Source organism: Psittacula echo, assembly GCF_963264785.1.
Source record: "Psittacula echo genome assembly, chromosome: 10".
NCBI lineage: Eukaryota > Metazoa > Chordata > Aves > Psittaciformes > Psittacidae > Psittacula > Psittacula echo.
The window spans coordinates 21,535,460-21,675,931 of NC_137741.1; the positions used below are offsets into that span (position 1 = coordinate 21,535,460).

Genomic DNA, 140,472 nt, shown 5'->3' on the forward strand with positions numbered 1-140,472 from the left:
TGTGAGGGCAGCCTTGACCTTGGCGCGCTGACCCTGCTCGCTCCGCTCACCCTGGCGCTGGGAGCCTTTCGTCCCTCCAGCTCCTCCGGCTTGCGTGGATTTTGCTTCCCCCCAGACCTCTTTGGAGGCTGAAAACGTCTCTCTTTGACGGTCCCCAGGGAGGAGGCTTCCCCTTTGCTCTGCAGTTGCTGCGCCAGCACCTCTCTGCATGCCTGCGTCTGTTTGCTGTATGCGCCTTTTGCCTCTAACATGTTCTAAACAGCGCTCCTCTAACGCGGTGAGCAGCTTTAGTCACTGTCTGTCTGTGTGGGATGGCTCCTGGTCCCCTGCTCTTTTGATAACATCAGAAAAGGGAAAAAAACCTCCTTTAAACAATTTTGTGACTCCCTCTAGAGGGTTCCTTTCCAAGCCCAGAAATAGCTCCACAGTGGGAGAAGCCGAGCGTTCCGTCACTGCGCCTGCCCAGCCGGGTTTCAGTGCAGATTGCATCTTCCCCGGTTCCCACAGGCTGCTCCCTCCTGCCGGTTGCTGCTCCTGAATCCCAGCTTTCCTTCCCACCGCTCTTGAAATACAAATGCTCGCAGCCCCTTTCCCTTTAGGCAGTGCCAGAGCTCTGCCGGAGGATCCCGCTGCAGCCATCGCTGCCTGTGAGCACCCATGATGTGATGCGCTCGCTCCTCTGGACCAAACTCCCTGAGACTACCAAGCTGAATTTTCACACCTTTTAAATGCCTTCTCTCCCATTGCATTGTGAAATCCTAATGTCTCATTTTCAGGATGTCTGGGGCCTTTTCCCCCTTGTATTTCTCTCCTGTTGCTGTCCATCGTGTCACGCCACGGGTGATGGAGAGCGCCATGGAAGCTGGGCAGAGTGGTGTGGCTGCTTTGCAGAGGTCACAGGAGGACTGGAGGCCTCTTTACTAGAGCATCCTCTACAGAATGCTGACAGTGCCTGTGCTCCGTAAGGAAAGATGCTCCAGGGCACTCTGTGTGATGGCTGCTGCTCTGACATGTTGAATCGACAGGGGATTTATTCCTCCTATTTCAGATGCCTTATCTTAAGGCATCATTCAGTACCATTATCTTATTTAACCGTTTCAGATGTGTTCTCTTATTTAACTGGGGAAATATTGCTGGCAATAGTGGGAACAAGCAATCCGGGGCTGCTCTTACTGCTGCTTGTGACACAATTCTTCAGGCTCTTCCTTGGCAAGCGGCTGCGGATGAGGCTAATAGCTGGATTATTGCTGCACTAAATCACTCTCAATTTGATACAGGTTGCAGCCACCTCTAATTCACCCTCTTATTTCCTAAAGGAAATGTTAACCAGAACGATCACTTTCATAGCAGTAGCTAATGGTGGGCAATAGCATTTGATTCTTTTAACATACTCGGAGTCATGAGAGAAGTAAATCACGGTGTAAACGACTAATGCTGCCGTTGGTCCCCTGGCCCACGGGGTCAGGTGTGGGTACATAGAAGCACATCTCTGCTTCCCTGCTCCCACATCAATCCTGTGCTCTGGGCTTCAGCCGGTTTCTTTGGGGAGCCAGGTCCCCTGTTGCAGCCTTAGCACATATTGTGGGGATAGAGGTCCCCTGTGCACACTAAATGCAGCTCAAAAGGCTCTTCTCAAGGAAAGCTTGGAAGCAGATAACAGTGTTTTATTAGCATGCGCTAATTCCCTACAGGTAGCAGGTTGTTTCAACCACTACAAAGCAGTAACAGGTTCCTCAGGGTCTGGAAGGTTGGTGCTTTGCTGGGGCATGGTCTGTATTGGTGATGGTGCAGTGGAAGCTGTTATTTATTGCTGGTCACGGATCTCGGCTGTCACCACTTCTCTGCCCTATTGACAGCATCATTAATGTCCTAGTTGGAGTCTGCAGCCTCAAAGCCTGAGGTTTCCCAAGGGGGCTCCTTCTGCAGGTGGCCACCAACTTATTGTGGAGCTGGTCCCTGGGCCCTTATGCCTGTTTATTCCCCAGGAGCCGTGATGGTTTGTGCTGTGCTTTATTCATGGCACTGAGCATATAAACCTGGATAGGAAGCATGAGTTATCTGTGGAGGGGATGCTGACGTCCTGAGCTGCATAGACAATTCCTCACCGGATTTGTTTCACTGGAAGTAGTTGGTTATGGCCCAACCAGCAGCATTCGTGCATTGTTGTTGATGGAAGTGATAACTTGGATCAAGACTCTTCTTGCTTAAACCAAGATTTTATCAAGAACGATGCTGTTGGATGTGTAGCTTGGAGGCTGGTGTGTGAGCAGGATGGGGAGCTGGCTGGAAGGGCAGGTGAGACGAGGGAATGCATCGAGGATGCTGTTACCAACCTGAGGAGAGCTCATGGCTTTGTTCCAGCTCGTGTTCTTCCATATCCTATCCATCAGCCCATGGGTTGGAGGGGATTTGATACAACCCTGTGGTTAATCATGCGAGTGCCTGCAGGAAGCTGTTGCTTGTGTTGGTTGTGCTGCAGAAACCACCTTTTCCCCTTTGCTGAGCAGCGGCTTGTTAGAGAAGACCAGAAATCTGTATGTTCTTGCTTGGAGATTGGATGGACTACAATAAATCCATGGCCTTTTCACAAGTCTTCTCTGTACCTTTTGATGGCATAGAGGTTTTAAACATTAAGCCATTATGGAAAACTTTACAGAAATCGTAATACTCAGCTCTGCCTCCTGTAGCAGTAAAACCTCTAAATTGTCTCCATGAAATCCTACCTGAATAAACTGCTAAACCACTCTTCATACAGGAAGGCAGTGCAAGAGAAACCTGGTAAAGGGCAGCTGTGACCTGAAACCTTTCCCCGTGTATATATTCTGGTCCTGGTGCGGTAGAAGTCATAGGGCTGTCACTAAGAGAGCCATAAGGGACACTTGGAAAGAGCAGAAGGCACTTGCAGATGCCACCAGAGTCTATATTAATTCTATTCTCTTGGCACTTTACTTGACTGCAGCATCTATAAACGTTTTCTGTTGCTACAGATGAGGGAAAATGCCTTTTTACACGTGTAAGAAACCACTCCATACGATTGCTGTGCTTCGAGTTCCCCACTGGCAGTGTTCAGTGGGTCAGCATCTTTGATGCGATGGCAGCGGCTGCTTCAGTGGATGGAGACCCTTCTGGTGCGCCCATGGGCACAAGGATGCAATGTCAGCCCCAGCCCTGCTCCTGCACGGTGGGGAGATTGAGGAGGCTTTAAAGCAGACAGCTGAGCACAGATCAGCATCTCTTGTGACAGCTCTGGTCCTCTGCCTCTCCTTCCAATTTACATCTGTCCTCCAGGGGTGACAAATGGCAGTGGGGGAACCAGAGAGGCTTTCCATCGCCTGCTCCACAGCATGGGCTTGGGGTTTGCTGTAAGTCCATGGGCAGAACTGATTAATCAGAGCTATTCTTCCACTGTAAAGCCTTTGGGATCCCTTGGATTTTCACGTTCCCCCATTGCTTCAATAGGAATGTAGCTGTAATTTTTTTTTCTCCCTGTTCTCAGGTTGTTTTTTTGTCCTTAAGATTGTTCATTGAGATGATGAAACGAGAAGACTTTGTGCTATTGAAAACGCTGCGCGAACACCTCTGTGAAATCTGCCTTGTTAGAGAACTGATGATGGGAGGAAAGTCCTTTGTCACCAAATGTCAGGTTTCTATTCTGGTGTGGTTTCAGCCTTGCTCCAGCCACCATTTCTTGTATGGATGCTGTTCTGTCAATAGAGCTGCAGAACCTTATTTATGATGTGCATGTTGAGGTATTGTGAAGCCTCGCAACAGACAGGAGAAGACCAGAAGTTCATCTGCGTTCTGCCAGCAGATACAGGTTTGGGTAACGTTTTAGGTTGGCTTTTATAGCTGTGAGCTTTGTTTGCAGCTCGGTTTCCTGGCTCCTGATTAACCACGAAGGTTTGAACTGTGAAATCCTCCTTATTTTTCCTTGCCTTTGTCTCAGGGAAACACAGGATTCGGAAAGAGTTTGAAGTATTTGGGGTTGAGCTGCAGCACAGCCTTACTCTGACGCTTCGGGTTCAGTGTTGCCTGTGGCATTATTCCCTTTGGGTCTCTCTTTAATTTGGGGGACTTCCCGATGGGCCCTTTTCAAAGCTCTCGATCATGACGCAGCCATTGTAAGGCGCGCAGTGTAGAAGCGGTTGTACAGGCACACACACTGGTGTCTCAGCCGTCCTTTCTGCTGGGCAGGTTATTTAATAGCTGGAGTGGGAACTTGCTTAGCTCCTTTCTCCAGCAGCAGCAGATCAGAGCTCATTTTCACATCGCCTTTCATGTCTTGCTTCCAAAGCTGCTCTTTTGTATTGCTCAGGAGGGACCAGTGGGATTGCCTGGGCTCGCACAGTGTCAAACTGGGACTCGCTGGATTTCTAATGTGCTCTGGAATGATTGGGATGAGCTCAGGTGGAAATCAGGGCCCCCCCCCCAAACCTCTGAGCTTCTGGGAATACTTGGGTGCCTTCAAATACATACCTATGGGGTCACAAGGCAGTGGGGCAAAGGGAAGCAGATGGGTCATTCTCTGCAAGGTCAACAATAAAGCTTTGCACGTTGCTTTGGAGGTAGGTTAGGCTGTACTGAGTTGCTAGATGGGATGCATCGGCACAGCAACTTTATTAAGATGCTACATGGGAAAAGAACCCATTTTCTCTTTGTTTTCAGAGGTTCTGATCATTCCATCTGTGGAAGGGAATGTTTGTTTCGGAAAAATCCATGCAAGTTTCAGAGGACTCAATGCAAACAAAGTGAAGCTGTGGCTGCCCCATCCCTGGCAGTGTTCAAGGCCAGGTTGGACACAGGGGCTTGGAGCAAGCTGCTCCAGTGGAAGGGGTCCCTGCCTGTGGCAGGGGTTGGGACCGGATGAGCTTTAAGGTCCTTTCCAACCCAAACCAGTCTGGGATTCTATGTGCCTCTTTCCATGGCTCCAAGGAAAAGGTAGGAAAGCAAAGCATGAATTAAAATGTTCAGTTGGAAGCGTTCATTTGCAAGTTGGATTTTGACATTTTCCCACTTGAGGAAGCCTCTGTTCTCCCCCATGGAGTGCATCGAGAGGAGAAGCAAATTTATGAGTTGTGAGTATTGAAAGGAGGATGTTCACAAATACACTGGGTTTTTTTCCCTTGGCCTGGTTTGATTGCTTCGTTACTAAAAATAGTAGCCTTAACTTGGAGTTTCCAGGCCTCTCCAGGCTTGATGTTTGGATTCAAGTTGTTCCTTCCACCCCAGTGTTTTTGCAGGAGTTTGTCTTAATTCGAACCTAAAACATTCAGTGTGATAATCTATGGTGATGAATATTATCACTTCAATGGGCTGCGAGTCCTGATGTGATTGCAGTGGGGGGTTGTGTTTGACAGGTGATGGTGCATCATCCGTCCGCGTCTACTGAGGTTTCAGCTGCAGACACAAGCAGGGCTATAGTCCATGGTAAGAACTTTTCCTTGCACAGCAACAGTCTTCAGTTCAGCTGCACGCTGAGGGATAGGACCTTGCTCAAACCAGTAAGCTCTTAGGAACGTATCCCATGTGCCTTTCCCATGTCCATTATGGAGTAGAAACTGGGGGCTACTCAAGTGGCATGGGGAACACTCCATTTCACTGCAGAGACAGAGCAAATGGAAGGATTCACTGTATAATTCATCCATTCAGGAGAGCAGGGATATCATCTTGTATGGCAAAACAAATGGATTCTCTGTAAATAGGGTTATGATTATTCTAGCAAAAGTGCATTTGTACTAAAGTTTGTTTGGCTGAAAGGTGAGCACAGCACTTGTGCATCTGATGTTTGCACGAGTGCACAACCTTACAGCTATTCAACACCTGCAGCATCTTAAGCAACTCCCTCTAGGACAGAAGCAGCTAAAGAGAAGGAAGCCCTGAAGAGCCTCATGGACATTGCAGTGAGTGAATTCATCCCTGTGCGAGGGTGCTGAGGCGCTGGCCCAGGGTGCCCAGAGAAGCTGTGGCTGCCCCATCCCTGGCAGTGTTCAAGGCCAGGTTGGACACAGGGGCTTGGAGCAAGCTGCTCCAGTGGAAGGGGTCCCTGCCTGTGGCAGGGGTTGGAGCTGGAGGAGCTTTGAGGTCCCTTCCAACCCAAACCATCCCATGATTCTATGAGTAATGTGAGTTGTGCCCACACAGGGCATGGCTAGCTCAGCACTCCGCTGGTGCTCCCACTCTTCATGATACCATTGATGCTCTTTGGTTCAAAGAAACATGCTAAAAAGCAAAAAAAAAACAACCCTCAAAACCGTTGCAATGAGAAGCAAACCTACAGCACCATCCGCTTTGGCACTCCCAGCTGTCCCAGATATTCCTGTTGGTTCATGTGTCTATGAGGCTCCTCAGCTGATGACAGCACTGCAAGAGTGAGCCTTCATCCTTCAACCTGCTGCCACTAAAACTAAGACCCTCGATACCTGGGTTTAGTGAGATCCTTGGAGAACATTTGAAAACATTAATGTTAAATATCACAATTACGGTTGAAAACCCAAAAGCTACCAGCAAAAATGGTGAAAAAGGTTGCACGAGTCAAAGGTGGAACATCAAGCTCTGGACAAAATCCTTTTGGGAATGGGTGAGACATTGCAGGTAAGGAGTGTGCCTGAGAGTGTTACAGAACCCACCTCTCAATGGGTGTATTGGATGGGCTGGAATCTGGGAAGCACTAGTAAAGGAGGGAATTTGTAAGAACAATATTGTCTAACGCTGTTTCTACTCCTCTGTTTCCATCTCTATCCATTGGGTCTAGGAGAAACTGGGAAGAGAAGATCTTTGGTTAACTAACCTGCTTCATGATTTCAGCCATCAGTTAAATACCTGCACTGATAGTTACGGTGAGACAAACATTCCAGCTGTTAAGAACGGTGGAAACACTCTAATATCTGGGATGTTGTCTTTCCTTGAGGTATGAAAGGTATGAAATCCAATTTCAACTTGATCAATCACCAAACCAGCTCTAACTGTATTTATCCGAGTAATTAAAAGTTACCTTTCTAAACGTTGTTGCTTGTGCCTGTTATTTGTCAGTGATGAACTGGATCATGGTGAAATAAAGGGTAATGCTCCATGGGGTTTCCCTGATTTTTCTGTGTTTCATATGTGCAGATAGGAGATGACAACTGGGTTTATTTTTAGAACACACTCCATGTTCTACATTAATGGCACCACAATCAGTGGGCTCCAACAATTTCCCCGATTTTATGTTATGTTTTTAAATATGGACCTATTCCAATCGGAATTTCAGCATTGGAAAACATGTTCTGACTTAAAAATAGTGCCGTGCAATATTTACACGTTCCGTTGGTTGCCAAATCTGTGGAGCTCTGCATTATTCCCCTGTTCCTCCTGTTTGTTGGGATTTGCTTTGGGTTTTGCTTAAACTCTCGGAAGACTTCCATCAAAAATTGTTCTTTCTTGAAACTTCTGCAGGGCTTGGGCTGAAAATGGGAGGTTTGGGGGCTTTGACATTAAGATGGTTTTAAGCTCAATATGTTCACTCGTTCAGTATCCAGGATGCACTCCTTTATTGCTTTCTCCATTAAAAATGAGTTTATAGCATGATGATACAAGGCTTATATACAGAGAAATACAACTTGCAAATCTTGATGGTTTAATAGCAGGTAAAGGAACTTGATTTGAAAATACATTTCTCACTTTCTAGTATAGTCATTATTTCATACATTTGGCATATTCAGTTAAAATGTCTTCCTAAAACGTTTTTCCTTCTGCCTGATGAAAATGAAAAGGCTCTTGGCTGTAAACTATTGACTTTATAGCTATAAATATATGCATCTATCTATCTATCTATCTATCTGTCTATCCATATCAAAAAGCATCATAGAAAGCCACAGAGAGGGGCTTTTAGTAATCAAAGCCCCCCTTTAGATACTAGAAGGTTCCTGCGGACAACTTGGTGCTGTGATTCTGAGGAGCCGCATGGTCTTTTCTATTCTTCGGCTGATTTATGGGACCCGCTTCCAGAGGAGTTCCAGAGTAACTGGTTAATAATGGGGATGTCAAAACCAGATGCTCCTTAATGGCGCAGTTGAAATCCTTTTTGTCTTCATTTGGCATGAAAAGCTTTCTCCAGGCTGCCTTGGCTTCAACCTTTAAAAGGGAAGACAGCATCACTGTGGTCACTGAAGTAAGGTAAAACCACATAGGTGGGAACCTGCAGCTGAGTGAAGAGCACTGGATCTTGGAACAAACAAGAACGAAAGGGGCATCAAATACCTGATTTCAGGTGGGTTTCAGTATTAAAATGTTACCATAGATGATTCTTCAAAGATTTTTGTCCACTTTTACTACAATTTAATCATCTTTGCTTTCCGCTTTGTAGAAACATTTGTGTAAAATCTGAGCAGACTTAGGTATTTGTAGGTATAAGTTGCATACTTTGTTAACACGTACATCATCGCTTGCCTCAATGCAGATACTCTGAGAGTTGCTAAGTACGGAATTAATGTCTTTAAAAAGGGAAATAAGGTCTTTTGAGGAGGACCCTTTAGACTGGTACGCATCGGCCGGTTGTGATTCTGTATGAACCATGCTCATTTGCAGTACTTAAAGCACTGCAGATTACAGTTTGTGGAGTTACAAACTGGTAAACGTGCTTAACGTGGTTCTAAGAAAAGAACTAGAGCACAGCACTGAAATCAGGGTGCTTCTGTGCCTGCTTTTAACAGGAGAGAGGCATTGGGATTTATTGAGATGTATATAGATTTATATTGATTTATTTAGTTTTATTGAGGTTTATATAGATTTGTTTAGTTTTATATAGATTTATATTGATTTATTTAGATTTATTGAGGTTTATATAGATTTGTTTAGTTTTATATAGATTTATATTGATTTATTTAGATTTATTGAGATTTATATAGCTTTGGTTAGATTTATATAGATTTATTTAGATTTGTTTAGATTTATATAGATTTGTTTAGGTTTTTATGGATTTATTGAAATTTCTATAGTTTTCTTGAGATTTCTATAGATTTCTTGAGATTTTAGTGCCTCAGAATTTTGGGGATAGTATTTAAAAATAAATTCAAAATGACTCTCCATTGGACAGAGAAGAGCAGGCAGCGGTTTTCTATAGAGACTGACTTGTCAGGCTTGTTTTCATTCACTTATACAAGGAATTTAAGACAAGAACTGAATTAAACCCAACTTGTGCTGTTACATGCGCCCGGTCCAGGGGCAGTAAATAACCCAGTATCCCACTCCATGAAATGTCCAATGCCTGCACATAGCACATTATGTTCCTTTTGTAGCCTGACCACTATTTATTAAGTCCCATTAGCAAATTGAAGGTTTCTTCTGTTTTATGTTAGATCCCTGCAGGATGTTTGTGTCGTGGGAATACTCTGGGTATAAAGGGGGTCTGTAAGATCCGGGTGATTTATGTTTTACTCTCCCTTTCCCCTAGTAAAGGCTTTCACAACCTTGGATTGCCACAGCTTTAAAAGGAGTTGATCTGGGCTGTGAATCGGTGGGTTTAGCTCAGAACCTGTGCTTGGTTTCTGCTGGATCCTGGTAGGAAAAGCTGGAACTCCGTGTAAAACACACACGGTTGAGGTGGAATACTGCTGCCCTGGGAGATGGGGGAGAATAACCCCCTTTAAACAGCATGGCTGCAGGGAAGTGCGGTGTCTGCAGCACCTCGTTCTCAGCTCTTGGCTGGGTTAGAACAGTTATACTTGGGGTTTTGTGTACTGAAATCAAAGACTTGCTTTAAAACTTGCTGTATAACTGCTGACAGCCCGTGAGGCAGGAGAGGGGAGGCTGAGGATGCTCCTGCCGTCGGGGCTGGGAGCACATGGTCCCCATCATCTCCACTTGAGACCTGAGCCGTTCCCATGGAGCCAGAGCGGGATCTTTGTACCGAGCTGGACCAACTTCCCAATAAAGCAGGGAGGCAGAGGGAGTTTTCCAGCTGGGATCGGCTGCCTCAGCCCCGGTGCTGAAGCGAAACTCTGCCGCTTAGCGTACAGAGCCTCTCCCTGCTTCCCCGCTTGCTCAGTGCCTGGAGCACCCACAGCAGCGCTGGAGTAGTAAAGCACAAATGGTTTACTACCTGGTTCCTGGTTCTGACATCCCCATGGCAACCTCCTCCCCGATTTAGTCCCAGTTTAGTGCTGCACAAGCGGGATTTGTTCAGGAAGGGATAAAGGTGCAGTATGAAACAGACACTTGCCATGTGTTCCTGACGGCTGGTGAATAGGGACCGGAGCACTGGGTGGACACAAGCTCTTTATTGGAGCTGGCAGCACACGCTGCCCAAGGCTGGAGTGCTGCAGGGTGCAAGGAATGTAAAATAAAGGAAATTAAAAGCATAACACCCAGCAGCTGTGATCTGCTACGTTTGAATGTTACGTGACAACAGGAGAACCGTGCTGCACCCTCAGACCTGATGGCAGAACTGGTGTGAGTGTAAGATAGAGACGATGGATTAAACCCAGTGTGAAGGAGGAGAGGGGCTTGGGACCAGCTTCCCTGGGTGTGAGCAGAGGTTTGTGCCTTGTTTCCAGCTCTCCCTTGCTGCCTGATCCCCCCAGGAGCACCGTGTCCTTCTGCTGAGACCCTGTTTGAGAAGGGGTTGGCTGGTCCAGGGCTGTAAAAGGGCTCTTTGCATGCAGCAACTCTGGTTTTCTCCTGGTTTCCCAATATAAGGATAGCTCGTGGTAGTTCTGGGCTCATTGGAAGAAGCACTGAGGTCTGGAGGTGGAGAATGGGGATAGGGAGGCGAGAGGCAGGGACCGAATGGGATGGAGCAGGAGGATGGAGGTGAGGATCATGTAGGAAGGGAGAGAGGAATGGGTGCTTGTGGGGATCCAAGTTTCCTATCTTCCTGCTCTGGTTTTGTTTGCAGAGGGAGCATCTTGCTGCTGCCGCCTCCTTTCATCCCAGCTGCATGGAGGAGCAGCACCTCCCTGTCACTGGGAGCTGAAGGGGTCTGGGAACGGTTGAGTCTGTAAGACGGAGCTCTCAAAAGTTAGGGAAATCCTGGGATTAAGGGATGGGTGGAACAAGAAGTTCAGCCTTGCTGAGCACAAGCTCGTGTTGGGCTGTGCAATACTGCTCCGTTGTGTAAAGGAGGCACGGGGCAAGCACGCCGTGGACCGGGTTAAGATAATGGATGAGTAAATGAGACTGTGCAGGGCAGCCAGGGAGCAAAGCAGAAACCTTCCTGCCTGCACAGCCCCTTTGGGGTGGGCTGTGAGCCCCACGGCTGCTCTGCTCACGGGTTGTGTGAGCTCTGCTCATCCTGCTGTATGGGCAGCTGCATGTGTGTTTTTAGGGGCTTATTCCTCCCTTCTGTCCATCAGCTGCACAGCCCTGCAGGGCAGAGCAGGACCAGGGAGCTGTGCGGGGCTGCTCCTGTACCGCATCCTCCCACAGGGCCCTGACCATGAGCGCGGCTGAGGATGCTGAGTGGCTGCGGTGGGTGAGGAAGCAGTTCGGGAGCATCGCGGGGCAGGACAAGGAGATCGACCTGGAGGGGTTCAAAACCGCGCTGCAGGTGAAGGAGGTGAGGGCTCCCAATGGGGCTGCCCCATCCCTGGCAGTGCTCAAGGCCAGGTTGGACACAGGGGCTTGGAGCAAGCTGCTCCAGTGGAAGGGGTCCCTGCCCGTGGCAAGGGTTGGAGCTGGATGAGCTTCAAGGTCCCTTCCAACACAAACCATTCTATGATCCTATGGTACTCTGCAGTGAGCAGGAGTGGAAAACCTGGATTAACCATCTGCAATGCAAAATCAATTGGATATTCACAGTCTGCTTTTAACATGCTTGGCTATTCCCACCATATATTCCCTCCCTGCTGCCCTATCCATCCCTGTGTTCCCCAGGCAGTGCCTCTGGCTGCAGTGCCAATACCCCCTTCATCCCTTCCTCCTGTTTTTGATCTTCCCCATGACCTTCAGATTTTGCCATGCGATTACCATTGCTGGTGGCAAAAGCTTTGTCTATAGCATTGGGATGGGGCCGGTGAAGCGCATCCCACTGCCTGTGAGAGCGTTTGTTCTCTCCTCACAGTCCTTCTTTGCTGAGCGGTTCTTTGCACTGTTCGATGTGGACGGGAGCGGGACCATCAGCTTGGAGGAGCTGCTGAAAGCTCTGAGCCTGCTCGTGCATGGGAGTGAGATGGACAAGCTGAGATTCCTCTTCCAGGTTTATGATGTGGATGGTGAGATGGTGAAACCCACGTTAACTTGGGGGTTTATGATTATTAAATAAGCTCCAGTGCCTAAAGGGGCTCCAGGAAACCTGGAGAGGGGCTTGGGACAAGGGCCTGGAGGGACAGAGCAAGGGGAATGGCTTTAACCTGCCAGAGGGGAGACTGAGATGAGCTCTTAGGCAGAAGCTCTTCCCTGTGAGGGTGCTGAGGCGCTGGCCCAGGGTGCCCAGAGAAGCTGTGGCTGCCCCATCCCTGGCAGTGCTCAAGGCCAGGTTGGACACAGGGGCTTGGAGCACCCTGGGAATTCATGGGTTGAGGGTACAAGGTGAAGGCGTTTCAGGGTTCTGTGATATTCCTGGGTCCCTGCTCACCCCGTGCAGGCAGCGGCTCCATCGACCCCGATGAGCTGCGCCTGGTGCTGCAGTGGTGCCTGCGGGAGAGCGCCATAGCCCTGCCCGAGGAGCGGCTCACGGACCTCACCTTGGCCCTCTTCGAGGCCGCTGACAAGGACCACAGCGGCTCCATCACCTTCGAGGAGCTCAGGGAGGAGCTGGAGGGTTTCCCGGAGGTCATGGAGAACCTGACCATCAGGTACGTGTGCTGCTGGGTCCCTCTGACAAGCCCACAGGGGTGGGAGCTCCCTTGTGAGCACGTTCTTCATCCCGAGTGGAGGAAAAAGCGTGGGGTTTATGCTCTCATCAAGGGTCTAATGGGGTGCCCAGACCATGAGGTACCAATGGGACTAACTGGGGCATCTTATGGTGCTAAGCTGGGTGCAGAGATGGGTGCAAGGATGGTGTTGGGATGGGTGCAGGGATGATGCCAAGCTTGGAGCAGGGTTTGGATGCAGGAATGGGTTCAAGGATGGTGTTGACATTGGTACAGTGCTCAGATGCAGGGATAGGTGCAGGGATGGTGCCACACTGGTGCTGAGCTTGGACGCGGGGGTGGTGCAGGGCTTGGACACATGGATGAGTGCAGGGATGATGCCACACTGGATGCTGGGCTTGGGTGGAGGAACGATGTGATGCTGGAGGTAGAACTGGGTGCAGGGATGATGCACAGATGGGTGCAGGGATGGGTGCAGGGATGGGTGCAGGGATGGGTGCAGGGATGATGCGATGCTGGGGGTAGAACTGGGTGCAGGGATGATGCGATGCTGGGGGTAGAACTGGGTGCAGGGATGATGCGATGCTGGGGGTAGAACTGGGTGCAGGGATGGGTGCATGGATGGGTGCAGGGATGATGTGATGCTGAGGGTAGAACTGGGTGCAGGGATGGGTGCAGGAATGGGTGCAGGGATGATGCGATGCTGGGGGTAGAACTGGGTGCAGGGATGATGCGATGCTGGGGGTAGAACTGGGTGCAGGGATGGGTGCATGGATGGGTGCAGGGATGATGCGATGCTGGGGGTAGAACTGGGTGCAGGGATGATGCACAGGTGGGTGCAGGGATGATGCGATGCTGGGGGTAGAACTGGGTGCAGGAATGATGCAGGGCTGGGTGCGGGGCTGGATGCGGGGCTCCCTTTCCCCCCGCAATCAGTGCCGGTGCCCTCCCCAGTGCCGCGAGCTGGCTGAAGCCACCGCCTCCCGCCGAGCGCCTCCCGCGGCCGCGCTGCCTGCGCCGCGCGTTCTGGCGCAACCACCGCGGGGACCTGCGCTGCGCCTGCGGCTACGCGGGCCTCAACCTGGTGCTGTTCGCGCTGGCGGCGCCGCGCCACGCAGGGAGCCTGGCGCTGGCCCGCGGCTGCGGGCAATGCCTCAACTTCAACTGCGCCCTGCTCGCTGTGAGTGCGGGCGCGCAGGGTGCGGGGCGGTGCTGAGCGGGGCGAGTCACAGCCAGAGCCGCTTTGGAGGCAGCAATGGAGCCCGTGCGCTCCTGCAGCTGCGGGACCCGGCTGTTCTCTGTGTAACCGTGTTATAACGGGTCAGGGAGGCTCTCTGGGACAAAGGAACCCAGGGGCACGTAGGTCCTTGATTGCTGCCTCTGGGTGCTCGCCACGGGAGGGTGACAGGGAGCTGGCTCCAGAGTCTAAGGGTCCCCAGCATCCCTGATGGCTCCTCTCCCATCTCTGATTGTCCCTCTCCCGTTTCTGATAGCCCCCAGCATCCCTGATTGCCCCTCTCCCATCTCTGATAGCCCCCAGCATCCCTGATTGCCCCTCTCCCATCTCCAATGTCCCCCAGCATCTCCTACTGTCCCTTTCCCATCCCTGACGGCCCTCAGCATCCCTGATTGTCCCTCTCCCATCCTTGACTGCCCCTCTCCTGCCTGGAGGTGCTGATGCTGCGGAGGTGCCTGACCTGGCTGCGAGCCACCCCCCTGGCCAAGGTGCTGCCAGTGGACCAGCATGTCCTGTTCCACCAGCTCGTGGGGTACGTGGTGCTGGTGCTGGCAGCCGCTCACACAGGCGCCCACATCGCCAACTTCAGTGAGTAGCAGCCCCTGGGCATAGCGGGGGGACATGGCCTGACCTCGGGTGAGACCCCCCCCAGTGTGCCCCATGAGCCCTGCGGCGGGACCCCCTCCCAGTCCTGCTGAGGAAGAGCCCCTTGGTGCAGGGGCATCACCCACAGGGTGCTGGTGGAAAGATGCAGGGGCCTGGACTGAGCCATGCGGGGGGATGCTCATGCCCTGGGGGATGCAGATGTCCTGGAGAAGGGGATGCGTGTGTTCCAGGAGGGATGCACATCCTCCATAGAGGGGGTGCTCATGTCCTGGGGGTGCAGATGTCGCAGGGAGGGAGCTGCCAGGCCTATGGGGGGTGCACAGATCATAGGGGGCTGTGAGGCTGCAGGCTGGGTGCTGGCAGCCCCAGGGCACACGGTGCTGTGCAGTCCATGCACTGTCTGTTACCCCCATCTAGTGGCATCCTGGCCGGCAGCGACGGGCTCCCACGATCCCCACGCAGCTCCTGAGTGGAGTCTGTGCCCCACGGACCCCCCACCCCACAGCAGAGCCAGGGGAGGATGTAATAGAATCAATCCCAGCCTGGTTTGTGTTGGAAGGGACCTTAAAGCTCCTCCAGCTCCAACCCCTGCCACAGGCAGGGACCCCTTCCACTGGAGCAGCTTGCTCCAAGCCCCTGTGTCCAACCTGGCCTTGAACACTGCCAGGGATGGGGCAGCCACAGCTTCTCTGGGCACCCTGGGCCAGCGCCTCAGCACCCTCACAGGGAAGAGCTCCCTCCTCAGATCCCACCTCCATGTCCCATCCCAGGCAGGCTGGCGCAGCAGGACGGGCACCCTGCCCTCACCGAGTACCTGCTGCGGGCACGGCCGGGCATGGGGGGCCTGTGGGGCACGGCCTCGCAGACGGGGCTGGTGCTCCAGGCACTGCTGCTCACCATGGCCGCCTTCTCCAGCCCCTGCGTGCGACGGAGCGGCCACTTCGAGGTGGGTCCCGACACGGGTCCGTGAATACCCCCATAAGGGACCACACCATGCCCTGTGAAGCACCATTTGGCTCCATTCATTGCTCTCAATTGATGCTCACCGCAGGTCTTCTACTGGACCCACCTCTCCTACATCTCCATCTGGATCCTCCTCATCCTGCATGGTCCCCACTTCTGGAAGTGGTTCGTGGTTCCCGGCTGCCTCTTTGTGCTGGAGAAGGTGCTTGGCTTGGCCTGGCGGCGGGCAGGGGGGCTGCGCATCGTGGAGGTCAACCTGCTCCCATCCAAGGTCTGTGCCCATGGGGTCTGTGATCCCATTCCCACCTCCCTTCCAGGGCCCTCTGTGTGTGAGTGGGAATACAGGTGCTGCGGTTCCCACCACCACCTTTCCTGTTCGCAAAGCATCCCATAGCTTGGAGAAAAGCACTTTGCCACTGACCACAGTGGTTATTCTGTGCAGGGGACAAGGAGGGACAGTGGGACATGGAAGAGGGTGATGGCCCCAATGTGTTGGGTGCTTCCCCAGCCACGTGCTGGAGGGATGCGGTGCAATGAATAGCTTGTATGGAAGAGATGTAGGTTTGGGTGGCTTCGGGGTGTGTTGGTGGATGTTTGCAGCAAGAGGTGGAAGCAGGTTCTTCATTTTCAAGCCACTATTTTTTGTTATTTCGAGTTTTTGCCTGTTTTTCAAGTAAAAGAAGGTCTAAACTCACAGAAAGACTGGAAGCAAGGCACAAACTGCTGCGACTCTTATTTCCTCTTAAAACATCATGGTTTGAGGTCAGCCCTAACTGAGATTTTGGTTTGATAGCAAAGCTGGGCAGGGGATAGGAGAATAAACCCCTTCCTTAGGTCAAATCTGCCCTTCTCATGCTGGCCACTGTTTAACATGGGAGGCACAGACCCTGGTGGTCATGTGCTGCAGAAGGACCGTTGGTTGTGACTGACCAGCCTGATGTTCCCGCTGGATGCTCCTGGTTTTCCGGTCTCTGTTCCCTGCAGGTCACTCACCTCGTGATCGAGAGGCCGCAGTTCTTCCACTACAAGCCGGGTGACTACATCTACCTGAACATCCCGGCCATCGCCTCCTACGAGTGGCACCCCTTCACCATCAGCAGCGCGCCCGAGCAGCAAGGTGATCACTGGTCCTGCGCTCCCATAGCATCACCGCGATGTGCTGCATCACTGAGATGAATGTTTGCCATCCCTGAGATGAATGTTTGCCATCACTGGGGTGACGTTTGCCATCCCTGAGATGAATGTTTGCCATCCCTGAGATGAATGTTTGCCATCACTGGGGTGACGTTTGCCATCCCTGAGATGAATGTTTGCCATCACTGGGGTGACGTTTGCCATCACTGGGGTGACATTTGCCATCACACAAGCCCCATCTGAGTGGCTGGATCCCCTCTGAGGGTCCTGCAAAGAGGTGTCCATACTATGGAGCAGGGCGGTGTGTGTCCATGCATGCCTCAGCTCACCTACCTCCACCTGTGCCTGTGCATAAGTGCTGTATAAAATCAGGTACCCGGGTTATTTCAAGCAAGGTACGAGGACTGAATGTGAAGGATGTTAGTGGGGATGCCACCTGGTTCTGCACAGTCTTCCAATACACGAAGAGAGCCTACAGGAAACCTGGAGAGGGGCTTTGGACAAGGGCCTGTAGGGACAGGCCAAGGGGAATGGCTTTAACCTGCCAGAGGGGAGACTGAGATGAGCTCTTAGGCAGAAGTCGGAACTGGATGAGCTTGAAGGTTCCTTCCCACCCAAACCTGTCCCATGACTCTGTGACTGCTGCAGGGTCCCCAGGGCCAGCCCTATGCAGCACACGGCCGCGGTGCCAGGGCTGCAGGGCAGTTCCATGCGCAGGATGCTGCCCACTGCTCCGCTTCCCCCTGCAGACACCCTCTGGCTGCACATCAGGTCCTTGGGCCAGTGGACCACCAAGCTCTATGAATACTTCCAGCAGCCCGAATCGCTCAGCCTGGAGCCCAAAGCCCTCAGCAGGAGCCTGCGGGCGAGGAGACCCCGGTGCTGGGCACAGGTTGGTGCGGGCAGGGCTCAGCTTTTGGTCAATGCTCTGCTGAGTGCCTCCCCCTGGGGTCACCCCAGTGCTCAGCTGCGGCTGGGGGCACTCATGGTGCACATCCCTGCAAGGTGCTTGTGCAGCCTTGGAGGATCAAGGCCAGGTTGGACACAGGGGCTTGGAGCACCCTGCTCTAGCAGAAGGTGTCCCTGCCCTTGGCAGGGATTGGAGCTGGAGGAGCTTTAAGGCCCCTTCCAACCCAAACCATTCCTTGATTCTATGACTTTGCATCCCCCTCTCTCCATTGAAGCCGTATGACCCTGATGGATGAGGCACCACAGCCAGTGATGCCTTTGTGCTTGGATTCAGGAAGGTCTCTGCAGCAGAGCTGGCTCGGAGAGGGGCTCCGTGGCCATGGATGGGGATGGAGCTGTTCAGTTGACCTCATACAAAACCACTGGTGCTGCTGCCCCAGGAGAGCAGGACCCATCATCAGGGGTGAGCACATCTCCCATCGGCACCCGTTAGAGGCCCTTATCCCTGCCATGGAAACTTCCCAGGATATTGATTGTGTCTGGGCTGGAGGAGCAGCCCTGGCAGACAAAGCATCTGTGTGCACCGGGTTTAATGAGTGTCTCTGTCACCCTCATGCTTTTACCTATCCCCTGGTGAGCAGCGGTTCCCTGCGCCTGCTCCCACTGCTCCAGCCACCCCCGCTGCTGTGAACCAATTCTTCCCTTCCCAGCCCGTGTGGGGATTGGGATAATTGACCTTTGAATCAGTACTCGAAGGGAGGATCCAGATAATGTCATGAGCTGATGGGTTCCTGCTGCTGGATGTTGGGATGTGCCACCAGAGGCTTGAGCAGTGCCCTGGCTCTGCCCAAGGGATGCGGCTGGAAGCGTGTGTGCAGCCTGGATTATCCCAGCTGGGAAAATCCCACCCCAAACCCAGCCCCAGGAACAAGCAGGGTTTTAGCTTTAGCTGTCATGGAGGGGTTTGTGTGAGGAGGAGATGGCCACGGCTCTCTTCCCCTCGCAGGTCTCCACCGGGCTGGGGGAGCCCCATCGCCTCTGCAGCATCAAGGTGAGGGATGCTCGGTCCTTCCCTGGCTCTGGTGAGGAGGGCTGTTCTCAGCATCCCTGGGGGACCCATGTGTGCCCGTGTGCATGAGTGGTCCCGTCTGGGGCTGATCCAAACCCTGCGCTACTGGATGGCTTCATCCTCCTCTTCCTTTGCTCCCATAACACTCCCATAAAAGACCCCAAAGTCTCCCTGGGTTCCATAAGCCTGCTCCTACTCATAGCCTAAGAGTTGTAGCATCCATGGGCTGCCTGAGTGCTCCCTGAGTTCCTCATCTCTCCCAGTGCTACATCGATGGCCCCTATGGGACCCCGACCCGGAGGATCTTCACCTCGGAGCACGCTGTGCTCATCGGCGCCGGCATCGGCATCACCCCCTTCGCCTCCATTTTGCAGAGCATCATGTACAGGTTGGTGCTGGGGCAGCAGCTCAGGCTGTGGCTGTGCTGGTGGAGCTCTGGTGTGGCTTTGGGAGGCACAGGATGTGATGTACACCGTGTTGGCCATGGGCATGAACCGGAGCTGGTGAGGAACAAGGGCTCAAGGCCTCCATCAAAGGCCCGTGGGGTCCGAGGGATGCAGGCAGGGCTGTGTCTGCCCATGCAGGTACCGCCGGCAAAAGCAGAGCTGCCCCAGCTGCCACTATTCATGGTGTGAGGACCTGCGGGACGAGGAGATGACACTCAGGAAGGTAGGAGATGAGGGAGGGGGATGTGGGACCAAGGTGTACCCTGGGGATGGATGCAGGAGGGCTGCAGGCTCCTGAGGGTGCAGACCCCATGAGCATCCCTGCGGTCCAGCAGGTCTGGGTTGGATGTGATCCCTGTGCTGCTGCCCAGCTCTGAACGAGGAGCTGCTGTGTCCTTCCAGGTTGACTTCATCTGGATAAACCGGGACCAGAAGCACTTTGAGTGGTTCGTCAGCCTGCTGACCAAGCTGGAAATGGAGCAGGCCGAGCAGGAGCCGGGAGGTGAGCGGGAGGCAGGGACACCCCAGCCCCCGTGCTCGCGGTGTGGGGCTGGAGGCGTGAGCATCCCCGGGAACACGCAGGCCGCTTCCTGGAGATGCACATGTACATGACCGCGGCCCTGGGCAAGCACGACATGAAGGGCATCGGGCTGCAGATGGCGCTGGACCTGCTGGCGGCCAAGGAGCAGAGGGACTCCATCACCGGGCTGCGCACCAGAACCCAGCCCGGCCGCCCCGACTGGAGCAAGGTGAGGGGTGGCGGCATCACCCGTGGGAAGGGAGCCGTGTCCCCATAACCCGCTCTTCCTGCGGGGACACCACAGGAGAGCCCTGTTTCGGAGCGGGAGGATGCACCACGGGGGTATCCAGACCCAGGGAAGCCTCTTCCTCCCATGGGGAAGCATCACAGGGCCATGGGGTTGTGCCGGGCAGCAGCTCCCAACGCAGGCAGGGGTCCGGCCATCCTGGCTGGCTCTGCCACCGTCTCCTCTCGCCTGCCCCTCAGGTGTTTGGGAAGGTGGCAGAGGAGAACAGAGGCAAGGTCCAGGTCTTCTTCTGCGGCTCGCCAGCGCTTGCCAAGGTCATCAGGGTGCACTGCGAGCGCTTCGGCTTCCTCTTCTTCAATGAGCATTTCTAGCAGCAGCCCTGGTCCCCTGCCTGCACCACCAGGCCTGATGCGGCGTGATGGGCTCCACGGATGGATCCTTATTCGCTGCCTGGGGTGGCTCCCGGTGGTGCTGGCTCCGAGCTGGGGAGGGTGGGACACACATGGAGCAGGGGGCAGGGAGAGAAAGGGGCTCGGGTGGGCCACGGGGCTTTGAGGTGGGTGGGATGGGGTCCTGGAGCCATGGGGGGACAAGGGTCCTGCATCACCTCGCAGGGCTCGGGGATGGGATGAACGGGGTCCTGCATCACTTCGCGGGGCTCTGGGACGGGGGAGCCCTGTGGGATGCCCACAGGAGGGCACTGCAGCCTCGGTAACCGGGGCCGGGCCGTGCCGGCTGACCGGGGCTGCGCTGGTCCCAAGCCCGGCCCCAGCAGCTCCGGCTGCCCCTTTCCAGCGGGGCACCCAGCATCCTTCTGCTAAGCCCCATAATGGGGCACCCCCTGTCCTGTCCCAGCCCTGCTCTGCAGCACAAGAGCGCTTTTGCCTCTTTTTACACCAGAAAACAGGTTATGTGGATGTGCCCAGCACAGCCCATCCGCCTCGGGATGGCTGACGGGATGCAGGGATGTCCCCACGCGTTGCTGGTGTGACCCACGGGGACCCATCACTGCTCAGATCAAATGGTGACATGAGGCTGGTTTACAGGGTGTCTTATGGGCCACCCGTGCCATACGCTGATGCTTTGGTATTAAAAGTAATAGAAAGGAAAGATTAATGTAGATGAGACACTCATCCCATGGCAAAGTCACCCATGGGGAGAGCAAAAGCTCATGCAGAGCCAAACCTGCTCAGGGGCTTTGCTAAAGAGACAGAACCTGGATGTGATCCCTGATCCATAGGCTGATCCTCTGCAGCATGGACCAGGGCTCCTCTGTACCAGCATCACCACAACAGCAGCCCATGCGCTGTAATTAAAGGGGTTGTTTCAATCCGGGGATGATGCAAGGTCCTGTTTGCCAGGTCCAAGGGAAAATCAGTTCAGCTGCAGCCTCCTGCAGGGAAATAACCCCCGCTCTGTGCATGGAGCGATGGGGATTTAGGGATGCTGCGCTCCTGCACTGACCCCATTCCTGCGCATGAATCCATGCGCTCCCATTGCAGAGAAGAACCGGGGCTGTACGTGGTGGCATCACGTGGCCGAGGAAAACACCCTCCTCTCGATCATAAAGAAGAGTTAATTACAGCTCTCCCCACGTTCCGAGGCAATTATAAGCAGAATGAATCATGATGTGTCTGCTGATAATCATTTACATCCCGCATCCCGCTGGATCGCAGGGGCCGAAGCGCTCCCCGGCTGCAGCAGCTCAAACCCCACCAACAAAAGAGGCGAATTTAGCTGTGAGCCTCGTGGCACCAGCGGGCCCAAAGCAGAGGAATTTGGGGGGAAATCACACAAATCCCCTAAGATGCAGGAATGCTGCCCTGATGGGAATCCTGCAGCCTTGCTTTGGAATGCTTTGGAAGCGGGTTGGGAGTGGGGTGGGTTTTGCTTTTACTTTCCCATTATAGGAAGGTGTTGGTGTTTGGGGACATCGAGATGTGGAGTGGCCTGTTCCAGTCATGCACAGGGTTTGTGGGGAGGAATTTGGGTGCTCCTCCTGTTTTGGACTTGCATTTGCTGTCCTGGCACGTTATAGGAGGTGGTTTGGTGCCCTGGAGCATGAAGCATCTCAGAGGCATTCAGCTGCCTGCTCCCACTCCCATCCCAGCGTGTTTCCCATCGCTGGTGGGCACCTCCAAGGAGAGATGATGGAGGCAGCATCAAGGTCAGTGCTGACAGGATGAATCCTGAGCTGCTCACATCCCAGCCACAGGCATGAAAAATTGATGAAGCCCTTCCCCTTCCATCCGCACATCTCCTTCATCAGAGGTTTCCTTTGGATCTGAGGAATAAACGATTAAAGGATGTGGAATTGGGGGGGAGGAATTGCTGCTGCTCATGGGGTTTCAGTGCTGGAGCAGTGGGGCACGGGCAGCTTGGGCTCCGTGGCCAAACCAAGCCACAGCTGGGGTGGGAAGCGGTACCCAGAGAGGGGCTGCTCCCTGAATCCCAGGATCTGCTTTGGTTTGGGGTTGTTTCTCGTGTTAAAGCAACAGGAGGCTCCGCATCAGGAGCTGGGGAGGCAGGGGGTGAGCCTGGGTAATGATCTGCCTCCTGATTAATGCCTTCCCTTGGCTGGCTTCATTACTGTGATTACACTGGGGCTGTAGCATAGCAACAGCTGATTGTTGGTTGGATGCAAAGCGCATCATTCCCTGGATTAAAATTTGATTGAGATATAATTGCATTCATCTTGCAGCAACGGATGCTCTAGAGCCACCGAGGAGAGGCAGCAGCGGCCAACGGGGTCCCAGTGTGGGCTGGGCCTCGGAACATTGGGAGGGGTGTTGGGGTATCATTGGGATACTGGGCTGGGGCTCGGTGCTGGATTTCGGGTTGGAGGGAGCTGGTTGAAGGCACCTCTTGCATGGAATATCACCTGCAGGTATTCCCTCATGAACCCTCAATACATAGAGTTCATCCATGGATAAATGAAAAGGAGGATTTGGGAGGGGATGAAAAGTGTCATGTAAAGGAGACACTAAAATAGGAGCTGATGACTGCCCAAAGCCCTTTGCTCCTCCAGCACCACATCCCAGCTCCCCCAAAATCCAGACAGAGCAGGAAACCTTAAAGAAACTGTATTTATTATCAGTATGATCCCACTTGGCATATTCTATTACTAAGTGGTCCTGGTACATAGATATTATTCACTTAAGTAATCAATCACTGCCAACAAATTACAGGATCCAGGGAATGAAATTAGCAAAATGAACTATGGATGTAAAATTCATTTGAAATTCAATTTAGGAGCAACATTAGCTTTCAATTAGTCTGCCCAACTGTTGGAGCATCAGTTTGTCTATCAGGTTGTTAACTCACTGTAATTAACCTTTGCTGTTAAATTGTTGTTGATTTCGTTGATATAATTATTATGCGACTCCTAATATTTTGCTTGGATGGTAGCTCATTAGCTTGTGGCTTCTCATTAGGGAAACGGTGATTTCTGGGTCTTTTTCTTCCCTCTGGCTGGTGGGACAGGGAGGGAGATGCTCCAGAGCTGAGAATTTGGGTGGGAAACTCTGTACAGGGAGGGGATGGGACCTGCTCCCACTGTCCCCAGCATGACTGGTCCCAGACTGGTGGAGATGGGGACTGAGAGGGACAGGGGAAGGGCCATGGGATGTAGGACCATGAAACAAGGAGGATGGGGGATCCTGCGTATTAAGGCAGCAGCAAACCATGGGATCCTGGAATTCCAGGTTGGGAGTGACCTCAAGGACCACCTGGTCCAACCTTTCCAGGCACAGCATGACCCAGACTGGGTGTCCCAGCTGTACCCTGTCCAGCTGAACCTTAACAGCGTCCAATGCTCTGGAGTCACCTCTTCCCTGGGGAGGTTATTCCAGTGGCTGGGTGTTCCCATTGGGAAACATTTTCCTCTTGTGTCCAGTGGGAATCTCCCCAGCAGTAACTTGTGCCCATCACCCTTCGTCTGTTCCATGGGACTCCATGTAAAGAGGGAGTCTCCATCTTCTTTGTAGCCTCCTTTAGATACTGGAACACTGGGATAAGGTGTCCCTGAGCCTTCTCTTCTCCAGGCTGGACAGCCCCAGCTCTCTCAGCCTTTCCTTCCTTGGATCATCTTCGTGGCCCTTCTCTGGGCCCTCTCCACCCCATCCACATCTTATTTTGTACAGCAGGGCTAGAACTGGACACAGTATTCCAGGGGTGGCCCAACGAGCACTGAGTGCGACAACGACACCGTCCTCTCAGCTGCTGATGCCCAGATGTTAGACCCTTCCTTGGGCACAGCTGGAGGGGCTGATTCCAGCCTTGGCCCTGGTTATTTACAGCGGGGTGGATGGTCCATGGGGCACAATGGGGCGGGTGGGGTTCAAGGTGCTTTTTCCTGCTCCATCCCCTCCTTTCCACAGGGGAGGTGGAGGGGTTACTTAAAGAGCAGTGACTCACTCCAGCCCCATGAGCAGAGCTGGGGGTCCCTGTGCAGGCATGGATGCTCCTTACAACACAGGCAACCCCCTGCTCACAGCACCAGTGGTTGTTTTCCCCCCCTAAAGAGCAACATCTTCAACAGCCACTTAATGCCCAATAGTTGTTTGAACAGATACTGCTTCCCCCTTCATTCCAAGGGGGTTGGTGAGGTTATAACTCAAGCTATCATCCGATAGATGGGACTAATCCTGCCACCGCTGCAGCCGATGGAAATGTTTCCATTGACGTCAGTGGGAGCAGGATTGATCTCCACACACGGACTATTTGTTCCTGAGGTTTTAAGAATTCATTTCCTCCTTCCATTGCCAGAGACAGGGAGCAGCAGCGGAGGGAAAGGAGGCATCTCATAACCACGTATTAATACATGAATCATCAGCTTAGAGCCCGGTGCAGAATAACTGAGCTGGGTACGGGGCTGGAGGAAAGGAAGGGTTTAGCAGACAGGGCCCAGCAGCTAATCTGGAATGAGAGAGTAATTGCAATGTAAATTGCTTCACACTAGCATGTGAGCTGCATCTTTTAAGCTCTATTTAAATGCATTAGGGTAGATGGAGCCTCTGCTCACATCCCTTATCCTGTGCCGGAACAACAGCACCTGATGTATTGCTTTACAGTGCACGTTGAGGATGCTGTTTGCTTTTGGATAGATTCCAAAGCACCGAGCAAGCCAGGACAGCTGATGTGCCATCACACCAGCATGGAGCGGGCAGAAAGGGGCCTCCAAGTTTTACCTGGATATTTTATCTTTACTATTACATTTAATGATGGAACCTGTCAATTTTTATCCCTTTAACACCCCCTCCTGCTCAGCACTTGAGGAACCTCTCCCACGAAAGCACAGACGAGTCCTGCCCCACCTCTGAGTCTGTGGGAGCATCGCGGGGATGCTGAACTCCTTTGCAATGGAAGCTTCTCAGTGTGGATGACTCCGGCGCCCGCTCCCTCTGCACACCCGGAGCACCAGCAGCAGGAAAACCCTTTCCTTAACTTCAGAGCTCTGGTGTTTTACCCCGTGATTCCATATCCAGGGTGTGTGATAAATCAGTCTAAGGAATAAGTGACAAAGGAGCGGGGTGTGCGTGTGTTTATTGCTATGGAAACAATCCTGGGCCCAGCTGAAAGAGAAATTCTTTACTACTATTCCTGCTTTGCAAAGCCATCAGAATCCCAGCATTTGAGAGGTCCCTGCTGCGCCCGACCCTCAGCAGCTCATGCAACATAGCCAAAGGTCAGTATCCACCTTTTATACCTATTCTTGCCTCCTAAAGTACACCCCAGTACCATGTCAAGGGCTTCATGCACCCCCTTCTACTGCTGTTTGCTTCCCAAACCTTGCATCCCATGTGCTGAGGCTCTTCTTCTTGTCCTGGAGAAGGTAAGACCAAAGGACCTTGCTTTGCAACCACAGGGTGAGGTGATGAAGGGGGCATGGCAGTGCGGAGTCCTCACCCTTCCTGGGTCTGCTAATGGGTAACGAAGATAATGCTGTAATTAAGACACTCGCTCAGTGTCTTCTTACTTGGTTATTTTAAAATCAGAGAACTAAAAATCCATCATTGGATTTTAGGGACCTGGGGTTTAGCATGGGAAGCCTGTAGGGTATAAAAGACCTGGAGGCAGCTGGGGTTGGATGATGTTGGGTGAATCCATGAACCCAAACTGGGCTGGGAGGGTCGATCCAGCCCCTGCAGCACTGAGCAGCTTCATGTCCCTGCTCTGAGATCCAGCCCATGCTGTCCCAGCACCAGCGCTGGGCAAAGGCAGTTTGGAGCTGGGGGCTGAGCTCATGGCAAAGCCAGAGTGTGGAAGCAGGGGAAGGGGAGCAGGGCAGGAGCAGAGAGGACAAGGCTGTGACATGCAAAGGAGGTTTTGCAAGAGGCAGCAGATTGTGCAAGTGCATCTGGGCAGGAGCCAGCCTTTGGATGGCCAAGTGCTGCTGGCACAAAGCAGAACAGCTTTGCAAAATCTTGGAGCATCAGGTTGGAAGGGACCTCAAGGATCCCCTGCTCCAACCTTTCCAGGCACAGCAAGACCTAGACTGGATGTCCCAGCACCCTGTCCAGCTGAACCAGTGTCCAATGCTGGGGAGTCACCACTTCCCTGGGGACACTATTCCCGTGGCTGGCTGTTCCCACTGGGAAAAGAAACCGCAGGAAAAGGCTAAAAAAGGGGAATTTGGCGCGTGTCCCTGTGCAGAGTGAGGTTTGTGCCCCTGAGGACACATAGAACAGCGGCACTCAGGTTACAGTGCCACCGCAGAGGACTGGGGGGCGATGTCAGCACGCTGAGGTCTCGTATTGAGTCATTACCTTCAGTTTGGGTTAAAACCAGACAGAATCAGCGCAACGGCAGCCTCGAACGCTGCTTAATTCCACTCCACGAGCATCCCGCGCCCCCGCCACGTGCGCGCCGCCGAGGGGGCGTGGCTCCGAGCAGCCAATCAGCAGCGCCCCCGACCCCGCAGCATCCCATTGGCTGGCGGCAGGCCCCGCCCACAGCCGCGGTTCTCGCGGGAAGTAGGGGCGGGGCCTGGCCCGTCTCTCCCCCTATAACCGGCACCACGCCCCCGGTACCGGGGCTCCGCCGCGGCCGCTCGGCGCTGCCGCTCCCCGGTGGGCCCCGCCGCCCATGTCTACGGCAACGCGCAGGTAGGGGCGCTCCGGTGGGTGGGGTGAGGCGGTGGCTGCGGGGGAACGGAGTCCGGGTGGCACAAGGGCTGAGCAGCGGTGGATGGGAGGAGAGGGCAGGGCGGGAGCGGCCCTGCCGCTGTCCCCGGTGCCGCCGCCCCTCCCGCCGGCCGCTCCCCGCCTCACCGGCGCCGCTGTCACGGCGCACCGCGCGCTTCCATTGGCAGCGGCATCCATCGAGCCACGCCCCCTGCTCTCCTATTGGCTGCAGCCTCCGTCTCGCGCCGCCCCCTGCGCTCCTATTGGCGGCGCGGCGGGAAGGCGTGGCGCGGCGTTGCCTCTCCGTGCGCCCCCTCCTGCCCGGCGCTCGGGTTCCGCCGCCAGAGAGGCCCGCGCCCGGCCGCAGGTAGGAACCGGCCTCCTCCGCGCCCCGCGGGCCCGGCCCCTCCGCTGCCCCCCGGGGGCCCTTCCCCAGCCCCCGCCGGGCCCCCCGCCGGGCCCCCCGCCTCCCCGCTTCTCGGTGAGAGCGGCCTCGGGATTCGGCTGTGTCCTCCGGTGGTTTGGGGCTGCCGGGGAGCGCTGCGGGGGGAGCCGGGGCCGGCCTCACCCCTCGCCGCCGGTGCCTGGGTGTGCTCGGCCTGCGCTGCGGGGTTCGGGGCTCCCACCCGCGGGGCTCCAGAGCCGGGTTCTGCTTGGGAAGCCTCCAGTCAAGGAGAACCGGGCTCCCGAGGGTTAATTGCGGTAATTGAGGCCTCCGGCACTGGTGAGCCCCGGAGTGTTCTGTGGCTGGAGGCAGAGCCGCCTCGTGTGCCTCGGCAGCGTGATGGGGGTGTCACTGGTGAGGTGGTGCCTGATATCCCAATGCACTTGGGCGGTGATAAGGAATTGTGTTTAATCAGCTTTAAAGTAAGATAGGGTGGAGGTTGTTGGGTCGGCTCCCAGTATGGACCAGCTGGGGCAGCTTGGCTGGGTACTGGGTTGTTCCTCTGCTCTTGTGGGTGCTCCTCTGCTCCATCAAGGTGTTTTGCATGTGTCTGTATCCGTCCCAAGGTGTAAGAAAGCCAACACAGAGTCAGCCTCAGTAAGGCTGAGCTGCTTCATCAGGTGTCCGTAAAGCTAAACTCCACTTGGGATGTTTCCATACTCTAGTTTCTCCCTGGGAGCTTAAGGTGAGGTAGACGTTGTCAAACCAAGCCCTGAAACTGCTTCTTTAGCAGCAAACTGTTGGTGCTGCTGGGATCAGTGAGGTATCAGCCACCTCTAACCGTGTTTGTGTGAGGGATCTCTGCGTGCTCCAAGCAGGAGGTGTCACAAGATGAAATCAGCTTTGTTAGGAAGGCTGCAGTGGGGGGGGATTTGTGCTGGAGGTGCCTTAGTACAGGAACAGTTGGCCTTACTCTCCTTTAATAGGTCTTAATTCAAAGAGGCATGGCCTGTTCATGCTCTTCGTTTTGCCTTCTGGAATTCACTCCCGCTTGAGCAGTGTGAGGGGGAGAACCCCTGATCGATGCCCTCTCTGGGAAGGGGGAACTGAAGTAACATCCATGTGTTCCTGTGAGAGCTACAAGGAGCACCGGTGAGCACGTGGATGATGAGGACACTGTGTTCCAGGGTATGTACTGTGGCTTCTGTCAGAGTACAGCGTGCACATCAGCTGCTATGGACCTTGTGCCTGAAACCTTGTGCTTTTACAAGGGCCTGTAGGGACAGGCCAAGGGGAATGGCTTGAACCTGCCAGAGGGGAGACTGAGCTGAGCTCTTAGGCAGAAGCTCTTCCCTGAGAGGGTGCTGAGGCGCTGGCACAGGGTGCCCAGAGAAGCTGTGGCTGCCCCATCCCTGGCAGTGTTCAAGGCCAGGTTGGACACAGGGGCTTGGAGCAAGCTGCTCCAGTGGAAGGGGTCCCTGCCTGTGGCAGGGGTTGGAGCTGGAGGAGCTTTAAGGTCCCTTCCAACCCAAACCATTCCATGATGATTCTATGGAAGTGTGGAAGATGTCTCATAATGAAAGGGATTTGGGGCACGTTATTGTCATACAGAGTTAGGAGAACACAAGATGTGCTTATGCTGTAGTTGCAGACAGGTTTGAGCCTCCGTGGGCTGTTCTGCCCATTTGGAGAAGCACCAGAAGGATGCTTGGCAGTAGAATCATCATGCAAACTTTTACCTAATGTATTCTGCCTTTAAGCAGGATTTTAATGTTCTGAAGGCAAATACCTTCCAGGTAGTGGAAGAGGGTCAGTGTATGTACAGGAGTGTGACCAAGTTCTTCCACAGGGTGCTTGTTGGCTTCAGGGTGAGCACAGCCCAAAAAGTGTGAAGTTTTGGGGTGGTTTTATCCTTCTGACTTAGGAACTTGAGCCTTTTGGTTTGTTCAATGAGGTACAGGAGCTGCCAGTAGTTAATAGTTCTGCTAGGTAGAGCTGGCCAAGCAAGAAAGGCTTTTAAGGACACGTGCTTCTAACTTGGCCAGTTGGAACAAGCCTTAACAATATTTAATGCATGTGTGGAGGCTTCTTGCCCTGCTGAGATGCTCTTTGGCATGGTTGTGAAATGTGGGTGGATTATTGCACTCTGTTTACTTGAAGGCATTGTTTTCCCTTCAGTGACCTGCTACCCCTTCAGATCCAGTCGGGGATCAGCAAACAGAGCTGAGGTCAGAGGCACCTCGGTTATCTAGGTACACCTTTTATAGAAGCAAATCCCTTCCTATGGAGACACAGCATCGCTTCCATGCCTCCTTGTATCTGCCCAGCATGTGGAACGGCTCTTGCCACTGTGCTCTAAGAAGGAACAAGGACTTGTTTCAATAAGGAGATCCTGGCACGGAGCCCTTCAGGTGGTGCCTGGGGAAGTCCTTTTGCTTTTCAGGAGGTGATAACATCCCTGCCTGCCTTTGGGATGGTGGCTGTCCCCTTTTTTAATGATCAATGGAAGTCTCCTGAAGCACAGCTTGGAGTAAGTGGCCCCTTTTCTTTTCTACCACGCAGCGTGTTACAGTTAAGAATTAGTAGGGCCCTGAAATGATTAGTATCTGGCTGCTGGCCCAGAAAGAAGGAAAGCTGGGTCTGGCAGCATTTGACAGTAATTTTCTGTAAGACAAGTGTCCTTAGCTCTTTCATTGTCCAATTGATTCCTTAACAATAGCGCTCCCATTTGTAATGCTGAGTCTATAGAGCTACTCCAGCAGGAAAGGAGAGAAGAGCACAAGTCGCCAGGCAGGGCACATGCAGCAGTGAACAGGAGGTGACTGCTACAGAAGAACAGGTAAACGTGGGTAAAAATAAACCAGACAAAACCCCAAAAGCCACCCAAAATGTTTGGCAGTGGTCACCTATGGTATTGTAGCATGAAGAGGCGATAACCAGAACACCGTGGTCTCTTTGCCTCGTGGTCTTTGGTGCTTTTCTTCTTTGTTCCTTTCTTCTCTAAGGACCTCTACTCCTTCATTAAGAGAAGGGAAATAATAAGTTGGACTTCACTGAGGTTACATCTAAAGTTGTTCTCGTTCTCTGAGCATTTAATTGAGGCAGAAGATTAAAAGGCAGCTACTTGTGGTGCTTCTTAAACTGGTTACTTGCATGTTTGGGTATGGTTTTAATGAAGCAGCTTTCATGTCTGAGCCGCAGTCAAAACTTAAAGATCTAATTTCTGCTGGGTTTCAAAGCAATTGACTCATCAACTGCTTCAGCTCTGGGGGCCCCAATGCAGGAGGGACATGGAGCTGTTGGAGCGAGGCCAGAGGAGGCCATGGAGCTGCTGCGAGGGCTGGAGCAGCTCTGCTCTGGAGCCAGGCTGAGAGAGCTGGGCTGGGGCAGCCTGGAGAAGAGAAGGCTCCTGAAGGGGAGACCTGAGAGCAGCTCCAGTGCCTAAAGGGGCTGCAGGAAACCTGGAGAGGGGCTTGGGACAAGGGCCTGTAGGGACAGGCCAAGGGGAATGGCTTGAACCTGCCAGAGGGGAGACTGAGCTGAGCTCTTAGGCAGAAGCTCTTCCCTGTGAGGGTGCTGAGGCGCTGGCCCAGGGTGCCCAGAGAAGCTGTGGCTGCCCCATCCCTGGCAGTGTTCAAGGCCAGGTTGGACACAGGGGCTTGGAGCAAGCTGCTCCAGTGGAAGGGGTCCCTGCCCGTGGCAGGGGTTGGAACTGGAGGAACTTTAAGGTCCCTCCAACACAAACCAGGCTGAGATCATTTGAGCCTTGTGCTTCAGACCTCAAATGTCAGATGTTCCTCTTTTACAATATCGCCACTTTGTGATGTTTTTCCTTTTTTTTCCCTAATGCTAAAATTTGGATGCTTCTAAAGCAAATTTGGGAAATCAACACTTATATTTGGGAAGTATTTCCTCGTGCTAGTAACTGTCATGCTCCTTTAGCTTTCCTGCAGCCTCACTGGAGTTTCACTTCATTCCTGGAATGAAAGGGGAATTTGCTTCCTCTCAGCACTCACTGTTTGCTTGACTCCCCCTTGCCCCCGTGCTCCACAGTCGCAGCTCTTGCTTCTGCTTCTTCACCTCTTTTCCTCTTGGCATCCTTTTTGCTTCCTGCTCCTTGTTGGTGTCTTTTCAGCGCTGGAAGGTGGCACCTCCTCTGTGTGTGATAAGTGGGTTGTTGGCTTAGAAATCCCTCCTCACTGCTGATCTTGGTGCCAACTGAGCCACAGGTGAGCCTCGGCTCTTGCCTTTAATGTGAGTGAAGCATGGCTCAAAGCTGGGGCAGCACAGACAGACTTTGTAGTGCTTTAGGTAATGTTTAACCAAGTTTACCTGAGAACCCTGTGTAGCTCCTGAGCCGTGCTTTAAGTGTTAATAGTGAATTGGAAATATTGGAGGTGACAGAGGAATGCATGGTAATGAGATCCTTCTGAAGCAAGCTGGCTGCCTGTTCCAAAGGCAATGAGCTTTTAATTAGTGCCTTATCTCAAGTATGGCACCTTTTGGTTTGTCCTCATTTGTATTGCTTGTGTTGTGAGAGTTAAAGATCAGCTGGTGTCCCGTGGTATGGGAGTCAGTTGGCTGGTGTCACTGTGTAAGATCTGATTTACAGGCTTTAGATAACAGGTAGCTTGTTGGTCACAGAATGGGTTGGTTTGGCCATAGGTTCAGGAGTTGGGGTTTATTGTTGTCCATAGTCACAGTCTTGGAAATGAAGATGTTCAGGGAATACCCATGTTGCTCCCGTGCAGTATTTCCTGGATGGAGACTTTGGAGCTTTGACTCTTGGCTCTTTCAGGAATGATGTGTTCCGTGTTTCATGATAATGAAATCCTTAATACAGTAGTACCTGAAGGAGCTGTAGATCTAAGCCACAGCAAGGTTGGCCACTCAAACACCCAACCCAGTTAGGCTTATTTAGGGCTAATGCATAGACCCATGTAAAGGCAAGGGAAGGACAGAGCTGAAGTGGCTGAGCATGAAATGAGCTTGGCTTGCTGGTGGTAGAGCACTTGATGGTCTCGTGTGTGTTGGGAAGCGGGAAGGTTAACGCTTGGTTTAGCTTCTCAAGTGGCTTCAGTCAAGCTCTGATTTCTGTCCTCTTCTGGCTGTGAAAAACAAAGCCTATTCCAGAGTATTGGAGCTTCCCCTGTGTCCCTGGTAGGGTGATTGTGAGCTTGGTTCAGGCTGTGTCCTGGTGAGAAGCCCTCCGAAGAGGCCGGTTTGAAAGGAGCATCCCTGAGCCGCTCTAACACGGGAAACGGGGCTGTTTGTGTGTTTCTTTGTCTCTCTTTAATTGCATTAAGTTATGCAGGAAATTCCAGACAGTTGTGGCACAAAAGCTGTTTATGAGGAGCAGCGAGAGCCGGTGAGGCCGTGGGGCTGCCCTTGGAGGTGAGAACTCAGGACCTGTGTTTGAGCTTCTCAGTCTTGGAGATACCAAAGGTAGAGCTCAACTTCAATGAGTGTGTCTGGTGCTTGAAAAGGCAGCTTTGTGCCTCTTAAGCTCTGGTTTCCATGTTACAAGTGATGATTTCCCTGTTTCTTCCGGGGTGTGGTTTTCCTGAAGAACGCTTGCTGCTGGTTTCATTCCCTTGTAGAAAAAAGGAAGTTTCAATCTGAGCAGAACGAGCTTATTTTCCCCATTGTTCTATTTAAGGAATCTTTGAATTTCCCATAGAAATCTTCTCAACAATACCAAGAGATCCCAAGTATTTCCTGGGGAAAAAAAGCCACTCTTGAGGAAATAAGAGTTTGGTTCTATTGGTCACTTGGAATGGGTGAATGCCAACCTGCTCTAGTGGAAGGTGTCCCTGCCTGTGCAGGCTGTTGGAACTGGATGAGCTTTAAGATCCCTTCCAACCCAAACCACTCCATGATTCTATGATTTATTCATGGAACCCTCCTGTTCAAGGTTCCTGACATGAAGCTGAACACAGAAAGCTGCTGTTGCGTTGGCTGAGCAGATTTTATCAAGTTCCTTAACAAAACTAAGACTGTGTTAACTGCTCCGTGTATCTCAGGGATAATCGGCTCTTGCCATCCCTGCTGTTTAATGTAGGCTTTCTTAAAACCCCTAAGGAGCTTTCCTCTCCTCGTAGGGCTTTCTGACGTTTCCCTTCCTAATGGTAAATGTCAACAGATGAGATCAGAGCATCTGCTGCTGCAGGAAGGGGGAGGTCATCTTCCCAGTGTGGTTTGGGCTTGGGGGGGTTTGTTTCAATGTACTGCTTCTTCATGTGGCTGAGAAACCAGGATAGATCCCATAGCTCATCCTGCTGGGAAGGGGAGCGTTTGGTGATGTGTGGCTGCTGGTGGGACCCTCTGGTTGTACTCAAAGGGAATATGCACGTGCGGGCAGGGGTTCTCCAGGGCTTGAGGGGTTTTCTGCTGGTTGAAGATACAAAGAATGAGGCATTTGTGGAAGAACAGGGAAGATGCTGAGTGCAATTGTAGTTGTCGTGGTGCATTTTTAATGGCTACTTAAATAGCTGTGCACCTCTGCTTCATTTCACAGTGGGTTTAAGGGGCTTTTCCCCTTTGCCTACGTGACAAATCAGCACTGGAGAAGGTGAATTTGGATCAGGTTCCATCCTAAGCCGGTCCCAGAGCCGAGGCGCTGGAGATGCGCACGCTTTGTGCACTGACAGCCGCCTGCCTCCGCCTGTTAGTGGGATTTGCTCTAATTCATGCACTGAGTATTCTTCCAGAAGAATCTGAATTCCCCAGGAAGTGAAGCTGTCAGAAGAGCTGCTCGCGTTTGGGTAGGCGGGAGGAAGAGCTGCATCCTGCTCAGCCATATGTTAGTGGTGACTTAAAGACAGCAGGGTTTTAGGATTAGAAAAGGGTGAGGATTCAGGCCCCCCTAAGCCCGGGCAGAGCAGGACCCCAGCACTCAGTGTGCGAGGCTACAGATGGATCTCTGCTGTTCAGCTTCCGAAAATGCTCCCTGATGCCTATGGCCTCACAAGCACCAGAATATTCCCCATCCCAAGCATGCTGCCTTTGTCCCCAAAGTGAGGGAGCTCCCTGTGACCTGCTCTTGGGCTTTTCTTCCAGCCACTCTGCTTGGAAGCCTGTCCTGAGCTTCATGGAGGACGTGGAGCTGTTGGAGCGACTCCAGAGGAGGCCATGGAGCTGCTGCGAGGGCTGGAGCAGCTCTGCTCTGGAGCCAGGCTGAGAGAGCTGGGCTGGGGCAGCCTGGAGAGGAGAAGGCTCCTGAAGGGGAGACCCGAGAGCAGCTCCAGTGCCTGAAGGGGCTGCAGGAAACCTGGAGAGGGGCTTGGGACAAGGGCCTGTAGGGACAGGCCAAGGGGAATGGCTTGAACCTGCCAGAGGGGAGACTGAGCTGAGCTCTTAGGCAGAAGCTCTTCCCTGTGAGGGTGCTGAGGCGCTGGCCCAGGGTGCCCAGAGAAGCTGTGGCTGCCCCATCCCTGGCAGTGTTCAAGGCCAGGTTGGACACAGGGGCTTGGAGCAAGCTGCTCCAGTGGAAGGTGCCCATGGCAGGGGTTGGAGCTGGGTGAGCTTTAAGGTCCCTTGCAACCCAAACCGTTCCATGATTCTATGGGCACATTGCAACCAAGGGATGCGGTGTTTTATCTTTCTGAGCTATTTTCAGTGCTTCCCTCAGCAGACAAGAAGCTTTCTGCAAATCCTTGCTCTGTAGCTGAACCTTTGAGTACCTCCAGAGCACAAGAACATGCTGTGGATGGCAGGGCCAGCGGGACCGTGGCCGTTTGTGTTTGAGGAAGCCTGATGGAGGTAACTGGAAGGGAACTGGGAGGCTTAGCAAGCCCTGCAGTGAGGTTCTGCAGGCAGCTGCCTGTGCTGTGCCTTGCTGTGAAATCTCAGCTTGACGTGCAACACCTTCACACTTCCATTGGCACGGTGGTAACTCGGAGCTTGGCTGCTTGTGAATCCTTGGTGGCCAAGCAAAGTAGGTCAGTTATTTTTAAGCGTTATGATTCATTTATAAATGCCATTATTTCCTTGCAAGAAGGTAGAGCTGAGCACTCCAGTCTTACAGGAGGGGTGGCTCTTTGCAACAGGAAACTGGTGCTTCCCAGTAAACACACTGCTTTCCTAAGGAGAGCTGGGAGTGAGTGGAAAGGGTTCTTTTGGAGCTTTAAGCTTTGCGTGTCTGGGGATTTGTTCTTTCCCATGAAGTGGGTTTAGAACAGAAAATCTTTGGTGGTATGTACTGCTTCCAAAGCCCTTGGCAGATGGGTGACTTTGTTTCCAAACATCAAATGTTTTAGCTGTTTAATGCCTGTTCTTAAGCATGAGCAGCACTCTCGGAGAATGTTCATATGAAGCCTGTTGGGAATTAGACTTTTAAAAGAACTCTTTCTATTCTGTTATCAGGAAAAGTGATGAATTATGGAGGACTTAATGCAACACTTGGATTCCTGTGCTTAAGATACTAAATAAGATCACAGTGGAAAAGAGAAGGGAGCTACACTCACGTCCTTATGTTTAACTCTGTAGTTACTGCGAGGTGTGTATTTGCTTAGCTTTCCTCTGATAAGGGAAATTAGCTTTATATCAAAATGAGCTGCTCAAACACAGTTTTGACCTGCAGTATCAAACCCCTTGAATGCTGGTTGGAAGGAGGGGGAGCAGCACCTTGCTGAGAGGTGAGAAGGGACAGATAGAGGGGAGAAAAAAGGTGTGCTTTTGGGTTTCATGTCTTCCAGATGCCTTCCTCAACAGGGACAGGTCTTATTTCCACTGGATGTTTCATAGAGGGCTTTTTTATCACTCCATGAGTAGTTTATTACTGCTCTGGACAGGAGCTTGTGTATCCCTATTGGTATTACATGGACAAAGTCACTCACAATGCACATCTAGTGCTTATATTTGATCTTTGAAGGCCGGGTTGGACACAGGGGCTTGGAGCAAGCTGCTCCAGTGGAAGGTGTCCCTGCCTGTGGCAGGGGTTGGAACTGGATGAGCTTTAAGGCCCCTTCCAACACAAACCAGGCTGGGATCTTCAAACTACATTTAAAAGCAAATATCCTGTGCCTTATATTTACCGAAGAGTTGCACATAGAGAAGGTGAATTTGGGTCGCAGAGCTGAGGATCACAGTAAGCACCAGCAGAGGATGTTTTGCTTTAGAGAAAGGAAACCCAGAACCGTGCAAAATCCTCGGAAAGGCAAACCCTGGCATCGGGGTTCATTAATAGTGAAGCGTTCTGGTATTTGTGCACTGTAAAATTTATAGAGTAATAGAGATGCAAATGGGCTGCACAACACTGCAGGCTCCATAGCAATGCCTAATTGTGAGGTGTTCTTTAGCTATAGGCAAAGCTCGGCTTTCTTGCAGGAGTGAGGTGTGAGATTTATCAGGTTTTCACCTTTTGAAGGTATCACTCTCAAGTCTCTAAATACTTCTTTTGCACAATTTTATAGTATTGGTGGCTTGGGAAAACAAAAGCTTTCAGATCCTTTGCAGAACTGCCACGTTTTGATGGCTGGTTTTGGGTTTGGAGGGCTTAAGGTGCTGCTGGGTTTCTCCAATGCTTTATTGCTTGCCTTGTGTCTTTATCAGAAGGGCGCAGCCTCAGGAGGTCAGGAGCTGGAGCTGCCTGGAAAACCTTGCTGTTCAAGCCCTGGCACAGTCAGGTTTGCTCTCTTGTTTGCTAAGGGTGTAGTGGCTGCAAGGTGCATCTTCTGGTGATGGTGCGGTCACACACCAGCCATCATCTGTCATTGCAGACTTTGCAATGACATATTCGGGTTTTGCCTTAAAACCCACCTGTGTGAGCCTAGAAACCTGTCTTGGATATTAGCTTCTAAACCTATGTAAATGGGGCTGGTTCAGCCTGGGGAAGAGAAGGCTCCAGGGAGGCCTTAGAGCAGCTCCCAGTACCTAAAGGGCATTTCAGGTTTGGCTGCTGTGAAGTTGTTCACTTTTCCAGGAGGATTCAAGCTTCCCTTGCAGAATGTTGCAGTGTGGAACGTACCTGATGAGAGGCTTGGCTGGTGGCATTGCCTTCTCCTCATTCAACAGCCCTGGGGCTGACAGCAGTGCACATTTCCCCTTAAACCATTCCCAAAGGGGAAGGGTTCCTTGGGGTTCTTATTCTCTGGTCTTTGCCGTCAGAGCAAACCCACCCGTGTCCAGCACGTGGGATCACAGAGACCCTTCCAAACGGGAGCTGGCAGCATTTTGCTGTGGCTGGAAAAGAGCCTGAAATCAGACCGTGGATCAAACGTGTTGCCTTTGTGACTGCTTGAGGACTAAAAGGCACAATTCCTGGTGCATGGAGGCATTGGCAGAGCCATCCTCACGGCCTGCACACGGTGGGTTTGTTCTCTCTTGGCTTCCGAGTGCCCTCTGCTGGCATTTGCTCCTCTGCTTCCAGGGAGCAGGTTTGCTCTGCCTGCAGCAGGTCCCGCATTGTGTTTGCTGTCATTTCTGTGTTCTGCAAACCCCTTTCCCTTGGGATCCAAGTGCTGTTCGGCCTCCTGCTCTTTGTCATCATTTCCCTTGGGATGTGCTTTAAAAAGTTCTTATCCCACTGTTCTGCATTGCAAACTTAGTCTGGATGGGAAGCTCCTGGCTTCCTGATCTTGCATATTGGGGCTGCCTGGATGAGGCTCACAAGCCTAGCGAGGATGGAAAACAAGATGCCAATGAAACCATTGTGGCTACAAGAGCGGAGCTTGCCATGCTGGTGCTGTTGAGCAGAGGTTTGCCTTGCTCTGGGACCTGCAGCGGCTCCTGCTCGGCTTTGGTGGCCAAAGGCAGGCAGGTCCTTTGTGTTGGAGACAGTTCTGGGCTGAAATAATTCAGTTTGAGCTTTATAATGCTATCTTTTTTTCCCACCTTGTAGAACAAAGTGATCAGTATTAAACTGAGCCCTGGTTTTAATCTAAATAGCCACTTTGCACTACACAGCAGCCAGAAACCCCAGCTGTGCTGGGCTGAGCACTGGGATGGCAGCACCTGGAATGCCTTTACTGCCTCCGTGGCTCAAATTGAGAGACTTGTTAGTCAGGTTTAACCTCGTGAGCTTGAGTCAGGCTGGTTCCTCTTTCTATGGGCCCAGAATTCCTCCTCTCACTGGAAACATTGCTGAGTAAAGCTGCACACTGTTTAAATGGGCAAAAATCGGGCTGGAACCCAAACCAGCTCCTGCTTTGGGTATTGATGTGTTTTATATCTATATTTTGGGGAGGAAGTGGTGCTGCCACTGGAATGAATATTGATTTAAAGGAAAACACATTGTTGGGGGGTTATGGAACAGTATTAGTGCAGCTCTGTTGTGGGTGGGTTCAGACAATTATGAATCTGCTCCGACTGCTTCATGAATATTGATGCTGTCTTCCCACTGAGCACTTAATTGGGTGCTATCACTTTAAGCACCTTATTGAAATTGAAAAGCACTCTTAATAAGTGACAAATGTCATCAGGAAGCTCTGTGTGTTGGGTGCGTGGTGTTGGGGTGCCTGCATCTCTTCCTCTGTGCCCTCCATCCGAGCAGTGTAATGCGTGATGATATAAACCCTTTGCTGGCCTTTAGCATCTCAGCTGAGACATCAGGTTCCCGCTTCCCTGTTGCTCTTCTGAGAGTCCATACCACCATCCTGCACAGCTGGGAAGTGAGAAGTGCAGGGTTATGGGGAAGACACCCATGTGTATCCTGATGGATGGGCACGGTTCAGAGGAGCTGCATTGATAACAGGCACTGTATGAGAGCAGAAACCCAGAGCTCGGGGGTTTCTGGCCACGTCAGATGCTTGATGTGAACTGTGTAACTTGAACCTGGCACATTCCTGACTCGGATGGGAAAATGCTAAAGCAGCTCCGAGGAGGAATCGTGCCTGTGGCCCAGTGTCAAGTGTGCAGCAGCTGGGAGTGGAGATTTCTTTTCTCTTAATAATCTTGGGCTTTAGAAACAACAAATCCTGGTTTATGGCTCCCCTATGTGAAATAGGAGGTCTTGCTGTTTAATAGAAACAGGGTAAAGTCCTCCCGCCTGGGCATGAAGAGAAAATGTTACTTTTGTGGATTCATGAGAGAAATGGGAACAAAATTAGTTCAGCTGGTTTGGGGCCATCTCTTTAGGCTGTATCCCGAAAGCCTTAGGGTAAGATCATAGAATCTTATAGAATGGTTTGAGTTGAATGAATGTTAAAGCTGATCCAGCTCCAACCCCTGCCACGGGCAGGGACCCCTTCCACTAGAGCAGCTTGCTCCAAGCCCCTGTGTCCAACCTGGCCTTGAACACTGCCAGGGATGGGGCAGCCACAGCTTCTCTGGGCACCCTGTGCCAAAATCCCTGTTCTTGGCTGTTTTGTCACTTTGAAGCCAGCACATGCCCATCACACCGTGCTCAGGCGCAGCAGGCTATGAACACGTTACCTGTTTGCTTGCAGCTTGCAAGCAAAGGGTTCTCATCACCCGGTTCCATGTATCAATGACTCACCAAACTGCTGGAATCACTGTGATTCCAGGAATATACCAAAAGGGATCCAAAGCTTCGTTTCAGCGCTGAAGCTGAGCTTGGAGAAGCGAAGCACTGAGTGCAGCAGATGGCTTGGACCAGCGAGCAAAACCCAGTCTCTGCTGATGGCTTGAAATCTCTCATTTCATGCATATATTCATAAAAGCTGTTGATAAATGTGCAGCTCTGTGTACGTGAGGTTTACCCTCAACTGCCTTTCTGCTGAGATTCCTTCTGGGTATTGGGCTGCTGCTTCCAACGTGGCTTTGGGCTCCTCTGAACACAGAAGAGGTGCTCTCCATCCCTCAGGGCTGCATTAGGCTCTGCCTTCTGCTCTGTTTCTGTCCTCTCACCCTCTGCTTACTGCAGTCCTGATGGTGCTGGCTGGGAGTCTGACTGCATCAAGATCCGAATCCCTCTTCTGGAGGTATCCCAAGGGGTTTCTTCGCTGCTGGAGCGATGCCCCGGTCTAGCCCCCGGTGCAAGCTGTTTGCAGGAGCTGCCTCTTGCCTTGTGAGAGGGAAACGGGTGGAAGGCACCTGCTTGGCTGCTCCATGCTCAGCCCCAGGCAATCTCCTGGGTTTATTTCCAGGCTCTGCAGCTGCTCTTCCCGCAAGCCAGCAGCAGACAGATCCGTAACGTGGCCAGATTGGCTCTCCTGGCTGTGCCCAAGCTGTTGCAGGGATGCTTATTCACAGAGAGGGCTCAGGGGAGGGCTCGTAACGGTCTTACAGTACCTAAAAGGGCTGAGAAGAAACCTGGAGAGGGGCTTTGGCCAAGAGCCCATAGGGACAGGCCAAGGGGAATGGCTTTAACCTGCCAGAGGGGAGACTGAGATGAGCTCTTAGGCAGAAGCTCTTCCCTGTGAGGGTGCTGAGGCGCTGGCCCAGGGTGCCCAGAGAAGCTGTGGCTGCCCCATCCCTGGCAGTGTTCAAGGCCAGGTTGGACACAGGGGCTTGGAGCAAGCTGCTCCAGTGGAAGGGGTCCCTGCCCATGGCAGGGGTTGGAGCTGGAGGAGCTTTGAGGTCGCTTCCAGCCCAAACCAGGCTGGGATTCTGTGATTCTCCGTTTGCCTGTAACAAACCAGCCCTGTCCTCCCTGTGTGGGGACAGCAGGGACCAAGGGGACCTTTGCCCAGCACCGATCTCCAATCAGCAGTCAACAGCACTGCAGTGGTACTGTCTATGGGGTATTTTCTCTGGGAGCTGTTCCTGTGTGACCATGGTGCAGAATAGGGCAGTCCTTGCCTTGTGAACTCTTCAATAACAAAAGTCAATCTCTTGGAGGAGCCAAGTGAAGGAAGAGCTTTTGGATGGGTGTTCTGTGAATGTACTGAACAGCCTTTAACAATACATGTGGTGTGCCGAGTGGGTCCCATCATCTGCAGCCTGGCTGGAAGGGATCCACGTGGTGCTTTGTTGGGTTTGGGCTTTGTTTGCTTCGGTTGATGAGAAAAAATAGTGCCAAGAAAGTGAGTATTTTTGTTGTAAAGCTGTGTTCGAGGCCCTGTATTTATTTATTTCCTAAAGAGGATGCTAGAAGACAAGCTGACAGGTTAATGGTGCGTGATGCGCTAATAAAAACGTCTGTGCTTGTGTTTAAGCCTTTAAAGGGGAGCGAAGAAACGCAGTAGTTATCAGCATTCAAAAGGCAAGACGCAGGCTTAAACGTATGCAAAGCCTTGGAAAGAGGCTGAAGAAATGCACTGACTCTCTTGCAGAAAGCTTCTGACAGGCACATCGCATCTCTGAAAGTAAGGTTTGAATTATTAGAGCCGCCTTTGTTTATTAAATGGAGCCTCCAGCGAGAGGATTATAGGAAGGAATCACTGCAGGCTCAGCGTTGCGTTGGCATGCATCTGAATGGGCGATAACATTTACTTTGTGGAGAGAATTCAGTGAGAGAATTCAGATAGATTTGTATAAGATCCAGGTGTGTGTTAGATACCTAAAGAAACAGCCTTCAAGTGCATGAATAAGCCTCCTTTTATGGGTCCAGTTTGCTTTTAGCAGCGGGTAATCCTTTTAAAACAAGGCTTCTTCCAGGCAAACTCCAACAGAAGAGGGTTTGTTCCGTTTTAAATCGGGAATGCCAGGGAAGGATGCAGAGAGCTAATAAGAGAGTAATTATACACGCTATTGCTGGCTTGAGGAAGGGCAGAGACCATTAAAACGCCATTTTAGGAGTTAATTATATGGTGTTTCCAGTCGATGCTGGTGTCCTGATTTCTGCTTAATCGACGTGTGGCATGTATTTAGGATGTTGTGGTCCTGACATCTAATTTCTATTTTAAGCAACTTTAGGCCACTGTTATGCAATAGTGTCCAAAACCCATTAATACACCTATTCCATCCGCCACAGGGCTTGTGCCTGTCGGATTTGATCAGGAAATATGCAAAAGCAATAAAAGAGATAAGGAAAAACCTTTAGGAAATATTTTGGGACAGGCACACATGCCACAAATAAAGCATTGCAGTGGAATCCAGTTAGTTAAATCTCTCCTGAAGCTCGTTTAATAATAGCAGAGCCTCTGCTACCGCTCAGATGGAGGCAGCTGTGATTTGTCTCAAGGTTAGACTTTGACTTCTGTTTTATTGGCTTTTCAGTTCATACCCCTCCACTCGCGCAGCGTCTCGAGTTGAACTACGCGGTGGTGTAGCTAAAACAGGGATCCTTTAGATCGGGGCTTTACACTTGGGATCCTTCGGCAGGGTTTGATGCGAGCCCCGTGCGAGGCAGATGTCAGGATTTGCTCTTCAGCCAGGCAGGATTGTGCCGGCGAGAGCAGATTAGGCTCCTGTGCAGTTGATGTGCTGCCTGGAGGAAGTGACATTTACGTTCTTGATCCTTCGGTGATTCTGCATGTCAAGAGCTGAGCCTTGAAACCCGGCTGCAGTGCTGTCTTCAGAGCCAACGGGGCTGAAGGAGAGGATTTGTACAGGGAGAGGGGGAAACCTCCAGCTCCGATGGCTGTTGCAGACCCTTGAGTACTTCAGTTCTCCCTTCTTTTCTCTCCACATCTTCCCTGTAGGAAATCGGAGAGGGAAATCACTTGAACTCGCCAACCGATGCGGTTTTGAAGTTGAAAATTCGGAGATGCATTAGGATTCAGAGACTTCCCTTTGCTTAAGGTAAGAAAGGAGCAGATTCTCCTTGTTTTCTCCTTAATAAATGCCTCTTTTCAGTTAACTCCAAGGCTGGAGTTTCTTGAATGCCTTTGGCATGTTCAGCCTGCCACCGATGCCTAAATGGTTAATGTTCATCCCATTTAATAACTCGCAGCTGCAGGAGGCATATGGCTGTGTGCTTGTGGGAGGTGTGTGTGAGACCCAGGTCTGGGCTGCTCGGTGCTGGGACTCCAGGGGCGCGTGTGTGGTGCTCAGAGGGGATGAACTGGTGGTTGTGGTGCAGCTGAAGGGGTTTCATGCCTAAAACCTGGTTTCCGGAGGCTTTTTTCCCCTGTTTGGATGGTAAGTGAGCTTGGCAACTTCCGAAGGATGCTGGGGGGGGGGAGGCTTAAATCACCATAGACTCATCACAGAATCATATCATAGACTTATGGGCTGGAGGTGGTGAAAATCCCACTTTGGAGAGGTAATAGTTGCATGGATTTCATGAAAGGTGAGACTTGGTGAGCTGTAGTTATGTTACCATGGCATCCCTAAATTACTTCAGTGTGAGTGCCTGGGAAGCATCGATGGTGAATTATTCCGGATCCTGGGGAAGGTGGTGCGTGAGAACAGGCATGCTATTAGCTCAGCTGTTTGTTTTTAGGTGAGAAGTGTGTTAATTACCTTCTTTTGTATGCTGTATATAATTATCCATGCTTTAAGCAGAAGCTGGTAGCGCAGAAGAGGCAGGATTTTTAACCTGTTGGACTTGCACGGAGCCTTTGGGATGCTGTATAAAATACAGGCATTAAACTGAAGCTTGGCTTTCTCTGAGTCTGAATTTTCAAGTGAAGTTTCTCCTCGTGTTAAATTTAGTGATGATTTGTTCTGCTTAACCAGCTCCTTTACTAGTTGTTGTCTATCTCACCCTGTCATATATCGGGGTGTCCGTGCCCATGGCAGGCAGTTGGAACTGGATGAGCTTTAAGATCCCTTCCAGCCCAACCCAGTCTGGGATTCTCTATCTCGCTGTGCTTCGGGAGATTCAAAGGCAGAGATGCCAGAACTGGAAGGTAGAGAATCTTGTCTGGGTTTTCCGGTGCCTCCTGTGTTACAGCTGGAAGATAAAAGCTCTTTCGGAGCTGCTACAGCAGACAAGTGATTTCAAAGCATTTCCAAATGATGAAAGGCAACTTGAAACTTCTGCCTGGTAATTAATACAGGCTGCTCTGCTGTGCTTAATCTGAAGTGGGGGAGCTTCATTGTTCTGCTGAATCCATCCAGGCTGGGTGAGTGCTCCTGTGAATCTGCCGGGGTTTGTTTGGAGCTGGCTGTACAAACGTCAGGGCTGTGCTGGTGGATGGGATCTGTCATTTCCAATTACTTAGGGCAGCAGGGTTGTTTAGGGTACAGAATGCTTGAGGTTCTCTCCTTACTTTTGAATGAGCAGCAGACAGCATCTGTGCGAGCAATTAACATCCTCACTCAGGAGGAGGAGATGAGGTTTTAAGCGGACAGAACAACTTGTTTTGGAAATGAGGAGGGGAAAGCATCCATTTTGTGTTCCTGCACCGGGCTTTCTATCCTCTGTGCAGTTGGAATGAAAACCAAACACTCTGAATGAATCCCTTGTGGTGCCTTGGGTTTTATCATAGCTTAAAATGTTCGCTCTTCTCTCACTCGCTGTATTCCCCCCATCTACTCGTGAGCTGTTTGCCTTGTCAAGCTCATCATCCTTCGCTGACTTTTCCAAGCCTAACTGATGGCAGAATATGGGTTTTCTGAACACTGAGGCAATAGAAGCTGAGACAATGCTCCTGTTCAGTGGGGGAATCAAGTTTTGCTGCCAGGGTTTAAATATATATCCTCTCAAAGACGCTTAGCAATCTGCTTATGCGAGCATCAGGAGTTTTTCTGTTTAAAGTGGAGTGGGGTTTTGTGATTTCTTTCCTTTAGGATGGAAGTAGTTAAGGTCTGAATTGTGAGGGACAGATGAAATTAAGCCGCAGAAGCGCTGATGGCAATCTACAAAGCTTTAATGTGTGAATGTAGTCTGGCATTATACGTATTTAGCAGCAGTCTAGATTGAATCCTGGAGAAAAAGCAGAGTTATTCATCGACTCCTGCCTTGATCGTGTGCTCCTGGAAGTGATGGATGGTACCAAACAGTGGTTTGAAGGAGATGCTGATATTTATTTTGCTGCTGCTAGCACTGTATCGGATATTAATTGCCCCCAAGTTCAGTATTGGCTTAAAGCATAGAGGGGAGGGTGGTAAAGACTGCTGTCTGTGAGATTCCCTTGCTTTCTGAAGGCCTTTTTTTCTTGCTTTCAAGAACTAATTCAATTTTTCAAGTGTGGTATCGTGCTGTATTTAATACATTTTAAATGACAGCGCATCAGTTAATAGGATGAAGAAGATCCGGGTGGACTGATAATGAATCTGCCAGGGGAAACGGCAGCAGAGGAGCGTTGGATGTAGACTGAGCAGTTTATTTTACACAAACAGGGAGTGTTTTAGCATCTGGTATTTTGCTAGCCCAGGACTGAAGCTTTCTGGAGCCAGTGTCTCTCTTCTAGTGCATCACCTTGACCCTAGCTGGAGCCTCTGGGTGCCCTGCAATATAAAGTAATAATTTATAGGCTGTCAATGGGGTTGAAAGAGAATAAAGAGTGAATGTATTGACTCTGTAGATGAAGAAGGGAGCCTGTAGCATCCTGAAGAAGATAGGTTAGGTTTAACTTTATTTTTCTGCTTCACTATTGAGCAGTTGTTTTATAGAAGCATTAGGAGGAGCCTCTATTCCTGGCAATGGGGGGGGTGTGGGTACAACTTCAAGAAACCTTTGCAATATTGATGAAAACAGGATGTTTGCTGGCCCGTTCACTCCTCTCACTCACTACTAGAGGTGCCCGGGTACTACAGGCAGGAGCAGCTCACTGGTTGCACCCACATGGTCAATACACCCATGTCTTCAACTTCTGCATCAGTCCGTCTTCCATGCCACACCTCCAGGTCAATATTGCCTTTCCAAAGCAGCGAGGGTGTTCTCCATTATTCTTGGAGGCTGATGCCCTTCTGTGAAGTTTTCTCCTCCTTGTCTATGGCCTCAGTTAATGTTTCCAGAGCTGGCTGTTAAATTAGCTTTTTCTATAATAATTCTGTGATGCTGTCTTAACTCTACTTGTGCTTCAGTGGTAACTGTTCAGCTGTACCAATTAGGATGAAGTCTATCTAGGTTGCTTGATCTATCATATATTTAAATATCTAGGGGTTGGAACTAGATGAGCTTTAAGGTCCCTTCCAACTCAAACCATTCCAGGGCTCTGATCTCAGGGAAAGGGGGGATGCCCATCCATCTTCTCTTTGGCAAAGTGCTCCTTAAATTCAGCAAGAGAAGTGGCATGACTTCCTGATACTGTGAGGAAATGTTCTTGAGGTGGAGCTTTAGTACATTACGAGGTTTCCATTAGAGCCAACTAATTACGTGGGCCATGTTGCATTTGAGTTGCAATTACATTGACCGATGTACAATAATTAGCTTTAATACAAGTTTCCATGTGTAGGGGAGATTTAATTGCTGCTGGCTTTTGACAAAGATACTGCTGTTTCCCTTAATTGGGTTTCCCTTGTCTTCTGCAAGCGACTCTTGAGAACTCGAAACCACTCAAGTAGGCAGATACAGCCACCAAGAGTTCTCGGAGATGAATATGGCATTAGCATTCCCTGTGGCAGCTTTGCTAATGGTGTTTTGTACCTCTTGCTCACAAGCAAATGCTTTGTCTTTGCATCCATCTAACAACATGAAGCCTCACAAGCGCGTTCCTGTGATGCAGCCCTCGCTCTGGCTGAAATAGAAATGCTTTTGAATCGCACTCGTTGGTCTGCAGCAACTTACATTAATGGAGGAAGCCTGCTTACATGTCTTGATGGTTGTAGTTAACGAATCTGAGGTTGGAAGGGACATTAAAGCTCACCCAGTTCCAACCCCTGCCGCGGGCAGGGACCCCTTCCACTGGAGCAGCTTGCTCCAAGCCCCTGTGTCCAACCTGGCCTTGAACACTGCCAGGGATGGGGCAGCCACAGCTTCTCTGGGCACCTTGTGCCAGCGCCTCAGCACCCTCATAGTAAAGGATTTCTTCCTAATGTCTGCTCTAAATCTGCCCTCTTCAAAAACACTTGATTTGCGTTACTAGTCAACGCTTATAACACATAGACTAGAAACGCTTATATATGCACCGAATAGAAGTGCTTATCTCTGCACAGAATGCTAACTGATTACGTTTTTGCTTAAAAACGTTCACTTTGAACATTCTTTCTCTTTCAGTTTTCAGCAAAGCTGCTAGCACAGAGCCCCAGTGGATCACTTCTGCCTGCCTGCATGCGCAGCCTCTTGCTGCAGTGCATGCTGCTGAATGGGTTCAGTGTGAGCAGTGCCATCAGCGAAACCATTGTCAGTGCTCATTGCTGGCTGGATCTTTGCATGTTTGCAGGCGTTTGTTGGCAACGCCATCACCAGTCGCTCAGAATTCAAGCCCACCCACTTGCGAGCTGGTTCTTGCAGTGCTCTGTGTCAGGGCAGCCCTATTGTTAAGAGTACAGACGTTGAAGAGTAACTAAGGTGCAACAGTGCAAAACATGCACCAAATAACTTACAAGTTTCAGATCATGCTTTGAATTGTATTGCTAATAAACCATTTTTACAGTGGCATGATGATTTCCATCTGTAGAGTGATATAGGTGTCTTCCTCTTAACAGCTCTTCTGCCCGTAGCAGTGTTATATGGTCAAGATTAGTGATGAGGTACAGCATCGTTGTCAGTCTCAATGCATTTTTCTTGGTATATTTTCATTAGATTAATGACCTCATTGCAGGGTAGCCATAACTTGTCTATAAAGCAGGCGTTATGTTTGTGACATAGGTAGATTGATAAAGCTCTCCTCTTTGTGGTTGTTCTCCTCCTTTAAGCTCTGTCTTCATCATCTTTGCAAGTTGGCAAGCAGGGAACCAGGAGAAACCAGCGCTGGCTTTGCTGTGCTTGGTCTCAAGCACTGAAGCTTTCTTCTCTGCATGGAGTGAAGTTTTGAGGTCAGCTCGTGCTGCTTCTGAACGCTCTCGTTTGTGGCACTGAGCTGAGTGCCTGAGCCAGGAGGATGTTCGTGAAGGCTCTGAGTGAATCTTCAAGTGGAGCTTTCTGCGAGCGTGTTGAGGGCTGAAGCTTCTCAATCTATTTAGTTGAGATTAAAGGGTTTATATTTACTTATCTTTTTGGTGGAGATATTGTCATTTTGGTAAAAGCTCTTCCCCCAAAGAGGCGAAGATCTTAAACACTTAAATTTTAACCTATTTGCAGAGTAGTTAAAGGCTTCTGCTCTCTAGAGTATCTCCTAGTGACCTGAGCATCTGCAATTCCTGCTGTTCTGGGATGTAGCAAATAGTGCTGGTTGTTCACTGTGAATCAGCAGGATTTAACAGAAAACACTATCATCAGAGGGTTGCGCCAAGATATTAAAGTGTTCTATTGCCAGCTTAAAGCTGGAAATACAGTCTTTTTCTGAGATCCGTGCAGGAAACCCAGGTATTTATAATCATGGAAAAATAGGTGGAAGTACAGCAGTGTGGGCTTAGGTGAGGATTTAGGAACTGCTGCTGCAAAATGTGCTTTTTCTTGCTTTAATAATAAAAGCTCTTCTAGGAAACCTAAAGAAAAGTATTTCAGATCAGGAGATACTATTTGACTCATCTTCTTCCCTCCTTCCTCCATCAATGAGTTGCGTGTTTTATGCTTTAGAATAGACATCATGGAGAGGAGAGAGAAGGTCAGTGCTTGCCGTGCAGCTGGGTTGCTCGAGGACCTTCTTGTCTCCCTATTTCGTGTTCAGTTTAAGCATTTGGAACCTTTGTCTTGGCTTTGGAGAATATTCTCTCTGTGGTTGTTAAGTTTCTGCCCTGGTGTCTTTAAGACAACACTTTCCATCATTGGAAAATGTGTGGGTTTGGAAAACGAGAGCATCACTTTAGTCATGGACACCTCAGTGGCCACGTGTCACACTTGGAAGTTGCTGATGTGGAATTGGGTTCCTCTTCAGAAGGATTATGAAAGGGTTTGGGGGTGGTTTTTGCTTTGCTTCTCCCCAGAATAGCTTGATTGCATCTTTCCTGTTTGTTCCTTCTTGCTTTGAATCCCCCCTGCTCTTAAGCCTGCGGTAGCGGTGCTGCCTACCTGTGTGGGGGAGAGAGGGCTTTGGGCTTGTTGAGGTTTCACAGCAGCTTATTTAAAACAAGAAAATCGACTCCTCCTGCTGCAGACTGTGTGTTGGAAAGAACAGGTAAGCCACAAACCGGAGCTGCTTTTAGCAGCAGGAACGGATGCATAAAGGAGCGATGATTTAACCTGTTTGGGAGAAGAGGAGGGTATTTCTCTGCTGGATCTGACTTGCTGTCCCAATGCATTAGATCTGTGTGTAGGAATATATATTCATACATTATTTATCGACAAGGGAGAGGTTGGTAGTTTGTGGTCCATTAGATTCAGTCTCAGAGTAGCGATCAAAGACCACACATCTGTGCCAAATCATTCCCTTTTACCTGAAGCGCCAGGGGAGATGGAGGGGATTGTGGCCTCTTTCTGCAGGCAAGCAACTGAAGAAGAGAACTGCCCTTCTCCTGCTCATTATATGTTAATGGCTGCTTTTTCGTAAGGGGAATTCTGTAAGGAGTAGTAGGTAAATCTTGGGATTTACATTGCACAGCTTCTGTGACAATGTACTCTGATGTCTTCAGCTGGTTTAACTGGGGCTACTCAAAGTATTTGGTGGGAATATTGAGGTCTGGGTTCTGTGATTGCTGAGCATGATCCTGCTCCTGGTGAAAAGGTGGTTTTGACAGTAGTTTTCTCCCCCATTACTCACCCTGTTGTAATATGTGGTGTTTTAAACAGCAGAGGAGATTGAGCACCAGGTTCCCAATCCTATGGTGACATGCATGTGCCAGGTGATCACAGTGATGGATGCAAGGGTTTGGACGGGCCCAGAAGTCTTACGTGCAGCCAGGTCCAGCTCAGCTCATCTGGGATGTTCACAGGCATTTAGGGAAGAGAGTTATTTAGGGGAATTTAATGGCAGCAGCTGTGTATGCTGTGTATATGCTGAAATAGTTTAAACAAGAGATGGTTGCTGCAGAGGCATCGCAGCATCCTTGAGCTTGAGAGTCCTTAATGGCTGCATGATGTTTAGTCCATCCTGGCAGCACTGAAGGTATTAAACCCCTCAATCCCAGTGGAACAGCAGCTCCAAGAGCCCCATCCCATGTGGTTTTTAATGTGAAATCCAACTAGGAGTACTGCTGGAGGGCCTGCAGCTAGAGTTAATCCAATCCAGCCTAAGAGCCCATAGAGGAAATGGAAACCATCATGTAGCCACAAACCAAAATCAGTCTGTGCTTGTTAGGATCGAAGTTATTCCACTGCCAGTTACTTCTCTTGAAACACATGAAGTATCTGTTTTCCATGTCTTACCTACTGATATTGGTAGACACTAGGCTTGACTCTAGGGATTTTTGCATGATACTGATCCCAAGAAGAAAAGCAGGAAGATTACGTTGTCAAGAGCAATGAGTTTGGGTTGCAGCTTTCTGTTCCGTGAGTTGCCCAGCATTTAGAGCTTGAAGAAATTGGAGTGCCACTTGTTAAAGAGTAGTGAGCATCCTGTTAGAAGATTATACTTTGGTGTATTGCAACAGGAAGAGCAGCTAAAATCTATCTTGAGGAGTGGAGCCAAAGAAGATTGTTAGAGACTCCCCTTGGATTAATGCGGACTGTAAAGCTGCATTTGGAGCTGAGCATTGTCTCTCCATGCATCCTTTTCTTTCCTGAGTAAAAGCAACTGCAGTCGAGGCATCTTTAGTCCCCTAATGACTGAGGTGGGGGCGAGGGGAAGTCTTAGTTACAAAGGCTGATGGAGAGCAGAGTTGCATAAGGAAGAATGGCTGTGTATAATCAGGATATTCATGTTAACCTTATAAGAGCTCTCTTTATCAGTATGGTTTAACTGGTCCAGTGCTCGTTACAGCTGCCATGTAGAGAGCAAGGGTGTGATGGAAGGAACTGTGCAAACCTCATTGGGAAGTTGCTCATCTTCCCTGGCAAACGGAGGGGTTTGCATGTAGGCAAAGAGCTGCCTCCCGCACACGAGCGTTATCAAAAGCCTTTTCTATCCAGATGGGAATTACGCAAGCCTCATCTTCAGAACCTATTGTGAATCCAAGGACTTTGGAGCCGTTTCATCTCTTTTCCTCGCCTGTGAGAAGCAATTCAGTGCAGCTGCGGCTCCAGCTCCCGCCGGGGGATCGCAGGCCGCTGCGTGGGAATGCTGTGGGCGCTGCCGGTTCTCTCTCCATAGAGAAGAAACCATCAGTTCCCTCTTTGTCACAGCCGCTCCGGAGAGCAAAATCCAAACCTCCCTCATCCCAGCAGGAGCAGAATGGTCCCTCTCCTAACTATGGGAACGTGGCAGGAGGCAGCAAAACCGGGCTCTGTACTGTGAAGGTCAGAATGGGCTTGGGGCATCTCTGTGCTATCAGGGTGAGTCACAAGAGGCCTGATGTCCAGAGAGGGAGCAGCCAAAAATCCCAAACACTTTGGGAATTGCTTGTTTGATTCATAGAACCAGGGAATGGTTTGGGTTGGAAGGGACCTTAAAGCTGGTCCAGTCCCAACCCCTGCCATGGGGCAGGGACACCTTCCACTAGAGCAGCTTGCTCCAAGCCCTATCCAACCTGTTCTGAGCACTGCCAGGGTGTTGCATTTCTTATGTTCCAGGATATCCAGATGAAGGAAAATCCCCCCCTTTTTTTCCCTTGGAAGGCTGAGGCTCTTTTCAGGATTGAATTACCATGTCCTGAGGTTGAGCTGGAAAAGGGAAACGTGCTTTGGAAGAGAGTTCGAGAGTTCATTTGACCTTTAGGACCTTTTTTGTTGGGTCAGGTGTGAGTTAACCTGAGTTCTAAAGCACAAACTGGAAAGATGCAGCCAGCAGAATGCAACCAGAGCTGGTTTTGCCACAAAAAGCTACTTTACAAGCTTCTGCTTCAAGCTGTTGGATAAACTGAATAGAGCCATTAATCGTACCATCTATCCTCCATTAACTGCTTCTAAATGTTGCAAAGCACAGTGCACAGTGAAGTTGTTTTTCCTTATTTCAATACAATTATTACCTCTTTACTGGTGAATGACATGAAGAAAAGGACTTTCTGTAGGGGATGTGTGGACACCCTTCTGCAAGGCTGCCTCTCTGAAGGACAAACCACTTAAACTTGCTCAAGTCCATTAAACTGGGGAGGAATCAAACCGACTGCTGCAGGAAATGACATAAATATTCCATTAAAAAACCTCAAATCAACCAAATAACTTTGATTGTAACGCCTGGTTTTGATATCCGAGCACAGAGAGTGTCTCTGGGGAGATGCGGGCTGGATGATACATGGAAGAGAGCACTAGGGATGTGCCTGTGCATCCATCCCTGCTGCTGCGCTCTGCATCGCCCGTGTCCTGGTGTGGTACCCAAAGTGGATCATGCTTCTGGCTGCATCTCCGGAAGTGCAGAGCAGGAGCTTTGCTTCATGTCTTGCAGCTTGGAAGCTGTTCCCATGTATATACCGGTCCTGTGGTGTCATGGCATCGTGCTGGAGTTTATTTGGCAACACAATATAACCTCTAAATGCTTCAGCAAAGGGAAACCAAACCCCAAAGCCATCCTGTCCAGGAGGACAACTTCTGTCTTCTCATTGGGCAGTTGGTTTGTCCTGTCTGAAGAATCACAGAATGGATTGGATTGGGAGGCCTTATTTGCCTTGTTTGCATTTGGTTTGCAATGTGTAGGTTTAAGTCATGGGTGACATTCTCCTGTCTACACATAGGAGGAGAACTGAGATCCTGGTGCTTCAAATATTGGGGTAGAATGCTTGTAAAATGGAATTTATTTTTCAGGCAGGGATAGGCATTAAAAAAAGTCTCAAAAATGTGGAATTTGGCAGTGCAGTAGAATGTTCATGTCTGGTATTTCCTGCTGTCTGTAAGAATGGGCTCTGTTGTTTGCTCCAACTGGCAAAGCTATTTAAACTTAGCCGTGGCCTTCCCGAAGAGAGCTGCAGAGCAGAGAGGAGAGTGCTTTTCCGAAGCCAGGTCCCTGCTTTTGATCTCTGGTCCCTCATTGTGGCTCTTATCTCCCTGAACAAGCAGTCTGAAGATCTTGCAGTTGTTTCCTACAAAGAAAAGCTGGTTTGCCTGATTCAGTTGGATTTGTTTGCTAGGATTTTAGAGCTATAAACCCTGCTTGACCCTGTGTCGGGCTCTGTGTTGGACGCACAAGTCTGCAGTGATTGTAGGTGCGCATCCTGGTTTCGTTGGAAGTGAAGCACCAAAGAACCTTGGAAATCAGCAGAACGAGGAGCCAGGGACAGAAATATTCCACGTCTCCCCATGCAGCGGTTCTTCCTGAAGAGAGCAGTCTTCTCTGGAAACCTTTTCTCTCATCACAGCAGTTCTGACCTTTCACTGGTCATTCTATTTATCGGTTGGGTGTTTCATGGTAATCCCCTCCTGGGCTTGAGAGTAAATAGTTCACAGTCAGAGCTGGACAGAATAGTTCACAGCCAAAGCAGTTTGCTGTCAGGGAGCTTTGAGCGTGTTTTCAGATCACTGCTAATTCTGTTCCGCCCTCCTTTTTCATCAGCTCTTCGGAGGAGCTGAAAGGTAGGATTGCAAAAGGTGGAAGAAAAGGGTATCTCTGCCTCGTCCCTTGTTACGTGCATTGAGGGCTGTACTCTGAAAGCCAGAATTGAAGCTCCTGTTGTGCCTTATGGAAAAGGCAGCCCAGCCTTTGTGGGGAACTTCCATAAACCAGGGTCTGTGTTATCGGGGGCTCCCCAGCACTGACGCTGCTGCCTCTGAGTCATCTCTGTTGTGCTGAATATGGAAAAGTCTAGAAGCAGAAGGTTCCCACCACACTTGCCAGGGTTAATGCCGGAGTCTAAACATAAACTGTGCCAGGACAGGCTGTTATGTGGAGGATGAAGTGCCAGACAGAGCTTGATGTGAAGGACTAGGAGAAGCAAACAGCCCCTGTCCTCAGAAACAGACATCTCGTGGGTTGGAGACCCTGCTCCTGGGTGCCTTGACCCTGTTCCCTGTTACCTACAGCTTGGACACCCTGACCTGGTGCGTATGGTTTTGGGTGCTGATCCTTAGACAGCTCAGAAGTGGGGCTGGAGACGGACGCTGCTTCATTTCAGCATCATCCGGATGCTTCTGGTGCCCATCACATTGGCTTACGTGGCTGGGCTACATCTAAGGCAGCTCTGAAACCCAGAAGTGGCCATCACAGAGAGTGTCTGTCCTCTCTGTCTGTTCTTCAGACCAGTATGCATGGAAAACTTTATGCTTTATGTTGCTGCTTAGCTTGTGTTTGCCAGTATTGATGTTCAGCCAGTACTAATATATGACACGATGCGCTTTCTTCGTAGTACTTCCAGTGAGTTTAAGTGGGGTCCAGGAGAAAGTACCCATGAAAAGTTATACTCAAAGCTTCAAACTTTCCTGGCAAAATCCCTTTGCTAAAGCTTTCAAGCAGCATTACTTATTGTTATCCTGGTTGGTCTCTTTGAGTACGTGAAGCAGCAGAATCCTCCTGGAACCTTTAATTCTGTGACTGTAACAACCATCAGTAAGTCCTTCCTGGAGCACCATCTGTACAGAGCGCCAGGGTTTGCTAAGCAAGAAAAATGAGGTGTTTTTAGCCAGTTCCTCTGAATTCCAAGCAGATTTTATTTATTTCTCTGCTATGAGCAGTGTTACTTCCTTAACCTCTGCTTTCTGCACACTGAAAGAAAAAGCCGATGCAGCTTGTACCTCTGGAGCATGGCTGTAAGTGGTTTGTGCCAAAAATAAGCTGTACACATCAGTGAACCAAAGCTGTGGGGTTTTGGGCATCCCAGAGTGGAGCTTTCAGGGGAGCACTTAGAAGCAGCGTGGGGGGAGCTGCTAATGCATTTGCTGCTGTGACCCTGCCTCTTGCAGCGCTGCTGGATGCGGGCTCTGTGTATCCATCACTTAGTGGAAGGTAAGTTGTAATTAACTGCAGAACTTGATGAAGCAATTGCCAAACAAAACCATGCTCTCGTGAAGATGTTGGAGCACAGCTTCAAAGTTCATCTGCCTGATGGGAGCTGTGTCGGTTTTGGGGCGAGGTGTGTGCCTCTCCAAGCGCTCCTGCCCATTCTCTTTAACTGGTGGCAGCGTTCAGGCTCAAAGGGCTCTTCTATTTTTGTCTGAGGGCTGCATGCGAGCAGGCATGCCAAATGCTTGCCAGCTGTCGGAGTTGTAATTTGGAGGCCACTTTGTATTGAATTCTTGTAGGCGTTGTAATGAGTTGGCAGCACAAGTGGCTCCATCTCTGTCCGCGTGGTTACTGCCTGTGATACCCCATTGGGAAAGAAAACACTGGTCTCTCTTCCCACTGAATGTGTGGAGCGTGTTGGGCTGCTTAATGGCAGGGAGAAAATGTTGCTGTTCTGGATAATCGGGATTTTTTTAGTGGGAATTGCTGGAGGGAACCTGGGAGGGAGGGAATGAAAAGCACAAAGTGAACTTGGGGCTTTCTGCGCACCAGGAAGTCATGGGTCTAACGTGGTCGGGGTCACTGAGCTGCCTCTGTTGGCACCCCAGGGTAAAAGGTTTTCCTTTTCTATTCATGTGAAAGGTCTCTCGGAGCCTATGCTGGGAGCAGAATAAACAGGTTTGTTGGGGAGTGATGAAGCTCGTGCTGCTTTGGCTGCCTGATACTGCAGGTGTTATTGTCTGGGCCATCAGGAAAACAAAGGACACAGAGAGCTGCCTCTGTGTGACCTTAAAGCTCCTCCAGCTCCAACCCCTGCCATGGGCAGGGACCCCTTCCACTGGAGCAGCTTGCTCCAAGCCCCTGTGTCCAACCTGGCCTTGAACACTGCCAGGGATGGGGCAGCCACAGCTTCTCTGGGCACCCTGTGCCAGCGCCTCAGCACCCTCACAGGGAAGAGCTTCTCCAGCCCTTGGAGCATCTTCATGGCCTCCTCTGGCCTCACTCCAATGCTCCATGTCCTCGTGTGAAGACATCAATGCGCTCTCTTAAGGTTGGGCATCTTACTGTGGCTGCATAGGAAAGCTGATGCTGCAGGGGATGTTTGGAGATCATCTAGCCCCACCTCCTGTTGAAAGCAGGGCTTAGACTGGCCCGGTTGAGTCTTGAAGCAGCTTGTCCACTGCACTGCAATGAAGTGTGCAAGGTTTTTGCTATTTTCCATGGTTTTTTCCCAATTTCTATTATAAAACCTTTCTGATTGCATGACCATCAGGGGCCCATGAGTCACTGAAATCCTGCTTTTATCTGGGGGAGTGCTTTGCTCCAACATGTGTTAAGGAGATTTAGGTAGAGGGGGAGGTTGAGAAGAGATCTTGGGAAGTTCTTCCCTGCCCTGCCTGAGTGTCTTTCCTTACCCTATCTGAGTGTCCCTGCACCATGGCAGGGGGTTGGAACTGAATGAGCTTTAAGGTCCCTTCCAACCCAAACCATTCTAGGATATGATATAGCCACAGACTTTGATGCTTAATAATATGTTGATACAAATAAGACTGTATTAGGCTCTAATTGGACTGAAAAACTGTAGGATAAGCTTTGGATGTGGCTTCTTCACTTCATATTTTAGATCCCCTCTGTGTAATCATCCCCAGATGGAGCTCTGGAAGTGGTGAGGATTAGACAGTAAATCTGTGCTAAAGAACCGGTGGTGAGGCTGGTAATCGAGATTCAGTTACGGTGGATGGATTCATTCCTGGTCTTGTTATTTGCTAGTGCTTAAGGGAAAAAACAAGCAATCTTGACAATGTGCTGGGTATTAAATACTGGCTGAATACAGGCGCTGAGCAAAGCAGATAGAGATAAAACAGTAATAGCAAGGCTGGCTCAATGGAGCCAGGTTAGCGTTCCACTCATTCATAAATACCCCATTTTAAGACATAATTGCGCCTTGCCAAAGGATCTGAAGGGTTGATGTCACTCCAGTTATCAGAAAGCATTTTCTACAGTTATTTGAAATCAATTCCTGAGTTCTTTGTGTTTTTATTAGTCTATCCCATTGCACCGATGAGCTGTCACGGTTCCACCCCGCTGGCAACTAACGTCAGCCTAAAGAGTGTTTTGCTGTGTGTAATAAGCAGGAAATAAGGGCTGAAAATGCCTGAGATTTGGGTGTAGCCGAGTATAACATTTAGGGCTGGGTATATATTGAAGTTTCAGTCTTATTGCTGTATTTTGTTAGGTGGTGCAGTGTCTGTTCTTTAAATACTGAGTTTAATCTATCTGACGTTGGCAGTCACTGTTCAGGGTGGCTTTTTCTCTCTGTGTTAAATAGCTTAGTCTGGCATAGCTGCTTCAAAGTAAATAGGTGGCTTATCTCTATTCAGCAGGAATCCCTGGTCTGAAGTGAAAATGCTGCCTGTCTTCCTGCTGAGCAAACAGGGAGCTGGTGAGTTTAGACGGCGTGGAGACCTCCGGGGCTCCACGGGCAACTTACTGGTGATTATTGTTTAAACACAGAGAATTTAAATGTGAAGGTTTTAACTTGCTGCCAACCACCAAGTTCTTGTGGAATGTACTCGGTGATGTGGTTCTTGAGTCCTTATTCATTAAGGAAGATGTCTAGGATCTTTAACCAGCTTCAAACGGAGATGCTACAGGGGCTGGAGCAGCTCTGCTCTGGAGCCAGGCTGAGAGAGCTGGGCTGGGGCAGCCTGGAGAAGAGAAGGCTCCTGAAGGGGAGACCTGAGAGCAGCTCCAGTGCCTAAAGGGGCTGCAGGAAAGCTGGAGAGGGGCTTGGGACAAGGGCCTGTAGGGACAGGACAAGGGGAATGGCTTGAACCTGCCCGAGGGGAGACTGAGATGAGCTCTTAGGCAGAAGCTCTTCCCTGTGAGGGTGCTGAGGCGCTGGCCCAGGGTGCCCAGAGAAGCTGTGGCTGCCCCATCCCTGGCAGTGTTCAAGGCCAGGTTGGACACAGGGGCTTGGAGCAAGCTGCTCCAGTGGAAGGGGTCCCTGCCCGTGGCAGGGGTTGGAGCTGGAGGAGCTTTAAGGTCCCTTCCAACCCAAACCATTCCATGAAACACTTCGTGCTCTTTGCTCGTGCTCAGGGGGTGGTTGCAGAACTGTGGACATGGGGCTCTTGCTGCACGTGAGCCCCTCTGGGGCTTTTAATTCAAGTTAAATGTGACTCATCTCTGACTGGAGAATCATTGATCTGGTTTATTAAAAGCTGATCCATGTCATGTGAGCAAAAACATGCAGGCAAGGCAGCACTGACGCAGCCGCTGCTTCTCTGAACACGCAGTTTGTGTCGGGGCCACCCAGGTGAAATGGGAATAAGGGTTAAAAAGAAAGAGAAATACATGGCCAGCAGCAGTTTTCCTGCCTGCATTCATCCCACTGTCACCGGTAACCTGCATAGACAGGACCCTGGGGAGCTGTGAGAGAGCTGTAAGTAATTCTTGCCTCTTGCCTGGGTAGACTGCACCAGCTCTTGTGCAAACTGCAGTGGCCAGTGTCGGAACGTGCCACTTGTTAATAGCCTGCAGAGACCCAGTCTCACTCTCTGGAACCAGATGGGGTTGGTAAGCCTGAGTTCTGCTGCAGGTTACCCGCTTCCACACCGCTGGGCTTGAAGTGAATTCACCACATCGCATCGATGAAGCCTGCGAAAGCAGAAGTGCTTTTGGAGTGCATCCTCCCTTCCCTCCTTCCTCAAAGCCCCTGTGTCCAACCTGGCCTTGAACACTGCTAGGGATGGGGCAGCCGCAGCTTCTCTGGGCACCCTGTGCCAATGGGACAAAGCCAATTAAAAATCATAGAATTGTATGATTTTTAGTCACAGAATGGTTTGGCTTGGAAGGGACCTTAAAGCTCCTCCAGTTCCAACCACCTGCCATGGACAAGGACACCTTCCACTAGAGCAGCTTGCTCCCAGCCCCATCCAAAGGCCTGAATGCCCTAAGTGGATGCTTATATCCAGGAGAGGAGCCTCAGGGCTGGTCCGGGTCTGTGAAGCTGAGCCATGACACATGAAGCACCTGGATGGAACCTGGCAGCGGCCTGGACTTGAGAGAAATTCTTCCTTTTAATGCATTCAACCGAGTTTTGCCGATCACAAACTCTGTCTTTGGGGGACTTGGCGAGAGAGGTCGTTTTAGAATGCGAATAGCGTGGTTTCATGTAGGAACTGAGCACCAAAACGGAATCTGTCACTCGGATACACAGCTGGGGCTCTGGATTCCTAATTCCCAGCACGGAGTGCCAAGATTTGTCCCTTTTCCAGGCATCATTAACAAAGCTGCAGTATCGAGATTCAGTTTTTAGTTAACCCACTTGTTCTTTGTATTAAAACCAGTGCCTCAAACCTTGATATCTCACTCGAATGGGCAAAACAAGTTTCTCTGATTGCATCCCTGCTTTGGGGTGTGTTAAAAACCAGTTTGCTCTGTAGGAGATGCTATTTCATTGCATTTTATCATTTCTATAGTGACTTGTACAGCAGCTGTGTAAGCACAACCGGTGTAAAACTACACAAGTATTAATGTATAGGTTATTTGCATTGTCGTGGTGCATCCATTCCTGGAGCCCAATGGTTCAGCATGGGAATAAAGGAATTCTAGGCAGGCTTCTGACAAGCATTTTCCCTTTTAAACATGTGGCTTCAGTGTTACTTGAGGGGTAAGGATTGGCTTTTATGATGAACAGCCTATGTCTTGAAACAGAGGTAGGAGATGTTTCAGGGCAGAGCTTTAGGGAGGCTCTTGGCATCCTCCGGCCGAATGAGAAGAACATAAATGTGGGTCTCGTGTATCTGTCACTTCAGAACTTAAACCTACTTTCCTGTGTTGAACCCCTTAAATCTTTTAAGTAGGGTATGATGAAATCCTTTTCATAAGAGCAGCAGGGGAATAAACCAATTTACTGCAGGCCCTTTGTGGGTTTAAATTACCTCTTTTTACTGTTGAAATCCCCAGTTCTTTTTATTCTGCGGTTGAATAAAAATCCATCTATCCATTTAACGTGCGAAGCCTCTCTGCTGCACTCCTACTTCTGGATATTCTTTCTCAGTGACTGGTGCTGTTTAATGCGATGGTTCCCTGAAAATACTCCACTTCCCTGAGTCCTCTTCACTTCATTTATACTTGATAAGAACTAAATATTTCAGCAGCGTTGCCAGGAAGCGCGGATGCAGCTGGACCCGAGCTGCAGCATCTCCTACTCATCCCTGGAGCTGCCAGGCCAGCATAGGAAACACTTTGCACCCTCCCACCTCTCTGCTTATCCAAAGCAGCAGAACCAAAATGGAATCAAAGCCGTGTATAACGCAGCCAGGACCTTTTGGCAGCTCTGGAGTCTTTAAAACCATGGAACGATGGTAATAGGGATGTGAAAAGCTGTGGTGATGGTGTTCCCCGTCCCTCCATCCCCATCCCCTGGTAATCCAGATGGCTTAACTAATTGTGAGTTTTATAGGCAGGGGTGAAGTGTGTCAGCAGTGCTGCTCCCTACTTAAAAGTGAATTATCCCTTTGTGTAAAGAGAGCGGGGCGTTATTTGTTGAGGTCATCCTGAAAGCATCATCACTGAAAATGATCTGCTGAGGCAGAAAATTGGATTTATTCTTATGTGAGCATTTCCATAACAATACAATTAGGCATAAATTTACGTTCTCTACAAGCTTGTAGTAAACTGGGCTCTCGGAAAATAAGACACTTACCTTTGAAAGTCCGGTTTTAAATGACCAGATGGTGCTTACAGTATGGCTGCAGCATAAAGCTGGGGAGAGGTAATTGGTTATTTCCATTTAAAAAGAGAGGGGGGGGGGGACTGGAGAGGAAACTCCTTTTAATTGCTGTGTGGTTAACTCCTGCTGAGCACCAGGCTACCTGTGAGAGCAAGGAGTCCTTGCTGAAGCCCTGAGCCCTGCTGTGCCCTCCTGAGCTGCACAAGCTGCATGGCCCTGGGGACATCAGATGGGGCTGCACTTAAACGATGGGTTTAAAACTTTAGTGCCGTGTGTGTGTCATGTGAAGGAATCATCCCTTTAAGGAGGTGTTATAAGGGAGACCATGTAACAGTCCTCCAAAGGGGGGTGACAGGAAACCTGGAGAGGGGCTTTGGCTTGAACCTGCCAGAGGGGAGACTGAGCTGAGCTCTTAGGCAGAAGCTCTTCCCTGTGAGGGTGCTGAGGCGCTGGCCCAGGGTGCCCAGAGAAGCTGTGGCTGCCCCATCCCTGGCAGTGTTCAAGGCCAGGTTGGACACAGGGGCTTGGAGCAAGCTGCTCCAGTGGAAGGGGTCCCTGCCCGTGGCAGGGGTTGGAGCTGGAGGAGCTTTAAGGCCCCTTCCAACACAAACCATTCCATGATGCTGTGGCAAAAGCAGGGTCTTCTGAGCCAATGTGCTTAAATCAGCTTCTGAGTTTATTTTCACACCCTTATCCTTGCTCCTAAGGTAAGGCGCTGAGCTGTAGCACCGGTGTTGGAGGCGCTTTGTGCACCAGGAGGTTTATCTCACAAAAAGAAGCAATAACCAAAGAAGATCCCAAGGAGGGGTTTACACAGTTCTTGCCTTCTCTTCAGGGACCAGTCCCCACGTGTGTCTGCAGAGGTCCTGTCCCCAGGGCAGTCCCATACTTTCCTAGTCACTCCTTTGCTTCTCTGGGATGCTCATGGCTGGGGGCTGCTGGTTCCATCCCCTACCTTTACCTGTAGGTATCTGTGTGTCTTCAGCTTCGGAGTTAACTATGAGCATTTCCAGGCTTCAGGTTTGGATTGCAGGGCTGTGTTGTTGGAAATCCCTCTTCCATGGTGCTGGGTAGATGGCGATGACATTGTCTTAGGGACTCTTCCCCTTGTGTGCTGGTGCTGTGCTGAGGGTTTGTTCTGATTCCCAGAGCTGCTGAGTAGCTCGTTGACATCAAGCTTTTTATGTAGAAGTGTTTGCCCTGTGATTGCTGCCTTTTCTTTGCATCCTTTGCATTTGGTGGCATTGTCACAGCCAGGAGATGAATCAGGACTTGGTACATTTTCATCTCGTTGCTTATGGAGAACTGGGAAAACCCAAATTCTCTTCTAGGTGCTCCTGCCTGTCCCTTTCCTACCGCCCACCTCCATGGTGTGCACATGGGGCCCTGAAGGATGCACCAACAGCTCCGGCTGTGAGCACCACTCCTTACACACCTCTCCTCTCTCTGTTGTGCAGGTATGGTGTGAATATGCGTTGCTTGGCAGCTCGGGTCAACTACAAGACTCTGATCATCATCTGCGCTCTCTTCACTCTGGTGATGGTGCTGCTCTGGAACCGCTGCTCCTCCGACAGAGCCGGCCCATTCCCCCGCAGCCTCTCCGGCCCCGAGCGCCGAGCTGCAGCCTCTGAGAGCGACCTGGCCCGGCAGCAGAGCGAGGAGGCATCCCCCCAGGAGCAGCAGAAAGCTCCCCCCATCGCGGGCGGCTTCAACAAAGCCCCGGGGCTGAAGTACGAGGAGATAGACTGTCTGATCAATGACGAGCACACCGTTAAAGGGAGGAGGGAAGGCAACGAGGTCTTCCTGCCGTTCAGCTGGGTAGAGAAATACTTTGAGGTTTATGGGAAAATTGCTCAGTACGATGGTTATGACAGGTTTGAATTCTCTCATAGCTACTCCAAAGTATACACACAGCGAGCACCTTACCACCCCGATGGGGTCTTCATGTCCTTCGAGGGCTACAACGTGGAGGTTCGGGACAGAGTGAAGTGCATAAGTGGTGTTGAAGGTTTGTGTCCGGTATTTAAGGTCTTTTTAATAGTTGAAATGGTTCTTAATATTTGCTGCCATCATCTGAGATGCAAAGTGGTGAATGCTCCATCCCTGGCAGTGTTCAAGGGATGGGGCTTGGAGCAACCCGCTCTAGTGGAAGGTGTCCCTGCCCGTGGCAGGGGTTGGAACTGGAGGAGCTTTAAGGTCCCTTCCAACACAAACCAGGCTGGGATTTTCATGGGTCGTGCAGATTCTTGAATCTAAAGCACCTTAACACAGAACTAAGACTGAAGAAGTGTGCTCTCCTACAGGGTACCAACAACAGCGAGTTGTGTGAGGAGGGTTAATCCCAAGGACAGCTGGGCTGGAGCTGTACCTCTGAAGACAAGGGACAGCTTTGGGTGGAAGAACTGGGGCATTTTGTGCTGGTATTGGATGGAGAGAGCCTGGCTGGTTTCTGCAGGCATCACTGCAGACTGTGCTTGTAGTGCTCTTGGGGGGGGGGGCCAAGGTAATTGGAGCAGGTTCGTGGATGCGGGGTGAATTGATCCTTTAGCATCAAATAACTTCCCCAAATCCAGTAGTAACACATGCACTTGGTTTGCAAAGATTGATGTGGCGTTAAAGGGATTGTGTTGGATGTAACATCGTTTGGAGATTTAGTGGTCCCTGGGGCATGGGGAAAAACGTCTGTTAGGGCTTTTTAAATGTGTTTTAAACCAAGTATGATGCTTCAGTAAATGAGAATGTATGGGAGACCACGATAAGGACTTCCCCTGCCACTCAAATCTGCTTCGCTTTGACTAGGGAGCAGTTCACTCCTTGAACAGGGCTTGCCTTGAGCCCAGCTAATGGTGAAGCCTGGGAATGCCACTCGCTGGGAGTAAAGGAGCGATGGGCTGTGGAGGGGAGGAGTGAGCAGAGCTGCAAGCGCTGTTCTTTGAAAGCCTCCTCATAACGTACTCCTTTTCCTCCTCTTGCAGGTGTGCCATTATCCACGCAGTGGGGCCCTCAAGGCTATTTCTACCCCATCCAGATTGCACAGTACGGGCTGAGTCACTACAGTAAGAACCTGACAGAGAAACCCCCTCACGTGGAGGTGTATGAAACAGCCGAAGAGAAGGACAGAGCCAGCAGGTCTGCGGAGTGGACGGTGCCCAAAGGCTGCTCCCTGTCCACAGTGGCTGACAGAGCCAAGTTCACCAGTGTCAAGCAGTTCATCGCTCCAGGTGGGTTATCCCCAGCGTGGCAGCAAAGCCTTTAATTTGCACAGATGGTGCATGGGGAGCTTTAGGTACATGGGATTGATGTGTGCTCATTTACCCTCCGTGACTCCTCATCCTTAAGAGCTCACCTGAGAATGTCACCTCGTTTCTGTACCTCTGGAGCTTGTCTTTTCTTCGCTTTCCTCCCCATCACTGCTTTTCCCAACACTACCTTAAGGAACCACTGGGTGGATGCACACAGGGAGGGCAGTGAGAAGCTGCAGTCACATTTCCTGAGCCTTTCAGCTCCTGCCTCAAAATAGAAGCAACAAAATAAGGAGAAAAAGAGGAACCAGTTGTGCAGCCTGGGAAATAGCACTGACGTGTGATAAGCAGATGTTGACAGAGGAGATAAGGTCTATTTTCAGCCTGGAGCCAGCTCAGCACGTGCAGCTCTCCGGTTGGACCTGGCATCACTCTCTTCACTGGGATGCAACTAATATTGCAGAATGTGAGGTCTTGAATCCAGGTTGCCTTAAACAAGGCAACAGGAGGTTGCAGCCGCCCTCATGGTGTGTAGGTATTTGCAGAGGGCTGGGGGAGGAATGGGGACGATGTGGGGCTGAACCCAGGCACTCCCTATCCCCTGCAGCCGTGCGAGATGCGTTGTGTTACCATCTCTTCCGTTCACCATGTTCTGTTTTGTACTTAGCAGGGAAATTCACTATTTCATGCGAGTTTCCTTTGTGCTAGGAGAGGCTCATTAATAAGCACGGATTGTATTTTTCCTCAATCAATACCCATTAGAATTAATGAGTCCATTACTTAAAAAGACAATGAAGTAATTTTCAGTTGGCACCTTAGGCCTGGGTCTCCAGGGAAAGAGCTGTCGAACACTCTCGTGTCTTTGTAGTAGATAAATACAGGGAGAGGGGAGGCGGAAAGATCTCTTATGTATTCTCGCCTCATCCTTTATGGATGGCAGAGTAATCTGCAGGGCTCGAAGGCCACGGTCTGCATCCACTCGTCTCAGATGGCCTTAAGTAAGGGATTTGCAGGCGCTCAAGGCAGTGCAAACAACAGGCAGCCTTTCATTCCCCTTCGCTTCTCAAAGATCTGGTTTTTTCCCTCCTCTCTATTATAATTCCCTTCGTTATCACACAAGCATTTATTTACAGGGAACCATGAAACTTACTTGACAGGAATTGTGAGTGGGGGTTGTTTTAATTAGATTCTTCATAGGAGCTCAATGTTAAAGTAGCAAAGCGCTTGGTGTCTCCTCCCGGAGCAGATGCTGATCTCCAGAGCTCAAAGGAATGAAGCTTTTGCTTTAAAAGATTGGAAAAATATGACTTTGGGTCAAAATGATGGGTGCTGTACAGAAGGGGAACAATTGCTTTGCGTGGGAGAGTTTTGCCCTATGGAAAGCTGTTAAATGAAGATGCCTGTCTTTAAGTGTTCATCATCCCTCTGTGCCTTCAAAGCTACAGGATTTGCACACAGCCTTACAAACTAATTAGCCCTTTGATCTGCAAGTATAGAGGCTTTTGGGGGGAGAAGTTGGTTTTCCATTCTAAAGTGTAGCCTGCAAGAGAGCACTGGGTTTTATTCTGTGGCATTGCCTGGGAGCTTTATCTAGATTTATATATTTTTTGATTGAACTGAGTTTTGCCAATGCAAAGGTTAATAAATACTTTAACATTGGTCTTTCCATATTATTTTCTTCCTTTGCCACATTAAACTGATCCGGTTTTGGAACTGTCAGGTTGAGAAAGAAGAAAGTCGCACTGATGTGCCCCATAAGTCTGGCTCTGCCTGTCCTGTGTCCTGCCAGCTGCAGGCAGCAGTAAGAACCCCCCACTTCCCTTACCCTGTATCTTCTGGTGTCCTTTACGCTCCTCCATCAGTCAGGTACCAGAAGCATCTGCTAAAGCCATCGATGGAGCCCCTGGCACTTCTGCTCCGCAGCCAAGTGCTGCAGCGCGTTAGTGTAAGATGCAGACGAGTTGGCCTTTGCTCATGGATTCACTTTATGCTTAATTAAATAATACATGATGGTGCACAGGAAGAGTGATTGAATTATTGATGGGCTGCCCTAAAAGCTTTTGGATCCTGCCTGGTAAGAGGGGTTGCCTCTGGAAGCTGCACTTCAGAGCTTAAATGCTTAGGAGAAATGAGTGCTGTACCACTGAACAAGGCTCTCCTGGTTTGTTTTGCAGACAATACCGAGGGGGTTTCTCTGCAACTTGGGAACAGCCGAGATTTTATCATTTCCTTTGATCTCAAATTCATCACAAACGGGAGCGTTTCCGTGGTTCTCGAGACAACGGAGAAGAACCAGCTCTTCACCGTGCACTACGTCTCCAACAACCAGCTCATCGCCTTTAAGGACCGAGACATCTACTACGGCATCGGCCCCAGGACTAGCTGGAGCACCCTCACCAGAGACCTGGTGACCGACCTGCGCAAAGGCGTCGGGCTCTCCAACACGAAAGCTGTGAAGCAGACCAAAATCATGCCCAAGAGAGTGGTGAGGCTGGTGGCAAAGGGAAGAGGCTTCCTCGACAACGTCACCATCTCGGCCACCGCTCACATGGCGGCTTTTTTTGCTGCCAGCAACTGGCTGGTGAGGAACCAGGACGAGAGGGGTGGCTGGCCCATCATGGTGACGAGGAAGCTGGGGGAAGGCTTTAAGTCCTTGGACCCGGGCTGGTACTCGGCCATGGCACAAGGACAGGCCATCTCGACGCTGGTGCGGGCGTACCTGCTGACGAAGGACCACGCGTTCCTCAGCTCGGCTCTGCGCGCCACGGCGCCGTACAAGCTGCCATCGGAGCAGCGCGGCGTCAAAGCTGTCTTCATGAACAGGCACGACTGGTACGAGGAGTACCCGACCTCCCCCAGCTCCTTCGTGCTCAATGGCTTCATGTACTCCTTAATCGGGCTCTATGACTTGAAAGAAACGGCTGGGGAGAAGCTGGGGAAGGAGGCACGGGTCCTCTACGAGCGGGGCATGGAGTCCCTCAAGGCCATGCTTCCCCTCTACGACACCGGGTCAGGGACCATCTACGACCTTCGGCACTTCATGCTGGGCACCGCTCCCAACCTGGCCCGCTGGGACTATCACACCACCCACATCAACCAGCTCCAGCTCCTCAGCACCATTGACGAGTCGCCCATCTTCAAGGAGTTCGTCAAGCGGTGGAAGAGCTACCTGCGAGGCGGGCGGGCAAAGCACAACTAGAGCTCACAACCAAACCCCTGGGCCCTGCTGCCTCCCGGAGCCGCAGTGTCCGAGGTGGCATCCTGGTTTTTTATGGACCGTTTCAAAGAAGTGATCCTTAAAACTGATCTCGGGAAATCATTGCATTCCAGTGTGAAAACATTTGGGTCTGATGGATTCGGGAGCTTCAGCCTGTCCTTAGTGCTCCACAGCGAAACCATCTGCACGAAGCAAAGCCCTTTTGTGCTCCTGAGTTTGGGGATGGGTTTTGGTTGGGGTTTTCTTTTCCTTTTACTAGGAAAACATTTGCAGAAGCCATACAGGTCTCGGAAGTCCAGCACTTGCCTGAAGCGTTAGTCTATGGCCTCTTAAAATGAAGTTATCTGTGTCTGTGTTGGAGCAGGGCATGTGGTGTAACGCCATAGATGTGTATTAACTTATAGCCTGGGTGGTGGTCAGTGTATCTTTTTAAAGGTGTTTTTTTACTACAGGTCCTATTCTTGGGGTGAAAATACCCATTATTATGCTTTTCCCCCCCGTTCTCTGTGTGGAGGTCCTGTAGCTGGATGGTTCCTGCACAGACGTGGGGACAGCAGCCACTCAACCAGCGTGCCAGGCTTTGGAGTCCCGTCCCGTAAGCACAACCCGGTGGGACTGCACAAAGCCTGCAACCACGCCACCCCCTTTTGTAAAGCCAAACTCACCATCACCCATCAGGTTTGCTGGTGTCACCTCCTCCCGGGTACCTGGGATCTCTCATCGTGGTGCCCCATGGTTTGTGCTGTGGTTTTTAAGTACATCTGAGAGGTTCCTCTGAGCTTTGGGAGACTTGAATTGCTGGGTGTGATGTGGAGCTCACTGAGGAGCGTACAGGATGCTCGGTTGGAATGAATGAAGGTTTTCCTATGGTGGTTTTCATTCTTAACCTGCTTGAGGTTAAAATTCAAGCATTTTAAGAAGGAAAATCACCCCAGAGGGCTTTCCAGCTCCACTTGTGCTTTAATACCAAGTTTCACCTCTGCGTACTGTCTTACTCATGGTGTAAGGGGTCGCTGCACCTCCAGCGGTGGCGTTGGGGTGCGCTTTGTCTTTGTGGCTCTGCCAGGCGAGCAAGGGGGCCCGTGCAATAACCCAATACACGCATCCAAACCCAGATGCTTCCACCGTCCTGTGGCAATGCAGAAGAAACCAGGAGCTTTCTTTTTCCTGGTTACCAGCCCTTGACACCCACCACCGTTCCTCTGCCTTTTCGGCGGGCAGTGTCCTGGGTGGTCCTGTTACATGTTGTACATGTAGGCGGGGGCAAAGCTGAAGATGTTCATGCTGAGGGTGAAGCTCATTCACATCCCCACAAGGCCAGGCACAAGGACAATAGGCATCGTGATTTCTTTTTCCTTGTTTTTTGATGCTTTCTCTGTTTCTCGCAGACGCAAGCGTTTCATTACTTGATCTTTGCAAATGCATGCTGTGGTCGTGTCAGTTCATTGGAGGAGTGGATCTCACAGGAGAAGTTTCAATACCAAAGGTAGCAGAGGTGAATTTGTTACGTCCATGTGAATACACACGCGCGCGCACACACAAACCCCAGAATGTGCTTCCTTGGCAAACACAAACGTCGTTCTCCTGCACATTTCCTCCTTCTTTTGCCCATTTTGGCTTTGGAGGATCTAGAGAGACTCTTTGGGTACTGCTCAAGAGATGCTTTTGGTGCCTTATGGAGGCCATCACTTCCTTGTTCTGTTGTTTCAATGAATACCAGTTGGAAAATCGCAGTGTTGCTCTCTCATGGTGCGGGTCAGCCCGGCCGCTGTTGGATGGGTGAGCTCAGAAGCATGGCTTGGCCGTGCCAACACCATCGTGTTGTCAAACCACCTTATCCTTAACACCTCCGTCGCGTTTTTGTTGGCCTTAGCACTCGTGTAATTCAAAGCAACCACCACCAGAGGTTGCAGCACCCAAGAGAGGTAGCGTGGGGATTCTCCTGTTACTGCGTTTAGTTCGGTTGTGCAGTGGAAGAGGATTCTTGGACATTGGTGCCCATAATTTCATCAAATTCACTTAATTTGGGGGGTTTTTTGGCTCAAACTGACAAAGCCCTTGGGGACTAAGCCCTGTTTAGTCTTTCCCTGGGGTTTACTGTACATAGACTTCCTTGGAAGCGTGGGTATGTGCACCCCAGTGACACACAAGCACAAGTGTACAAGTGTGGCAGTGCTCTTTCCCTCATTGTGCAAGACATTCACTGAAAGCTGCTATTTTCATTCACCTTGTAATTGTCCTTTAGGTTTTTCTACGTTTCCTTTTTTACATGTGGGGTACCCACCGTGTGTTAAATATGCAATAAATTGTTTACAGGATGCTCTTGTGAAGGGGAGTCCTTTGTAAAGCTGTACAGACTTTGCAGTTTAAGCACAATGTGCACACGTTAGTTTTATATCCAGCCAGACATGACTTTTTGCAGCGGGAAAGGTTCTACTATGTTTCTATACAAAGTAAATGGCTCAACGTTTGTTTGTGCTTCGTGTAAAGCTGCTTTATAAGACTGTAAAATAAACTTTTTTATCTTAAGACAGACATGGGGCGTCTTCGTTCTTCCCCTCGGTACCTTCTGCCCTATGCATGGTCACAGGTGAGCCCCCATGAGCTGCTGTCTTACTGGGATGGAGATGGCTCCTTTTAGAGCATCCCAGAAGGGTTTTATTGTAATGAAGATGGAACACATGGAAGCAGGGGTTTTCAAGTGTTGAAGAGTTTGGTGGCTTTGAGGTGCCTACAGGAAACCTGGAGAGGGGCTTTGGCCAAGGGCCTGTAGGGACAGGCCAAGGGGAATGGCTTGAACCTGCCAGAGGGGAGACTGAGCTGAGCTCTTAGGCAGAAGCTCTTCCCTGTGAGGGTGCTGAGGCGCTGGCACAGGGTGCCCAGAGAAGCTGTGGCTGCCCCATCCCTGGCAGTGCTCAAGGCCAGGTTGGACACAGGGGCTTGGAGCAAGCTGCTCCAGTGGAAGGGGTCCCTGCCCGTGGCAGGGGTTGGAGCTGGAGGAGCTTTAAGGTCCCTCCCAACCCAAACCAGGCTGGGGTTCTGGGATTTCTCCTGAATTCATCTCACTTTGAGTTTCTGGGATAGTTAATATATATATTATATATATTTAATAAATATATTTATATTATATGATATGTATTAATATATATTAATATGTATTTAATATATATATAAATACCAATTTATAACTGGCTGAAAACATCCTAAGAAAGACAAGAGGCAGAGGCTGCCTCTAATGTGCACGAAGGGCACTGCCCTCAATTCCTATTTTCGGTTAAAAATATGCCATTCCTATCAAAATTTCCCCCAAAATACTGGGATTGAGGTCACCCCTGCCTCAGCCACCCCATGCCTGAAGCGATGCTTCCCACCTTGATGCAGAAGGTGGTCAATGGGAAGCTGGCTCCTCCTTGGCTGTAAATGGGACCAGGATGCCACAGGCTGGAGAGTTGGGCAGGGAGAAACTTGATGAAATATAACAAGGGAAAGTGTAGAGTCCTGCATCTGGGCAGGAACAACCCCAGGTTCCAGTATAGGTTGGGGAACGACCTGTTAGAGAGCAGTGTAGGGGAGAGGGACCTGGGGGTCCTAGTGGACGGCAGGATGACCATGAGCCAACACTGTGCCCTTGTGGCCAAGAAGGCCAATGGCATCCTGGGGTGTATTAGAAGGGGGGTGGTCAGTAGGTCGAGAGAGGTCCTCCTTCCCCTCTACTCTGCCCTGGTGAGACCGCATCTGGAATATTGTGTCCAGTTCTGGGCCCCTCAGTTCAAGAAGGACAGGGACCTGCTGGAGAGAGTCCAGCGCAGGGCAACTAAGATGATGAAGGGAGTGGAGCATCTCCCTTATGAGGAAAGGCTGAGGGAGCTGGGTCTCTATAGTTTGGAGAAGAGGAGACTGCGGGGGGACCTTATTAGTGTATATAAATATATAAAGGGGGAGTGTCACGAGGATGGAGCCAGGCTCTTCTCAATGACAAACAATGATAGGACAAGGGGTAATGGGTACAAACTGGAACACAAGAGGTTCCACTTAAACTTGAGAAGAAACTTCTTCTCAGTGAGGGTGACGGAACACTGGAACAGGCTGCCCAGGGAGGTTGTGGAGTCTCCTTCTCTGGAGACATTCAAAACCCGCCTGGACACATTCCTGTGTAACCTTATCTAGGTGTTCCTGCTCTGGCAGGGGGATTGGACTAGATGATCTATTGAGGTCCCTTCCAATCTCTAACATACTGTGATACTGTGATACTGTGATACCTTTGGCTTGGCCAGGGATGATTTTGCCTCTGGACCGGGTGAAACCCCCCATTTTCAATGACTTAGCAGTTAGTTAAAAACGTGTGAGTTGGAAGTAGAAGTGGCTTGGGATCCGTTGTCTTGGTGATGGATTGCAGTGTGTGCTGCTCAGTTTGTGGTGCAAGGAGATACATTTCCCATCTGCCGGGAGTGACTGATAACCGCCCCGTGCATGCCTTGCACCTCCTGAATGCTAAACACCCTCTTCTGCCCCCTCATCTCCCCCAGGCCCAGCAGGAGCTGTTTAAATGCCGCGTGCTCCCTGTCTCAGCCCGTTAACCGAGGCGGGGGTTTGCAATGGTGGAGTGCAGATGTTGAAGGACAGCGTGGAAGCCGGGTCTTCAGGACAGCCAATGTTCTAAGAGCATCTCTCAGAGGAGCTCGGAGGATGACCAGGATGGAGCATCTTGTGCCATGGTAATAACCACCCTCTCTGTGGTCAGTGCAGGTGTCTCTGTCTGCACCCACCGGGACAGATGGGTTCTGTGCATCCCCTGCATCCACCCATGGGGCAGAGGTGTTGCTGCTCCTTTCGAGGTGTCACCACCTTGGACCAGGGAGCTGGTGGCTTCCCTTGCTGTGGATACATCGCAGCAAGGTGATGTCTTCTGGTGTAGGAAGAAACAAGAGTCTTGGCTTAGCCTTGAGCAGTTGTGGTTCTGCTCTTGCCCTTGCCATGGACTGGTACCAGGTTGTGCTCTTGGTGGTGGTGAAGAGGAGGTGTCTCTGATGTGGGTCTGGTTTGGTTTTCCCTCCAAAGCAAGGCTGAATTAGCGATGTTTTCTGGTGAGCAGCTCCTTTACCTGCTGTAAATGTCTATGTCCCTGCCCATGGCAGGGGGGTTGGAACTGGATGATCTTAAGGTCCTTTCCAGCCCTAACTGTTCTATGATTCTATGATTCCCTGGGCCCAGGGTGCCTGTTTGTGAGTGAGATCTTGGCTGGACCTTTCTGGGGGTGAAAAGAGGCTTTGAGGATGCTCAGGAAGGGGCTTGTGGCCTCTTGAGGCTGAGGATGCTGCGAGGACTTGGGGCTGCTCATCCCATGGCAGTGCCATGAGGGACCTCATCCTGCTCCCCCCAGTGCTCCAGTATCCAGTATTCCAGCCAGGAAGCATCTATGAGGTCTTATTTCTGCAAAGCCCATTACTGGGAAGGGAAAACAAAAAGCAAATCCAAACGGCACCGCTCGGGGAGGGAATACAAACCCCTTAAGTTGATCATAAAGAAGCCTTTTGATTGCAATCCCATCCTTATCCCAAGTCCTCCCAGCGCTTGGCTGGATCCTATTAAATGCCTCAATATTCCACTGTAGCTTTTTGTTTTCCCTGGGCTGTGCTGGAACAATCAAATGTCAGCAGGAGCAGCGGGTGGTAAAAGCCACTTCCCTCTGGGATGGGAAATGGGAATGGCTGTGGGTGCTTAACCCGGGATGAGCTGCTTAGAGGGATTAAATACTGACAGTGAGTGGCGCTGGTTGTGATGCACTGGCTTGTGTGGAGCCATGCGCATGCAGGGCAGTGCCTGGAGCTCCGGGCAGTGACGATGATGAGGGTGTGAGGAAGCACTTCCCAAACGTAGGTTTACACTGGGAGCTGGGTTCCTGCACTGAGGATGCTGGGGGTGATGTTCCCTATGGAATCCCAGTGCTCCGGCGAGGGTTTGGCTCCTCTCCCGTGATGTGGCTCCTCCTCAGCACCCACTTCCCTCCCTGCTGGTTCTCCAGAGCAGCTTCTCCACCCTTCCCGCAGCATCATCCCTGCTGCCAAACCCCAGCATGCGATGGTACCGTCAGCGCTGGCACCTTCCCCATCTCGTGCCCCATAAGCAGAACCTGTCGGTGCACTCATTCTGTAATTAAAAGGATTAATGAAGGCAGCTGGAGCCAGGAATGTCGCAGGCGCTGGGATGTGCCAGCAGCCGGGACCGGCTCCATGTGGGACCAAGGATCCTGGGGATGGGGGGGGGGGATTTTGACCAGATTCCCCTTTATCCATGAGGCTGGGCCACCTCTGTGCTCCTCACATCATCTTCCAGATGTGGGGGTATCCACCGGGACGGGAGGAAATGCTGGAGCAAAGCTGGAGCTGCTCCATGGTCTCTTCCCAGGTTGGACACAGGGGCTTGGAGCAAGCTGCTCCAGTGGAAGGGGTCCCTGCCCGTGGCAGGGGTTGGAGCTGGAGGAGCTTTAAGGTCCCTTCATCCCAAACCAAGCTGGGATTCTATCCTAGGGGATCAGTGCAGCCAGAAGGAGCCTGCTCTCCCTTCCTCACAGAGGGCACCTCCTGGGGCAGCCGGGCTCATCCCTTCCTTCCTGGGCTGGTTCCCCACTGTGGAGCCACCACCTCCCCTCCATGGCCCCATCCATGGGCGTCCCCAGGCAGCCTCCGCAGCCGCTGCGGGGAGGTGCAGCGGGAGCAGTGGTTGATGTTTAACTGAGCCCTACCCTGCAGGTTTAATTGGGCTCATTTAATTCCTCACCACGTTCTCCGTGCTCTGTGCAAGCATCACCTCCCCAGCGCCACCCCCCCGTGTCCGGCTCCCGCAGCGCAGCTCATGGAGTCATGGCACCAGCCGGGTTGGAAAAGAGCTCTAACCCCATCAGATCCAACCCTTACCCCAGCCCTGCCAAGGCCACCACTACCCCATGGCACTGAGGCCTCGTCTCCACGGGGTGTGAACACTTGCAGGGACGGTGCCTGCAGCCCTGCCCTGGGCAGCCTGTTCCAATGCCTGCCCAGCACCCATGGGTGCCCGTAGAGGACAAAGGCTCCCTCTGCACCCTCTGCTGCCCTTCTGCAGCGGCACCGTGGCAACGGGCATTGCTGGGCACAGCCCCAGTGCAAACACCCGCAAGGGACAGTCCCCAAGGTGACAGCCGCGGAACAGGAACGCGAGGGTTGATTGTGTGGATCCGGGTTGGGTTTTCCCAAGGAAAGGGATTGAGCTGTCTGTAAAGGTGGGGGGGGTGCGCTGGGGCTGGTCGGAATGGAGCCAAGCAGCTCTTCCAGACCTTGCGTTCATTGGTACAAAGTGGAGCTGAGCTCCGGGTGTGTGGAACTGCAGGACACCCATGGATGACCCCGGGCTTGCACAACGAGTTCCCAAGCCCCTGCCTTGGGGGATGCGAACGCCACCGCTCCTCAGGTCCACCATGAGCCGGGCACTGGGTCAGCCTCCGACACGGAGCAATGGGCTCAGTCCCAGCCCTGGGCGTTCCCCGTGGTGGGAACTGCACCCAGAAGGGGCTTGCAGATCCCTGGGAAGCCGCTATCCGCCGGGAAGCCGGCAGGGGAGGGTTAACGCGCTCACACCAGAAACTGCTGTGAGAGGCTTTCCCTTGTGATTAGGATGCAGGGCAGCGCAGCGCGTTCACCAGCCCGGATTCCAGCCGACCCCATTGCTTCTCCCTGCGAGCAGCACATTCCGCTTGGCTCCGCTTCCGAGAGCTGCTGAATAAAACAGGAGCAGCATCCACGGCCCCGGCTCTGCTCCGCTGTCGTGCAACGCGTTAGCAACGGCTGCGCTCGCACAGTGGGGAGGGGAAGGGCAAAAGGGTTTGCAAGTGGGGGACTTAAGCGGGTGGTTCCTGGTCCCTGGTACCCAAGGGGACCCCATAGCCCGTGGCTGGGGTCATCCATGCATCCATCCATGCATCCAGCCGGGAATGAGGGAGGGCTCTTGGGGAGCATCTGCGGGAGGGTTTTAACTCCCTCCGTGGAGGCAGCTGAGCAGGTCTGGGGTGTCCCCGGGTGCTGCAGCAGCGGGGCCTGTGCGGTGAGGATGCGCAGGGCGCTCTGGAGTTAATGCCTTTCCCGGCCCTATCCCACTTCCTCGCAGCCCGGCTCGAGCTGATCCCGAGCACGACCCGCGAGCGCTTGGCCGCGGCCGTTTCCGGTTTTGTTTTGTTGCCTTTTTCCTGTTCCACTCCGAGGGGAGCCAGAATTCATTCGCTCCTCGTCTGGGATCGCAGCCGGAGCCGCCGGCCTCGTCCTCCCCTGCTCCCGGGATCATCCCACCGGGAGCCGGCAGAGCCTCCCTGCCCCAATCCCGCCCCGATCCCGCCCTGATCCCGCTCACACCCGGACCATGTGGAATCTGTTTGTACACAGATGAGTAATAACAGTCGCCCGGAGCCAGCGCCAGCGATAACGCAGCATCCGAGCCAGCCCCGCTCCCGGCGGCGGGGCCGTAAGTACCGCCCGCTCCGCTGTTCCCCCTCGCTCCTGCTGCTTTCCCTCGCTGCCAAGGGGGTGCTCACCCCTGGGAACGTGCTGGGAGTGATTCCACACCTAGGGAAAGGTGGCGGTGGGAAGGAGCTGTGTGTGGATGGGGCCGTGCTTTCTCCCTGCCCACCAGCAGCCCGTGGCTGCGCCGGTTGCTCGCAGTTGATGGAAGTCCCACCCAGGAGTGTTTTGGGATTGGGATGAGGCGCTGGGACCGAGGAGGAGGGAGGGCAAAGAGCTCAAACACGTGCCCGCGCCGCACTGGGTTTGGACAGCCTCAAACCCAGGCGTGAGCCGGGAGCTGCTCGTCCCAGCCCTGGGCAGACACCGGCAGCCGCCCGCAGCAGCAGCAGCCCCGACAAAGCCTCTGTTGTTCTGCTGGGAGAGGTCTTGGCACGTCCCGTTCCCGAGTGCTCGGAGGAGCCGGGCTGCTCGTTCCCAGCCCTTTCCCTGCCTCGCCGTAAGGAGCAGTGAATCATGAACTGCTCAGGGCTGTCCCTGCCATTAAAAGTCACCGGCTGGTGCTGGCACGGGAGCGGTGCCATGGGCAGACTGTGCCATGGGGCTGTGTGAAGCCAACCCCATGGAGGGACAGTGATGGGGTGACCGGGGATTTGTCACGGCTCCTCTCATCAGGGACAAACCACAGCCTTTAATGGTGACAGGAAACCTGGAGAGGGGCTTTCGACAAGGGCCTGTAGGGACAGGCCAAGGGGAATGGCTTTAACCTGCCAGAGGAGAGGCTGAGAGGAGCTCTTAGGCAGAAGCTCTTCCCTGTGAGGGTGCTGAGGCGCTGGCCCAGGGTGCCCAGAGAAGCTGTGGCTGCCCCATCCCTGGCAGTGCTCAAGGCCAGGTTGGACACAGGGGCTTGGAGCAAGCTGCTCCAGTGGAAGGGGTCCCTGCCCGTGGCAGGGGTTGGAGCTGGAGGAGCTTTAAGGCCCCTTCAACCCAACCCAGGCTGGGATCGTGTGAGGAGGAGGCAGGGGATGAGGATGAGGATGATGAGGATGAGGCACGGGGGTGCTCGCCGCCACCCCGCAGCCGTAGGCGCCGTTCGCAGAGGTCGCGGCTCTGACGTGGCCCCGTCCTCATCCCCCGCTGCCGCCGCGGTGGAAGGGCTCGTCCGGAGGGGGCGGGCCCGGCCCCGGTGACTCAGAGCGCTCCGCACCCCTGCGGGCCGCGCACAGGGACCGGCCCCGGCTCGTCCGGTTGTACCGAGCGCGGGGCGCCCCGCGGGGCTCGCTGCAAACCAGCGCTGCCTTCCCGGGGTGAGCGCTGTTACCGAGGCGCTCTGCGCTGCCAGCCCAGGGACGGGCAAAGGCAGAGCGGTGCGGGCTGCCCCGTGCCTCTGGAGCCCGCGAGCACCACCAGCAGCCCTCGCTCCCTGCCCGCACTCACTGCTTTCATTCCCTACCCTAACCTTCTACATTCATTCCTCACCCCCACTCCCTGCCCGCACTCCCTCTGTCCCAGGGAGGCCCTTGCAGCATCCCCATCCCCATTGCCCCATGGACAGGAGTGGGCATAGCGCAGGGTCTGCAGGCTCCGCACTGGGACGGCTCACGCACAGTTCAGCAGCCACAGGGAACGTCCCGATCTAAGTCTAATCTTTAACCAAAGCGGCTCCAGGTTCGCTTTAGGTCGGGTTTTAGCTCCGCTGCCTCGTTAATCTTTCCCCTCCCGTAGCCGCCCCCAGCCACCTCCCTCTCCCCGGGCACTCCTATGCAGGAGCCTGCGGTGCTTTGCCCCTGTTTGCTCCGGAGCTGCGCGGACACGCAGGGCACGGGCAGGAGGAAGAGCCGGGGGAGACAAAGGGTAACGGCAGGGCCTGGGAAAGGGCAGCAAAGGGGCTGCGTTGGGACCAGCAGCAAGGGCCGTGGGTGCTGGAGGGGGAATCACGGAGTGTCCCGGGGGGAAGGTGAGGGACAGCGGCAGGGAATCATCCAGGAGCAGCGCCCGGGAGGCTGGGGGGGCTCCTTCCCATGGGCTGCAGGGTTGCAGGGAGCCGGGAATGCTGTGTTGGGCAGGACATCATCCTTATCCCACCTTTACTTCACAGCCCCGAGGTGGAGGCACAGAGGGGAGAGGTGGCACCACCATCAGCAGGTAAGAGATGGAGACGTGGGGCTGGGGGGGCTGCACCGTGGTGATGGGATGTTCAATGGGGAGCTTCCCAGAGGGGGCCTGTAGCCCCCAAACCCATGTCCAGGGCTTTCTGTATGACCTCGAGGTGCTACAGGATGTGGGTGTTGATGGGGTGATAACAGGGATTCCAGTCCCTCTGGATGGTGGACATAGATAGGGACATGCTGCCTCTTCCCCCCCTGCCCCTTTTGGGTACGGGATGCCATCTCCCCTCCCGATGCCATGGGATCCCCCAGGAAGCATTTGCCACGTGTGGGTTTGGGATCTCCCATTGGAACACAGTGCAACATCTCCATGGATGCTTGTCTCCCCCAGGCCACCCATCCTGAGCCCGGGAAGCATCACTTCAGCCATCCCCATCCCATCGCCTCCCCTGTGGGGTGTGAGATGGGTCCAGGCGGGATGTGAGGCACCTCCAGGGCTCTCCACAGGGAAGCTGAGCCAAAAACATCCCTCGGAGCTGGATCCTCAACCCGCACGATGCTGAGCATCAAGTTACCCCGGCTGCTCAGCATCAACCAAGTGCCTAAGGTCAGACAGGAGCTTTCCTTCCCCAAGCCTGAGGTTTGGGAGGGTTTGGGGGGGGGGGGGATAAGTGGGAGCAGCGTGTTCGGTGTCCATACCCCTTGGGAAGGGCTCAGTCCCTCCATGGGGGACCCAGCTCTGTCCTTGCAGCAGGGCCCTGAATTGCGGTCTCCATCCTTTCGGCACCCTTAAACCTTCTCCTCCAATTGTCCCCCCTGTGCCCTGCAGGGGTACCAGGAGCAGGGCATCCTCTTTGGGTATCGCCCGCCCCGGAGCTCAGCAGCAGATTGCCTCCTCAGCGTCTTCCAGATGACGAATGAGACTCTCAACATCTGGACACACTTTGTGCCTGCCTGGTGGGTACCATCCCCTGGGGCTTCAGCATCCGTGGCAGGAGGCGGTGGGTCTCTGTGGTGAGACGAAGGAGCAGGGACGGGGACACCCGTGGGTGCGATGCTGTTCTCTGTCCCATAGGTACTTTGTGTGGACCCTGGTGGGGCGGCTGCAGGGCCCAGGGGGCTGGGAGGACCCCAATGCCTGGCCCCTCCTCGCCTACCTCCTGACCTGCTGCATCTACCCCTTGGCCTCCAGCTGTGCCCACACCTTCAGCACCATGTCCACCCGCACCCGGCACATCTGCTACTTCTTTGACTACGCTGCTCTCAGCACGTACAGCCTGGGTAAGGGCGGGTGGGCAGGCAGAGGTGTCCATGGGTGCTGGTCCCTGCAGGAGCTGCAGCATCAGGCTGAACGCTGGGTGCTCAGGTGGCTCCTACCCATGGGACAAGCAGAGATGGAAGCTGAACGTGTGTAGTGTCCATTTCTCCTCTTCCTTCTCCCTGAATCTTGGTGCTTGGGAAGGTGCTTGGACAGAGCCTTGGGTGACATGGTCTAGTGGAAGGTGTCTCTGTCCATGGCAGGGAGGTGGAACTGGATGATCTTAAGGTCCTTTCCAACCCAAACCAGTCTGTGATTCATCTATGATACCACTACAAATAGTAACTGGGGGCTGGGTTTTGTACTGGGCAGTCCTGGGATGGAGGCCTGGCTGTGGGACACTCTTCAGTCCTTGTAGTAAAGTGAATAAGGATAAAAAAGCAGATTAAAGACAAGTGCTGTCAGTGAAGTCAATGGCACCTCTCTGGGGACAAGCCCAGGGGAAGCAGCAGCAGCAGCCCCTAGGGTCTTTGCATGGCCCACATTCCTCTGATTCCCCATGGAAAAGCATCTGCAGGAGCTGGTTGTTGGAGCATCTCGTGATGCTCCCCTCGGCCACCTTCATTCATCCCTCCCTTTCCTGATGCCAAACCCAAGCTCAAAGGTTCGCAGCTGCTCCCATGAGGATACTGAAGGTGCTGGTGGGACCGGATCTCACTGGATTCCTCCCGTGTTCCCAGGATCCGCCCTGGCGTACTCGGCGTACATCTTCCCAGCGGGATGGGTCAACAGCACCTTCCACCACTGCTACGTGCCCATCGCCGTGTTCAACACTGTCGTCAGCACCAGCCTGTCGTGCTACTCCAGGTGAGCTGCTGCTCTACCTCTGTGGTTGCTGCAGCATCATCACTAATGGGTACTATTAGTGAAGGGTTTCAATTACAAAGATGAGCCTTGAGTTCAGGAAAGGGGGAAGAAGGGACTTTTGGTGGGAAATGTGTTGCTTGTTGGTGCTAACAGAGTTTGACGCTCAAAAATGCTACAGGAATGAAGTAGCTTTAATTTGTGGAGGTTCAGAAGGTCATTTTCTATGGTGCTGCCTGGCAGCAGAACAAGTGGCTGTGTGTCTGTATGTGTGTGTGTAGGTGTGTTTATGTATGTCTGTGTGTCTGTATGTGTGTGTAGGTGTGTTTATGTATGTCTGTGTGTCTATATGTGTGTGTGTAGGTGTGTTTATGTCTGTCTGTCTGTCTATGTGTGTGTGCAGGTGTGTTTATGTATGTCTGTGTGTCTATATGTGTGTGTGCAGGTGTGTTTATGTATGTCTGTGTGTCTGTATGTGTGTGTAGGTGTGTTTATGCATGTCTGTGTGTCTATATGTGTGTGTGTAGGTGTGTTTATGCATGTCTGTGTGTCTGTATGTGTGTGTAGGTGTGTTTATGTATGTCTGTGTGTCTATATGTGTGTGTGTAGGTGTGTTTATGTATGTCTGTGTGTCTGTATGTGTGTGTGTAGGTGTGTTTATGCATGTCTGTGTGTCTATATGTGTGTGTGTAGGTGTGTTTATGCATGTCTGTGTGTCTATATGTGTGTGTGCAGGTGTGTTTATATATGTCTGTGTGTCTATATGTGTGTGTGTAGGTGTGTTTATGTATGTCTGTGTGTCTATATGTGTGTGTGTAGGTGTGTTTATGTATGTCTGTGTGTCTATATGTGTGTGTGTAGGTGTGTTTATGTATGTCTGTGTGTCTATATGTGTGTGTGTAGGTGTGTTTATGTATGTCTGTCTGTCTATGTGTGTGTGCAGGTGTGTTTATGTATGTCTGTGTGTCTATATGTGTGTGTGTAGGTGTGTTTATGTATGTCTGTGTGTCTATATGTGTGTGTATAGGTGTGTTTATGCATGTCTGTGTATCTATATGTGTGTTTATGCATGTCTGTGTGTCTGTATGTGTGTGTATGTGTGTTTATGCATGTCTGTGTGTCTATATGTGTGTGTGTAGGTGTGTTTATGCATGTCTGTGTGTCTATATGTGTGTGTAGGTGTGTTTATGCGTGTCTGTGTTTATCCATGCGTGCAGCAGGTTTGCAGGGGAACCGCAGCCTTCTCACAGCCGGTTGCATCATTCCCAAAGCACGAGCAGCTCCATGTTTGCTCCTGGATGGCATTGGACAACTTGTTTGGAATAACTCAAATGCCTGCTGTGCTGGCTGCCTGCGATGCATGCTGTGCTAGCCCTAGGCCTGCCTGGGGCTCATTTCCTTCACGAGGAGCTCTCCCTGAAGGCTGTGTTTGGGAAGCACTCGTGTGTGTCTGTGCACCAACAGGCAGTTTGCTGTGCAGGATGTACAGTCCCTGCTCCCAGGAGCGCTGTGAATCACTCAGCATCACTCCTGCCTTCCATCCTGTTGTTTGGGGTGTCTCTGGAATGTGGCTGCTCCGTGTCTGTGGTCACTCATCACAGCATCACGTAACCCCGGGGGTCTTTCCTCCTGGTCCCCCCTAGCACAGGGCTGTGTTTGGATGCTGCTGCCTTGGCAGGGATGAAGATGCTCCTACGCCCTGGCAAAGGCAGCAGGAGGAAATCACACTGCAGGGTGGGATGCAGCAACACATCCTTCTGAGAGGGAGAGTGCTGAGCTCTCCATATTCCTGCATATCTGGCTCATTTATGTGTCTATTGAGTGCGAGGGGATACTCTCACCTTTTGGTCTGTGGGTTACTCGCTGCATTAACATCCTGGGGTGGAAGATTTGGTCCTCTCCTTGGTATTACTGAGCAGTACTGCAAACTGAAGGATTTCTCTTGGATCCCTCAGTGCACGAGGCCAGCTGGGGCTTCGTATTTTTTCCTTATATTTCTCATTTCTTTCCTTCTTTTTGTCTCCTTTCTCCCTCTTTGTCTCATGCATCTCTGTTGTCTCATTAGATGGGCTCAGCAAATGAAGCTCACTGACCACTTGAAGATAACACATAGGAAATAATCAGCAACTTGAGATCAGTCCCAGGTTAACTTGCATTGTTTAAAAGAACAAATATTGCTCTGCAAATTTTAACTGTCAGCATCTCCCTGCTACAGAACTGTGTGTCTGGGTGTCCCCTTGTCCTGTCCCTGCAGGCCCTTGTCCCAAGCCCCTCTCCAGGTTTCCTGCAGCCCCTTTAGGCACTGGAGCTGCTCTCAGGTCTCCCCTTCAGGAGCCTTCTCTTCTCCAGGCTGACCCAGCCCAGCTCTCTCAGCCTGGCTCCAGAGCAGAGCTGCTCCAGCCCTCGCAGCACCAGCCCAGCACAAGGGGGGCTCTGGGCTCAGGTTGAAGCCAGGCCATGGGGAGCTGCTCCAGGAGCTGTGCAATGGGTGGCGGTGCTGGGAGGGGCCTCCCCGGGCACAGCAATGCTGCCGGGGCTGCTCTGCAGCCGCTCCCTGGGCTGGGCTCTGTGGGATGCGGGGTCACTGGAGGGGAGAGGCAGGAGCAGGACACACGCATGGCAGTGTCAGAGTGATTCATGCTCACACCATCAGCGCTGGGTTACCTGAACCCCCTGAGCTCCTGCGCCATGGCCAAACGCAGCAGCAGAGCATCCTCAGCCTCTTCATGTGCCCCATGAAGGTCCATGGGAATGCATGGGAGGATGCAGCGTTGGGATTTGGCAGGGACTTGCCATGGGGCATCTGAAGGAAGGTGTTGATCTGTTGATCTTAAGGGCCTTTCCAATCCAAACCATTCTGCGATCCCTGTGCAAGCAGAGAAACCTGAACGGGCTTTTCATGGTGAGAACTGAGCACATGTGGACTCTGCTACATCTCAAGCCATCTGTTGTGAAGAGAGCACTGTGCTGGGGTTATGGTGGCTCTGTTTGGGCAAAGTCCTACATCTCATCACCGTGCTTTCCTGCAGAACAAAATGCAGGATATTATTCCCTGCCCAGAAATGCACTTTCCTCCTCATCTATGGTATGACCATAGCCAACAGGCTGCTGCTTCCATTAGAATGGTGATGTCATTGAAAAGTAACTTGGTTAATTCCTTTAGGTTGTGACTTTGGTAACTCTCTCTGTGCATTCTCTGCAATGGCAATCACCAAGACTTGGCAAGGTGTAAAAACAAAGGATGCTGTCCCATTTCATGCATTTCAGTCATGAGCTGTGATACTGCTTAACAGTGATGAGCACAGCCCGAACGCAGCATTACCTACCAAGCCCTCCAAGCCAAGGCAGATGTATTTTCCTTGATTGCTGGGCTCAGAAAGCTCAGATTCAAAACCGAGAGTGAAAACTCAGTTAAAAACCTGACACAGGGGAGATTTAGATTAGATATTAGGAAATAATATCTATTTAGAAGCTGTGGCTTCTAAATCCTTCCTCCCTCAGCTCAAGGTTCACCACATGAGCTGAGGGTGGTCTCAGCTTTAACACCCTCAGTGCTGCCCTGGCTGAATTCAAAGTGTTGACGGGAGGGTGAATGTGCAATGTCTGCACTGCAATCCCAGCAGTGGAATCCAGACTAATGGAATCCAGCCTAATCCAAAGTGCTGTGCCATGGGAATTACCTCCTCTGTTTCCCTCTAGGTTTCTGGAGGTGGAGCGGCCCATGTTCAGCAAGGCTTCCCGCATCCTGGCCTTCGTGTACCCGTACCTCTTCGACAGCATCCCTCTCTTCTACAGGGTATGGCTCCCTGCGGCCACAGCATCAGAAAGGGTTGGGAATATCAACTGCTGCATCTGAGCCTGGAAATATTTGGGAAAATATTCCTTTTTTAAAAGGAAAACAAACTCCGGCAGGAAAGGGACTGGGTTATTTTTTCCTGCACCTATTGACAGGCAGATTCCTTCCACTTCAAAGCACCGTGCTCAGACTTTGCCCAGGCTGGAAAGTTACTGCCTCAGAAAGCTGCCAGTTTTCCAGCTCCTCAACTGGAACAGGGTGGGACTTTTGCTGCAATGAGGACTAAGGCTGCGTGGGGCTGGGATTTACATGAAATAGAGGCGACGGCTGTTGTATTGAGCCCTGGGTCCTGCCCTGGTGTTGGGTAATGGGCAGCCAGAGGTGATGGGGGCTCAGGGAGCAGCTCTGCCTCCTTTAACATGTTGTTCTCCTCCCTTTGCATGGTCCCCATGTGTGGATGCCTCTCTGCTGCTGCAGTTCTACCTGTGCATGGCAGAGAGCTGCACAGAGGCTGCTATCCCAGTCCATTATAAGCACACTGCTTTTGCCTTCCTTACTTGCTTCATCTTCGCCAGCCATCTGCCAGAGCGACTCGCACCAGGACACTTTGATTATATCGGTAAGTGCCAAAGGGTGGGTTGGAATTGTTTCCTCATAATTTGCAAGGAGAAAGCACATTAATGCACGAGTGATACCAAGAGGTTATAATTCATTCCCTGCTGGAGATTCAATATGTGGTTTTGCATACGAGATACAGCAGTCCTGCCTCGGTAAAGCAGGAACAGCTCCAGAAACGTGCTGGCTCCAAAATGGTTTAGGTTTTGTGACCACAAAGCACTCACTTCTCATGCAAAACCCTTCACCTGTGCCATAGCACTGCTTCACAGTGTCAGGGCCCTGCAGGAGCAGCCTCCAAGGAGACTGGATGGCAGTCCTGGGGTTTTCCCTGTTCCCCCCATCATGCCATGCAGAAGCACAGTGCTCCTTAGTGCTGCCAGGAGTGTGTAGCAGTCAGCTGCCCAAGGTGACTGACACCCTCAGTGAGTGCTTCTGGCTTTGCTGCAGGGCACAGCCACCAAGTTTTCCATGTCTGTGGGATCATCGGCACGCACTTCCAGATGGAAGCCATCATGATGGACATGGCTGAGAGGCACGACCGGCTCCTGCCCTCCTCGCTGCTTCCCTCCTCCCTGCAGACCCTCGCCTCCATGGGCATCTGCATGGCCACGAACCTGGCTGTCATTGGGCTCTGCTCCATGTCCCTGCGCTTCATGCCAGAGCCTCTGCAGAGAGAAAAGCCACACAGGCATTAGGCTTCGGGTCTAGATGGTGTTTATGCTGCTCCATGGAACAGACCCCAAACAATAAGTGGATGGGTGAGGAGTTTCTTCACCTACACTCTCTGAGAAAAGGTTTATTGAACATTTTCTCAAGAGCAAACCATAATTGCACTGGTTTTGTACATATAGCTTCCAAGCTGGGGACAGGTGATGAAATGCTCTTAAACAAGTTGCTGTTTTACCACAAGATGTATTTAAAATACTCATAACTTCTTCTATCAAAGGGAAATAAGTGCTAATACTTCCCAAAGCAATAGGCATTCCCCAGGTCTGCCTTACGGAGCAATCAGGGAGGCAAGGGAATGTGGGCAATGCATCTGGTCACACAGATGTTCTTGTCATTGGTTTAAACCAACAGCCAAGCCTCTTTGGTGAAGGCATGACCAATGGCTTTCCCTGGGGCTCCTTAACTAAGGTTTTCACCTTGAAAGTGGCATTATATTGAGATTAAAACCTCAAATACCTGTGCTACACAGCCTTACACTAAACCCAAGTGCCTGACACATGTGGAATTGAGACCAGAGTTTGGTTATGTTTTAAATTCAGCTGTTTTTAATCATGACCCAAAAAGAGTTATTCTAGGAGAACTCACCATGGGAGTTCCATTCTCCTCTAGAATGGCTTTATTTTGGGTCCAATTCTGGTGCTTTGGTAAACCCCGGGAAATGAATGTCCATGGGGGAGCTGAGCTCCTGCCTGCAGTTCCTTGGTGGTTGATGGAGCCCCAAGCAGAGCATGAGGGGCCCTCCTGGCACAGACCTCTCCATCCTGCTCATGGCTGGGCTCCTTCTCTAACCTCGTTTGTGGCATCAAACATGAGCTGAGCAAGAAGCAGGAGCCTGTGCAGTGTAGAGCCATGAGCTGTGTCAAATGAAAGGCAGGATTTGGAGTGGCTGATGCATAGGGGGGGTCAAACCTTGTCATTTTAAGGCATTTCCAGAGTTAGACATTGGCTCACCCAGCATCAGCCCTGCACTCTGCCTGTCCCTTCTGGCTCTCCCCGCTGCTGTGTCTGGATTTAGCAAGGAGAAGCAGAGTGCATGGAGAGAGCCTGGAGGTGCCAGCTCAGCTGGGATGGAAGCTGTCACCTTGGATTTACCAACACTGCACACGAGGTACAGGAACGTGTGATGCAAAGCTGACTGCTGGGGAATAGGATCAAGCTCCTTGATAATCATACGGGTGTGACATTTGTTGTGTGTAGAATTGCCTCTATCAAGGTGTAATTGATGCACTTTTGAGTGACAATACAACGGCTCATTACATTTATCACGGGACAAGGAAGTCTTTTTGAGAAATGGCTTTCTTTTGAAAGCTGACCAAGATTTCTATTAATATTTATAAGCACTGGAATGTAATTGTTTATTCAGCAGTTTTATTGCATTAAAAGAGAAAACTAATATAACTGTCGCACTGACCTACGCCAGCCTGATTTGTATAGTTCCATATAAACGCTGCCTGTGGAAATCAATGACTCCAGAGATAATTGCTAATGATTGCAAGGCTTATTTACCTGGTGTGCTCGTGTGACCGGGATGGAATCTGGCTCCGCGTACAAGACGTTATCAAAGAGGCTGTCCAATTTACATCAATCCTTGTACAGTTTTTCTTGGCTGTTTCACTTTTGGATTTGGGAGGTTCTCTCGTCCTCCTCAGGTGAAATGACGTGTAGGAAAACGACATTAGAATACATTACACTGTATTTTCCATTACCGTTATCCCTCTGGTTCCTGCAGCGCTTTGCAGGGACCCTTTGTCTGGCACATACTGGATGAGTGAATGTGTGCTCTTGACGCAGACGGGTTTCTTCTGCAGCTGGAGATGGGCCTTCAAAAACCTATTGAATGTACTAAATTCTATTCACAGAAAGAAATAAAACCTGTGTCAGATTGTCACGAGTAGATCATACAGGATATGTATTTATTGGAACATATTCCATTGTGTGTCTGCACCCCATCCAGAGCAAATCCCAAACAGAACTTGATGACCAGGCACAGCTTCCCTGGGCACCCTGTGCCAGCGCCTCAGCACCCTCACAGGGAAGAGCTTCTGCCTAAGAGCTCATCTCAGTCTCCCCTCTGGCAGGTTCAAGCCATTCCCCTTGGCCTGTCCCTACAGGCCCTTGGCCAAAGCCCCTCTCCAGGTTTCTTGTAGGTCCCTACAGCCCCATCTCATCAGTGTTAGGGTGCAGTGTAAGGGTGGTGTGATGGTGGGACTGCTCCTGGGGCGGTCGGGTCCCTTTGGCTCTTTGAATCCTTGATGTGTGCTCTGAGAACATTCAGAAACTAAAGTGTTTCAGTGTATTGTCCACCAGTGTTTGGAAGTGAAGCTCAGCCCAGAACACTGCTTCTGCTAGTGCTCACAGTAAAGAATTAGAGCCAGCCTGGTGGCATTGTTTTGGATTTACTCATTTTCTTTACCCCCTTGAGGGAAACTGACTGAATTGAACTAATTTGCACTAAACCAGAACTCTCTGTGGTTTAAGGGAGGTTGCGCTCAACTCCCTGAAGTCCTTAGCGCTGCTGCCCAGGGTTTAAACCCAAGTGACTTCATCCTTCACCCCAGTCTCCTCTCTGAAGGGCATGAAGTCAGCTCTGTGATGGAGCTGTCTGCCCGGGTTTCTCACCCATGTCTCACCTCCACGTTATCGGCCTTGTTCCGCGGCCGAGTGCTTCCTCCAGGCTGGGCATGAACGGGTTCACCTCCAGGCAGGCAGTGACTCAGCCGCAGGCTCAGCGCACCGGCCGGGTTACATTGCCGACACGTACAGTCCTCGTCCCTGCACAGGTGGAGCTGGCTGGAGAGGGGGATCCCGGTGGGAATGGGGTGGGCGGGAAGAGCCGCTTCCTGGTCCCTGCGAGGCACCACGGCCTCGGCCCGGCGGATTCGGCCATTCCCCGGCGGCAGGGCCGAGCTCCGGGCCCACCGAGGCGGGCCCACCGGTAGCTCCGCGCTCGCCACAGGCCGCAGCGAGCCCTCGGGGGTCCCTCCGTGCCCGGGCCCCGCTTGGCCTCAGAACTCCGGGGGCGCTGGCGCAGGGCTCGGCCCCCACCGGCTCCTCCAGGCCACGACTCCGCCCGGCCAGCAGGGGGCAGCCGCGCTGCGGGCCACGCCCCATGGCGTCGTCATAGCAACGCTTGATGCGGGGCGGGGAGGGGGCCGGCGTCACCGTTACGCAGCCGCGCTGCGCGGCGACGTGCGCGCTGATTGGTTAGATTTAAATCGCAGCGAGCGCGCTGGTGGCCGTTGTGGCAGAGCGGAGCTGAGCGGGGAGCGCAGCAGCGGCCGCCTCCTATCGCGACACGCGGCCCCGCGACATGAAGGCAGCGTAAGTGTGACCCCGGCCTCCTTCCCCTCGGCCCCTGCCCGGTCGGCGGGGATCGGGCCCGGCGCTGCTCGGCTCGTCCCGTCGTGGCCGCTCACGCCTCTCCTTCCCTCAGTAGAATCAAGACGCCGCGGAGGCCGGCGCCGAAGAAGCCATCGAACCCCTGCGTGAAGGATCCCGTGGGGGTGAGTGCGGGGCTCCGAGGGTTGCGGTTTCCCTTCGGGGCTGCGCTCACGACGGGCCCTGTGCCCCTCTTCCCTCCGTGCCCAGGTGTACTGCAGGGTGAGGCCGCTGAGCCGTCCGGACCAGGAGTGCTGCATCGAGGTGATCGATGAGACCACGGTGCAGATCCACCCGCCCGAGGGATACCGGATATTTCGCAACGGGGAGTACCGGGAGGTAAGGGCTGGTGTCGGTGAAGAGCTCTGAGTGGGGGACCTCGCCTTGGGGCTGGGCTGGAGGGGATGTTTTCTAGCCTGGGACTGAGGCTTGAGGTCCTTCACCCTGCTGTCAGTGCTTTGTGCTGGCTTGTGGCATCTCTAGTGTGCAGAGCAGCAGCTTCTGCTGTTAGAAAAGTGTATTTTCAAACCCAGAAAACCACCTAGAGCAAAGCCACCCATTGCCTTAACTATCCAATATGTTCTCTCTAGACAAAAAGGCTTCTTCTGCAGGGTAGAGGAAGGATAAAAGGAATACAAGTGAAGTGGGAAGAAGTTTTTCCCTGTGAGGGTGCTGAGGCGCTGGCACAGGGTGCCCAGAGAAGCTGTGGCTGCCCCATCCCTGGCAGTGTTCAGGGCCAGGTTGGACACAGGGGCTTGGAGCAAGCTGCTCCAGTGGAAGGTGTCCCTGCCCGTGGCAGGGGTTGGAGCTGGAGGAGCTTTAAGGTCCCTTCCAACCTAAACCAGTCTAGGGTTCTGTGAAATGTTTAGATTTCTTGAAGGACTAATTGAAAGAAACCAGCTCTAAGCTGAACTACACACAAATGAATTAACACTCGGTTTGTCCTGAACAGATGTTTCCTAGAAAAGGAGGGTTCTGGCTATACACGTAGAATGGGGAGCCAGAGCAATGTAACTCTGGACAGGAAAAATGAAGGCTTAAAATGATATATCTTCTATTTCCAGACACAATATTCCTTTAAAGAGGTGTTTGGCACCCTCGTTGTTCAGAAGCAGCTCTTTGATGTGGTGGCTAAGCCTCTAGTGGAAGATCTCATTCGTGGGAAAAATGGTAAGCAAGAACTTGTTCTCTACCACTTGCTTGTCTGCCCTGCAGTTTATTATGTTACTGTGACTTCATGTGTCTCAAGGTTTCTTAGGTTGCCTGGGTAAAAACATGTGTATCTTGTTTGCCATGGGCTAGTTGTGGTTCAGCATCCTTGGAAGCTCTTATTGCCTTTCACTACATCTAAACCCATTTACCCTTGTGTGTTACTTTATTGTTAACTGTTCAAAAGGAGCCATTGATTTTTCCCAAATACATTTGACCCAGCAAAGACAGGGGGTGTGGTTATAATTAAGCTGTTTCATGATACAGCAAGCAGGATCAACTATCTTTCCTGTCCCTTTTAGGTCTCCTTTTTACGTATGGTGTGACAGGCAGTGGGAAAACACACACCATGACAGGATCTCCTGGTGATGGAGGACTTCTCCCTCGGTGTTTGGATATGATCTTCAACAGCATAGGACCATTCCAGGCCAAGCGATTTGTGAGTGATTTTGTGCTGAATTCTCCACTCTGTTGCCTCTAACAGCTGAAACCCACTATTAAAACTTTCTGTTCCAAGTGTCTCCTGTCCACTTCTGTGGCTGGAGCACTTTAAAAAGAAAACCAACCAAAAAGAACCCACACCCTTGAGATTTGAGGAGCTCGGCTGAGGAGGCAGGTTTGGTAACTAGGATGGACAGTCCATGAAGATGTATGGTGTGGCTGGCCTTATAATTATTGCTTATTCTTTAATTAATAAAGAAAAGGGGAAGCTTTCTGGGTTACGGACTGAGATCTAGCCACAGGATACAAAGCCACAGGAAACCTTATCTAAAATAATATAGATGTGAGACTTTCCTTGTGGTCAAATATATCTGGATTTTGGTATCTAAATATATTGGAAATAGTACTGCAAGTCTCTTCCTTGCTTGTATGCAGCTTGGGAGCCTCTATAGATTGTTATCTCAGAAATACCTGGTTTCTGTCAGATCTACTTCACGTTACCTAGCAGACGGAATGTTAGTGAGGGGCATGGTGTGTGCTAGACATGGTGTGTGCCAGACAGCTTGATCAAATAATTTGGTTTGCTGCCCAACACTTATGTTCTCTAATGTTTGTTGTTGTTGTATTGTCTAAACATACTCGCTGCTCAGGTTTTTAAGCTTGATGACAAGAATGGTGTGGATGTGCAATGTGAAGTAGATGCCCTATTAGAGCGCCAGAAAAGAGATGCCATGCCTATTCCAAAAACTCCATCGGGCAAGTAAGTTGCTATTGTAACATGCAGAATGGATTTAGTTCCTATAAATGTTAGTCTGTTGTTGTGGTTTTAGCTTACCTTGAGGTCTTTATCCTTCTTTTCAAAAAAATAAAGACAAATATTAATGAGAAATTAGGATATTGCATGTGGTTTGAGGAGTCTTATAAGTGTTTAGATTAAAAGACTTGGAATCAGGTGACAGAAGGCTATTTTTTGTCCCGTTAACCCAAGTGTAAGTGAATTTACCAGGCAGGAATGCTGTGAAGTTAAACTTGGGGATATTTTGCAAAGTAGTGATTTGCTGAAAGGAGGATAGGAATGTTGACTGGAATTTTGCAAGGCATTTCTTGCTGACACCAAGTCCAGCAGTGTCAGGTGAAAGTTTATCTACTTAATTTTCACACTGCTTTTTTTAATGCAGTGTCACTGGATGTGCTGTCATTAGTTGCTGGTGTGAGCATTTCCCTACTCAGAGCATGAATCTGTCAGTAGATTTGCTTTTTCACTGCCTTGTCACTGGCTGCGGATGCTTCATTACAGTCACTTCTTGTGTGTGTCCAACAGGCGACAAATCGATCCGGAATTCGCGGATATGATCAACGTGCAAGATCACTGCAAAGTGGAAGACGTTGATGAAGATAATGTCTACAGTGTGTTTGTCTCCTATATCGAGATCTACAACAACTACATATATGACCTCCTGGAGGAAGCTCCCTTTGAGCCTATAAAACCAAAGTTAGTTTTATGAATACCATTACTCCTACTTTAGTTGTGCTTTTGCAGGAGCTACAATATGTCTTTGCAGCTGGAGTCTTGGCAAATATGGCTCAGTTCATGGGAATCATTTAAAAAATCACATGAAAAAGGTGATGGCAAAGGAGGCCAGACAATAGTATTTAAGTGTGCCAAGTGCTGATGGTTGTTCTGCTGCTAAGACTTGGCACTCCCTTCCCTGTTATATGGAAGATTAATATGCAAATATTTAATTTGCTAAGCAGTGTGTTGTATCCCACTGAGATTTTAAATCTCTTCATGCTATTCTGTGAGTACTATTCCTAGCAGGCGACTGCCACTTGGAGTCAGCCATTCCTTAGCTGATACTTCATTTTCCTGGAAACAGTGTATTGGGTGAAAGTTGCTATTTTGTTGATTTATAGTTAATGCAAGTTTGCATAGGATTTTACTTGATGCCAATAGTTTCCCATGAAACCAGAAAGGGATTGTCTCATAAATGAAATTCTTGATATTTTGGGGGAAGGCGTGTGCTCAACTGGTGTTTAAAATTGATTCTAAAATCAGTGAATCTTGAGGCTGTCAGAAAAAGCGATCTGCAAATCAGACCTTGGATACATTGGTTTTAATCCTAAACCCATTAAAGCAACCCCCATGCCTGCCCATTGATACATGTGTTAATTAAAGAGTTGGCTGATTTACAAAGACTAACTAGAGCAAAACGTCAGGAGTTGTCTCCAGGGCACTGATTAGAAAAGGGTTTGAATCTCTGGGAATGCTTTTTAAAGAAGTATGAAATTATTGGCTTTAGTGTTCTGCTAATATCCAAAAATCAGCCTATGAGGAATCTTGGATTATTTCTATTTATGGAAGCTACAGTCTATTATGTATGGAATGAGTTTTAGACCTAAGATGAATGACTTAATATTTCTTTAACCCTGTTTTTTTGGTAGGTGGAACAATTGCAACACTCCTGTGCGCAATGGTGACTTTATGTATGTGCCCAAGAATATTATTGCCAATACTGAAAAGTGACCTTTCCTTTTAGTAGAAGCAGAAAGCAAACTTGACTGGCTCTCTATCTTTTCTTGCTTTCCTAGCAAATATAGAACACTGCTGAAGCCATCTTGCTTCTGTGTGCATGTAGAAAAACAATAGCTGCCACCCAAACCCATGATTTCTCATAAGAATTGCAATTAAATGTAGCTTCTAAATTAAAGCAGTAGCTGAAGTGTGACTAATCTTGGCTGAGTGTGTCCATGTACTTGTACTTCCTCTTCATCTGCTGTATGGATAATTGACATATTCAGTCTGAGTTTTGTACTTAAACAACAGAAAATTTGCATGACAATGTATTATACAGAAAACTCAGTTCTGGTGGTGTCTATTTTGTTTCTTCCCTGTCCTTAAGACCTCCACAGTCCAAAATACTTCGTGAGGACCAGAATCACAACATGTATGTCACAGGATGCACAGAAGTAGAAGTGAAATCTACAGAAGAAGCTTTTGAAGTGTTTTGGCGAGGTAAATCTTGGACTATAACTTCTGAAATGCAGCGCAGATGTGTAATCCTTTACCCTAACATGCTGAAAACAGAATGGCTTTGCCAGGTGGTGAGCTTGTGAAGTAAAACAGGGGCTTGGAAGGATTGTGTCTGTTCTAAACAGGTCAAAAAAAGAGGCGGATTGCAAACACTCAGCTGAATCGAGAATCCAGTCGCTCTCACAGTGTTTTCATTATAAAGTTGGCTCAGGCACCGCTGGATGCAGACGGAGACAATGTGCTGCAGGTGAATTCCAGGGCACCACTCAGTGTGTGTTTGTGTGTGCATGTAGGTTAGAAAAGGCAATGAACCGTAAAGTATGGCCCACAGAAACCATTCCTGTGTCTTGAGCGTTAGCAACTTCATTGTGAAGGAAATCAAAGTTATTTAATTTCAAGTCTCTAACAGAATTGTCTCCTCTTTGTAATGAAAACAGGGTGTTAAAATAGAGCACAAAGCTGCTTATTTGGCTTTTACCTCTGCTGCTTTTAAGCAAAACCTGTTAATCTAAGAAGTAGAGGATTTGAATGAGTATAGTTGTATCTGTCTTGTGGCCCAAGACGAGGGGATCTGCTAAACCTGCCCACCAGAAGAGCTTGTGGTACCCAGCTTCTTGCATTAAGGACTATAAAAACACCCTCAGACTTTAAAGGCAAAACATGCATTCTTTTTAAGTGTGCATGCTAGTTTAGGTCCAGGAGGTGAGGGGGAACTCCCCACCCTGTTAGAAGGAATATGTTGCTGATCTTAGCCTAATATAATGTGTTTTCTGTAACAGGAGAAAGAGCAGATCACTTTAAGCCAGCTGTCTTTAGTTGATCTGGCTGGAAGTGAAAGAACTAATAGAACAAAAGCTGAAGGGAACAGGTTGCGAGAAGCAGGTATGTAACCACCTTTAGACTTCCTGGTAATTGTATGTGTGATTAGATCTACTCCTAGAAAAGATGTTGTAGGAAGAATTGCAGTGTCCTGCTATCATGTTCTGTTGTCTGATTTGATGACTTTAAATCCTCCAGTTTGGAAACCAGAAGTTTTTAGTAGCAGTTGCTCTGATACTTCAGTTAATTACAGCAATTAGCTGTAACAAATAAAACTTAAGTTGAGGCAACTTGCTCTTAAACTGCTAAATAGTTTGGCAATGTGATCCAAAAGGCTGCTTACAGCATTGTTGTGCCTTGTGGGCTTTTTTTTGGTTTTAAGGTAATATTAATCAGTCACTGATGACATTAAGAACATGTATTGAAGTCCTGCGGGAAAACCAGATGTATGGAACAAATAAGGTATGCAACCCCTTATCTAATTACCTATTGACTTGGCAAACATCTGGTGTAATGAAAGGTTACTACATCTTTCATGTACTTTGTTTTCAGATGGTTCCATACAGAGATTCCAAACTGACTCATCTCTTCAAGAACTATTTTGATGGTGAAGGGAAAGTGCGTATGATTGTGTGCGTTAACCCTAAAGCTGAGGACTACGAGGAAAGCCTGGTAACTTCCTTGCAGATCTTACCTTGTTCTCTCCTTTTTCATGTTTGTCACTGAATTCTTCCACTGAGTAGATGAGAGGAATAATAATTTCTGTTGCTTGGGCACTTCATTTAGTCAAGTATAAAATAACTTGAGCTGTGTCTGTACAGTTGGTTTTATGGTCCCTTTGGGGGTTGAGGTTGGGAAGGTGTGACTGAGAAGGCTTCTGGATGCTCCACTTCAATCCCAAGGTATCTAGTTGAGATTATAGCTTGATGATGTCTCCTCTAATACTTTTATTGACCTAAAATCTCACTTTCCAACTTAGAGTGGCTTACTTCTTGGTTAGTTTTGGTGTTCAGCTTGCTTTTGTTGTGTTGTAGCAAGTGATGCGCTTTGCAGAGATGACGCAGGAGGTTGAAGTGGCAAGACCTGCCGACAGACCCATCTGTGGCTTGACACCGGGCCGGCGCTTCAGGAATCAGGCCTTCAGAGAGGAGCTTCAACGGAAGCTGGAGATGAGGGGGGGCCCAATAAATGAAGGTAAATGCTAGAATGCTGGGTGGTTACAGCAGGTTTCTTCCTGTTACGAGTTTCAGGCTATTTTAAAACAAATTATTTGAGCCTTGGAAGTGCGAAAGGAACTTAGCTGTGAGCCCTCCTCTGCAATAGGCACAAATTTCATCCCGCAGTGCTACTTGTAGCATAAACCTAGTTACTGTGGAAGTGTTATTGGTGATGAGTTGAATTCATGGTCCTATTATTACCGCTCCTGAAAGGAAATTGTGCTGGGGATGATACTTTGATGTTTTTGTATGCTTAGGGCTTCCTTTAGATATCGGGAGTAGCCTGGAGGTATTATAAAGCAATGAATTGAGAATGTCACATTTAATCTTGTCTCAATGCTGTCGTCTCTTCTGAAAACCTCAAGTTCTCATTAATAATTCCTAGTTCTGTCTGCTTCATGGTACTCTGGAATGAATGATGTGTGGCTGTGCATTGTCAAATGGAGTTTTTCTGTTCTGTAGCTTGCCGACAGACTCTCTTGGCTTTAAATCTTGCAGAGACAGAAGAGCAAGCTGTTTCAGAACTGCTTTTGCAGAACTTTCCTCCATTGCCTTCATGCGAGCTATTGGATATTAATGATGATCAAACACTTCCAAAGGTGATTGAAGTCCTGGAAAAACGCCATAAACTACGACAAATGTTGTCAGAGGAGATTGCCAAAACCGGTAAGAGTTTGAGCATCAGTTTGGAGCTAGCCCTTATTACTACTCAAGGGATCTCTCCTGTATCTTCTGTACAACATGAAATATCTTGCCTTGATTGATCATTTAAAAAGCCTTTTCTAAGGTAATGAAATAGCTGAAAGCACTATTGGTGGGAGAAAACCAGAAGTGCTTCTGATAATGTGGAGATAAGGTGAGAAGATAAAATATATCAATTCCCTTTCAGTGCATGCATTTAAAACAGTGCTGCAAGAATTTGACTCCAGCGTAGCGTCCAAGGAAAACTATATTCAAGGAAAACTGTCTGAAAAAGAGAAAACAATAGCAGGGCAGAAAATGGAGCTGGAACGCCTGGAGAAGAAAATAAAAACTTTGGAATACAAGGTCAGTTTCTTGCTTGTCTAAAGCCAAGCACCAAGTGCATGTGTGTCATTTGGCAAGCTGCTTGGTGTCAGGAGTTGCTTGCAAGCTGGGTATTAGAAACAAGGTTAAAATTATTGTGTGGGGAATTCTTACTGAACACTTTATAGCTTTCTTATGAGGTGAGGCTTTTCTTAATACATGGAGATGGGCAACTTCAGTTGTAAAATCTCAGAAACTTTGTGGAATGTTGACTATTATCTGGCTATGTTTGTACAACAGCTGATACATTCCTGATACACTGTGTTAACAATGAAATAGAACTGGCAATTTTGGGCTAAGGTGGTTGTGCTTCTAAGAAGCATTGCCAAGTCCTTCCTGTCTTCCTCCAGATTCATATCTTGGAGAAAACTGCAACAATTTATGAAGAAGACAAGCGTAATCTTCAGCAAGAGCTAGAAAGCAAGAGCCAGCAACTGCAGCGTCAGGCTTCAGACAAGCGCAGGATGGAGGCACGATTGCAAGGCATGGTGACAGAAACCAGCGTGAAATGGGAGAAGGAGTGTGTAAGTACACAACTGCATCTGCTAGAAATATGTAATGGGGTGATGCTGGGTGGTGCCAGGCACCTTGGGTTATGTGAGGGGTTTTCTACTGTAGTAGTATTAAGAGTGGAGATGTCTGGCTTTTAGTTGTGGGCTCAGACTTTCTGAACTAAACTTTTCTATGTGTACAATGATATGATGAAGTCCTCAAGGACTTCTGATGCAGCTAGAGCAGCTCTCTTGAGCTCTGTGTCACTTCATCTCAAAATGTGGAATTTGTTCTTTTGGGTTTGTGGCACTCTAAGAAGTGATCCTCTTGTTCCGTCAGTTGTCAGTAGAAGCCTCAGGTCAGAATTTCCCCTTTCTCCGCATGTAAAGTCTTGCTCAGTACTTGACAAGCAATAAGGAAAGGAAATCTGAGGGATCAACTCTTACTACTGCAAGACTTTACTACTTCAGCATCATTGCTGGAACTATAGATAGACATGTTCCTACTGTAATTTGGGAAGCAAAATGCTTATGGAATTAGACATGGTATTTTGTAATCTGCAAAGTCTTTCTTTGGCTTGATATGTCGTTATTTCCAATAGCTTGTATCTCAGTGAGGAAGAACTTTTGTTCCATGTGGAATATGCAATTCCCTTCAAGCTTTCAGCACCGTTACTTGTGCTTTCCTGTAAGGTACTTCATGCTTTTCCTACCTTGTCTTTGTAGGAGCGTCGTGTGGCAGCAAAGCAGCTGGAAATGCAGAACAAACTTTGGGTTAAAGATGAAAAACTGAAGCAGCTGAAGGCCATTGTTACTGAACCAAAAAATGAGAAGCCAGAGAGGCCTTCACGAGTGAGAGACCGAGAGAAGCCCATTCAGAGATCAGTGTCTCCTCCACCGGCACCTGTATGTTTCCTTTAAAACACTTCTCGATACAGGGAAAAGCACAATTATAAAAATGAACTAAAGTGCAGGCCCCTTCTCTTTAGTGGCTAGAAAATACTTCCCAAGCACAGAATTTGGATGACTTAAACTTGCTTTGAATTCTTTGTCTCCTGTTGTATTTATCATTGCTTTTTATTCTTGCTTCTACCTTCTAATGCTACTGATATTGGAAGAATGCCTGATCCTTAATGCTGTCACTGCAGCACAATACCTCTCCAAACCCATGAGCTTGAATTGGCACTGTGCACCTTTTCAGTGTTCAATGTTTTATTGCCTTGAAAGTTGACAGTTCTGCGTGTTCACTAATTTCTTTCCTATTCTCTCTAGCCTCCTAGTAACTCTATTACTCAGGTCCCTAACAGCCAGCGGCTTGTGAGCAACCCACAGGTGCACAGACGTTCTAACTCTTGTAGCAACATTTCTGTGGCATCCTGTGTTATGGAATGGGAGCAGAAAACCCCTTCGCACAAGCCTACCAGTGGCACTTCTAATGCAAGGAGTAGACAACAAGGACCAGAACAAAACAGAGACTATAACATCTCAAACAGAAGGCGAGGGATGTGCTGGACTGGAGTCACTGAGCTTCCCAGGCATAGAGATGAGCTAGAAATAGAAGAGGATCAATGCCACAGGGTTAGTGCTGCTCCTGTCAAAAGCTCACAGTGTTGCTCAGTCTGGCTCAAAAACTCATTACAACTGAGCACACCTAACATAGATGGTAGTTTCCCCCTTGTTGTATTTCTTGCTGGTGCATTGATAGCCCTGTGAGGAGCTCTGAACCAGCTAGACTTTTTCTCTAGCTATAAATGTCCTTGTGTTTTAACTTGTGTCTGTCTCCTCAAATCTATCTTGCAGCCTGCAATTTACCATAGTCTGTCTGGGCAGCTTAAAAGGTGGTTTTATGAGCCATGCCTGCAAATGTCTACTGGAAACAGTGCTTGGACAAACATCTTGCTTGTGTAACTGTTAACTTTAACTCTTTAACAGCCTTGCTTAACATCTGTGTTAAAACTGGGGCTTTGCTTACAGGTGGGAGACTTCCTTTTCATTACAGTGATGCATGCAAATGTTTGATTCAGTGATGTCTCTGTCACATTACAGTGCTGTCACAGTGGCTCAGGTAAATCAAAGAGAACTGCACACCCCAGCCTCTTAGAGAGCTCCTGGAGAGGAGAAAAGTTAATTGTGGTATGATTAATTGTTGAGTGTTCTCAAAATTCCTGTCACTTGCTGGCCCTTTGAAGTGAGGGACAGGCTTTTAAGCAAATGCTATCGCAATTAACTAATACATGACTTGCTGTCAGCAGAGAATGGGGTGTGATCTGTGCCGTGGCAAAATGTGACCAGTAATAGCATGTTCCTTCTTTAGAACATGAGTTCCAAGGCACCTTTGGCAGAATGGTTTCATAAGAAAATCAACTGAAATAAGCCCATGCCAATTAAAATGTATTGAAATGATTGCTTTTTTTAATGGAAGATTTTTGCTGAAAGCTCTGTTTCCCTATATATGTTTAATGATGAAGAGCCGATTTAGATTTATAAGAGGTTTATCTGTAAAGAGTCCAGCCAATCTCATGTCTGTTGGTCAAAGAAATCCTAATTGATGCTCATCACGTGAAGATACAGCGGGGAGCACTTGCATTCATAGTTTTGTTCACCGTGTTTCAGAGGTCTCCAAAGTGAGCCTGTAAATGGAGCAGAGAGGCTGCAAATAGTCTTTCAAAACCCCGTTCAGAGATCTTGAAGGGACCCAGGTTTTTAACTGAGTTTCCAGAATGTTCTGATTTTCCTGAGCACCTGACAATAATGTTCATCAAACAGAAATGTATGAACTTCTTATGGATTTCCAACAGCTGAGTTGAGAAGCAATAGCACCAGCGCAGGGGATGCTGCTTCTGCTCTGTTTACTCAGTGTTAGGTTTTGCCTCCTTTAAAGATGCTGGGAATCCATACCTTGCTTGCTTTGCTACCCCAGAAATCCATTTTGAATCATGAATGCATCCATGGAACCGTAATTTTCTCTCTTGTGGTTGGTTAATATGTTCATAGCAATTGAGTTTGATTTGGAAACTTGGGAGGAGCATTACCAAACATAATGATATCCTTCTTGAGGAGACTTTCTTAGGTCTGGAATTGGCAACAGATTGGGTAACAGCTAAAATTCACAAGAAAAGGGAATTGGCAGAGAAAGAATCCATTAATAACTCCTTGCAAAGCTCTTTGTAATGGTGCCTTTCAGGATGCACTCTGAAAGCACTTTAGGAAGGAAGCTTTGGTCTTCCTACAGACACATCTTAACCAGACCTGCGAAGCTCCCTTCTGCTAATGATACCCTGTGAGAAATTTCCTGTGTGCTGATTTCTCCTGATTCTCTTCCACTCTGCTCAGAGCGCACCTCCGGTTCGGCTCAGACACAGACGGTCCCGCTCAGCTGGGGAGAGATGGGTGGATCATAAACCACCTTCTAATGTGCCCACTGAGACAGTCATGCAGCCTCAAGTGCCTCATGCCATCACGGTGGCAGCTGCAAGCGAAAAGGCGCTAGCTAAGTGTGACAAGTACATGCTGACGCACCAGGAGCTAGCCTCTGATGGGGAGATTGAAACTAAGCTCATTAAGGTAAAGCAAATGCCTTCGTTATGGACTTGTGATAACCTTGTCAAACCCCTTTCTGGTGTTACTGGCTTGTGAAAGGGTGTGTTTGGCTTGATTTGCTGTGAGATTTGAATTGAAGGTTCTGTCCTTCAAGGGAGCTTTTAGTGTCTGACGATACTGTTCTTTGTCATTAGTTTTCATAAACCATTACAAACCCGTTTAACTCAGTCACTGCTTCCCCTGAAAGTAATGAAGTGTTGGTTTTTCCTCTAGTAAAGTGCAGTAATCCATTTGTAGTGAAAGATTTAGGCTGATCTTGCAGAGTCAGTCCTGTTGGAGCGGTGCTGTTTCATCTCCAGTAGCAGTATGAGTAACTTGCTGCAGTGATGGATGCTCGAATGCTCCAGGACACAATTTCTCGTAGTCAACTGACAAGCAAACTGGTGAGAGCCCAGGCTTTGAACACTTGCAGTGTTTGTGTCCCACAATGCTGACTGTACTTACCTAAGGCAAATTGAGAGCTATTTGGAACAAGAAGGTTTTGATTCATTTTTCCTCTACTCACAGGCCTTCTAATATTGCTTTTTCTCTTTGAGTTTAAAAAAAGCCCTCACTTCTTTCATGTATGTTCATGAAAACAGTTTTCATATGAAAGCCAGTGCTGTAGCAATCGTGCTGATCTAGTGACTGTACCTTGTCAACTGCTTTCTGCTTCCCAGGGTGATGTTTTCAAAACCAGAGGTGGTGGACAGGCTGTGCAGTTCACTGAGATAGAGACTCTGAAGCAAGAATCTCCAACTGGGTGAGTTGTGGTGTTAACTTTAGGTTCTGATGCTGCTGGAGATGTGTAACTCCAGCAGTGGACTGGAACTGCTTCTGGTCCAAATGATAGGACAAGCAGTTGTTGCATCTAACTTGAAATCATGTAAAAGTAATTTTGTGAGGCTTATAGCTACTAGAGCTGCTTTTAAGGCTGGGCTGCTGCTGAGAGCAAAGGATTTATTTAGGAAGTATAAAATGTTCTCTTGCATATGGAAATCTGCCAAAATACATGATGCTTGTAACTCTTCATACTCTTTCAGTCGAAAACGAAGATCATCACCTTCCAATCCTGACCAGCCTGAGGATGCTGCAGACTCGGAATGGACTGATGTGGAAACCAGAGTAAGCCAAAAAGGAAGAAGGGGTTATCTCATGCTTGATCTGGATGAGAATTTGGGGTAATGCTCATAGCTGTGTTTTGGGGTTAGCGATAGAGACTGATTTTGTGTGTCTTGGCAGTGCTCTGTGGCAGTGGAGATGAGGGCAGGATCAGCTCTCGGACCTGGATATCAGCATCATGCTCAGCCCAAGTAAGTGCATCTCTCCTTTTGTAGTTGGGGGATTGTGTTCTCTTTCCTAGTAACATCTAACATGGGAGACTTTTCTTTTTTTTACCCCCATTGACCTTGCTTCCTTTCCTACTTTAGGTTTGGGGTGCAGAGGCAGGATCATTCAGTGTTGGAAGCTGGTGATGGGATAGACCTGTAGGAGACTCCACCCAGAAAACAACTTAATTCTTCTTAGAAATCAATATTCTGCTTACTGCGCTGAATGCCAGTCTGATCTCTTGCCATCCCAGCTGTAAAAAGCTGGGAACTATAGCATGCCTGGCATGTCCAGAGTGGAACAGGGCTAGGGATGGCAGTGACAAAGTGCTAAGCTGTATTCCCTACCTACTAAGGAAGCCTGGGCTCTAGTTGTGCTAGAAGAAACCTTCTCTTCAAAGGCATAGATAACAGCCTGAATTCTTCAGGCTGTCTTTAATGTGGTGGGATCAGTGGCAGCTGCACCCAGGAATGGAAGTTTACCAAGCCTGCAGTCCCAGTTTCTAAGAGTCCAAATGACCCTGCAGTCTGTAAGGCTGGTGCTAATGCCTGAACCTCACATCTAATAAAACACTTCCCTGACAAAGGTAATGCTTCAGATAAGATCTGTTAAACCAGAGGTTGCAGAGCAGAATTCAATCCAGATTTGGCCTCTTGCAACTAGGTGCTGGCACTGCTCTGGAGGTCTCCTGTTCAGCGTGGAGGAAGAAAATGTGCAGTTTTGCAAGACCTTTACAGGAGGAGAAAGGGCTGGAGAGAGACAGAGTGTTTGTGAAGGCAAAATCAACTAAACTCACTGCATTTGGAAGCCAGAAAGCTTAGAACTATGGTGGAAGGGTATTTTGGAGAGTGTCTGAAAGTGTCCCCCTTTCAGATAAGGTGACAAATGTGAGCCTTTCATCATGTTAGCATATACTTTATTACATCTCTTATTAGAGATGTGCTCAAGGTGGCTATTGCTACTTGCAGCCTTGCTAAAGCCTTGTAATATTGGAGTATATCCTTTAGTTTATCTGTCTATTGAGTTGGAGCTTATTTTTGTTTTAGCTTATTAAATAACTTAAGCCTTTGGTTTATGCTCACAACTGTCTAAGAAAGTCAAATACACATTTCCTGCTAAGATCTTTAGTTTAAATTGTTGCATTTCCTAGCATAGGAAGTATGTGAGACTTGCATATACAGCAGACTAGGTAAATAAGGTATTTATTGTTAAGGAAAACAGCTGCTGTGTAAAACCTGGAAGTTATTTGTGGCTTTTCTCTTTCCTTTTCAGGCGAAGAAAACCATGAACTTCATGTGCTACTGCATTGGATTCCTCTTGATTTTATCAGACTGATGTAATCTCTGCTGCCAATGATAAACCTGATGAAAACTGCTGTGCTATCCCCACAGGCTGGTGTTTTTATAACCTCCTGTGGTAGGCAATGGTTAAATGGGAGATACCTCTTGCAGTCCCAAAGAAGCATGTGTGTGGCTGTGTGTATTTTCAGTAGATATCAGGGGTTCTGCTGTTGTCCCCCCCAGACTCCTGAAGAACCTTCTGTCTTGTATGTATTGAGCTGTATCTTTATAGACTAATGACACAAGGCTTTTGCCTTGCATTTATTTTTCCAGCTTTTTATAGTGCAAAATACTTCTGGCCACTCTCCCTTGGCAGGTCCTCTGTTTTGAAGAGTCATAAATGCTGCTATTTATTTAGATGCAGTAACGCACTTTAAGAGTGTTTCTATGCCATTTCATATTTTATGATAACCAGCATCAGCTTGGTAACATGGCTTTCTTCTTGGAAGAATTACCTTTGATTATTTAATACTCAAATCAGCTTGTAAAAAAACATTTCAATCTTCAAACGTGCATAGTAATGAAGCAAGAAAACAATGGGTAATGGTGACGACGTCAGACCTACTTTATATTGTAGTGTAAGTAATTCATGTTTTACATCTGTAGATACAGGGTAAAGGGGTATTTTGCTCACAGATACGGTGAGAACTTTATATATGTGTCTCTGCAAACATGTTAAAATAAATACTTTTATTCAGTGGCTCTTACAAACCATGTTCTTGTTACTTTAGGGGTATGTGAAGCTACAGCAACTAAGGTAAGTGCCACAGCATTTCGATAGTGTCTTGTGCGGAGCTGTCAATGAAGGCACTTTTTGGGATACTTCTGAAGTTTAAACCAAGGAATCTGCTTGATTAATAATAATCAATATTATATAATATATAATAATCAATAATAATAATTGATCAATAATCCAAGATGTGTTTTGGACAACCTTATCTTTGTGTCTGCAAACCACTTTCAGGGGCAATTGGTTGCATTTTGTGAGTGCCTCATTAAAAGGTGTTGAAGCTTTGAGTTTTTTCCAATGTACAAAAAAGCTTTTCTTCCCAAATAGTTTAAATCTCTTTTTTCTTATAAATCCTAGGGGATTTTTTTAAACACTTTTGAAAGAAAAGGCCCACAGTTGGAATAGAAAGCTGCACAGCAGCAGTAGTGGCTGGTGCTAGTGCTGTCCTCTGCAGTAGTCTTGGCTTTCCCCTAGCTATGAGCAGGCTTGACCATAATCATGGAGAAGGCACTTGGTCTGGGAAACAAGGAGCCTTCAAAAAGCTGCAAGCAGAGATAGCTCACTCTGTGTTGGCAAGCCTTCATCTGTGAAATGTGTGTTCAGGATGCTGGCTGAAGTATCTTTTGTTGCTTTTATTTACTTCAGGTTAGTCTTATTTCTTGCCTGATTACTTGAATGCAATGTCTTAGGATATAGCTAGTAAGTCCTAACAGAAGAAGAAACAAGGAGAAAAAGCAGCTTGAAGAAATATGTGGGTTTAGAAGAGGCTTTTGGGAACTTGGTGTTGGATCAGGCTGCTCAGGGAAGTGATGGAGTCACCATCTCTGGAGGTATTTCACAGACATGTAGATGTGACATCTGGGAACAAGGTTTAGTGGTGGCCTTGGCTGTGCCAGGATAACGGTTGGACTTTGATCTTAAAGCTCTTATCCAACCTAAACAATCCCATGAGCTCCGGAGGCAAAGCCTGGTGCTGGAGGAGTGGGAAGCAGCGCTGCTGCAGCTGCATGGACAGCTAACGCCACTAGATGGTGTGGAATAACCGTAAGGGGCTGGATCCAACTCCCTGTACCCTGCAGGGAGGTAGGCTTTATCTTGGGCCTGGGAATTCCATGCTGTGAAGTCGTGGGATACCCCTAACTGTAGGTTCCCTACTTCCACCCACCTTCCTGCCTTTTGCTGCTACCCCGGGGGAAGATAGGGATGGGAAGAGCAGCCAACAGAAATAAGGAAAGAAACCTCAATCAGGTTCATACTCCTGTTTCTGGCATTTAAATGGACTTCACACTAAAGTCATTGATCTACTATTAATGATGAGCCAGATGCCAAACACATCGTCTCTTTGATTGGGATTTAATCATCCTGTCAGCAGAAATCATGGAAAGCTTTCCTGGGAAAACCTGGGAAGAAGACAAGAAACTGATACAACTTTGCAAAGGGTAATAGTGAGCTATGGAATGTGGCTTCATTTGGGTTGTTTGAAAAGCAGTGTGGAAGCCTGGATTAACTCTCGGTTCTCATGTCACTGGTGGCAAAGGCTGCGTGGCCCAAGTGTTTATTTCTCAGCTGTGTATTTTGACACTGTTTTTTGCAAGAGCTTTGCTCAAAAATTTCTTGTTTTGAAGGAGAAAGCTGTTAAGGTCAAAGAAAACAGTGGCTGCAGGCACTTTGTGCTATTATAAAGGTTAATCAGAAGTGCAAACATGACCTTGCTGAGGAGGGTGCCTGTCCTTGCTGGTGCTGTGAGGAAGGTGAAGGTGGCAGCATGGTAACAACTCGTGTGGAGTCCATGGCTTGTTCTTCGTGAGCTTCAATGGTCCTTGAGCTCTGTGGCTGAGGTAAGTGCATTGGCTTCCTGCCTCTGAGTGGGATTTGAGGGCAGGGTGAAGGCTGGGCTGCTCTTCCTGGCTTGGGATCTTGACTGCAGCCAACACAGCCCTCCTGTCTTAATTAGTTATATCTTTAATTACTCAAATGCTACTGTTGCCACCTGGGATTGGCACCATAGGTAGATTTAAAGAGTGAAGCCTCTTGAGTGAGAAGGAGCTTTGCAAGCTCCTGGGTTTGTGTTTGGGAAAGAAACAAGGCTTGGATGAGGGCTTGGGCTCGCTTTGTAAAGCCTGTTAGCTCAGGGGAAGAGAAGACCAGGGCAAGAGGAGCTCCACATGCTCATCGAGCCCAGCTCTGGAAGTGCTTCCCCATCAGCAGAGTTGTGTTTGGTGCCACTCAATTGCATTCTTCTGAAGGCATTCTCCACGTCTTTGCGTCTTCTTCCCATATTTACCCTTGCACATGGCCCCGGCAGTGTTTACCCTGCAAAGATTCCTCTAAGACTCAGCTAAGCACACAATTTACTCAGCTAACAAGGGCTGGCATTTATTGTGGGTATCTCTGTGTACTTGTGCTTCAGTCTCCGTTGACATTCGGTGGGAAGCGTTAAAACAAACAGCAGTGGGAGGCTTGAGTTTGCCTGTACCAACCCTGCTCTGAAATAGCTGAGCAGGCTCCCTGCTTGATGTTGGCCAGAGCTGGCTCCCACCAGCCTGCTGCCGGGGAGGATGGAAAAGCCTTTCTGAAGCAAGTGGGCTGTGGTAACAGGTTTTCATCGTTGGAGATGCAGCTCTCCTTTCACCTCCTCCTTCTTCCCCTTGAGCTTTGCAGTGGTTGCAGCTGACCTTTCCTGAGTGGGTAAGGAAGTAGCCCTATGGAGTAACTCAAGTTGCTCGCAGGCAAGTTTCTGGGGGGAGTTAGCCCCAAATTTGCTATTGCTCAATTCATTGGGCTTAGAGCAATTTATAGAGCTGAGGCCCCCGATGAGCTTTAAAGGTCCCTTCCAACCCAAATGACTCTGGGACTCTATGATCTTGGTGTCCTACTGCAGCAGCAGGAATGTTCCCTGGCATCTGTTTGCCCTGTCTTTGGAAGAGGCAGCTTCCCCCTTGCCTCCTGTTGGGATGCTTGAACCTGTTGCTGAGGAGCGTTCAGTTACTTGTGCAAACAAAGCAGCCAGGGTGATATGAAGGCATGATGATTTGTGATTAGTGCTTTGCATGTAACAGGGTTCAGGGCAGGTCCTTGGTTCTGGCAGTTCTCTCTGCCAACAGGATCAGACTGTACCGCAGCAGAACACATCGCACTGTTCTGCAAAGGCTGGTGAAAGCAGCTCATCACTGCCTTCATTTTGAGGCTTATTTCTGTGATTTCTGGTCCCTGTAGCTGGAACTCGGCAGAACTTAAGCACTTCCATCAGCTGCTTCTCTCTGGAAGAGAGCTGCTGCGCAGTGGATGCTCCTCTGTGAGCAAGCCTGGTGCTAGAGGATCTCTGCCAGTTTGCCTGTCCTTTAGTTCCTCAGCAAGCCAGCAGTTGTCAGGAATACAGAGCTGGAATCGTGTTTACCTTTTGAGGGAACAAATTCCTACCACCTCAGAATGAAGGCTGCAGCTAACGCTGCCCCATCTCCCTGCCAGCTCTGAGTCGTCAGAGTTTCCTACTGGCAGAAGGTGAAGGCTCTGGACTCTGTTGCTTGGATGTTCTTGGCATTAACTGGCTGCAGTCTCTGCTGAGTAATGAAAAGCAGAAGAACACTCAGGTTCGATCCTGGAATGGAGCTGGAGCAGAGCTGCTGCTGAGCTGGGGCTGGTTCAGGCTCTGCCATCGAAACCTGGTCGAGGGAGGGGACAGAAGTTCAGGGCCCTGGTCCTGCATCCCTGGCAGTGAATCCCTGTTAAGGGTGTAAGTACCAGCAGCCTGCAGGATAAGCTGAACTCTTCCCAGGTTTTAATTGCCTCCTCCCTGGCCTCCTGCTCCCCTTGCCAAGTGCTTTGCAGGGTGTAAAAGGTGCCTGCACCCTGCTGCTGTGCTCAGCATTCCGGCTGTGTGCTCGATGGGCTGCCAGGAGCCAGGGGAGGAAAACATGGATTCGGAGGAGCCTGTTTGCTTTCGGACCTGGCAGCTCTTGTGCGTGCTTCACACTCGCATGCAGACATGCTCTGCCCCTGACCCGCAGGGCTACAGCTGTCCTCAGCCTGGCCCTTCACTGGGCACTCTCAGTCCTGCATTCCCTGGTGGAAGCTATTTGCAGGGAGAGATCAAAGGCATGGCTGGAAATCCTGGCTCTGGGGGGTAATGGAGGCTGCCTGGGTGGAAGTCAACTTCTGCTTCGAAGGCATTGCAAGAACATCGATGCTTTGGCTGTGTCCACTGAGCAACACTGCCCCTGGCTGTGCTTGGAGATGGGTGCTTGGTGCTGCTGTGGGATGGCGAGGAGGAATGGGCTGTGATGTTGAACCTGAGGTTCTGCTGCTGCCCCATCACCACTGGGCTCCTGTGTACCACTGCTCCGTGTGTGATGGGGATGCAGGGATTCACCTGGCTCTGAACAGCAGAGCATCCCTCTGGATGCAGGCAGGGCTCAGAGAGCAGCTGCTGCTGGAGACTTGGGACACACTCACTTCTTACTGATTATTCTTCCTTTCTCCCAGTGAACTGTGTTCTGTTTCCCACCCTTTTTTGTGGTTTCCTCTCTCATGTCTAACCCTGATCACTGCAGTCTGTGTTCTGTGCTGTGGCTCCATGGGGCAGACAGTGCTGGCTGGCCAGGGGTGGTCCATGGTGGGGTGGCCTCCATCTGCCCCCAGCTACATCCACAGTGACTGTCTGTAGTGGCACTTAGGGGCTGGGTGTGAAGCTGAAAGCTGACTCTTAATTGCAGGACTAAGCTTTAGATTGCCTGAAGGTACTGGAATTGGAGCTGCTTTTCTTTTGGGAGGCTCTGTCCACAGCACAGTGTGAATAATTACAGCAATAATCCTGGCAGGCACGAGCAATCCTCATGGAGTCACGGCCGTAGGTGGACCACAGATCCCATGTTGGCAGAGTGGGGACAATGCTGGGAGCAGCCTCAAGGGCTTGGGGCTGATGGAAATCACCTTGAACCTTAATGCTGGAGACAAAAGCATCTTAGCAGGGAGAGTTTGGCAGCGTCAGTGTCCAGAGGACAGGGCTTTATCCTCCCTTATAAACAGGGCAGATGTTTCTGTGCAGCACTGGTGGCCATCCCCCTTCGGGCAGGACCTGCTCCGGCAGCCGGAATGACATGTAAGGAATGATCTTTTCCAACGAGCTGCTCCCTGCTTCCCAGAATAGCATCTGTCTGCAGCGTCTGCCTTGATTTATGTGGAGTTCAGAGGCTGTTAAAAATAAGCCACCCACAAGCTAAAATTACATTGTCTGGGATTATAGTCAGCTTTGTGGACAGGGTGCCTATAAAAGGAGGAGGAAAACGGTGTTTGGGTGCTAATGGGGAGCAACAGTTGTTTCCTATAGGGAAGAAATTTGTCCTTTGCCTTGGCCAAACCTATTATCCGGGGTTAGTGTTGGCACAGCTGGATTGCTTGGAGCCAGCTCCTAGGGAAAGGCAACAGGCCCATTCCCACCTTGTCCCTGCTTAGGTCCCCAGGACTGAATGTGCAAGAGTTAAATTCATCATTTAACCCTTGGTTTACATGAGAACTCCCTGCTTGGCGAGCAAGGGGTTTATCTGGTTGCAGAGGAGCCTTCCCCTGCCCCACCACCTCTTGGTCTGGAGCTTTGGATACCTGCATTTATTTTTGAATAGCACAAGCTGCTCTTGTTGTTTTGTTAGGAAAAGCCCCCCCTCGAGCCTCTAAAGCCCAATTCCCTGCGATCGAAGCTAATCTGCTTATTTCTACACATTTCTGGATGATTAAATGGCTGGATTATTGAGGCAGTGATTTGGGACAAGATTGCATCATCAAGGAGATCTAAGGCATAAATATTAGCTTTGGGCTCTTGGCTCTGTGCTGGTGAAAGGGGTAGAAGGTGTTCTGCAGACAAAAGCCAGAGGAATGGAATGAAAGGAGCCTGTGGAGCAGTTGGTCCCAGTGAAGTCTGAATCCACATCGTTTGGTGGAGATTTAACCTTTACAGGGAACACATCCTGTGAGTAACATCAGCTCTGACCGGTGAACCTCGCACCCTGCTGTGTCCCGAGGTGAAGCAGCCCTTCTGCTCTGCTTGGAGCTGTTCTGAAGTCATTCCTTAGCTTCTCAGGCCTGGCTTAGCTTGTTCCTTGTGGGTGTTTGTGCAGCCTCTGCCTGGCAAAGGGGAGCATAGGGGGTCCTGGTGCATCAGCACCCAGGGGTGGCCTCCTCACCCACCAGTGCTGTGGTTACCATGGGGCCACTGGTCCATGCGCAAGCAGCACAGGATGCTCAGACACTTCCAGGCCTCCTGTTCTGGGGGATGCAGCCTTTAGAGGGCAGTAGAAGCAGAAGGACAGAGAAAAATATTGGGAATGGGGTTGCTGGAGATGCTCTGGAGGAGGGTGGTGATGTGGAGCACCTGCCTCCTGAAGTACACAGGGAAAACAGGAAGATTGGCCATGCTGTGCTTCATCTCTTACTGCAGTCCTCTGGATGCACCAGTTCATAGAATCATGGAATGGTTTGGAAGGAGCCTTAAAGCTCCTCCAGCTCCAACCCCTGCCACGGACAGGGACCCCTTCCACTGGAGCAGCTTGCTCCAAGCCCCTGTGTCCAACCTGGCCTTGAGCACTGCCAGGGATGGGGCAGCCACAGCTTCTCTGGGCACCCTGTGCCAGCGCCTCAGCACCCTCACAGGGAAGAGCTTCTGCCTAAGAGCTCATCTCAGTCTCCCCTCTGGCAGGTTAAAGCCATTCCCCTTGGGCTTCAGTAACGGGCAAAGGGGAATTGGGGAAGAAAATCTGTTCATGGGGGTATGTGGTCTTGTAGACAGAGGAGGGGGTGTGTGTGTGTGTGTGTGTGTGTGTATGTGGTGTTGCTTCCGGATTAGGGACCAGCAGGCCTGGGGCTTGTTTTCTGCATGTGCTACACTAAAACCAACTGGCTTGAATGTTCTCCAGGCTGTTGGATGGAGGAATGATGGTGGCTGCAAATCAGGGTGCAGCATTTGCAAGGTGAGCCTTCTGCAGGGGCTTGGGTTCCTGAGGTTTAGGAGAAGAGGCACTGGAATGAACCAGTGCAAACAAAGAGTTGCAATAATGGAAGTATATTAAACATACCACTGATTATTGAAATTGGAGTGGAGTGGGAAGCGCGATCCTTCTGCTGCTCCAAGAAATTCAGGTGAAAAATAAGACTAAGTAAATATTTACTGGAGCTCAGGCTTTCCGAATGTGTTATTGCTTTGGGAATTCTCAGCTCTGCTCCGTTAATACCTTCATCTGTTGGGTTAATACAGGCTCTGACAGCGGGTGGGAGCGAACCCGGCTGAACGCGGCGCATGTCAGGGGCTGCCCATCATTCCCGACCTGCTGCTGCCAGCCCCAGTTCTGCTCTTGCACGAATCCAACCCCCAAAGCAAATGACATTGCAAATAAGAAGTAATTAACTTTATCAAATTGACATTGCCATTTATGACAATGTCAACAGTGCCTTTATAAACAGAGCTGGGGGGTGACTTGGTAGGAAAATGCAGCAGAGCCCAGATGAGAACATCAGATCCATGGTTTGGGCTGTGGTCTCTCACTTGCTGCTATTGAGATGCAGTACGGCCAAAGGATGTTGGGGTGGGATGTGGGCAGGTATTTCAAAAGCCTTTGTGTTATTCCAGGTAAAGCTTATCTTAGAATCCCAGCCTGGTTTGTGTTGGAACAGACCTTAAAGCTCATCCAGCTCCAACCCCTGCCACGGGCAGGGACCCCTTCCACTGGAGCAGCTTGCTCCAAGCCCCTGTGTCCAACCTGGCCTTGAGCACTGCCAGGGACGGGGCAGCCACAGCTTCTTTGGGCAACGACCTTTCATTTTAATGCATCTCTTGGCCACAATAAACAGGATAAATTCCAATGTACAGGATAATTCCTTAGGATCGGGGTTAACAGTGGAGTGGGTATGGAAGAGCAGCTCCACCTGCAGCAGTGCTGCTGCTCTGGGGATGTGAAACCATCTGCAAACACTCTCAATTCAATCCAAAACTCCATCTTCTAGTTCAGGTTAAAACCCTGAACCAACCCTAACCCCACACCCGAATCTCATCAGTGGGAATAACCATGCTGGCTCCAGGATCTTGATCTTTTCTGTCATACACATCTGGAAAAGCAATTCATGGGAAACGCTGTCAGCTTCAGCTAAGCTGTACGAACCCGATGGGAGCGATGCTGCAGCGTGGTGGCCCTTCGTCACACGCCTCCTTGTACCAATATTGACTTTATAACACCTACACTTTGTTCTCTTCCTTAACAGGACAGCTGCTAAGTGCTGGTAAAACAAACATCACATGCTCCGTGGGGCTCCGGCAAGGTTTGCAATCAAGTGCGCTCTAATAACTGCTTAAACGCTCTCATCAGCCTTGTCCTTGCTGTTTGCTTTAGGACACGGTGTTTTTTCTCCTCTCTGTGTTTGCTCTATGCCAGCGATAGTCGGAGTTAGAGGTCACACAAAGCAAATGCAGGTGGGGGGTTCTTTCCTTTCCCTGGGTTGTGTCTCATGGTTGGGTTTGGCTTCCTCCATCAGCGGCGGGGCTCTGGAAGCATCACCTTGTGTTTTGAGGTTGGGTTAATCCGCCCTGAATGTGGCTCCTTATTCTCTCCTGGCAGGTTTTCAAACCCAGACAGAGCAAATGAGAGGTGACAAGAGCAATAAGAGCTCATTGAGCAGGAAGAGGGGAGATCCACACCACCTGCCCGCCATCACATTCCCCCTTTGCGCAGCCTCCGAGGGCAGCAGGATCTGGACCAGTTGCTTGGGAGAGGCTGAAGAATGAACTGGAAAACCATTCACCCATCCCAGGGCAGCAGCTTTCTCCACCTCTTCCTGGGAAGCTGAGGGCTGATGCTGCTGTCTCTTGGCTTCTTGCTTCGCTTAAAGTCACCCTGTGATCACCACGCATCTGCAGCCTGCGCCTTCAAAGCCACCACTGTAACGTCCAGCAGGTATTTATTATATAGGTAATAGCTATATTATATATATATAGAGAGAGACAGAGAGCTATATTGCAGCTATGGGATAGCTGTAGCTGGTGAGTTATCCTAATGGGAGCATAACCCCCTCCTCCAGGGATTGGGCTGGGTTTGGAGGACACCCCTCCATTAGGTAGCTGCATCCTAGGGCCCGATGCTGTACACCCCACCCAGCACTGTACATCTTCCTGCCGTGCCGGGTACCACAGGGTGCAGGGTGCATGGGACAGGTCTGGGACTGGAGGATGACTGGGAGCACTTCCCAAAGAGCAGCCAGGAATATGCGTTTCCAAAAGCAATGTCTCTTTACAGCACGTTGCTCCCAGCACAGCCACGATGACAAGTCTCACGCAGCCCATTGCATTCTTGGCTCACTTACCTCTGGCAAGCACACAGCCTGGGTGGCTCAGTGACCGGGCTGGCTCTCCCAAAGCCATTCCAGCCTTTTCCCTACAACACTGCTATTATACCCTAACAGGGCTCCTGGAATTCGCTCACCCTGGAGCAGCTCCATCCCAGACAACCCAGTCTATTGCAACGTGTGTGCTGCATCCAGCTGCTTCCCTGTTTCCATGATGTTTTGTCTGATTTTGCAGCTCATGGGGCTCTGCACAAAGCTGTGTGGTGTTGTCCCATATTACGCTGTGACTCATGTATTGGTGGGGATGGCAAAAGAAAGCAGCCTTGGCCAGTGCAGAGGCATGGTTTATAGGGGTGCTTGTGCAGGGCTGTACCTCTCATGAAGCCACTGCAGCCCAGTGGTTGTTCTCCCTTGCAGAGCCAGGCTTGCCAGCACACCTGCATGGCCCAAAGTCAAATGAAACGGTTGTTCTACTGAGCTAACCTATTGCTGGTTGGGGCTGGGGAGGAAGATGCTCTGCTCAAGAACATCTTGCCTATCAGAGACGTGCAGAAGATCGTGAAGGGTTCAAATGCAGCATCCAGACTGACTTCTGCCAGTAGCGGTGGGCATCAGAGGTGGGTTCCTCTCTCCCCCAGCTGCTGTTTTGCCTCTGTCTTTTCTATGTCAAGATTACCTGCTCCCATATGGGGCTTGGAGCACCCTGCTCTAGTGGAAGGTGTCCCCGCCTGAGGCAGGGGTTGGAGCTGCATGGGCTTTAAGGTCCCTTCCAACCCAAACCATTCCAGAATTCATGCTGCTGTTGGAAGCAGAGGCTGGTTCCCAGCCCAAATGAGGAACCAGCTACTCTGGAGGTGACCCAAACCCCGTTCTGAGGGGCACACTTGGCTCCCTGTGAGCATCCATCCCTCCTCCACAAATGCACCTCAGTTTGGAGGTCAAATCCCTCCCTACATCCTCAAATAAACCTGTTCCCTATTTTAACTTGACGAAATCTGCTTCCATCTTATAGGAAAGCTGCCACCTTGGGGGGACAAATCACAAGGCGCAGGGACCACTCCATCTGAGCAGGGATGGATGCAGAGGCCGGGATGAGGACGTGGTATTTAAAGCACTGGAGAGGCCCTTTGGATGGGAAATCAGTGAGTGAAACATGCGAGATTGATTTCAAATCATTTTTATGGCCAGGACTTCAAGCTGCTGTCAATATTCCTGCATAAATAATGACAGCCATTAGGGAAGGGGTAGGTGTGCCCAGTAGTGTGACTAGATAAACCTTGGGGCTGTGGGCGGGGGGGGGTGTAAATCACACCACTGCAGGTGAAGCTGCTGGCACACCATCTATTCTCCTGTGACAACAGCATCAGCCTCTTCCTCCCTGGCACTAACCAGTAGCAAGCTGCTGCGTAAAGCAGTGCTGATGTAAAGGAAAGGAAAAGAGGTTATAATAGGAAACGATGAGCTGGGCAGATTTGATGTCCCAGTTCTAAGTGGTATCTGTTGATCTGTAACACTGGCAGCAAGTGTGGATGTTCCTCTGGCTGTATGAGGAGCACCCAAGGGCATGGGGGTCATGGTCCTGCCCACTGAGTGAGCAATACCCGAGTCCTAGGGGATGGGGCTGGCATAAGACAGCACCGTGTGTCCATGGGATCATTCATCCTTGTGTTTTCACCCCTTATTGTGACCCTCCTGCCATGGGGCTCCTCCTGACACCCCCCCCTCCCATCAGAGGGAACCTTTCAGCATCACCCATGGATGCCAACCTCATCCCAGGGCCTGCTTTATCAGTTAGTTAGATGTTTTGCCACTTCCACCTTCCTAGCCAGGCCTATTCCCGCTCTCCCCTTGTCCTCCCTCCTGAAACAATAACCAAGCTGCCGCTGGCACCCGTTCCCAAAACATCCATTACCTTGGGCTCTGCAATCAAAAGCCATTTCTAGTAAATGTGTTTGCTTTGTACTGAATTACTCGCAGTGCTGCCAAGTACAACCACACCAGCTGTTAATTAGAGTTGAGCTTTTATTACCAAAAAGTCTGCTCTGTTGAGATGGAAAATGGGAATAAAAAGTCATTTAACCTATTGTGATGGGAAAATAAACGATGACTTGTTGGTTTAATTAAACTGTCTATTTATCCAGCCGCCCCAGTGTTTGAGCATCCACTGGATTATGAGCAGCGTCACCCTAGCTTGGCTCCTGTTGTCTGCGTAATCCATGTTGTCTGAAGTGACAGTTACCTGCTAAACGGCCCACTGAACTCCACCTGAAGCTTGCAGCGGCAAAGTCCCGCTCCCCGGTTGCTGGCTTGGATTCCCCTCATGCACTGAGGAGCCCCCATCTCCTTCCCACTCTGCTCATGCAAGGAAAGGACCTTAAAGCTCATCCAGTTCCAACCCCTGCCATGGGAACACCTTCCACTGGAGCAGGCTGCCCAAGGAACCTGGGTGCCAGCCCTGCTCTGCCCAAAGCCCCTCAACCTCTCGAAGGAGCCGGGGTGCTGCTGCTCACCTTGCTGCCTGCTGGAAACCACCTCCAACATCTCTGGCACGGCAGCCCCGGGCAGAGCAGGGGCCAAGCTTCCCCACGGCTCCCTCTTCTCGCTGCCTGGTGCTTCCTGTTTAAGCCCCGCGGCGCGGTGCGGAGCAAACCCGGTCTCCAGGAGAGCGCTGAACTTGTCGGGCTGTTTGCTTACTCTTTGGCACTGTTTGTGTAGCCCCAAGGCTCGGTCCTGTATTTATCTCCTCTTCAACCAGCAGCGGTTGATAGTTTAAACACATCAATCACGCCCGAGCCTTTAAAGGGCTTTTAAGTGGAGACGCAGCTCTTGTTTGCCTTCCCAGTTTTATTTCAAGTCTCCCTTCCACATCAGAAGGCCATCGCTGCAGAGGACACTGAAGGACCACAGCCTCATCCAAGCTGCAAGCATCTGAGTATGTCCCAAGGCTAAAGAAGCCCTGCAGGGAGTTGTGATTTGGGGAGACACCTTGCTATGGAAGCAGCAGCCAGGTCCTCCTTTCTTAGACTGGTTTACATCTGATGCTTTGCAGCTCACCCTCGGTGGCAGGTCCCCTATGGAGGATATGGGGCTCCTCAGGGTGCTCCTGGGTTTCAGATGCTGCAGCTCCAGCTCTAGGGAGCAGTTTGCACTCTGCAGCCAGTGTGGCTTTTTGGGTGGTCTGTGTGATTGGCATGGTACGGGCTGGGGAGATGCTGCCAGCCTGGGTTTGTGTGGTCTGGCTGCAAGGAAGATGCTAATGCATTCGTTGGTTGGCTTGGCTGAGGTGCTGCAGGGATTGAGTTTGGGTTTCTGCACTCCCCAGGTCTTGTAAATAGATATTGCAGGGGTTTAGCTGCAGGTTGGAGATGCTGGAAAAGCACTGAACCATGGCCCAGCCTGGTTTGGGTTGGAAGGGACCTTAAAGCTCCTCCAGCTCCAACCCCTGCCACGGGCAGGGACCCCTTCCACTGGAGCAGCTTGCTCCAAGCCCCTGTGTCCAACCTGGCCTTGAGCACTGCCAGGGATGGGGCAGCCACAGCTTCTCTGGGCACCCTGTGCCAGCGCCTCAGCACCCTCACAGGGAAGAGCTTCTGCCTAAGAGCTCATCTCAGTCTCCCCTCTGGCAGGTTCAAGCCATTCCCCTTGTCCTGTCCCTACAGGCCCTTGTCCAAAGCCCTTCTCCAGAAACCTCTCCCAGGGTTTTCAGGGATGCAAGCTGGGACATCGTGGCTCAGCAGTGACCAAGCTGTGCTGGCTCTCCTTCAAGGCTCTGCCACATAAACTCATGTAGCACATGGAGCTCAGGAACGCTGTGGGTAAATACAGGCACGCTTATTTACTTTACAGGGAGGAAATCTTGCCCCAAGTAAGAGAAACCACTGGGTATCTGCTCTATATAGGAATAACAAGTGTGGTGAGGGGCAAATTGCCTCGGGGCCTCGGTCAGGCACACAATAGCCTCTCATTAGTGAGGGGTTGTGACCTCAAGTCATCAGCCTCTGCCTGAAGCACATGGAATAAGGGTGATGGTTCCCCCTAATCACCTGCACGCAGGCTGGTGCCTGGGAGCTGCTGCTGGAAGGGCAGGGTTTGGGAAGCTGCCCTCGGGGTGCAGTGCTTGGTGTTGGTGACCCAGCTCCTTACACAAGGAAACCTGCAGGAAGCAAGCAGGGAGAAGCGGCTGCTCGTCCTGCTGCATCCCAAACCTGACCCGGCCAGGGCATGAACGCCAACCCTTGTGTTCCCAGGGAGGGATGCTGGAAGGAGGTGGCTCCTCCACATCACAGTTGTGATGCTCAGCGCTGAGGAAGCTCTCTACATCTTCCTGCTGCTGTGCAAATATTGGCTAATGAAGTGGCAGCAACCTTATCTAAAGGACACTCCTGATGCTTTGCTCGTGGCCACAGCAGGGATCAGGGAGGATTAATTCCCAGCAGGCACTTGGTAAGAGACAGAAAGGAAAAGGCGGTGTTGGGGCTGGCCAAGGGTTTTAGCAGAGTCCTGCTGGAGCTGTGCAAGAACAAAGGATGTCTGAAACATGAGGCCTTTAAAGGAAGGGGAAGATCATCTCGGGACCTGTCCAGCTCCATCACCCCCAGGCACCTTCATCTCTGCCCTCTGGGTTTGCTGCCTCAGGCAGGAGGATCCCTGCTTCATACAGGGCTTGGAGGTAAAACCCATTACACTTGTGGGGCTTGGGGCTGGCTGCAGTGGAGGCTGGTTAGGTGGTTATGGCAGGGCTCCCCTGAGGGTGATGCAGCCTTGTTTGATCCATGGATGGCTGCTCTCTGTGATGATTATTTCAAGCAGTTTTGCTGAATACTGTGAATTATTCCTCTTCACTCAGGAGTGGTCATCTCACAGCAATCCAAGAGGCTCAGATGAGCTCCCCTGTAACTCGCAGGAGGGTTATTCCTGCTCCCCTGCAAAAATCACCCAGTTATAAGATATAATGGGCACAGTGGCGGAGGTGGTGCTCGGCTCTCACTGGTGATGCTGCTTGCACTCATTCTGCTCTTCACAGGGTAAAGGGCAAAGTGGCTGCTGGCTGCCCCATCCCTGGCAGTGTTCAAGGCCAGGTTGGACACAGGGGCTTGGAGCAAGCTGCTCCAGTGGAAGGGGTCCCTGCCCGTGGCAGGGGTTGGAGCTGGAGGAGCTTTGAGGTCCCTTCCAGCACAAACCAGGCTGGGATTCTATTGCTTTAACTGCACAGAAACGTCATGATTTTTGTACATCTTAGACCGCAGGAAACAAACAGTTTGTTGGGACAAGGAAGGCAACAGAATCCAGGCCTTTGTGCTGCAAACCTGCCCTGGAAGAGAATCCCCAGCTCCTGCAGCTGTAACAAATGCTTTTTCCATCAGATGTCAGTGTGGCACAGGAGTTCGGGTGCTGCTTGCTGGCTCCGGGTGTAATCCATGGCAGCAGGGGACAGAAAGCCATCTTCCGGACCGCCACCGAGTCTCGGCTCGTTTGCAGCTCGCAGTATTCATTTTATCCTTATGGGGGAATTGCTGCCCTCATCCAGCGCCAGGAAAAGGCGATCGCTCGCCTCCGGTGCTTAAATCAGGGCGAGATGTGTGTGGCCAGCCCAGGCCTCTGCTCCTCCCTCTGCCTGTTCAGCATTTTCATCCTATTGACTCCATCGGGCTTCCTTCACACCCCAAAAAATGCAGCCTGGAATGCTCTCCCCTCCCTTCTGTGCGTTTGAAACAAGAAGCAGGAGAAGATGTTCGTGTGTTAATAATATTCTGGGTATCTTTTGCGCACCACAATGTAGCTAAAATAGGGAGGAAAACCCCCAAACATCGTGATGCTCTTGGCTGCTGCCTGACTTCTGTGGTCCACGAGGAAGGGAAGGCAGGACTCCACAAGTATGGCTGAATATGGATATTTGGGCAGTGCTTTCTCTGACCCTTTCATGGGATATTCTCTCCTCGGAAGCCAAGTGTGGGATCAGCCACGTCCTTCACTTGCTGAGCCATCGGTGAGCCCAGGGGATGAAATAAGACTCATGAGGAGAAATACAGGGAAAACCGAGGCAAACTGCCAGGGCTCCAAGCCATGGAACACAAGGAACAACCCCGCGAGGCTGCGGCGGTGATGCAGCGGGGGTGCTTTCACTCGGGGCTGCGTCCTGCTGGGTTCGCACAAGGAGTTTTTCAGCATCAGGATTTGGCTCCTAACGTGGGACCGAGCTTGTCCCTAGGAACACTCACACCAGCTCCTGTGGTTCAGCCAGCTCCATTCCCCCTGCAGAGCTCCCGTGGTGCCCTCCGTGGTGGTGCCGTCCGTGATGCTCAACACTGCCATGACCGCCAGCCCCAGAGGACAAGGATGCTTGTCCTCCCCAGCTTGGACATCTAAAGAGAGGTGAGCTGGTGGTGGCAGCTCCTCTACTCCCAGCATGGGCTTAATGGCCCTGTTGGCGGAGCTGTGCTTGTCTCAGCCTTCTTCATGTTGGACTTGTTAGGAAAGGAGCAGCTCCAAGGGCTGCTGAAGCCCATGGAAAGCCTCCTGTTGACCTCATTAAGGGCTGGATCGATGCCTAATGGCAGACAAAGGGCTCTGCCTGTGCAGCGCTTCCAGTGGCAAGGACTTGAGGGGCCGAGGGGTTTTATTTCCTCCCCGGGTAATGGGCACGCTTGGATAGTTCAGATATTGCACAGCCCCTTCTCCTTCTCTCATTTCAATTCCATATTTAAACCCAGTAATAAGTGCAATAATCTGCATGTCTGGGATTAATAGAACGTTGTGTGTTTCTTGAAAGCCTCGCTGATCCCGTAGTTAATTTAATCTTTTATTACCATTAACCAGCTCATGTGGTGGCCAGCGAGCCTGGGGAGCAGCTTTCCAATAGCAACACATGACAAAGAGATGAAAATATAATAGCAGCCCCATTCCTCCGTTACCACAAAAGCAGCAACGACAGCAAGGCTCCAGCAAAGAGCCCTCTCCTGCTCCGAGAGCATTGTCTCACAGGCAGAGCACGTACCGAGCTGCTAACGGGAATTGCCAGGAAGTAATACTTATTGTGGAGGCTTTGAAATGGTAAAGGAAGAGATTATTGAAAGGCATATCCCTGGCCTAGGAGCAGCCTGCACTTAACAGCTATCAATGCACAAGTGCCAAGAGGAAAATGTTAACCTCCCTGGTGCCAAGGAGACTCCGCGGATCCATTCGCTGGCCGCTGTGCAATGTTATAAAATAGGAATAATGGCATGCTGGAAAAGGGCCATTGCACTGCTAGAAACACTGCTCTTGTGCAGATGCCAAGGCTCTACCTCTGGCAGAAGGCACGGCTTCGGATCGGGAATGTCAAAGCTGTGCTGTGCCCATCCTTGCCTGCCTGGGTGCTGCAGGGAGGACGCATCGCACCCTGCTGCAGTTCTGGGGTGATTCCAGCACCCAGGATGCTGCAGCACCTCTCCTGCTGCAGGCATCGCCTTGGGGGGCTTCTTTAGCCTGGACCCTAGCATGCAATAGGTTCATGGAAGTGCCTGGAAGCCGCGGGTGTCCTGCCACTGACCTGCGCTGTTCTGCACATCCACCTCATCCAGCTAAACCTGGAGGGATCCAGCAGTTCCCTTAATTCCCAATGGGATTTGTGCTGGTGCAGCTCACTTCTCACGCTCAGACAAAGCGCTCCGGAGCGGTTGGCTGTCTCTGACACACACCCGGGCTGGGATAACACTGGCATTGGATCCAGATGGGGAGAGGCTCTGCTCCGGCGGTGCAGAGGGAACCCATTAGCAGCACGTTGTATTCCAAGGAATTCCTTTTCAATTTCCTTTCCGATTATACCACTTATCCCCAAGCATGAACCCTCCCCGGCTCCCTTTGGTTTATCTCCACACTAATTCCCCTCATCTTGCATATTTTCCTTTCACTTCATCCTATTTTGGTGATTTTCCTGGAGCTGGGCAGCCTGGAAGGGCTGTGCCAATGGGGAGCAGGTCTGTGTGGGGTGATCGGGTGCCTCTTTGGGGTGTGCTGGAACATGAGCCATGGGGTGCATGGACCAGGGGAGCCTTTTAGGGCTGATTTGTCTTTAACGCAGAGTCCTACAAAGATCCGGTTCTTGCTTCTCATGAGAGACTTTCAGTTGCAGCTTCTCCGAGCCACTTCAGATGGGATGAGAGGGATGCGCTCTCCAGGCTGCCATGGGAAGTCCTTCATTCCTGTCTCTGTCAAGCCTCTGAAGTGCATTGTGCTGGTTTTAAGTGGTTCAGTGCAACAGCAACCAAGCTTTGGGGGAGCAGGGCTGTGTGGGGTGGTTTTCTAACCATGGGAAAGGCTTGGGGAGGGCTGCATGGAGAGGTGTGGGAGCTTGCTCACCCTCTGCACTGCAGCAGGACCTGCCTGCACCTCATCCCCGTGAGGCTTTCAAACCAGCTTGGAGCATGGCTGGGTGCAAATTTGCCCTGTGATATCCACCATATAAACCAGCTTTTCCATGCAAACAGCGCTGCCCTTGCATGCTGCCCAAAACCAGCACCAAAAGGGATGCACCAGGGTGAGGTTTGGTCATAGCCGGAGTGGCGAAGTGCCTGTTAAACACCAGCAGCACTGCGCCCAGTTTGCACACTGGAATCACACCAGTTTGGGCTGTAAATGCAGGAAAGCAGCATAGAGAAGGTGTCGGATGGCACTGGTTTAGTGAGAAGTGAGCAAAGGAGCTGGGCAGAGGCTGGGCTCTGGTTTCCCAGCCGTAAGCTGCACTCCAAAGTAAACCTTGAGAAAGCGTGGTCTCCTCTGAGGTCTGTGTCCTGGTGAGCACCGCGGTGCTTTCCAAGCCTCCACTCTTATTGCTGGGCTAATAAAGGTTATAAGAAGTAAAGGGAAAAGATGGAGTGGAATGGGGCCGTGTGGGAGCCAGAACCTGAGCTGCAGCTTCAGAGCTGGGCCCGGCTTTAAAGGAACCAGGGCAAAACCCAGCCTGTGGCTCCAGATGTGGGCACGATACAGCAAACACCAAAGAGGGCTGTGAGTTCTGGGGGGTGTGAAGCTGCTGGCCCCCGGTAGCTCCATCCCTGCAAGGTCTTTGCAGTGTTGGGGTCTGGTTTTAATATGGTTCTTTGATTTAAGAGAAGGTGCAGCAGCGGGTGCCCAGGGAGGTGGAAGCAGAGGGGGGATGCTCTGTGCAAGAAGCCACATGAGCATTTGGTCATGGTGGAATATTGAGGTTTTGGGGCTGGAACTGGGTCCCAGCCCTGCTTTTCCCATGAGCTCAGTGCTTGCCCTGGGGTTTTGTGTGTGTCAAGTGTGTGCCCGTGGGTTTCTGGCTGTTTGAGCACTTGGGTGCAGTTTCCCCTCTCCCAGTGAAGCTGGGCTGGATGTTCCTTTGCAGGAGACATTGCTGTGAATAAGAGCTTTGGTGTTTGCAGAGCTGGGTTTGGGGAACCTGTGTGTGTACCCATGCAGGACCACCCCTCCCCAAACCCATCTTCAGCATAAAGCTGCTTTAAAAGAGCTTTTCCAATCAGGAGTGTAATCACCCTAACTCACCTCCATGTATCCTTATTGCGCTCAAACACATGCCCTGTTATGTCTTATTGTTTAATGGGTACTTGGCATATCCTTGCCATAAGCCTGTCTGGGACCCATTGGAGATAAACTCTTCCTCCATTACCATCAACTGGAAGTTTTTATGGGCTTGATGAAAAATATACCTGGGACAAATCATTGGTTTATGGCTTGGAGAAGTAAGACAGAAAGAGGCCTCCCGACGCGCAGTAGGAGAATCATCAACCATTAACGTGAAGGTGTAATTTGTCTCTCATCCTCTTTAACATAGGGCTGAGGGATACTTTGTAGGTAAATAGAACGTTCAGCTGTCTTCTTGGCACAGAGGAGAAGGGCAAACCCGCCTCCTTGGCAGGTTGTAATGATATACATTAGCCACCCAATTTAGTGAAAAATAGGGTTTTCTCCTAATTAAGCAAACAGTTGCAGGCGAGGGCGCTGGCTCGGGGGGAGTTCCAGCTCCTGCCTTTAGGCTCACTGACAAGAGAAGAGATTTATCTCCCATTCACATCAGCAGAGAGGGTTCTTGGTGTTTCATTGCCACATGCCACTTTTGGGATGTTACTGGGAGATTGATGAGGGAGGGGGGCGAGGGGAGCTCAGCAACAGTCTGTGCATGGCAAACATTAATTGTCTCTCATTTCATATGCAGATGATGCAATCAGCTGGAGATAACACTGGAGAGAACGCTGCTGCCGGGGTTTGGTTTCTGACCTTGAGAGGCCTGTTTCCCCTCACCTTCCTGCCGACGCATCAGAGCTCACATCTTAATTACGCGCTGTGATTCCAGTTCCCTTTGGTACACGCAGATCAGGGCATGTTAACACGTGGGATAGACAAGATAACTGCCTGCAGGTCAGCCCTGGAAGGATCCCGGTGCAGGATCATCCCTCTGCCTCAGGGAGAAGGAACCATCATCAGCTTCTCCTTCCATCAGCTACGGAGAGGACCAGACTGGTGACACAGAGCAGGCCCCAGCGAGGCTCAGCATCACCGCTGTGTTTGACAGCGCTGCTAAGCAGTGAGTGTGACAGGCGAGAAGGGTTTATTGGGAAAGCACTGAGTCAGTTGGATGTGTTAATGGTTAATGTTGAGGTCAATACTGGTTGAGTATAGAGGAAACCCCTCCCTTCATCTGTCTGTCCATCCCTCTATCTACATATATAAATGCGCACAGTCCCCCTTCATGTGTGTGCATATATACGTTCACGTACACACATACATGTATCCATATGTATGCACATGTGTCTTTACGCATCCTATAGCAAGAGCGGAGCTAGCAAAGGGCATGAATGTTCTTCATATTCCAGCCGAGCAGCTCTTGGCCAGAATTCCATCTTTTCATTAAAGTTTGATTCAAAGCCTTCATCCGCAGTAGTATTTTTTCTGTCTTTAAGATCTTAGCTCTTATAAATGTCATCACCCCTGCCTTTTGCTTTGTTCCATGACCTCGCTGGGGCTCCGGGAAGCAGCAGTGATGCTTTATTGTTCTAAGGAGCCGCTCTGCGGGTCGGGAGCTGCTGGCCCTGGGTTGTGCCTGGCGAAGCTGCCCTGGTGCTAATGTGCTATAAATAATCATCATGTAAAGAGATGCTGTCAGCTTAAATACATCAGGCCCGTGTTCTCACCGAGTGGCAATTTGCTCTGTCATTTATAGTTACGCAAAGTCAGGGTAAAACAGTAATATCCTCATCGGCTAATAGCTCACAAGCGGCTCTCAGAGGGGAGATGACTGCGAGGAGCAGGGAGAGGTGCATCGGGATGCAGGATCCTGGGAGCTCCTCTTGTCTGGTACCAGGGCTCTGACAGCTCTTTGGCTTTTAAGGCTTCTCCACTCGGGTGTTTTCCTTGCTGCTTGGGTTTCCCCAACCTTTTGCTCTTGTTATTCCAGCCCTTTGCACCCTGGGCTCATTTTTCTTGTCCTCTGAAAGAGAAGGCTCTGGGGACACCTTAGAGCAGCTCCCAGTGCCTAAAGGGGCTACAAGAAGCCTGGAGAGGGGCTTCCAATACAAACTAGTCTGGGATTCTAAGTTCTTATTCCAAGGGATAGTTTTATTAAAGCTTGTTGAAGCTGCTTCCCTCTAACAGGCATTTTGTTCATAGCTTTTGGTTTTGCCTAAGAGCTTGGGGTGCTTAGCACACAAATGTTGATGTCGTATCTCCCTGCAGGAGCCCGTGGGGTCCCCATTCCGTACCCCTAAGCCAGAGCATCCAGCAAGCTCAGGACTGATGCCCCCAGCCTCTTTCCCTGGGACCCGCACCCTGCAAGGCTGAGGTGCTGGAGGAGGTGAGGGCAGGTTTTCTGCACCAGGATCTTCAGCTGTGACACATCCTGAGTGGTTTATTCATTCTTGGGACCTCCTGCCCCAGGGATCACAGCAGCACCAAGGCTGGATCTGGCCATTTCTGAAGGGTTTCTTCCAGGTAAGTCATATTTGCTTGCACCAGGATTACCTGGCAGCTGTTGCCTTTGGCTCTCCATCACCTGAGAGATCTGCTATGGGTGATGCCAATGCACTGGTTTAAATGGTACAAGCAAAAGTGGCCTTTGCTTGTGTAAGGAACTCCCCTGGTCCTGCCACATGTCCACAGGTGCTCAGCATCCATTCCTGCCAATACAGATGTGTTTAAGGCTAGAAAGTGAATCCCTGGTTGTCAGTTTGCTTCAAAGCTAATCCACAGTGAGTGCTTGATACTCAGAGCCACTGGCATGTGGAAGTGGTGTTTAACATCCAACGAGCCGTAAGAGACACCAGCAACAGCCCCAGTTCCCCATGGCACAGGGAAAGGCTGGAATACAACCCCCTCATTCCAGCTTAAATGTTTTCCCACCATCTCTCTGTGATGGATGTCCCAGTTGAGCATCCTTCTGCCTCGCTCTGCTTTGGATTTAATCCCACACCATGACCCTGGGTACCCACCCAGCAGCACCAAGCTCATCCCTTGGGATTTCCCCCCAAGGCTGCTCCACTGGGACCAAACTAATCCATTGATTATTGAACTAATTCACCCTTTTCTGCCTGCTCGCTATGGGTACGAGTGTTTTCCTAACCCTTGTGATTCAGGCAGGCTTGTTTTCTCCACTGTGGGGCTCTTTCCCCCCCTGCTCTGTGCACAAACAGACAAGATAGCTTAAGAGCTCTTATCTGCAAAGGGGGAAAAAATTAGCCTTAATCCCCATTTAATAACTTAATATCAGCAGGTAACATGTTCAATATGGCACAAGAAGCCCCGCACCGGGTCAATAGGGTAGCTCTCGTTTTTAGCAATAAACAAAGCCTGCTTTTAATTACTTCAGTGAAATTGCTTGATCCATGCATGATTAAATATTCATTCTGTGTAACGAGACAGTTTCTTTGTGTATAGATCCATATTAAACTTGGCTGGCACCCTGCCCACACAGCACATCTAATAAATTCCTTTTAATGTGCTGCAGCTTTGAAGACGTTTTCCCTCCCCTCTTCCCTCCCCTCCCTCCTCTCATTTGTATAAAGAGCTGATGTCGCTGCCTTACCTGGGCGACCGGGATACGCATGGAATCTTTTAGGAAGGGGAATGATGGAATATGGGGAAAAATAAACCTTCGGATGGCTCCGTGATGGATCTGCAAAGGGAAAAAGTGACTCCCAGGCCTTGTTTTCGCACTGCTTTGCCAGCTAACTACTTTGGCAGCGTGTGCGAGAGGGAAAAAATCCCTCCTTTTAAAGTAAAGCCAGGGCTGAAGTAAATATTTATGTAATGTTTTATTGCGATCTGAATTGACTCCGTGATTGAAAACATTTCCTTGTAACCTCCTGGAAAATCAAATTAAGGTGTCACGTAAGGGTCTTGATTGAGGGGGGTTTAGGAGCGGTTGGACCGGGAATGCTGATGTCCACACGTGGGGTGCAGAGCTTGGGTCTCGAGGTGCGTGATTGGAGCTGGGTGCCTGTGGCTGGATTTAAAGCCCTGCTCAGGAAAAGGGTTGGGAAACCCGCATCCTTCCTCAGGCTGGGGCAGCTCAGGCATCACCAGCAGCAAACCCCTGCTGCCTTCTCTCCCTCTCTTTCATTGCACCGAAGTGTGTTGATTTGATCCAGTGTGATGCTGAGCCAAGCACAAGTGAGCAGGCACATGTATCTTGCTCAGGGGCTGTAGTAATCTATAGGTTTGGAGTGTTCTGCTAAACACAGCCAGCCCAGCATCCCTTCCCATGCATGGGGCACAGGGATGGGGCTCCTGGCTTACCCTGGGGGATGTTCCCCTCCTGGAAACACCTTCAGGCCTCGGTCAGGTGCATGTGCTCTTCAGTGGGCTCCATTTATCCTCTGCTGATGGTGCCAACCTGAAATACTTGTATGAAAGAAGTGATGGGGGAGTGCTGGGCATTATTCAGCATCTATTAGTGTCCGAGGTTCTTTGGGATGCATCCTGTATTCCTCACAGCTAGCCTTTCGGATGGGCTGAAGTAGAGCTGGACTTCAGTTAAAGCTTTAATTTAGCCCAGTGAAACCCTCTTGGCTCATACCGAAGGCAGCGGGCTGTGCCTGGGTCTGTCCCTACCTGCATCCCAGCCTGTATCCCTGCCCACAGCGATGATTTGTGCTCCTCTGCTTCCAGAAAGAACAACAGGGACGGTCACGCAACCCATCGGGCAACATCGACCAAAGAGGATCAGTGAGCTGGGCCAGCTCTGACATCAGCAACACCTCCAAGGAGCGCACTATGGTCTTCCAGATCCATCCAATGACTGTGGTACCCAAGGGTCTCAGTGTCATCCATCTGCAGGGCTCCAGCACCCATCAGTCCCACCGCAGAGGTCTCCAGGCCAAGCCTCCATCCAAGTGTTTGGTTTTCCACCACAACCCTCTCTATTGATAGTGCAAATTAACTGAAATAGCAAGCAGCTCTTGAACTGAATAATGGATTTGTTTCTGCCATCAGGGCTGCGTTGTTTAATGAAATCTAATTCAGCAGAACATAATTACTCAATGGGAGAAAAGCCGACCGGCTCTTCAATAATCAGATATGCACTGATAAAGAACCCAAAGCAGTGGCTTGGCTTGGACTGACAGAGCTGCCTGTGGGATGGGGCTGCTCAAAGCCCAGCTCTGTGTATCCCCCACTCACCCCATACAGTGACATTTATCTCAGGATCAGTGCAGTTTCTGGCTGAATTCAGGCTATTCATTAGAGCCTGTGTTCAGACTGGAACTTCTTCCACGTTATCTTCAGTGGCAGCAGCTTCTCCAAAAGACTTTTCTCTCCCCCTGTTTGCTTTTCATCTCCCATTCGGGCTTTTCCCCATCAAAACAAAAGCACTTTTCATCTAACGAGGATGCCACTGGTGTTTAGGAAGCGTTACTTTTATTGTGTGGCACAAAAAACCCCCATGAATTCCTCAGAGGCCCGATACTTAAAGCTGGAGTAAGAGACTGCTTTTAAATTTGCTTATAAGGCAACACAGGGGTTGTAATGAGCAGGCAACGGAGCTAAATGAGTGGCAAGCCAATTAGCTTGCCTTAAAACATTGGCTTCATTAGAATGAAAACAAAGCCAAACTTTTTAAAGATAATTGCATCTTTTAAATATCAGGATTCTTGATCCACGCTTGTCTCATAAATATGCATTATAATATGATCCCTTATAAAACCCTGCTCCCACTAATAAGGAGCACAAAACATGCACTAAGTGTTTGAATTGCTGACATGAAATAGAACAAAATAAAGTAACAAAAGCAAAGAGATTTGACTTAGAAAGCTCAGCCCAGCACTCAGCTGTCCTGTGGTGTGCCCGGTGCTGGATAATATGAGCCCTGGAAAGCAGGGTCCTATGGGACACTGTGGAAGGGATGGGAGCACTGCTCCGGGAGCCTCACCAAGCTGTGCCAGATGGAGCCAGCGGTACCTGGGACTGGGACCAGCACTGGGAACCCTGCTGTGTGTTGGAGGTAAGGAACTGCTGGGTTCGGCTTCTGCTGGTGGCACTGGGCACGTCAGCTGTTGGCACATCACTGTGTGGTGTCGGGGTCCCCACAGTGTCCCTGTCCACATCCCATCCCAAGGGTCCCAAACCACTCTGTGAGTCTCCGGTGAGGTCACACTTGGGGATATTCCTACCACAGCCATGGTTTTTATCTTGCCTGACCCTCACCGCTCGGGATTCCTGCTCTGCAGTCCCATGCCCATCGTTTCCATACCCAACCGGAGACTCCCGCATCGCTCCGGGCAATCGCAGCCCTGTGGATTCCTGCTCACTCAGACGATTTCCTGCTTTTATAACCCAGCAGAGAGCACGTGTGATGAATTACCTAAAGTGGGAAAGCTTGCCACAGTCTCAAGTTTGCATTTGTGCCCAAGTTTGCCACATCTGGCACGACAGCAACGTGAAAGCAGTCCCCAAACCCCTCTGAAACATCCCTGTGTGACAATTAGGAGGAGCAGGAACTAATCAGATGTTGGTTGGGTGTTTTTGTGCAAGACAAAATAGGCAGGGAGTTATATTCCTGGTAGGAGAGTGCAGGTTCTGTGTGTGAGGATGATGATGGGTCCCTGCGGTGCAACGGAGCAGCTGCTTCTGAAGGGCAATGTTTTGGTGGGGGGGGTTTCATATCACCTTGCAGCCAAAGGGGCTGATGCTGCATCAATCTGTGATGCTAAAGATGACAGAGCTGAGATGGTGAATAAAGGCAGAAAGGTAAATTTAGCTTCTCTTTCCCCCCCTCAAGGTGATGAGTGCTTCCCGTGCTCCGAGCCTTCTGGAACGTCACGCTTTAAGACTGAACTAATGGAAGTTGCTAGCATGAGCAATTTGGAGCTTCTGCTGTAAGGAACCTGACTCGGTTGTCCCTTGTGGGTTTAGTTATGGCTCTGGGAGGATCAGCCTGTCAAATGAAGAGCATCGCTGGAAGAAAGCCATCCACAGTTAGTGCCTTACCCGGGAAATCCTGGAACTCCTCTTGGATTTTACCCCTCCTGCTGACTGTTGGTGATGGGAGAAGATTTCCCCCCCCCCAACATGTGTGCTTTGTCCCCCCTCATCTGCTCCTGATGGGGTCTTGTGAGCTCACTTTCACATCAGGTATATGCATGGCTGGATAATGTCATGAATGCCTTTAACTCCCTCATCCCGCTGCAGGTTTCACTCTCTTTATTCCTATGGATGGGCCTCTCCCTTGGCTTTTGCTGCACCAGAAGGTTACTTCCCTCCTGCTCCTTCCTCCCTTACCTGCAAAATGAAGATTTAAGACTTACTTGGTTGCCAGACGAGACATGAGGTAATGTACATATGATGTTCTGAGGACAGAAAGCACACATGTTATTAAATGATTGTTCCAAGTGTCAGGTACAGAGAGCACGATGCAACGCTGGCAAAGGCATGACATGGAACCAGCAGCATGTTCCTGCTGCTTGTTGTCCCTCATTATTGCAGTACTAAGTTGTTGTTGGATGATAAAGCAGGATAATTACCAGCCACCTTTCGGAAGGCAGCTATGAGCAACATTTGCAGACTGTATAGCGGATTGGATTCATTTTCTGCCATTTCTCTTTCTTTCCCAATCTCTCTCAGGGTAAATAGGCTCCCGCAGTTCCTGCCATTTCCTATTCATCCCGGGCTTTGTTAGGAAAATGAAGCTTCAGAATTGAGCATCTCGTTTGTTTTGTGACTTGCAGATGCTGTGTGTGCTGATGGTAACGCGCTGGCCCCGAGCACCAAGATGATGCTCATCCGGCTGCATCCGACACCAGATCAGCACCTGGGTGAGGTTTTTTCTCCTCTTTCTGCCCTTTTGGTGTGTCCAAAAGTGAAGATTCCCGGTGAGAGCCGGGAGGTTGGGCTGGGCCAAGCACAGAGCATGGGGTGGCAGCACCAGGCATGGGACCTGGGACCGCTCTTGCCTTGAATTCATTGGGAATTGGCCATGCAAACTGCCAGCAAAACACATGCACAAGTGGCTGGCTAATGAGGGCTGCAGTTACCAAACTCACGTGTAAACGGGGTGAAAAGCTCGCTGTGATTCACCATTGGCAGGAATAACCTGAGTCTGGATTGGGGCCCAACGGGAGCAGCACAGCAGCAATGGGTATGGACAGACAGAGCAGAGCCGGGGGAGATGCTGGCACAGGACAGCAGCACTGGAGGTGGCCTGAACTTTCAGGAGGCTTTAAAGCACCAAGTAAGCGTTTCAATACTCTCCGCTCTGTTTATTTGTGTTGCTGTATGGCTGCTCCAGAAATGGCCAGAGAGGTTTAATATTGCTCCAGATTAGGAAACATAAGAGCATCATCCAGCGCAGCACACATTCCTTTGCTGTCTGTCTCAGTTATACACTAAACCCATGGAAATTGGATTTGGAATAGAAATGCTGGGACAACCTTTGCTCCTGTTCTGGCTGGCCGCTGCTGCGGTGGAGTTCTAGTGCATCTTTTCTCTTCTTGAACACCGCCAGGGATGGGGCAGCCACAGCTTCCCTGGGCAACCTGTGAGGTCTCCCCTTAAATGCTCCATCCATCCTCTTCGTAGCCTGTGTCTGACGCTTGGGATTGCCCTGACCCATGTACAGGACCTTGCACTCAGCATGGTTGAACTTCATGAGGTTTGACAAGTTTAGATCCCATTAGCCCAGGGCCTGGATAGCCCAGCAAAGGCTTTAGCACACAACAAATTACCTTACTGATGCCCTAATAGCATCATCTTGTTCTTGGCTGCCACTCCTGAAGGGGATGGTGGGGGAAATGCATTATCGGGTTTCCTTCCAGAGACGTTTTGCTTTATGGTTGGCTTCATACGCTGGTGTGACTGGAGCAGCCCATTGCGCTGCTGAGTGCTGCCTAAGTAGGGCCTGGCATTAAAGAATAATGCTAATTTTTCCTAAGAGCTGGCAGTGCGAATGGCTTTTTTCATGGCACTGCTTTGTTCTTCTGCTTGGGCAGCAGAGAACAGGCACTTCCTAACTGAATGTGCAGCACCTGAATGGGAGGAGGAGGAGAAGGGGCAGGGGTGCCCTCAACTGTCGCTCCGCAGCAGCTCTGCTGGCATGGCATTTTAGATGGCAAGGATGGGTCAAACAGTGCCATAAATCACACTTGCATGATGTGTTCCTGGAACTGGGCATGCCTTGGGCTTCCTATGGGGTTACTGGAATGTTTCCCAGTGATTCTGGGGAGCTGCATGCGCCCCACACCAGTGCACAGTGAGGAGCAGAGGGTGGGCAAAGCTCCAAGCATGGAAACCCTTTCCAAACCCAAGGGCTTGGCATGCTGTGGACTCTGCCAGCTCTTCCCAGGTTTTGTGCAATTGGAAACGTGCTCTACTTGCGTTTAATAATTAATCAGGGCTTTATTTAAGTCCATCGCAACACTGAAGCGCAGCAATGATTCATCAGATCCGTTCTTCTGCTGTGTACACTGCAAGCTTTATTAGAAGGCACTTCTAAAGCAAGGAGCTGGTCGTTACCTGTTTGTATTTGACCCTGTCATTAGTTACTACGCATTGTGGGTCAATACCCGGGGATAAACCAATCCCTTCTCTTCCCTTGCAATGATTAACCCACATATCAACAGCGCCTGTTTGATATCTCTCCCTATAAACAGTTGCTATTTGCCAGCAGAGCCAGATGGGCAGATAATTTAAACCATAACTTAGAATCTAGTTTAGTTTTTAGAGCTCTAACTTAAAAATAAGCCAAATCACAGGAATGCCCATGCAATCACACGCCCAATTTGTGTGTGTAATTACCTTGATTACATGTGTGCTCATGGTAATTGTCACCACAGATGGTGTTTGGCTGCATGAATGGGCACTTGGGCATGCAGAACCGCTGCGCGTACCGCACCAGGGTAATGGCACATGCAGAATGAATGTGTGTCTGGTGCACCCCGTGCTGCAGAACACACATGAAGAGCTGGGGACAGGGACAGACCCATGTCCGTGGCCATGGTGCTGCTTCAGGTGCTTTGGCAAATGCCATGGAGAGATGGAAGGAGGTGGCAGGGGTGTCCATAAGGCACCGTGAGCTGGCTGTGGGCAGCCAGCACCACGTGGGTGCTGGGGTGGAATCCCAGACCGGTTTGTGTTGGAAGGGACCTTAAAGCTCCTCCAGCTCCAACCCCTTCACGGGCAGGGACCCCTTCCACTGGAGCAGCTTGCTCCAAGCCCCTGTGTCCAACCTGGCCTTGAACACTGCCAGGGATGGGGCAGCCACAGCTTCTCTGGGCACCCTGTGCCAGCGCCTCAGCACCCTCACAGGGAAGAGCTTCTGCCTCAGAGCTCATCTCAGTCTCCCCTCTGGCAGGTTCAAGCCATTCCCCTTGGCCTGTCCCTACAGGCCCTTGTCCCAAGCCCCTCTCCAGGTTTCCTGCAGCCCCTTTAGGCACTGGAGCTGCTCTAAGGTCTCCTCCTAAGGAGCCTTCTCTTCTCCAGGCTGAACACCCCCAGCTCCACAGGGGAGGTGCTCCAGCCCTTGGAGCATCTTTTGTGCCCTTGTTGATGCTCATCACCCCATCTGTCCTCTTCCACTTAACAAATCAACCTTCAATAACCAGTTTCAAGGCGATTTCCTTTGCAGTCCATGTGGGATGGCTGCCGAGAGCTGTGGCTCCATGTGCCAGTGAGAAGGCTCAGCCCTGCCATGCCCTGGGGGGTTCTGCTGTACTGGCATGCCTGTGCCACCGTGTTAGCACACCAATGTGCTACCCTGTTAGCACCCCCTTGGTGCCTTCCTGTATCACCCTGTTAGGGCATCCCTGTGCCCCCCATTAGTCCATCCATGGACCAGCAGCCCTGAGGCCGCATCTCCTTCTTGCTGCAAGCGTCTGTTCTTAGCTTAGAAGAATTAGAGAAGCCTGATGCTGCACTTACCAGGGGAGGAGGGAGAGACTTAGGAGGCAGTCTATCTAAAAGTTATTATTAATTTTTATTGCTGCATGGATTTAGAGATTTGGAAGAAGATAAATTCCAAACAGACATCCATTACCAGCCCGACAGTGTAGCTTAAAGATAACATTTACATTCTGACGGTGTTTATATATATCTGATCCCACTCAATCTGCTCCCTGTTCAAACTTTTTGCCACCTTCACAAGGATCAATACCTACATCAAAGGTTATATGAAGGTGGCCAGATTCTTTTAAGCTGTTTGCATAGCCCTCAGTTTACTGTGCTAACACAGCCTGGTACTTCTTCCAATAACTCTGTTTGCCTTGTATTAGGGCTGTTTGCTGAAACACCTAGCAGAATCCAATAGAGGACAGGCTTTCTAAACATTTGGTCACATCTGTCAATCAATAACACCAATCGGTTTCCTGATACAAACAGCAAACTCTGCCAAATCTAATATTTGCCCAAACTTTTACTGACTCTTGCTGGTTTTAAACAGTAAAAGGCAACTGGGCAGACATTAAGTGCAGAAAGGTCCTCGCTAATATTTAACTCTGGGCAAACAGAGCAGAATTCCAGCAATGAAAGGAGCGAAACCAAACAGTGTAATTATTGTCCCCTTTTTATTTGAGACAATTTGCTTAAATGTACAGCTATTATCCATTAATATGGGGAGGGATAATGAGAAGGGACTGAGCCGGGGTTTGGCCGAGACTCACCCGCGGGCACCCAGTGGCGCAGGTTTCAACTCTTGAACCTTGCCCCTTGGGCTGAGAGCGTGTTTGTGCAGGTGATGGTGGAGCAAACAGGGCGATGTTATCGGGCTGGAAAACACCTGACTCCAAAACAACACACACACACTCAATAAAGAGAGACAAGAGTCAGCCCTGGGAGGGCTCCAGGCAAATCTGGATCCCTGCTTCAAACAGAAAGCAACAACAGAGGCCAAATGTTTCTCTGGAGAGGCTGCCGGGCGGGATGGCCAGCTGAAAATGGGCCCAAGGCTCTGCCATAAAACCAGGAGAAGCTTTTCATCTGCAGCCGAAAGGAATCAGCGCCCAACCAGCGTCGATCCCCCAGGCTGGATCCAGCCCATGATGTGGAGCCAGGGACCAAGCCTGGCGATGAAACCACCTTCCCGCAGTCCCTGGTTCTTGGTAAGGGGGCCCCAAAAAGCCACAGTGCTCCCTTGCCCTGGTGGCTCCTCTTGCTGGTGGCTGGGAGGTGGATTGTTGCATTATGGTTCATCTTTAATTCAGCCTGTTGTGGAAGGGGAATAAGTGGGACAGATAATGATCTTCCTTGTGGGTAACCAAATAGATCCCTGTGACAAGTGACACTTCTCTTTGCAGGTGAGGTGCTCCAGCTCCGCTGCCTCAAAGAGTCATTTTTCCCTGAAAAGGAGCCTAATTGGGCTCTGATAGGGAGCAGAAAATACCTGAAAGATGCAAAGAACAGTATTTCATCCAGCTAACAGGCTTTTCACTTTGAACACACGGAGTAACAATAGTGTGAGGTGTAGCTGCATCTCCAACGCTTTGTTTAGTGCGGTGCTGCTAAATATTAGATAATGGTGGTTAGAGAACACCTTTTGCAGAGGAAAACAACTGAAGCAGGCAGGAGGGTTGGTGCCTGGTGTGGAGAGGAAACCACACCGGGAATGGCAGTGCTCAAGGCCAGGTTGGACACAGGGGCTTGGAGCAAGCTGCTCCAGTGGAAGGGGTCCCTGCCTGTGGCAGGGGGTTGGAACTGGACGAGCTTTAAGGTCCCTTCCAACACAAACCATTCTATAAAACCTCAGGACTCGAGTGATGAATGAGTAAATTCATGTGACTCTGTGTGCAAAAGGGGACTTGAGCCCCTGTTTATCATGTTTGTTTGTTGCATTGCTTACAGAGCTTGTGAAATCAAGTTTAAATCACAGAATACATTGTCCTGTAAATCTGAGAGATCCAATGCCAGCCCCATGGTGGGACAAGCCCCATGTGTATTCACGTTCCAAGCCCGTTCCCTTCTCCACGCAGAGATGCCGTGCCAGCACCGGCATGGAGAGGTGCCACGTGCGGATATATGTGCGTGCCATGCACGGCAGAAGCGCACACGTCGGGATTCACAACTCATGGAGGTAGAAGGAGCCAAAGCCCGGGAGCAGCCCAGCAGCACGGCGCAGGGCAGCAGATGGCAGTGGCACCGTGTCGCTGCCTGCCCGGGCAGCCCCTGGCAGCTCATTAACGTATTAAATGCTCAGAGAGTTGCAAGATTCGGGGCTTTGGGGACCTGAAATGAACTCTCTCCTTCTCTGTTTAACGTCAAGTGCAGGGATTTGCATGGAACAGCTCCCGGCCCTGATATCCAGCCTGAGCCACGCAGCCGGGAGATGGGAACGGCTTGGACCCTGCGGCCCTGCTGCCAGCATTTGGCTCCATGGAGGACGTCTGAGCTGGATCCAACACCGTGCGTATGGATGGAGGGAGGCTTGGGCTGCGCTTCAGCTGCTTTGGAAGCCAAAGGGATGCCCCAGGCTCATCCTGGCTGCCACCAGGGTCCCTGGAATGAGAAGCAGCGCCCAAGGCTGTGGCATGTGTCGATGGTCACATAAAGTGCCTTGAATCACAGATCAGAGGCTCCTGTGGATGGGCCTGGAAGAAGCTGACCTGTGAAGGAATGGGAGCCCTGACCTGAACCCCAGACATGCCAATGAGATCTTTGAGTTTATATCCAGGCTGTGCTCTAATTTGCAGGTTGAGAGTGGCTGCATCGTGCCTGATTTTCCTTATCAGGTCCTTGCTGCCCTGTTTTCCTTGACACCAAGGTGAGTCAGAGCATCACATCTCATCCTGTATCGTCTACAGTGCATTTCCTAAAGAACCTTAAGGGTGTTTTGCTATTGAGCAATTAACTGGATGCTCCAGGTGAGGAGCTGCTGAGCATCCATCCATCATGAGAAAACAGGAGCGGGGCCGTTGTTGGGCACCTGTGAGAGCACAGCAGGATTATTTGTGGAAGGAGGCCTTGGGCACGAAGCCACCCACTGATTCCTGCCCTGAGCTTTGCAGTTTGGCCTGGATGCAGCTTGCACAAGAGGACAAGAGGTGACGCAGGTGGAGAACAACGAGAAGACCCCGCGGGAGCCATCCTCCTCCATCCCATCGCATCCATAGCTTTGCTCCAGGTCGCATTCCCAGGTGAGGTGCATCGGTGTTGCCCAAACATGCTTTTGGACGGTTGCACAATAACGGCTGCTGTTGCTCCCAGCTGAAGCTCTCGAGACAAGAGCCAGCTGCTGTCCCACCACCTTCAAGGTGAAACCCCGGCCCCAATGAAGGCCGTTGTGAAACTCCCTAATTGAGAAAGCTGGGCTGAGATTTCAGCCCGCTCCCTGCCGTGCCCCAGCACGCAGCCAGTGAGGTCCTGGCCGTGCCAGCACAGGCTCCAGCAGCCCAGGCAGGGCCTGACCCTGCAGCCTTGTTCATATCTGATGCATTCGACCAGACCCATGCCTGCACTGAGGTTAGGACCAGAAAAGAGAGGTGACCAGGCTGGGCCTTGGAGCAAGCTGCTCTAGTGGGAGGTGTCCCTGCCCACGGCAGGGGGTTGGAACTGGCTGAGCTTTAAGGTCCCTTCAACCCAAACCATTCTAGGATCTATTAATTCTTCATTAAAATGTCTCTTTCTCCTATAACTTATATATGAAAGGCTTCAAAAGTGCACAGTTTGGTAATGTTGGTGTGGGGGTGACAGCTCCCACCAGCTGGGACCTTTTCCCAACTTCCCAGCGATTTTGCTGCTCCAGAGCTCTTCCCTATCCCACATCCAAACTAACACACTGAGAAACCTCCATGAACTACAAAGCCAGCATTAAATATTTTGTTTGCCTCATCTAGTTTGCAATGAAATCCCAAGAGATGATGTACAATATCCTGATGGATTCGGTACTCCAAACACTGCTGCTCTGCCGGGATGACTCCTGCCTCCACAGACCAGGGAGCACGGTGATGGACTACTTGCATTGGAAAGGACATTTGGTTATCCCAAACCAGTTATCCTGGAGGAAAAGTGGTAGGGAAAGGCCTTGGATTTCATAATGGGACACACAAGATGGTTGGGGAAGGGTGGGAAGGGCCATTACCACAAACCCATGTGCCAGTCCTCCTCTTGCCCCGTCCAGTTTGGGGACATCTATCCCCATATTGCTCTTTGTTTAGGGTGCAGTGTTGAGAGCTCACAGGGGCTTCCCACAGGAGCCAGCCCTTGTGTGCCCAAAGAGCCAAAGGAGCCTGTGCAGTGGGTGAGAACATGGTGACGGGGACATGTGTGATGTGGAAAAGGCCCTGGTGGTTAATGATAGGAGCTGGTTGCTCCTCTGTGGGTGAGTTGAGCTCAGAAACAGGGAAAGCACCAGAATCCAGAGGTGATGGCTCTGCCAGACATCACCTTGGAGTGCTGGAGGTCAAGGATGGTACCCACCAGCCAGCATGGTGGGTACCATCCCCGAGTGAGCTGGCTGGGAACAGAAGGTGAAGAACAACCCCCAGCTCTGCACAAGTAAACCCTGGGAGAGGAGGTGATGGGGAGGTTGTCAGGATGGGGAGGGGGCATGGGGAAACAGGCACCCAAGGGAGGCAAGGTGAGGGACATGGGATCCCTCCTGGTGGAGCGCTGCCAGCAGGCTCTTGTAGATAAAACCCTCGCTCAGGCTTCCAAACCCCAGCAGGTTAATTGTAACTCATTATGAAATGTAATTGTTTGAACATGGCACCATGCTTTGACCTGAACAACAAGGAGTGACACAGCATCCCCCCTGCATCCCTCCTGCACCCCCCAGCATCCCTTCTGTACCCCCAGCATCCCTCCTGCATCCCTCCTGCAGCCCTCAGCATCCCTCCTGCACCCCCCAGCATCCCCCCTGCATCCCTCCTGCAGCCCTCAGCATCCCTCCTGTACCCCCAGCATCTCTCCTGCACCCTCCATCATCCCAGGCAGAGGGACAAGACCTTGGAGCAGTGGGCCCATATCTTGGTATGATGCCTCATTGGGAGTGAGCCCCATGGGAGCTCTGGGTGTCTTCCTATTTAGGGCCCATTAAAAACCTACAGCAGGCACTGGAGTGTGATGGTGTTTCCCCTGTGATGATGCAGACAGAAAACACTCTGGGCTGGGCTGGGAGCAGGAGGGTTTAATTGCTCTGAGCATTAAATGTGATGGTGCAAAATACAACAAAGTGTAATGGGAGGAAAGATGGGTCCAGCCCCAACACCCATCCACCCACCCAGGCAGCAGCTCCTTGCAGACCAGATCCTCCCCTCTTCCCATATCCCTTCACTCCAGCAAATCCATTTATTAGAAACACCGGAGAACCCCCAAATCAAAGCACTTTCCCTGTTTTCCTGCACACAATCCTGTCTTTGTGGCAGGCGGGGATGGAGGCGTCAAGCTTGGGATTTCCTCTTCCCCTCCCACTCTCCTGAATATTATTACTTTTTTTTTTTGCCTTCGGCAAAAATTCCACCATTGGTTTAATGTTTGTAAAGCAGCACGGGACCCGAAATGAAAGGTGCTACACGAGCACAAAGCATAATTGAGAGCCTGTGTGATGGGCTCTACAGAAATGCCTGTATAATAATAACAAGGACATTAATAATAGGCTGTTATTTGTCACTGAGCAGACCCGAGGCCCACGCACGCCCAGAGCAGACTAATAAAGAGCAGAGAGCTTCAGTCTGCATAATGGTTTAAAGTAATATCATCTAATAACAGCAAGATTGCTCTGCAAACCCTGCTACGGACCTGCTTGCGGCTCAGGTACAGGCAGCAAAGTTTCCCTGGGCCTTTTCCTGGGAGACAAACAGCTCCAAACAGGGTTTCATGCAACCAGATACTCGCTATTCTCCTGCTTTGTGGATAAATGAGAGCTTTTATGAGTCATTTACTGCCCAACGGGGTTTCTTTCCTCCCTTTTTGGTCCCAAAAAGGAAGGTGCTGATCTTCAGACATGTGAGGACACCTGGAGAAGGGCATTTCTATGTCCAGCCTCCACCATGCGCTGGAGGCACCCTCCAGGTTAGTGACGCTATGGCCTTCTATGATGGGGCTACGAAACTGATGGACGGGGGCAGAGCAGTTGACGTCATCTACCTGGACTTGTGCAAAGCATTCGACACTGTCCCACACGACATCCTTGTCTCTAAATTGGAGAGACATCAATTTGATGGGTGGACCACTTGGTGGATAAAGAACTGGCTGGATGGCCACACGCAAAGAGTTGTGGTCAATGGCTCGATGTCCCTCGACAAGCGGTGTCACTCAGGGATCGGTGTTGGGACCGGTCTTGTTCAACATCTTTGTCGCTGACATGGACAGTGGGATTGAGTGCGCCCTCAGCAAGTTTGCCGATGACACCAAGCTGTGTGGTTCGGTTGATACACCAGAGGGAAGGGATGCCATCCAGAGGGACCTCGACACGCTTGTGAGGTGGGCTGATGCCAACCTGATGAAGTTTAACCATGCCAAGTGCAAGGTCCTACACCTGGGTCGGAGCAATCCCAGGCACAGCTACAGGTTGGGCAGAGAAGAGATTCAGAGCAGCCTTGCAGAGAAGGACTTGGGGGTGTTGGTTGCTGAGAAAATGAACATGAGCCGGCTGCAGTGTGCGCTTGCAGCCCAGAAAGCCAACCGTATCCTGGGCTGCATCAAGAGGAGCGTGACCAGCAGGTCGAAGGAGGTGATCCTGCCCCTCTGCTCTGCTCTCGTGAGACCTCACTTGGAGCATTGTGTGCAGTTCTGGGGTCCTCAACATAAAAAGGACATGGAACTGTTGGAACAAGTCCAGAGGAGGCCACGAGGATGATCAGGGGCTGGAGCACCTCCCGTATGAAGACAGGCTGAGAAAGTTGGGGCTGTTCAGCCTGGAGAAGAGAAGGCTGTGTGGAGACCTCAGAGCAGCTTCCAGTGTCTGAAGGGGGCTACAAGGATGCTGGGGATGG

At 50.5% G+C, this 140,472-nt stretch overlaps 4 protein-coding genes across 10 annotated transcripts; all 4 read left to right on the forward strand.

Annotated features, from left to right (window-relative positions):
• Positions 1-11,410: 11,410 nt before the first annotated feature.
• LOC308225683 (NADPH oxidase 5-like) lies at positions 11,411-20,287 on the forward strand (the record flags this gene model as incomplete). The annotated part of the gene is made up of 15 exons (XM_080626766.1): positions 11,411-11,530; positions 12,035-12,185; positions 12,557-12,767; positions 13,740-13,965; positions 14,457-14,610; positions 15,399-15,574; positions 15,680-15,862; positions 16,576-16,708; positions 17,475-17,617; positions 18,641-18,685; positions 18,967-19,091; positions 19,288-19,372; positions 19,552-19,651; positions 19,732-19,898; positions 20,156-20,287. The coding sequence occupies 15 exons, from the start codon at positions 11,411-11,413 to the stop codon at positions 20,285-20,287; spliced, it is 2,151 nt and encodes a 716-aa protein (XP_080482892.1).
• Positions 20,288-26,959: 6,672 nt separating this feature from the next.
• On the forward strand, positions 26,960-69,830 carry GLCE (glucuronic acid epimerase). 7 transcript variants are annotated; one of them, XM_080625989.1, is made up of 5 exons: positions 26,960-27,022; positions 42,911-43,010; positions 62,300-62,850; positions 63,818-64,063; positions 66,259-69,830. In XM_080625989.1, the coding sequence occupies exons 3-5, from the start codon at positions 62,313-62,315 to the stop codon at positions 67,281-67,283; spliced, it is 1,809 nt and encodes a 602-aa protein (XP_080482115.1). In that variant the 5' UTR covers positions 26,960-27,022; positions 42,911-43,010; positions 62,300-62,312; the 3' UTR covers positions 67,284-69,830. The 7 variants fall into 7 exon arrangements, with proteins under 7 accessions (XP_080482115.1, XP_080482118.1, XP_080482116.1 ...); XM_080625990.1 differs by lacking the exon at positions 26,960-27,022 and adding an exon at positions 27,336-27,407; XM_080625991.1 differs by lacking the exon at positions 26,960-27,022 and adding an exon at positions 43,162-43,349 and having other exon boundaries at positions 42,854-43,010.
• An 8,618-nt stretch (positions 69,831-78,448) lies between these two features.
• Positions 78,449-85,123, forward strand: PAQR5 (progestin and adipoQ receptor family member 5; the record flags this gene model as incomplete). Its single annotated transcript, XM_080626572.1, has 7 exons — positions 78,449-78,499; positions 78,722-78,849; positions 78,968-79,173; positions 79,891-80,017; positions 83,714-83,810; positions 84,288-84,429; positions 84,876-85,123. 7 exons carry the CDS (start codon positions 78,449-78,451, stop codon positions 85,121-85,123), a joined length of 999 nt encoding a protein of 332 aa, XP_080482698.1.
• Positions 85,124-87,971: 2,848 nt separating this feature from the next.
• Positions 87,972-101,704, forward strand: KIF23 (kinesin family member 23; the record flags this gene model as incomplete). The annotated part of the gene is made up of 23 exons (XM_080626767.1): positions 87,972-88,519; positions 88,594-88,660; positions 88,746-88,874; positions 89,600-89,705; positions 90,047-90,183; positions 90,836-90,945; positions 91,507-91,677; positions 92,628-92,669; positions 93,086-93,198; positions 93,342-93,463; positions 93,996-94,098; positions 94,418-94,497; positions 94,588-94,707; positions 95,070-95,229; positions 95,751-95,918; positions 96,142-96,299; positions 96,668-96,841; positions 97,535-97,714; positions 98,081-98,386; positions 100,142-100,372; positions 101,068-101,150; positions 101,431-101,512; positions 101,630-101,704. 23 exons carry the CDS (start codon positions 87,972-87,974, stop codon positions 101,702-101,704), a joined length of 3,465 nt encoding a protein of 1,154 aa, XP_080482893.1.
• Positions 101,705-140,472: the final 38,768 nt, after the last annotated feature.

Excerpts from the sequence above, each read along its gene's own strand:
- GLCE (XM_080625989.1), top strand. The coding sequence starts at position 62,313 with ATGCGTTGCTTGGCAGCTCGGGTCAACTACAAGACTCTGATCATCATC. Across the intron at positions 62,851-63,817 it reads GTGCATAAGTGGTGTTGAAG|GTGTGCCATTATCCACGCAG; the intron begins GTTTGTGTCCGG and ends CTCCTCTTGCAG. Across the intron at positions 64,064-66,258 it reads CAAGCAGTTCATCGCTCCAG|ACAATACCGAGGGGGTTTCT; the intron begins GTGGGTTATCCC and ends TTTGTTTTGCAG.